Below are 144,179 nucleotides of genomic sequence, written 5' to 3' on the forward strand. Positions count from 1 at the left end.
GCCACTTTCCTTGACGTTGACCTCCATCTGTCCAATGGCCAGCTTCACACATCTGTCCACATCAAACCCACCAACAAGCAACAGTACCTCCATTATGACAGCTGCCACCCATTCCATATCAAACGGCCCCTTCCCTACAGCCTAGGCCTTCGTAGCAAACGAATCTGCTCCAGTCCTCAATCCCTAAACCATTACACCAACTACCTGAAAACAGCTTTCGCATCCCACAACTACCCTCCCGACCAGGTACAGAAGCAAATAACCAGAGCCACTTCCTCATCCCCTCAAACCCAGAACCTCTCACAGAAGAACCCCAAAAGTGCCCCACTTGTGACAGGATACTTCCTGGGACTGGATCAGACTCTGAATGTGGCTCTCCAGCAGGGATACGACTTCCTAAAATCCTGCCCCGAAATGAGATCCATCCTTCATGAAATCCTCCCCACTCCACCAAGAGTGTCTTTCCGCCATCCACCTAACCTTCGTAACCTCTTGGTTCATCCCTATGAAATCCCCAAACCACCTTCCCTACCCTCTGGCTCCTACCCTTGTAACCACCCCCGGTGTAAAACCTGTCCCATGCACCCTCCCACCACCACCTACTCCAGTCCTGTAACCCAGAAGGTGTACACGATCAAAGGCAGAGCCACGTGTGAAAGCACCCATGTGATTTACCAACTACCCTGCCTACACCGTGACGCTTTCTATGTGGAAATGACCAGCAACAAACTGTCCATTCGCATGAATGGACACAGGCAAACAGTGTTTGTTGTTAATGAGCATCACCCTGTGGCTAAACATGCCTTGGTGCATGGCCAGCACATCTTGGCACAGTGTTACACCGTCCGGGTTATCTGGGTACTTCCCACTAACACCAACCTATCCGAACTCCGGAGATGGGAACTTGCCCTTCAATATATCCTCTCTTCTCTTTATCCACCATGCCTCAATCTCCGCTAATTTCAAGTTGCCGCCACTCATACCTCACCTGTCATTCAACATCATCTTTGCCTCTGCACTTCCGCCTCGATTTACATCTCTGCCCAAACTCTTTGCCTTTAAATATGTCTGCTTGTGTCTGTATATGTATGGATGGATGTGTGTGTGTGTGTGTGTGTGTGTGTGTGTGTGTGTGTGTGTGTGTGTGTGTGTGCGCGCGCGCGCGAGTATATACCTATCCTTTTTTCCCCCAAAGGGAAGTCTTTCTGCTCCCAGCATTGGAATGACTCCTTACCCTCTCCCTTAAAACCCACATCCTTACATCTTTCCTTCTCCTTCCCTCTTTCCTGACGAAGCAACCGCCAGTTGCGAAAGCTCGAAATTTTGTGTGTGTGTTTGTGTTGTTTTATTGTGCCTGTCTACCGGCGCTTTCCCACTTGTAAGTCTTGGAACCTTTGTTTTTAATATGTATTTTCTTCGTTTTGTGTGTGTATATAAAAAGCAGCAATGGTCACAATGTAAACAAATTACAAATTAATTAGCAATGTGAATATAAAATGACTCATTCCACATCATTATGATGCCTCATGCAAAATAATCCATGGAACATGCAACTAACTAACCAGCAAATTAAATAAGTCACATCCTGTCTGTCTACTCATTGTAAATAGTGAGTATGCTATGATGAGCGCAAGGCAAAATTATTTTTTACACTTATTATGCTACATTAAGTATGTTTTCATGATTTTCTACTTAGCATAAGATTGACAAATTTATTTTGATCCCTCGATCTTTTGAAATTACCTAATCCTTTATTTATAAATGACACCGTTCTAGATGTAATGAGGGATCACAGGATGTGTTGCATTCTAACTTTAGGGTAGTATTTTCTCTCTTTCTTTTTTTGCCAAAATAAAGTGGAAAAATTTCAAATGACTTGATGTGAAAATGGAGTGTTACATAAACCAGCAAGTGGTTACCATAAAAAGTTATTGGACACTCATGCGAGTCATATTACTCGGAAGTGCACAAAGTGCAAACACTCAAAACATATGAAAACCTACTGTGCAATGTTACTCACCTCAGACAGACTGGATGGTAGGTGAGTTAATCCGTAATCCATGGACACCTTTTGTCCCCAGCAGATTCAGCAAGTGGTGATGTATCCACATACCCATAAGTATAAATAAAACACAATGCAACTATGGTCCACTGCTTTGTCGGTGAATGCCAAGAATGAGACTGCAAAGGCAATTGTCACTGTATGTTTAAACTGTGTTGGTGTGAGAAAAGTTATCCATTGTAAATTCAGTATTTTACGGCATTATAGTGACATTTCTTCACTTCCTGTGGTCAACATTTGTGTAGCTACAATGAACATAAGGTGTGAAACAAGAGAATAGTTTACTTTAAGCTAATGCAGTAGTGTCGAACACAGCAGGGAGACATGCCATCTTAAGATTTGTGACTTTATGTTAGGGCAGCTTCGGAATTTCAAATCATTACATTAACATTGATACTGCCCAATCAAATGTTTCATGTACTCCCAAGATGGGTGGTGAGAAGTGCATTAGTCAACCAATCTGCTGGCTTGCAGTCAAGTGTCCAGTATGTTTACAGTGCCAGACTTGTGCCCCGACATCCACAGCAACGAGTTCATTGACTGGTGCCACCTGACAGTGGCGGATGAAAATCTTTCCCCCTCTTTGCAGTTTTTTTCATTGGGTCATCAATTTTTCTCTGTCAGCCACACCTGAATGGTGAGGGACAGAATTTAAAAAAGCAATCCTATTGGTACTAAAACAATTACTAATGTTGTTCTAAAAAACTAATCATACTGGCAGAAACCTGAACTAGACCAACCACACTTAACTTTGTTTATGTGAAATGTAATGACTTGACTTAGTTCCTGTCGTTCCCTCTGGAACAAAGGGCCGTGACTAAATTCCTCCAGCTGGTACTATTTCTAGCTAGTCTTTTCACTTCACTCCAGGCTTTCCCATCCTCCACAGCTTCTCTCTTGATCGTCCTTTACCAGGTCTGTTTGGGACGACCATGTTTTCTAACTCCTTGAGGGTTCCAGTCCAGCACCACCCTTTCAAGCTTAAAGTTACTCACTTCCCTTGTCACTTGTTCCAGCTTGCTACTCTCCCTCACGATTTGTATATTCCAAAAATCAATTTTTGTTTTCCTTTTCATGCCAAAGGTCGTCACCAATTTATACATCTGGTTTTGTATTCTCATCTCAGTTTCAGTAACCATGTTATTTAAGAAGGGTGGTTGATTGGCCCAGCGCTTCCGATTGCCTTGGTGGGGCTGCCACCTTATCGTCCAGGCACTGCCGATTTACTAGATGTTTTGTGTATGGACTTGGCATTTCCTCCGGTTTAACCGCCAGCATCTGTTAAGTGCGGGAAATGGAAAGGAAAAGAAAAAGGATGGGCTAGGGATAGGCAAAGGATAAGGAACAGGTCTGAAATATAATAGTCATCAGTAAAAATTAATGTGAATATGCTGTGTTAAAAGAACACTACTCTCCCCTCTCCCAACTCTATAACAGCTGAATGCTTGTAGTGTATGCTGTTACCACAGTGACTACAAGTATTCAAGAGGGCAGTGGAATATTACTTTTAAAGTGGTTGAAATTTGTGTCATTTTAGAAGAAACCCATATTTTAATGATATATGTGGTATGGGAGAAAAGTAACAAGACTGATTTTTTTATCTATCAAAGTATTTATTTTTTTAAGCAACAATATTGACCCCTTCAAAACAGTTCCCTTTGGCAGCTGTACATTGGCAGAGTCACTGTTACCAATACTGGTAGCAGCACTGAAAGGCTTCAACTGGTAGGGCATTTAACATGTCAGTCAAATTTTTTTTTAATTTTCTCCAGAGTCCCAAAGTGATGTCCTTTACAACATTTTTCAATTTTGGGAAATAAAAAGTCGCAAGGACTCAGTTCAGGTGAACATGGGTCTGTGGAACTAAAAAAACACCTTTTGATGACAAAAATCCTGTGTTGGTTGTGACTGTGTGACATGGGTTGTTGTCATAATCCAGTATCCACTTGTCTGAATGTCAGGTCTCACTTAATCCACCCTTTTCTTTAGTCTATCGAGCACTTAAAAATTGGCTGACAATTTGTCCCAGAGGATCTATCTCACATGAGCATGCACATGTTCAATGTTTTCATCAGTGTTTGAGGTTTAAGGTCTACCTGAGTGAGGTTCAGCTTCAATGTGTTCTCAGCCTTCCAAAAAAGATTTGTGTCAGAAAAAACTTGTGCTCTTGATACAGAATGTTACCCGTAGGGCTGTTTCAACATATCAAAGGTTGCACTCACAAATTCCTCAAGTTTAACGCAAAACTTGATGGCTTAACATTGCTCTAAATTCCGCTGTTCCACTTTCATAACACAAAACAAAAACAAAACCTCACTGATGGCACTCTTAAAAATCGCGTGATGGCTGTATGGAGTTGAAAGTGGGCCTGAGCATCTACAAGGGATGAGCACACTGGTCTACAGAAGTAGAACACAGATTGTTGCAGTGTTGTCAGTCTACTTTTCTCACACCTTTTACCCTTGAAAGTTCCACCTTTATGTAGAAAACATATATCTAACATTTTATAGAGTTGCATCAGTATTTAATCTGTGTGATTCCTGTAAAGAAAATGTATAACATCACGGGGTAAAGGAAGAAGAACCACACTTCTACTGTCTGGAGCTTGTGAGCGCACTCATTCTCTCCTCCTGATGTTTTATACTCAATGTGTAAGTTTCACCATGTATGCTAAATTACTTGAATAATTACTGTAATATCTGATAAATTGCCGTAACTGTTATTACAATTCCATCACTCATCCGAATTTTCCTTATGCAATTAAAACTGATTGTGCTTATAGACTTTTATTTGAGAGTTCAAATAATAGAGGTTGGTGATGAATTATTGGATGGCGATCAGCCAATGCTAACCGAGTTTTCTCATCACTGATTTCTTTAAATGAAACTAAAGCACCCCTGAGATATTTCATACCAACTTGATTGGTCTCCCACTGTCTAACAAATGCATAGCTAATTAACTCATTTGTCTGATATGAAAGCAGAAGAAGAGGGTGCCTTTGAAGTAAAAAGTGCTAAATGACTGATATCGATCTCTTTCACACTGAACTATAAAGTGTATTAAATTATATTTTTGGCTCCCATCTTCAGTGAGGCTATTTTTTATGCATGTCAATTACCTATAATTAAAGATTTTTTTTAAGGGTAACTCCTCAAGACCATGTAATGTTAAAGGAGATTTGTTAAGAATAATTTATGGAGCGAAAAGAATTTTGCTTTATCATCCTTAGTTTGTACATTTAGTGGAAAATAGAAGTAGTAATAATTGTGTGTGTCTGGGGGGGGGGGGGGGGGGGCATCATAAGAAATGTATTTCCCAGTGTTTAGGAGGTTGTAACACTACTGATCAGGACATGAGACCTGCTAAGGTGTTAGTGGTCTACAGAAAGTTGCCAAGATGACAATGAGAACTAATGATCTGTTAATTCAGTAATGTAGTCAGTAAAGTGACTGAAAATGGTACATTGGCCCAAGAAATGATCCACTATCCTGTGTAATTAATAATAACTTTTTAGCAGACATATCCACACTCCGGCAATGCTACCACAATGAGATAGCTATGCCAGCAACCGAGTGATATGGGAGAGCAAAAACCTGCCATGGGTTTGGGCTTCCACAACTGTATCACCTTCTGGCATCAAGTTTGCATTATCTTCTAAAGTCAAGTCTACATTCCAGACTTGGTGCCTCTCCACTGGAGGGTCTTTCCTGGCTCACTCCAGCAGCAGTTCTACTCCTGCCGATGGTGTAACAAGTCCATGGCTGGGACAGTACTGTTGCCCTCCACTCTATCATCATGCGAGCACTGTGGTGCCACCTGCACAAACGGGAATTTTCCACCAGGGGGCTGATGTCTTCTGCATTTGTCCTTAAGGGGCAGAGTGGCTTGCATTATATTCTCTCAATAGCACAGATGACTTGGTGGTGCTAGCTATGGAACATCAGTTCTCCATGTGATCAGGTCTATCATAACCTCTCAGCACAGTTGGATCCAACAGGATAGTATACACAAACAACAACTTCAGCACTCCATAACTAAATCCAGTCTCTGTATTATAATATAGGTCCTGTCAACAGATCATCCAGTCACATTATTTTACTGAGTGCAAAATAAGGTGGAGATTTTGTTTAAGCCAGCTGTATTTCTTAGATAGTTAAGTTTCTTAATTGACAAAATATTGTAAAAATAACAATTAATACAATTTTATACAACATGAAGTGCGGAACACAAATTCACTAAATTCAGTCACTCCTTAACCAAAGACAAGTTATACTGAATAATCATATTTGGGAAAATTGAAAAAAGAAGTTAAAAGAAAGAAAATAATTTTACACACACACACACACAAAAATATTTACATTTCTTTGCCAATAAGAAAACTAACTGATGTCACCTCTAACTTTTTTATCTTGTGCACTAAGAGTAACATACAAAGATAACTAACACAACACCACACAGGTCCATTTAAAAAAGTCTCACATTCACCTACATACATAATCTTGGAACAGAATATAGCGCATCCCCATCAAAATCATTCTTTGTCCTTTACATCTAAAACTACATGCATTAGTTCCAACTTTACTTCTCATTTTCTTTCAATGTACTTATGTACTCCATGTCTGCACAGTAGATAAAAATATGAAAAAAGCTGATCTGTAAGGTAGATGACAATTTCTATCGGTGATTGTTTCATGTTTCACTCATGATGGGCCAAAGGGAAAGTAATGTGTTTGGTATTAAATTTCCAAAAATCTGTTTTAAATTACAACACTACTAGCAGTAAAGCCAGGCTAAGGGTATGAAAATAATCAAGCTGCAGCTGATTGTGAATTGGTAGTGCTACCAGCTGGAGGTGCGTATGGACATCCGGTGAAGTAGTCAGCTATTCTCCCGCCTTCTCGCAATCCACTTAGAAATGCTCCATGAACAGTTGCAGGATAATTGCGAATTGTATGCTCTCCAGCAAAAAACAAACGAGGAGGCGGTTGCTGCTGTTGCTGCTGAGCAGGTGGTGGAGTGGCTGAAGGATTTGCAGAATTACCATTGGAGCCACTGCTACCGCTCTGTGAAGCAGGAGTAACTGGAGGAGGCTGTGGTTGGCCTGGAGTAACAGGGGCAGCCAAAATATCGTAATCTGCTCCAGATGATCCCACAGCAACGAATGAATAGGAACCTCGGGACCACGGGTCTGCTCGCCATCTTGTCACGACCTGTCACAGTGAATCAGAAATCGAGTGCTGAACATACTTACATACTTCTTTCAAAGAGCAAAGCAATGGTGTTCTCATGCCTTATCTGTGAGGAGAGAGTGGCTTTACTACTTTTTTTAAAACAGCTTCATCATCATTATTAATATACAGACATTACATTATAATACAAGAGGGTCATAACGAACAAGAGATATATTACATATTTTGAAAACATTCACTCTGATATTATTAATGGCAAAGGTTGTGTAAATTTCATATTTATTTTGTATGCTACCCATGCATTACTGGCACTGACTATGCTGCCAAACTTCCCACTTGAGAATGACTCACCTATGGACCAATGCCACATGTGTTTCCCTCTATCTATTTCTCAAAAAGTTTTTCATCTGACACACCCAAACATATGCACTATTTGAACCACAGACTTATACAACACATTTTTATAGTGACAGTTATATCTCTCCTCCATAATAAGACGGAATGTCATGAAACGTGCATTGTTATTGGTCTTTAATGGTATCCGAATGTTTTAGTTCTGCAGCTGATGATGGGCACAAATCGAGATACGAGTTCAAGGAAATAAAGATATATTCAAAACATGCAGCCTTTGCTGCTAATTCCAATAAATCATAACTAATCGCAATAACCACACACACACACACACACACACACACACACACACTCATCACGCAAACAGTGCTGTAATGCCAATACAATGTAGTTGTGCATGTGCATGTGTGTTTGGAAGGCAAGAGATGAGATACTATTGGAAGTAAAGCTGTGATGGCATGTTGCGAATTGTTTGGGTAGCTCATTCAGTAGAGCACTTGCCCACAAAAGCCAAAAAGTCCTAACTTCGAGTTCCAGTCCATCATATATTGTTGTTGTTGTAGTCTTCAGTCCTGAGACTGGTTTGGTGCAGCTCTCCATGCTACTCTATCCTGGGCAAGCTTCTTCATCTCCCAGTACATACTGCAACCTACATCCCTCTGAATATGTTTAGTGTATTCATCTCTTGGTCTCCCTCTACAATTTTTACCCTCCATACTGCCCTCCAATACTAAATTGGTGATCCCTTGACGCCTCAGAACAGGTCCTATCAACCAATACCTTCTTCTAGTCAAGTTGTGACACAAATTTCTTTTCTCCCCAATTCTATTCATTAGTTATGTGATCTACCTATCTAATCTTCAACATTCTGCTGTAGCACCACATTTCGAAAGCTTCTATTCTCTTCTTGTCTAAACTATTTATCGTCCATGTTTCACTTGCATAAATGGCTACAATCCATACAAATACAATCAGAAATGATTTCCTGACACTTAAATCTATACTCAATGTTAACAAATTCCTTGCCTTTGCCAGTCTACATTTTATATCCTCTATACTTCGACCATCATCAGTTATTTTGCTCCCCAAATAGCAAAACTCATTTACTACTTTAAGTGTCTCATATCCTAACCTAATTCCCTCCACATCACCTGATTTAATTTGACTACATTCCATTATCCTCATTTTGCAGTTGTTGATGTTCATCTTATATCCTCCTTTCAAGACACTGTCCATTCCGTTCAACTGCTGTTCCAGGTCCTTTTCTGTCTCTGCCAGAATTACAATGTCATCGGCAAACCTCAAAGTTTTCATTTCTTCTCCATGTATTTTAATCCCTACTCCACATTTTCTTTTGTTTCCTTTACAGCTTGCCAAATACATAGATTGAAAAACATCGGGTATAGGCTACAACCCTGTCTCACTCCCTTCCAAACCACTGCTTCCCTTTCATGTCCCTCGACTCTTATAACTGCCATCTGGTTACTGTACAAATTGTAAATAGCCTTCCACTACCTGTATTTGACCCCTGCAACTTTCAGAATTTGAAAGCGAGTATTCCAGTCAACATTGTCAAAAGCTTTCTCTGAGTCTACAAATGCTGGATACGTAGGTTTGCCTTTAAGATAAGTCAGTATTGCCTCACATGTTCCAAGAATTCATGTTATTATTTTGCAGCCGTGACTTATTAAACTGACAGTTTGGTAATTTTCACATCTGTCAATGCCTGCTTTCTTTGGGATTGGAATTATTATATTCTTCTTGAAGTCTGAGGGTATTTCGCCTGTCTTATACATTTTGCTCACTTGATGGTAGAGTTTTGTCAGGACTGGCTCTCCCAAGGCGGTCAGTAGTTCTAATGGGATGTTGTCTACTCCTGGGGCTTTGTTTTGACTCAGGTCACATCTGTCAACACCTAATTTGTTTGGGATTGGAATTATGATATTATTCCTGAAGTCTGAAGGTATTTTGCTGGTCTCATACATCTTGCTCACCAGATGGTACAGTTTTGTCATGGCTAGCTCTCCCAAGGCTATGAGTAGTTCTAATGGAATGTTGTCTACATCATATCACCCATTTCATCTTCATTTATGTCCTCTTTCAGCTCCACAATATTGCCATCAAGCACATTGCCCTTGTATATACTCTCTATATACTCCATCCACCTTTCTACCTTATCTTCTTTGCTTAGAAGTGGTTTTCCATCTGAGCTCTTCCTATTCATACAAGCACCCTTTTTTCTTCGAAGGTCTCTTTAATTTTCCTGTAGGCAGTATTTATCTTACGCCTAGTGATATATGCCATTACATCCTTACATTTGTCCTCTAGCCATCCCTGCTTAGCCATTTTGCACTTCCTGTTGATCTCATTTTTGAGACATCTGTATTCCTTTTTGCCTGCTTCATTTGCTGCATTTTTATATTTTTTTCTTCCATTTATTAAATTCAATATCTGTTCTGTTACCCAAGGATTTCTACTAGCCCTCGTCTTTTTACCTATTTGACCCTTTGCTGCCTTCACTATTTCATCTCGCAAAGTTACCTATTCTCCTTCCAGTGTACTCCATTCCCCAGTTCTTGTCAATCGTTCCCTAAAGCTCTCTCTAAAACTCTCTACAACCTGTGGGTCTTTCAGTTTATCCTGGTCCCATCTCCTGAAATTCCCGCCTTTTTGCAGTTTCTTCGGTTTTAATCTAAAGTTCATAACCAATAGATTGTGGTCAATTTCCAAACCTGCCCCTGGAAATGTCTTACAATTTAAAATCTGGCTCCTAAATCTCCGTGTAACCATTATACAATCTATCTGAAACCTTAGTGTCTCCAGGCTTCTTCCACATATACAACCTTATTTCACGATTCTTAAACCAAGTGTTAACTACGATTAAGTTATGCTCTATGTAAAATTCTACCAGGTGACTTCCTTTTCGTTCCTTACTCCATTTTCCATATTCACCTACCACCTTTCCTTCTCTTCCTTTTCTTACTATCAAATTCCAGTCCCCAATGACTATTAAATTTTTGTCTCCCTTCACTATCTGAATAATTTCTTTTACCTCATCATACATTTTTTCAATCTCGTCATCATCTGCGGAGCTGGTTGGCATATATAATTGTACTACTGTGGTAGGTGTGGGCTTTGTGTCTATCTTTGCTATAATAATGCATTTACTATGCTGTTCGTAGTAGCTTACTCACGCTCCTATTTTTTTTATTCATTATTAAACCTACTCCTATATTACCTCTATTTGATTTTGTATTTATACGCCTGTATTCACCTGACCAGAAGTCTTTTTCCTCCTGCCACCGGATTTCACTAATTCCCACTATATCTAACTTATCTAACTTTAATCTACCCATTTCCTTTTTTAAATTTTCTAACTAAAATCATACGCTGAATTTATTCCTCTTATTCATACAAGAGGTTTATGATGCCAACAAAACATAGACATTAAAAAACACAGCACAATACATCAAATATCATAGCACATAGAATGAGCATGTGGTTCATTGACTGGGTGCTTGAGCATAACTCATTCGTCCTCATCGCAGAAATACTGTGCAGGGATTAACTTTTAAGAACAAAGCCAACAAATGCAGTCTGTTGAATGGCTGCTGGCATAAAACCAAACAGATTTTGAACTTCTCTATAGAGAACTTGGACAGCTTTCCCTAGAGAAGTAACTGACATGAACTTGTAGTAGGATCCAAGACTGATTAAAGTGAATGCTACATGCATGTTGTTGTGCAGCAGTCCTGGACAGTAAATATGTGCACAGAAGAAACAAAAAATAAAGAAAAGAACATTAGCTCCCTCAATCCTCAATCGCTTTTCTGCCAAATGTTCTTTTAACCTAGGGAACTGGGCGCCAAGTCAGGACTATAGGGTGGGTGGGTGATTATATTCCACTGAAACTATTGCACGAGAGCAATGTGCGTTGTGATGGAGAATGTGTACGTCCTTGCTCAACATTCCTCTTCCCCAGTTCTGAATTGCCTGTTTGATTAATTGTGGTCCCAGCGATTCAGATCCGATGATGAGGTGAAAGAAGAGGTTCGTAACTTTCTGCACAGCATGGCGGCGAGCTGGTATGACATGGGCATACAAAAACTGCCAAAGCGTCTACAAAAATGCATGGACAGAAATGGCGATTATGTCAAAAAATAGCTAAATGTGCAAGCTGTAAACTGATGTAAACCATTGTAGAAATAAACAGGTCTATGTACTTATAGGATAGATGAAAGTGTGGAAATGATAAAGCTGGCTGGACCTTCTGGGCTATAATGGTTATATAGATTGCTTGTGTGCACATGGACACAGAATTGTGTGCCTAAAGAAGAGGGAAACAATAATAATAATTCCAGCAGACAAGAATGGAGGTAGAAAAAAGTATGTGATAACTATCAAGGGATCACATTCATATAACAAGTAACAAAAATAATGGAGAAGTTTGTGAAAAGAAGATTGAAGGAAAAAGTAGAACGTCGGTTGTAAAAGGAGCAGTATGGCTTTCGACATGGTGGATCAACACTGAACTCAATCTTTAATATGAGACAGTTGATGGAAAGGCACTTGGAGTGTGGGAAAGATTTGCTGATGACATTTCTTGATTTAGTAAAGATATATGACAGTGTTCCCAGAGAAAAGGTACGCAAATCCTGGAGCGAAAGTAAGTTTGGAAATAAATAACTGAAGTTGTTCAAGCAACTGATGCTCCAATTGCTGCTGCAGATGCAGTACGATGCAATAGAGCTGTAAGCTAAACATGATAGTAGTGCCATTTGACCACCTGGAGTCCACTCTTCTTACTGTGTCCAGATACAAGTTAGGGAAAGTGATTGGTTTAGGAACATTACAGGGCTGTGATAAGGAAGTGTTGGGTCACCATTATCATTTATAATGGTGTGGATGAATTCGTCAAAGAGACAGGAGAATCTTGTAGAGGAAGGGAGATAAAGTTATTGCTATTTGTGACAATATTGAGTTGCAGGAAACTAACAGTAAAGGATGAACAACAACAGCAGTAACTACTGAAGATGGAGAAGAGAATGTAAGGAGAATGCAAGGATGAAGGTAGAAATTAGCAAAAGGCAGCAACAGAGCAATGCATTTTATCAGTGTGTGAGGCACTTAGTCTGGGGAAGGGAAGTGCCGATGATGTGTAAAGAAGTGCTATACACGACATATTTTAAGCCATACTGGCATATGCATTAGAGACCCCGACAATAGAATCTGAATCACTGTCTGGCACCAAAACAATCTCATCGACATTTGGGGGTGGAGTTACGCCACTGGACACACAAATTTTTGAAGACCTTCAGAAAATAATCTAAGGCGTTTAGGCCTAGAGATGCATGCTGTCTCATCCACTATCTGAATGGGTTTCATTTCAGTTAAAATGTACATACAGTAAAACACCACTTTTGCACATTTGAAGGGTCTTCAAAGAAATGATGTAACATGTAGAAAATGTAAAACGCGAGAAATAAATTTTTAAGTGATAAAACTTACATATAGGATCCTCCCTTGCATTTCCATAGTTTATTTATTATGTGTGCACATAATAGGTGTCAAAGTACTTGTTAGAGACCGATTTATTATTTGGTAAAGGATATCTGAATTTTGTTTTATGTTTACCCACTGGCATAACTGGAACTGTCTAGGAAGGAGAAATGTTCAACTTAATTTCATTCAGCGTAATCGTTGTTTTTGGAAAGCTTGCAATTCATTATTTAAATAATGAGACACGACATCAGTTACATATTCATTCATGCTTAGCACGATGCTTTTCAAGAATATATTCTCAATGTCAAGCACAAATATTTACGTCAGTATTTTGAGTGATTTTGGCTTATGTGCTGTTTTGTGTCTCTAACAATCAAGTCGTCTTTTTGAGGCTATAAGGTACTGTGCCCCCTCCACACACACACACACACACACACACACACAGAGAGAGAGAGAGAGAGAGAGAGAGAGAGAGAGAGAGAGAGAGAGAGACCATCACTCACATTGTCTGCATATGAAATAATACAAAAAATACTTAAATAAATATTTCCACTACTTCACAACGAGAATAAATTCTTGAAACACGTTTTGCAAAGCATGAAAAAATACTTAACTGGTTCAGTGTTTCATTGTTTAAACCGGAAACATTTGAGCAATGCAAAGGTGTCAACTACCACGAGAAGCAGTCAAAGAATAAAACATGCAAAATATGCTTTTGAACTGATGTGTCATAATCACAAAGCTGTACATGTGCTGTAGGGGTTTAAAGCTGTTGTGATTGGTCATTATTTGAATGAACGTAAGTTACCCCTATGAGCCACCATGCCAGGTAGAGGTTGGCAGCTGAGGGAAATAAAGCACAAATTCCTCAGATTTTTATCAGTTCACCTTGTGTCAAGAAACTTACCTACATAACATTTGTAAACATTACCCAACACTACACCTACATCATTTCATGTTTATTACGTCAATTTGCTTTTGATGAACAATGTTTCATAAAGCATAAATCACGGGAAATTTATTAATATGTTAACGGAAAATTGGGTGCAAATTAACATTGTGAACACAGGAAATTTGACAGGTCCAATAAAAAAAGGTTGTAAATGGCATAAAAACATTAATTCCAGGAATATTGAAGCTGTGTTTTGAGCATTGTGACGTCACATGTACTTGTTGTTGAGTTTTGCTCTTTTGCAAATTAAGTGGCAGCTCTTAACAAAAATTTTAGTTTCATGAGCTAAAAAACAGTAAATATAAGTGGGGACCTATCTTATTTATCAGATCATTGTTGCCTTCATTTCCCTTTATCCAGCATTTATGGTACTTCTCCACTTTGCCCTGTCTTTGCCCCATCCTTCTTCTATAACTTTTATTCCATTCCTGATTCCCTCTTCTTATACTGATCTTGAGAGAGTTAATCCATCTTGCTCTTGGTCACCTTCTTGCCCTCAAACTTGGCGTCCATCATTCTTTTTCGTATTGAGTATTGATATGGAGAACAGATCAGAGATACTCAGCCTACTTACTCCAGCCACGGCTTGCTCTCGTGTAAGATACTGTTGCAGTCACGAGTGTCCACTGACGCAAATGTTTCTGTAAATACCGCACCCTGACATTTGCCACCTGTCTTGCTAGTTTGCTGAAGCCTTAGTTATGTGCCTTTGCTCAGTAGTGTTTGATCTTGCTTGTTTTTTATCTGAATTGCTCCCTGGGCTGTTTGTGTATGCTTACCAGGACTTTGCTATAATCTGGACTTCGTTTCTGACTAGTTGTTGACTTCAGGAACTCTGCCATCGCTGGCCTCAGGAACCACATCTTTGTTGCACCAGACTCTTCATTACCACCAGCGTGAGTGATCACAAATTGTACTCTACTTATGAATAGTAGGAGAAAATAACTGCAGCACATCTATACACTACAATGGCTATGGAAATCAGTGACCTGTTTCAGTGTATCAGCAATGAGGTGCTGAAGTTTGCTAGTCAGCAAGAACTGTACAACAGACATTTTACACAATGCCTGTAACATGCGGCTTTGTGTCTTAAACTTCCGTCACAAACATCAATTTCTCCACTCGTTCTATTTACTTAAGAAGAGTTCTCCAGTATATGGTCCTGGCAATCCATTTTTTAAATTCCACTTGTCTTATACGGGATGCAATATGGCTGGCACAAGAGATTCTAGGGGAAGATGGACATAGGAAGATGTGTTACCAGTGGCCTCATGAAAGGTATTAACCCAGCATTAATAAATGAAAACCACTGTAGTGTCCTAAAGACTATCATTCATGATATCCAGCAGCTGCTTGGTGCTATCAACAAAGCCTCTTCTATCTCCACGCAGGCACACATACTGATCTGAAATATATGTCGCCAGTGTTGGGTTTGGTTGCCATCCATATTGTTTTTCCGAAGTGTCACAGGCTGGAGGAGAGGTGTCACTAACAGTCAGTGATATTCATAACAGGGAATCCAGATGAAGACTATGTGGTGTCACAGTCAGACACCACACTTGCTAGGTGGTAGCCTTTAAATCGTCCGCGGTCCGGTAGTATACGTCGGACCCGCGTGTCGCCACTATCAATGATAGCAGACCGAGCGCCGCCACAAGGCAGGTCTAGAGAGACTTCCTAGCACTCGCCCCAGTTGTACAGCCGATTTTGCTAGTGATGGTTCACTGACAAATTACGCTCTCATTTGCCGAGACGATAGTTAGCATAGCCTTCAGCTACGTTATTTGCTACGACCTAGCAAGGCGCCAGTATCCGTACTATTGATATTGTGAATCATGTACCATAAAGAGCGACGTTCTCCATTAATGGATTAAAGTTAAGTATTCCACAAGCTGTGTCCATTTTTCTCAATTCTAATTCCCTTGTCGTGTTCCAGACCTCACGCCAGCCTGCGTGAGATAAAACGCGTGCATTTCGGCCTCCTTTAACTATACGGCTGGCTCTCCTGCCAACCACAATATTGGCGACGAGGCAAAACCGCGTTCTTATCGATATTGCCCTGATTTACTTGTGTAATGGCTTCGCCACAATCTCCATATGTACTGTCCGAATTTTATCGTTTACAGAATCGGCAGATGCAGGCCTTACTGGATGCCCTTGGACAGCTCGTCCACGGCCAATGTGCGATGCAAAACGATGCGGCAGCAGCCGCTTCACCGCTAACGCAGCCATAACACGCTGTTGCACCCACTTTTCAACCTTTTGATGCTGCACTGGAAAGCTGGACAGAGTGGTCACGCCAATTTGGATTCCATCTTGCCGCTTACAGAATTCAAGGTAACGAGCGGCAGCCTTTTCTGCTTTCATCCGTCGGGGTGACCATGTACCGTGTGATAGTCAAATTATTTCCCCGATGCAACGTAGCAACTCTGTCCTACGAAGAAATTTTGTCTGCATTAGATGCATATTTCAAAGAATCAGTCAATGTCGTTGCGAAACGGTGTACCTTCTTCCGTACAAAACGTACGGAAGGTCAGACTAATCGGGAGTGGGTTGCAACCTTGCAAGGTCTTCCTAGGGATTGTTCTTTTGAGTGTCAATGTGGACTCCCTTATTCAGATACTATGGTACGTGATGCAATTGCACAGAACGTTTCTGATGTTCGTATAAGGGAACAGATTTTGAAACTAGTCAATCCCTCCCTTCAACAAGTGATGGACATATTGGATCGGCAGGACACACTTGACTTTGCTCAGGAATCATTTGAAACTTCACGAGCAGTGTGTCAGGTTAACCGGCCCGCCAGGCGAGCTGCACGGAGCAGTAAACAGTCCTCGCGCCCAGCTGCGCCGCTGCCACGAGGCTCTCAGCCACCTGTGCCACGCAGGCAAGCTAATGCAGTGATCAAATCATGCCCGCGGTGTGCTACTAAACATGTTCAGAGTGTTTGCCAGAAAAAGCTCAGGTTGGAAGCTCAACACCATTCCAGGCCCTTTGCTTCACGCCGGAATCGAACCAAGGATACTCAGGCTCGCGAAACTTCACCCATGGAAATTCATTTAGTTCATTCCACTCCGCCCAGTGCCACTCTCTCTAACAGTGACTGTGTCCGTTCCAAAAATAGTGTGCATCGACATCGCCGGAACTCCCCTCGAGTAGCAAGTGATTATGTACCAGTGTCAGTTCACGTTGCACGAGACAGTCGCTCTTGTCATCAGCAGGACAATAAACTTTTTGTGGACTTGGACATTAACAGCAAAGTGATACCATTCCAGCTCGATACCGGAGCTGCAGTTTCACTGATCAATCAAGACACTTACAAACTGCTGGGCACACCTCCGTTGCGTGCCGCAAAGGTTAATTTAAGTAGTTATTGTGGTCAAGCTATCCCTGTGTTAGGACAGTGCAGCCTTCTTGCAACATACAAAGGACAAACAAAACTTGTGTCATTTTACGTCTTTCGTTCTTCATCAGCAGTGAACTTGTTTGGTTTCGATTTATTTCAGTTGTTTAATTTGTCTATAGTAAATCAGGTCTTATCAGTGAACCAGACTGTGCCCTCAGACAGTGTTTCTCGTCTATGTGAAGAATTTGCAGACATTTTTGCACCGGGCCTCGGTTGCGCTAAGAACTATAAAGCACATTTGGAACGGAAAGTAAACGCGCAACCGAAATTTTTCAGAGTGCGCAATGTTCCCTACGCATTGCGTGATGAGGTCGCAAAAACATTGCACGAATTGGAATCACAAGGTGTAATTGAACGTGTGCAGGCTTCTCTCTGGGCATCACCCTTAGTAATTTTGCCAAAACCTTCCGGAAAGTTGAGACTTTGTGTGGACTTCAAGGCAACAGTGAACCCACAACTAGTGATTGCAACTTTTCCTTTACCCCGCCCGGAAGATCTTTTTGACAAACTGTGCCCGGGTATATATTTTTCAAAGTTGGACCTCACAGATGCGTACTTGCAAATACCGGTGGACGACGAATCCCAGCGCGTTTTGGTGGTTAACACGCATCTTGGTTTGTATCGATTCAAACGACTGCCATTCGGGTGTGCATCCGCTCCTGCATTGTTTCAGCAATATCTAAAAACTGTTTGTGCGTCGGTCCCTACTGCAGCAAATTATCTGGACGATATTGTGATCTCTGGAAAGACGCAAGAAGAACGTTTGGCCAATCTCAGAACATTATTTCAGGTCTTGCGACAAAATGGTCTTCGCTTGCGGAAGGACAAATGTGTGTTTTTTGCTCGGGACTTACCATACCTGGGACACGTAATCAATTCCCAAGGGATACATCCCAGTCCCACGCACCTTCGTGCCATACAAGACTTGCCTTCGCCGCAGAATTTGAAGCAGCTACAGATGACGTGGTTGAATCGTTTCTGATTGATTTTCGTCGCGTAGCTACAGCCACAGCTGCCACAAGGCAGGTCTAGAGAGACTTCCTAGCACTCGCCCCAGTTGTACAGCCGATTTTGCTAGCGATGGTTCACTGACAAATTACGCTCTCATTTGCTGAGACGATAGTTAGCATAGCCTTCAGCTACGTTATTTGCTATGACCTAGCAAGGCGCCAGTATCCATACTATTGATATTGTGAATCATGTACCATAAAGAGCGACGTTCTCCATTAATGAATTCAAGTTAAGTATTCCACAAGCTGCGTCCGTTTTTCTCAATTCTAATTCCCTTGTCATGTTCCAGACCTCACGCCAGCCTGCGTGAGATAAAACGCGTGCATTTCGGCCTCCTTTACCCATACGGTTGGTTCTCCTGCCAACCACAACAGACTACATCTCACTGGGTGCTGGTAGTTAGCAGAAGTGGATGTGTAGAGCAGTTTAAAAGTTGGCTGCCTTTCACTCACTGTACACATACTATAATATTCACCTTCCCTCATCATCAGTACTTTTGTTATTGTAGGAATGGTCTGCCCCTTCCTTTCCTTTTCTGGGATAGACATATACTTGAAACAACCACACACATGCCGGGCAGACTTTCACTATTATTAACTTGATTGCCAAATTATGGGTGATTGAACTGTCAATAAATATATACTGACAGAAAAAAAATCGCATCACCCAGAAGGAGTTATGCGACAGAAATGACAGTAGTACGTACGTTTCTACACCTGAAAGATAATGTCTATTCTTAGTCTAGAAAACTCCATGACAATAGTCACAAAAGGGTGGCTAGCAAATCAATATTTAAAAGAATGACTTACTGTTTCCTTTGGTTGTGGAACTGAATTGTTTCCAAAGATACCCTTCAGAACTGCTATACAGCGTCCCACAATGACGTCATCGCTAACATTTTCCATTATAGCAGCTGCTTCCCCAGCTACTAAGGCAAGCAGTACAGGTGCTCGGTATAAGTTCCAAAAGAGAAACAGTTCACCTCGTGATGCTGTTGTACTTCCCACATGTCCAAACAGATGGGTACTTGGATCCCAAAAAATTCGATCAAAGCACAGCACCACCTGCAAAAATGTGGCAATAAATAAATAATAAAATTATTAAAAAATGCAAAGCAATAACACAATATGAACAATAAAAACACAAAGATATGAAGTAATAAGATTTTATTCATAATTTGTGTAATAAAGCTCATTTCACACAACTATTTTCAACACTGCAGCAATTAAATCAACTGTGATACTTCAAATGTGCACAGGGCATCTAAGCTTTTTCTTGAATCAGGTGAAAACTACTCCACATCTGTGTTGTAGGGGGTGGGCGGGACAACTTGCACACTTTCCAATTAAGAATCTGAGTTCAAGATCTGAGTAACAACCACTGCATTGTGGTACCTGACCACTACTCATTGCCCTCCTTTCCTCATAACATTATCTTCCATCAGTATGTTCCATTATTCTGTTAGTTTTTGCTGACATTGGTCAAGCACAGGTGAAACTTGGAACACAATGAAGCTACAAGCAATAACCTCATATAACGTTCTTTTAGGTCCTTTGACCATATAAAGCATTAAAATATATGAACTATGACTTTATGCAAATGACCTATCCGACACATCGAAAAAGTCTCAATAATATCAATTTGGCAAGTGCGTGTCTTCTTCTTCTTGTTACATAGCTCCTTGACAAAAAGCAAGATGTATTTTCAGACTCAATATTTCACTCTTCAGTGGAGTGTGTACTGTTTTGAAACTTCCTGGCACATTAAAACTGTCAGGCAGCAAGATTTGAGTTCTGGTTTAATGAGCATTTTAACCTGTCAGTAAGTTCCAAGGTGTATTTCCTCCATTATTTTATTTCTTTATTTCACAAGATCTCTTAGATACACATACCTACATGGGATACACATTTCTCAAAATCTGGCTGGGGTCAATTCAAATGAAATGCTGGAGATCTGATTTATTATAAACAGCACTCTTCTGATACATTGCTGAGAGAGCAAGAATGTGTTGCCCATAAAAAAAATCAATCCATAGGACTTGGAAAAGAAATGATTTACATCAGATTTTCTTTTATTTTAAGGTATCGCAATTCAAACTGAATCAAAGTCTATGATTGAACACAGGTTGATGAATGGGAAAAAATCATTTTATAGGTGTAAGAAATAGCAGTTCTAGTAACATGGTTACACTGTCTAATGGTTGTTTTCCACTCTTGGTATTCAAGACACCATATACTACATTTCTACAATAGTTCGCTAAGCAGAAAATTGATCAGATCAAATAATGCACGAATCAGTTTGAATATACATGTAACCTAAGATACTGTTTATTACAAAAGAATGATTCCTTGACTGAAAAATTACGTGTGCATTTGTTTTCTGCAACTTCATTTCTCAGTTGTTGAAACTAAGGATGTTCTGTTCATCTGCACTAGGTATTCTGAGTCTCATAATTCTTGCTACAATCTGTAAAGTGTTTGCTGATTTTCTGTGTTGCGTATTGTGTTCTATGTTGATGAAAATGACCATGAAAGTCACGCACTACTAAACAAAAAGAGAAAGGTGCACCAGGTTTGGCAGAGCAATCCTAAGTCAATTATCAAGAAAGAGAATATGGAGAAGCAAAGGCGGAAGTGCAGAGGAAAACTCGTGCTCTGAAAAACAAATGGTCGATGATGATATTTCAGGAAATGCAACGCCTAGCAGAAAGCAGAAACTAACATCACTCAAGCTTTCTTCAGCATGTCAAAAACCATATATGGCCCATGTCTAAACCTATTTAAACCCAGGGACGGCTCTACTCTCCTGGACAGTAATTTCATTAACAATGGTGGAACTACCATTCCCGCGAACTCTTGAACAAAGATCCACAGATCAAAGAAACAATATCTTCCACAATTCCATAAAAACCCCACATACCCTTTGATGAAGTTCCTTCTCTACAAGAAGTTGAGAAAGCTATTAAGCAACTTAAAAACAACAAAGCCACTGGATCACATGGAGGCCATGCTGAATATTTCAGGGAAGGTGGACGAATCCTCACTGGATGAAAATTAATTCTCATTGTCAAAACATGGAGCACAGATACTTACTATCTTCAAAAAAGTGGACAGAACTGGCAGTGTTAACTACTGTTAACTATCCCTCCTGTCTGCTGCTGGAAGAATACACGATCAAATTCTATCCAACTGCCTGATACCTCTCACTGAAGACTGTGTGTCTGAAAAACTGTGGATTTCAACCTAATCGCAGTTCTACAGATATGATTTCCTGTCCTAGACAAATGCAGGAGAAGTGCAAAGAACAACATTCTCTGCAGATGTAATTCATAGATCTTGCAAAGCCCTTCAACTCAATCAAAAGAGATGCCCTGCAGACAACATTAGCCAAAGCAGGCTGTCCTGTGAAGTACATTAACACTGTTAGACTGCTGCATGATAACGTGAGTGACATGGTTCTTAACAACAATACCCGTGGACAGAATTTTGAAGTCACAGTGAGTATGAGGCAAGGTTGTGTGATAGCTCCCACTCTCTTCTCAATATTTGTTGAAACTATACTTCATCTTGTCAATGGGAAACTGCCAAAGGATATATAAATAGAATAAAGGACTGATAGTGGTTTTTCAATCTCAGCTGACTACAAGCCAAGACTAAAATATCCACTACAATCACCATTAAATTTCAATATGCACATGATAATGTCATTCTTGCCAACTCTTAAGGAGATCTACAAGCAATCCCAAATCTATCTGAAGAAGCATATATGAGCATTGCCACCAAGCTATATGTATATACCATCTTTTACATGTGGATGAGAAGTCTAGACTACTTACATAAGGCACAGAAAATGCCTGGAAAAGTATCACCAGCACTTTCTGAGAAGGATCCTAAGGGTGAAATGGCAAGATGGACACACTAACATCAGTGTTATGGAAGAAGGAAACTCTACTAGCATTGAAGCCATCATCATCATCATCATCATCATCAAGCATCAACTCTGTTGGATGGGCCATCGTTCATACACATGAATCCTGTCTTCCAAAACAAATTATGTGTTCCCAGATAAAGGGCGATTGAAGAAAACTACAAAGACCACAAAAATTACACAAATATGTATTAAAGGACAACACGAAAAGGTGTCAAATTGAAACTGATAACTGGGTTGGTGAGTGGGTTGACTGGCGGCAGGGGGAGGGGGGGGGAGGGGGGAAGGGGCGGGGAGGGGGGGGGATTGGGTGGGTCAGAGACCAAACAAAGAAGCCATCGGCCCCTTGATCCAAGAGTGGCACATCTGTAAGCAGAGATGTCTTCCAAGAATGTTTTCTGATCTAGTAGGGAGATTCATGACATAAAAAAGCAGAATGCTAAATACATAATGAATATCTGTGGTATATTCAATAATAAAAGCAAGATGAAGGAAACAAGGAAGTAAGCAGGTGGGCACCCCCGGAGCTCTGCATGTTATGGGAAACATCCCACCAGCTGTCTCATCCCTGATCCATTACAATCAAGAGTGCCCACTTCTCAACAGAGTGCGACATCTAAAACAGAAAACTGGGTGTGGAAGAAAGGAGGCAAACTAAATCTAAAAGCAATGAAAGCAACATAAAAGAGGGATGAAACAGTAGCCTAGTCAAGGAGGTATGGTCAGTGAACCCCAGACTAGGAGACACCCAATCCCCAATCACCCTGCCCCCCCCCCCCCCCACCCCCCCCCGGTAATAGATTAAAACCATATAACTGAGAATAAAAACCATATTCATGGAGAAAACTGAGAAACATGTCAACCATGCACAAATCATCCTCCAATATTAGAGGTAATGAATCTGGAAGTCAATACTTAGCATGGAGTGCCAAAGAGAGGGGACATTCCAAGATATGAGCCACTGTCTGTAAGGCTCCACAACCACAATGTGGAGGTGGCTTATTACACAAGGTTAACCACTTATGATCAGGCCAAAGATGACATAGGACTGTGGATACCTTCTGGGAGAAATGAAAGGAAGAGTGCCATGCTGCACTAATCTCCTTGATTGTACAGAGTTTTTTAGATGGGGCAGTTGCTTACCAGATGTCATTCCATCTCTGAGTGAGCAGAGACGTCGTGCACCTGCAAATCTGCACCTGAGAGCAGCAAAGTGAACAGGGAGTGAGTAAGTGGTACTTGAGCCAAATTGTTAGTCAGTTCATTTCCCAGGTACCCACATGACATGGGATGCGCAGAAAGACAACTGAGCAGGCAACATGACGAAGGTTAGCGAGAAGATCATGAATAGCAGAGACCAAAGTGTGGCAAGAATAGCTCACTAATCTGGTACATATTAAAACATTGTCAAGAGGTGCATTGTCAAGAGACTGCTAGTCGCTATCAGCTTTGCCACAATCGCACTACATGTTACCAGCAATGAATGGTGTTACATTCCAGCAGGAGATCTGATTCACAGTTTTAGGGCTGTGGGTGTAAAAGATGGTAGCACCCTGGTACTGGACTTATTAGGTACCAAAAGGTCATGGAGGTGATCGAGACTTAATGACCTTGGAAGAGATCGATCCTAATCCATAGCCTGGGCACCATCCAAGGAGGAGAGCAGAAGAAAACATGGGTGTACAGTCCAGGGGTCCAGGGAGGTAAGATGGAGATCTTGAGAGGGAAGCAAAGTGCATTCCAACTGGTACCCCACTCGAGGGCAGGTATCTGGACAACGATATCTCTCGTATGCATAGAGAATGGGATATGTACGATGTTCAGGGAATTGAAGAATATTGGTTGCATAGGAGACCAAGAGTTGGTACTGTTGAATCTGAAGAAGGAAGATCCCAATTTTAGCAAAGAGATCACCAATGGACTAGTCCAAAAGGCACCACTGGCCAGACACACACCACAATGGCAGACTGGGTCTAACAGTTTTAATGCTGGAGGAGCTGCTGAGCCATAAACCTGGCAACCATAGCCCAGTTGGGGTAAAACTAGGGTCCCGGTAAGTATGGGGCAAGGAAACAGAGCTTCTGCATGCACCTGGTCTTCAGGTGACAAATATCTATATTTACAAAAACATCATACTCAGCAAGCCACCTAATGGTGTGTGGAGGGCACTTTTGGCACCACTATCTGATCCCTCCAACCCTGTTCCACTTGCAAATAGTGCATGGGAAGAATGATTGTCAGTAAGCCTCTGTACTGGCTCTAATTTCTCGAATTTTCTCCTCGTTCTCAATATGCGAGATGTATGTGGGGGGAAGTAATGTGTTGTCTGACTCCTGAAAAGTGCTGTCCTGAACTTTAAATAGTAAATCTCTCCGTGATGCATGCCTCTCTTGTAACGTCTACCAGTGGAGTTTGTTTAGAATCTCGTGCTCTCTCGCCAGCTAAACGACCCCGTGACGAAATGTGACGCTCTTTGTTGAGTCTTCTCTATCTGCGCTATCAGTCCTACCTTATAGGGATCACAGATAGATGAACAATACTCAAGAATCGGGCAAAAAAGCGCCTTGTAAGCTACGTCTATCGTGAATTAGTTACATTTCCTTAAGATTCTTCCAATGAACTTGAGTCCTGTGACTGCTTTTCCCACTATCTGTTTTATATCCTCCCCTCATGAACTGTAGACCTTGCCACTGGTGGGGAGGCTTGCATGCCTCAGCGATACAGATAGCCGTACCGTAGGTACAACCACAATGGAGGGGTATCTGTTGAGAGGCCAGACAAACGTGTGGTTCCTGAAGAGGGGAAGCAGCCTTTTCAGGAGTTGCAGGGGCACCAGTCTGGATGATTGACTGATCTGGCCTTGTGACACTAACCAAAATGGCCTTGCTGTGCTGGAACTGCAAACGGCTGAAAGCAAGGGGAAACTATGGCCGTAAATTTCCCAAGGGCATGCAGCTTTACTGTATGGATAAATGATGATGGCGTCCTCTCGGGTAAAATATTTCGAAGTTAAAACAGTCCCCCATTCGGATCACCGGGTGGGGACTACTCAAGAGGACGTCATTATCAGGAGAATGAAAACTGGCGTTCTACGGATCGAAGTGTGGAATGTCAGATCCCTTAATCAGGCACGTAAATTAGAAAATTTAAAAAGGGAAATGGATAGGTTAAATTTAGATATAGTGGGTATTAGTGAAGTTTGGTGGCAGGAGGAACAAGACTTTTGGTCAGGTGAATACAGGGTTATAAATACAAAATCAAATAGAGGTAATGCAGGAGTTGGTTTAATAATGAATTAAAAAAATAGGAGTGCGGGTAAGCTACTACAAACAGCATAGTGAGTGCATTATTGTGGCCAAAATAGACACGAAGCCTACGCCTATGACAGTAGTACAAGTCTATATTCCAACTAGCTCTGTAGTTATGATGAAGAAATTGAATAAATGTATGATGAGATAAAAGAAATTATTCAGGTAGTGAAGGGAGACGAAAATTTAATAGTCATGGGTGACTGGAATTCGATAGTAGGAAAAGGAAGAGAAGGAAACGTAGTAGGTGAATATGGATTGGAGGGAAGAGATGAAAGAGGAAGCCGCCTGGTTGAATTTTGCACAGAGCATAACTTAATCATAGCTAACACTTGGTTCAAGAATCATAAAAGAAGGTTGTATACATGGAAGAATCCTGGAGATACTGACAGGTATAAGGTGTAAGATTATATAATTGTAAGACAGAGATTTAGGAACCAGGTTTTAAATTGTAGGACATTTCCAGGGGCAGATGTGGACTATGACAACAATCTGTTGGTTATGAACTGTAGATTAAAACTGAAGAAACTGCAAAAAGGTGGGAATTTGAGGAGATAGGAGATGGGACCTGGATAAACTGACTAAACCATAGGTTGTACCGAGTTTCAGGGAGAGCATCAGGGAACAACTGACAAGAATGGCGGAAAGAAACACAGTAGAAGAAGAATGGGTAACTTTGAGGGATGAAGTAGTGAAGACAGCAGAGGATCAAGTAGGTAAAAAGACGAGGGCTAGTAGAAATCCTTGGGTAACAGAAGAAATATTGAATTTAATTGATGAAAGGAGAAAATACAAAAATGCAGTAAATGAAGCAGGGAAAAAGAAATACAAACGTCTCAAAAATGAAAACAACAGGAAGTGCAAAATGGCTAAGCAGGGATGGCTAGAGGACAAATGTAAGGGTGTAGAGGCTCATCTCACTAGGGGTAATATAGATACTGCCTACAGGAAAATTAAAGAGGCCTTTGGAGAAAAGAGAACCTCTTGTATGAATATCAAGAGCTCAGATGGAAACCCAGTTCTAAGCAAAGAAGGGAAGGCAGAAAGGTAGAAGGAGTATATAGAGGAACTGTACAAGAGCGATGTACTTGAGGGCAATGTTATAGAAAGGGAAAAGTATGTAGATGAAGATGAAATGGGAGATACGATACTGCATGAAGGGTTTGACAAAGCACTGAAAGACCTGAGTTGAAACAAAGCCCCAGGAGTGGACAATATTCCATTAGAACTACTGACAGCCTTGGGAGAGCCAATCCTGACAAAACTCTACCATCTGGTGAGCAAAATGTATGAGACAAGCAAAATACTCTCAGACTTCAAGAAGAATATAATAATTCCAATCCCAAAGAAAGCAGGTGTTGACAGATGTGGAAATTACCAAACTATCAATTTAATAAGTCACGGCTGCAAAATACTAACGTGAATTCTTTACAGACGAATGGAAAAACTGGTAGAAGCCGACCTGGGGGAAGATCAGTTTGGATTCCGTAGAAATATGGGAACACGTGAGGCAATACTGACCTTACGACTTATCTTAGAGCTAGACTAAGAAAAGGAAAACCTACATTTCTAGCATTTGTAGAGTTGGAGAAAACTTTTGACAATGTTGACTGGAACACTCTCTTTCAAATTCCGAAGATGGCAGGGGTAAAATACAGGGAGCAAATGACGATTTACAATTTGTACAGAAACCAGATGGCAGTTATAAGAATTGAGGGCAAGAAATGGAAGCACTGGTTGGGAAAGGAGTTAGACAGGGTTGTAGCCTCTCCCCGATGTTATTCAATCTGTATATTGAGCAAGCAGTAAAGGATATGAAAGAAAAATTCGGAACAGGTATTAAAATCCATGGAGAACAAATAAAAACTTTTGACGTTCGCCAATGACATTCTAATTCTGTCAGAGACAGCAAAGGACTTGGAAGAGCAGTTGAACAGAATGAGGATATAAGATGAACAACAACAAAAGCAGAACGAGGATAATGGAATGTAGTCGATTAAGTCGGGTAATGCTAAGGGAATTAGATTAGGAAATAAAACACTTAAAGTAGTAAAGGAGTTTTGCTATTTGGGGAGCAAAATAACTGATGATGGTCAAAGTAGAGAGGATATAAAATGTAGACTGGCAATGGCAAGGAAAGCATTTCTGAAGAAGAGAAATTTGATAACATCGAGTTTAGATTTAAGTGTCAGGAAGTAGTTTCTGAAAGTATTTGTATGGAGTGGAATGACCATATAAAACAGTTGTTGTTGTTGTGGTCTTCAGTCCTGAGACTGGTTTGAAGCAGCTCTCCATGCTACTCTATCCTGTGCAAGCTTCTTCATCTCCTAATACGTACTGCAGCCTACCGTATTTACTCGAGTCTAAGCCGCACTTTTTTTCCGGTTTTTGTAATCCTAAAAACCGCCTGCAACTTAGAATCGAGTGCAAAGTAAACGGAAGTTCTGAAAAATGTTGGTAGGTGCCGCCAAAACTAACTTCTGCCGTCGAATATATGTAGCGCTACACAGGCATGCTTTGCTGGCACGAAGATAAATACTGGCGCCAAAACCTCTGCGTCAGTACAAAAAAAAAAAAAAAAAAAAAAAAAAAAAAAAAAAAAAAAAAAAAAAAAAAAAAAAAAAAATATATATATATATATATATATATATATATATATATATATATATATATATATAAGAGCTTTTCTCTCCGCCCCGAGTTTCGACCACTGAATTTTCATACATTACCCAACGAAGTAAATACAAATTCCGTATTGTTCATCTTCAAATGTAGCAGCATTTCAATGTACTACGAAAATACGACTGGCAAGACTGTTTGGGATGTTTGTCAACATGGCCAACTCTACATTCTGAATTTTTTCCTACCTGTCAGAAGAGATGCTTGCTAATAGAAACTTTTATGAATTGTGAATCACATGCGGTATTCTCTTCACCATAAGAATAATACGAATATAAACATTCTGTCATGTATTCTTTTGTGTTTGCTGCTATCTTATTTAAATCCTGTCTGCCTAATAAACTACGAAACTAGAGTGAGACAACTGCAAACACGGAAAAATATACATATCATGTCATGTTTATATTCGTATTATTCTTATGCCTAATAGTGATGCAGTCAGAAATGAAGCACGGCAATCGACTAGATTTTTAAATCTAAGATGACTAATTTCTGTGCAGAATAATGTACTAAAGACGCATCCGCAAAGATTTTCAAACAGAGAAAATTTTTTGCTAAACTCTCATTCAGAACATCTATCATATGCAGTCTATTATTTGGTTGTTGTTGATCATTATCAAAGAAACCAGCAGTGTAAGTAACAAGAAATAGCAGTCTCTTGCCTTTGTTTCGCTAATGAGATGACACCTCGCTTTTTTTTTTTTTTAATTATAAGCGGCGGTAGCGTGCACAAAAGCAAGCCATGCTGCGAGCGGCGACAGGTCGTAAACACTCATTATCAGAATGTGACAAACAATGCATGACACAGTACAGTAATGCATTTTCAGCTTAGAGTGACGTAAACACCTATAACAAAGAGAACGGCACTTATCAGATCAAAGAAAAATAAGCAATCAATTCAAACCAGACGGAGCACCTGACGCATAGCAATGGCTACCTGGTAAAGCTTAACTACTAAGCTTACGACTCGAACCAAAGTACTGTAGGTGTATCGTCGTTCATTCGACCTAAATTGTGTTTCAAGTTACAATGGACCAATTTTGTTTCGATTCAGAGGTGCGGCCTAAAACTTTTCTCTCCCCTTGAATTTTGAGTCTCAGGTTTCAGGTGTGGCTTACATTCCGGTGTGTGTGTGTGTGTGTATATATATATATATATATTAAAAACAAAGAACCCAAGACTTACCAAGCGGGAAAGCGCCGGCAGACAGGCACATGAACAAAACACACAAACACACACACACACACACAGAATTACGAGCTTTCGCAACTGGCAGTTGCTTCGTCAGGAAAGAGGGAAGGAGAGGGAAAAATGAAAGGATGTGAGTTTTAAGGGAGAGGGTAAGGAGTCATTCCAATCCCGGGAGCGGAAAGACTTCCCTTAGGGGAAAAAAAGGACAGGTGTACACTCGCACACACACACACACACACACATATCCATCCGCACATACACAGACACAAGCAGACATGTATGTGCGGATGGATATGTGTGTGTGTGTGTGTGTGTGTGTGTGTGTGTGTGTGTGTGCGAGTGTACACCTGTCCTTTTTTTCCCCTAAGGGAAGTCTTTCCGCTCCCGGGATTGGAATGACTCCTTACCCTCTCCCTTAAAACCCACATCCTTTCATTTTTCCCTCTCCTTCCCTCTTTCCTGACGAAGCAACTGCCAGTTGCGAAAGCTCGTAATTCTGTGTGTGTGTGTTTGTGTGTTTTGTTCATGTGCCTGTCTGCCGGCGCTTTCCCGCTTGGTATGTCTTGGGTTCTTTGTTTTTAATATATTTTTCCCATGTGGAAGTTTCTTTCTATTTTATATATATATATATATTTTTTTGCTTGATTTCAAGTCTCATTTTTCGAGTGCGGCTTAGATTCGAGTAAACACGGTACAGCCTTCTGAATCTGCTTGGTATATTCCTCTCTTGGCCTCCTCCTATGATTTTTACCCTCCACACTGCCATCCAATACTAAATTGGTGTTTCCTTGATGCCTCAGAACGTGTCCTACCAACCGATCCTTTGTTCTATTCAAGTTGTGCCACAAACTCCTTTTCTCCCCAATCCTATTCAATACCTCCTCATTAGTTATGTGATCTACCCATCTAATATTCAGCATTCTTCTGTAGCACCACATTTCGAAAGCTTCTATTCTCTTTTTTGTCCAAACTGCTCTGGACAGTTAAGCCAAGATATTTTATGGCAGATGCTGTCTCCAGCTGTTTGTCATCAGTAGTGTAGCTGTACAGTAGCGCATTTTCCTATGTATGTGCACTATGTTACATTTATTTACGTTCAGCGTCAACTGCCAGAGTCTGCACCGTTCATCAATTCTCTGCAGATTGTTCTGCATACTCTTACTATTTTCTGGCATTGCTACTTTGGTACAGACAACTGCAACATCTGTGAACAGCCTTAGAGAGCATCTGACACTTTCTACTAGATCATTTACATATATTGTAAAACAGGAACCATTCTATCACACTTCCCTGTGGTACTCCGGATATTACCTTTACATCTGTCGGTTTAGTTCCATAAAGAGCGACGTGTTGAGTTCTATCTGCAAAAGTCTTGAATCCAATCATAAGTCTACTCTGATACTCTATAAGGTTGTATTTTTTTCACTAAACTGCAATGTGGGACAGTTTCAAATGCCTTACTGAAATCAAGGAACATGGCATCAACCTCAGCGCCGTTGTTCACTGTGTTGTGGATCTCATGGAGGAACAGAGAACTGAGTTTCACAAGACTTCTGTTTGCGGAATCCAGGGTGATTATAAAGAGATGTTCATTTTCCAAGAACATCAATTTTTTAGCATAAAACATGTTCCATAATTCTACAACAGATTAACGTCAACAATATAGGTCTTTCTTAAAAACGTGAATGACCTGCACTTTTTTCCAGTCAGTAGGTACCTTTCGTTGTTCAAGAAATCTATGATAAATTACTGCTAGAAGGGGAGCAAGTTCTTTCGCATAATCTTTATAGAAACTTATAGGTATACCATCTGGTCCTGAAGCTTTTCCACTACTAAGCAATTGTAGCTGCTTTTCAATTCTGCAATCAGTTATCTCAATATCTGCCATTTTGATGTTCATACAATGATTGAAAGAAGGGACAGTGTACGATCTTATGTGGTGAAGCAACTTTGGAAGGCTGAATTCAGTAGTTCGGCCTTCTCCCTGTTATTTTCCATTCTGGTGCCAGTGTGGTTGCTGAGAGAATGAATACATGATTTTGACCCACTTACTGATTTTACATACGACCAAAATCTCTTAGGGTTTTTATTCAGGTTAGTTGACAATGTTTTACTTTCAAAATCATTGAATGCTTCTCCCATTGCTCTCCTTACGCTCATTTTCACTACATTCAGCTTTTGTTTGTCAGCTAGGTTTTTACTTTTCTTGAATCTGAGACGAAGTGCTCTTTGTTCACATAGCATTTTTCTAACATGGTTATTAAATCATGGTGGATCTTTCCAATCCCTTAAAACCTTATTTAGAGCATGCTTGTCAAGTGCATATTGAATGATGCCTTTGAATTTTTTCCTTTTGTTCTCCATTTTCCACATCTTCGCCCTTATCATTGAATCTGTGATGCTGACTGCTGAGGTATTCTGAGCAAATATATCTTCCTACCTTTCTTAACATTCCTTGAAGGATTCATCGTCATAGATGCTATCGGAGCCTTATGATCATTGATACCTTCTTCTATGATAACTGCTTCGATAAGTTCATATCTGTTTGTTGCCAGGTGCTCAAGATAATTATCGGACAAAACATCCAGAACAATGCCACACGATTCCCTATTTCTGGCACCAGTTTTGATGGCATAACACTCCCAATCTATGCCTGGCAAGTTGAAGTCACCCCCTATTACCACGGCATGATCAGGAAAATTACTGATGATATTCTGCGAGTTCTGTCTGAAGTACTCTTTTTGTTTGCGTGTGTAGTGAGAGAAGTGTTATGAAACAATGTGTATAGTGTGTGCAGTGACTGATAGTGAGATATGAATGAACAGTGTGGCATTGCATTACTTAATAAGTTATTTGTACAAAAAGGACTGTATACCAGGAGTAAATCTAATGATTGTCTCTAACTAGAAAAGACTAACCAAGCGGGAAAGCGCCGGTAGACAGGCACAATAAAATAACACACAAACACACACACAAAATTTCGAGCTTTCGCAACCAGCGGCTGCTTCGTCAGGAAAGAGGGAAAGAAAAGGAAAGATGAAAGGATGTGGGTTTGTCTTGGTAAGTCTTGGAATCTTTTTTTTAATATCTTTTTCCCATGTGGAAGTTTCTTTCTGTTTTATATATATTTTACACGCATTTTTTTCGGGAATTTTTTTTTTAAAATTTTTTGTTCTTTTTTCGTAAACTTTTTTCGAAATTTTCCTGAATTTCCCCACCCTTTAACATGTTTTGGTGACAACACAACTACCTAACCTTTGCACCCATTGTTGTTCACCAACCTAAGTTCAGCACAGGATCAACATAGCTCATCTCAAACCAACACTTCTTCGACTTTTTTCGCACCTTTACCTCTCCCTATATATATTTCTATTTATTTTCACTTTAACCTCATATTACCCTTTCCACCTTCTAATACCATGTCAACCTCCCAACATCCCTACAACAACCCCATTAAATTTTATTTACATTCCCTCCGCAAACATGCCGTCACCCTAGCCAGATTACGCTCCCATATTTCATTTACTCAGGCTTGTCTAACATTTGGCATTACCCCCAAAGGCCTCACACTTAAAAGTTCCCATCTCTGGCTGCAATCCTTCTTTCCATCAGTCCTTATACTAGTTCCAAACTGCACAATCCATAGCCCATCCCGCCTAATCCTTCACCTATACATCGACTCGGCCAATGAACACACCCGTCAACTCCTATCCCAAATCAAAGACCTCAATCTTTCCTCTCCCACATCCACACCGGCTGTTCATAGCATCCTCCTACAGGCCAACCGCAAACTAGAACAGCATGCCACCCTCCACCTCAAAAAACTATCCAATCTCCTGGTTTCCCACCTCCGGAAAGGCAACTCACTCACCCTCCACAACCTTTCCAACAAACCTCAACCTCCTCTCATTGCACACAGACCCAGTCTCTCCCATCTACTCAATCTCCCACTTCCAGCTCCACTCCCCCCAACACCTCAAAATTCTAGTCAACACAATCTGGAACCACAACACCCCAATTCAGTAGTTAACCTTTCCTCCAAACCTCTCTCCCAATCCGAAACCTCTGTACTATCCAAAGGCCTCACCTTCAGCCCCACTCCCAGATTCAACCAAACTGCCCTTGTCAAAGATTTACTGTCCTACACTCGCAGTCTCTGCTGGAAATATCACTTTGCCACAAAGATAAATAATCCTGATCCCACTCCTAATGATCCAACACCCCAAGACACTATCCAAATTGAACCCTGCCTGGAACAGTTCCGTCCTCCAGCACAGCGGGACCCACCTCCTCTTCCTCAAAATCACCCTCTCCAAATCTTCCAGGAATTTCTCACTTCCAGCCTTGCCTCTCAATCTTTCTTGAAAAACCTTAATCCTACTCCCAACATCACCACAGCCGAAGCCCAGGCTATCCGTGATCTGAAAGCTGACCGATCCATCATCATTCTTCCAGCTGAGAAGGGTTCCACGACCATGGTACTTGATCGTCGGGAGTATGTGGCTGAGGGACTGCGTCAACTTTCAGACAACTCCACATACAAAGTTTGCCAAGGTAATCCCATTCCTGATGTCCAGGCGGAGCTTCAAGGAATCCTCAGAACCTTAGACCCCCTACAAAACCTTTCACCTGATTCCATCAAACTCCTGACCCCACCGACACCTCGCACTCCTACCTTCTACTTACTTCCTAAAATTCACAAACACAAACATCCCGGCCGCCCCATTGTAGCTGGTTACCAAGCCCCCACAGAACGTATCTCTGCCTACGTAGATCAACACCTTCAACCCATTACATGCAGTCTCTCATCCTTCATCAAAGACACCAACCACTTTCTCGAACGCCTGGAATCCTTACCCAGTCTGTTACCCCCGGAAACCATCCTTGTAACCATTGATGCCACTTCCCTATACACAAATATCCCGCACGTCCAGGGCCTCGCTGCAATGGAGCACTTCCTTTCACGCCCATCACCTGCCACCCTACCTAAAACCTCTTTCCTCGTCACCTTAGCCAGCTTCATCCTGACCCACAACTTCTTCACTTTTGAAGGCCAGACATACCAACAATCAAAGGGAACAGCCATGGGTACCAGGATGGCCCCCTCGTATGCCAACCTATTTATGGGTCGCTTAGAGGAAGCCTTCTTGGTTACCCAAGCCTGCCAACACAAGGTTTGGTACAGATTTATTAACGACATCTTCATGATCTGGACTCACAGTGAAGAACAACTCCTGAATTTCCTCTCCAACCTCAACTCCTTTGGTTCCATCAGATTCACCTGGTCCTACTCCAAATCCCATGCCACTTTCCTTGACGTTGACCTCCATCTGTCCAATGGCCAGCTTCACACATCTGTCCACATCAAACCCACCGACAAGCAACAGTACCTCCATTATGACAGCTGCCACCCATTCCACATCAAACGGTCCCTTCCCTACAGCCTAGGCCTACGTGGCAAACGAATCTGCTCCAGTCCTGAATCCCTGAACCATTACACCAACAACCTGAAAACAGCTTTCGCATCCCACAACTACCCTCCCGACCTGGTACAGAAGCAAATAACCAGAGCCACTTCCTCATCCCCTCAAACCCAGAACCTCTCACAGAAGAACCCTAAAAGTGCCCCAATTGTGACAGGATACTTCCCGGGACTGGATCAGACTCTGAATGTGGCTCTCCAGCAGGGATACGACTTCCTAAAATCCTGCCCCGAAATGAGATCCATCCTTCATGAAATCCTCCCCACTCCACCAAGAGTGTCTTTCCGCCATCCACCTAACCTTCGTAACCTCTTGGTTCATCCCTATGAAATCCCCAAACCACCTTCCCTACCCTCTGGCTCCTACCCTTGTAACCACCCCCGGTGTAAAACCTGTCCCATGCACCCTCCCACCACCACCTACTCCAGTCCTGTAACCCGGAAGGTGTACACGATCAAAGGCAGAGCCACGTGTGAAAGTACCCACGTGCTTTACCAACTGACCTGCCTACACTGTGACGCTTTCTATGTGGGAATGACCAGCAACAAACTGTCCATTCGCACGAATGGACACAGGCAGACAGTGTTTGTTGGTAATGAGGATCACCCTGTGGCTAAACATGCCTTGGTGCACGGCCAGCACATCTTGGCACAGTGTTACACCGTCTGGGTTATCTGGATACTTCCCACTAACACCAACCTATCAGAACTCCGGAGATGGGAACTTGCCCTTCAATATATCCTCTCCTCTTCTTGTTATCCACCAGGCCTCAATCTCTGCTAATTTCAAGTTGCCGCCACTCATACCTCACCTGTAATTCAACATCATCTTTACCTCTGCACTTCCGCCTCGACTGACATCTCTGCCCAAACTCTTTGCCTTTAAATATGTCTGCTTGTGTCTGTATATGTATGGATGTGTGTGTGTGTGTGTGTGTGTGTGTGTGTGTGTGTGTGTGTGTGTGTGTGGGCGCGCGCGCGCGAGTATATACCTATCCTTTTTTCCCCCCTAAGGTAAGTCTTTCCGCTCCCGGGATTGAAATGACTCCTTACCCTCTCCCTTAAAACCCACATCCTTTCATCTTTCCTTTTCCTCCCCTCTTCCCTGAAGAAGCAGCTGCCGGTTGCAAAAGCTCGAAATTCTGTGTGTGTGTTTGTGTGTTTTATTCATTGTGCCTATCTACCAGCGCTTTCCCGCTTGGTAAGTCTTGGAATCTTTGTTTTTAATATATTATTCCCATGTGGAAGTTTCTTTCTATTTTATTTACACCACTGAAGTAAATACATATATAGATATGAGTTAGTAATATATATATATATATAGAAAGAAACTTCCACATGGGAAAAATATATTAAAAACAAAGACTCCAAGACTTACCAAGCGGAAAAGCGCCGGCAGACAGGCACAATGAACAAAACACACACACACCATCACAGAATTACTAGCTTTCGCAACCGATGGTTGCTTCTTCAGGAAAGAGGGAAGGAGAGGGAAAGACGAAAGGATGTGGGTTTTAAGGGAGAGGGTAAGGAGTCATTCCAATCCCGGGAGCGGAAGACTTCCCTTAGGGGGAAAAAAGGACAGGTGTACGTGCGGATGGATGTGTGTGTGTGTGTGTGTGTGTGTGTGTGTGTGTGTCGTGTGTGTGTGTGTGCGCGCGCGAGTGTACACCTGTCCTTTTTTCCCCCTAAGGGAAGTCTTTCCGCTACCGGGGACTTACCAAGCGGTAAAGCGCCGGCAGACAGGCACATGAACAAAACACACAAACACACACACAGAATTACGAGCTTTGTGTGTGTCATTCCTGACGAAGCAACTGCCAGTGTGTGTGTTTTGTTCATGTGCCTGTCTGCCGGCGCTTTCCCGCTTGGTAAGTCTTAGAATCTTTGTTTTTAATATATTTTTTCCATGTGGAAGTTTCTTTCTGTTTTATATATATATATATATTAGCTTATTTTAAAATGGTCTAAACTTGTAAATACTTTGACATGTCCTATATCCTGGTAAAAAGAGATCTACAGATGAATAATACTACTACTGCTACTCCTACTACTACTACTACTACTAGCTACAGAGCCTGACCGAGGTGGTCTATAAAAGCATCCAATCACCAATTTTGTCTGTTCTTGGATACTCAATTTCACCCAGATTAATTCATATTCAAAATTCATGATAACCTCGCTAGACTTTATCGAATTTTTTACTACAAAAAACACGCTGCCGCCATTGGCGACTAACCATGGGTAGCCAAGACAACTTTTTATTAATATGGAGGCCAAATAAAAATGATGGTGTTACGTCCAGCTGTTGGGTATCTACGTAGAGTTCCCGGTCAGGATAGTTTGTGGTACGACGGCAGAAATGCATGACCCTCATTTTTGTAGGAGAGAAATGGAAATCATGGGAGAGAGCCCACACAGAGGCCCACTGTATGGCACCTGGAAGCTGGTATTCAGCAGAGGTGCTAAGTGCACAAATTGTCAATATGCAATCCAGGGGCCACCGGGGACTTAACAGAGGTCACTAGCCAATCGATGGTGATGAGGAAGACAGTTACAATCAACACACAGCACTGATGGATGCCATTCTCTTGGATAGGCGGGGAGCCAAATGAAGTGCCGACTCTGACCCAGAACAACTGCTGGGATAAAAAGTACTGGATTAAAACCGGTAGAGGGCCTCAAAAGTCCCAGTCATGAAGGGTAAGTAAACTGTGGTGTTGCCAAGAGGGGTCCTGTGTCTTGTACAAGTCAAACAACACTGCAATTAAGCTTTGGTATATAAAAAAAAAAAAGCCTGTCAAACTGCTGCTTCCAACCTAAGCAGATGGTCGGTTGTTGATGTCCTTCATGGAAACCACATTGATAGGGAGATAAAATGCTCCAAGATTCGAGACCTCAGCATAATTTGGGGGGAACCATCCTTTCAAGCAGCTTGCAGAGTACATTGGTCAGGCTACCTGGGCAGAAACCACTGAGAGATGTTGTGTTCTTCCCTGGGTTAAAATCTGGGACAACTATGTTTTCTCACCATTGTGAAGGGAAGGCACTTGGAGGAAAATACAACTGAAGATCTTTAGTAGATGTTGCCTTTGAGAAACATTCAGGTGTTGGTTCACCTGACTGGAACAGGGCCTGGGGCTGTGTCATAGGAAAAGGCAAGAACTTGGAGTAGTCCTCAGATAGTGAAGGGTTCATTACAGGTTTCAGCTTGGTCACAAGTGAAGCTTAAGGGTATGTCTTCAATTTGTCGCTTCCACAGTAGAAAGGTAGCCTGATAAGAAGAGGATGCTGCTGGTGTCGCAAAGTGGGTCACAAGGTGTTCTGCTAGAACCGATAAATCAGTACAACGACCATCCTGTAGGACAAGACCTAGAACAGCTGCTTATCATTGGTGGACCATAAGACCACAGAGAGCCTGGTCCACACCTAAGATGAAGAGGCATACATCCCCATGGAGGAAACATAGTGCTCCCTGCTTCTTTCTCACTTGCTTGATTGGACAATGAGCCTTAGTACAAAGTTGCTTAAAAGTGATAAGGTTGGTCAGAAAAGAATCTTGTTTGAATCATTGCAGGGCTCTTCAACAATCCTGAATAGTCATTGCAATGTCTTTGATCCACTATGGCACCGGCCGACAATGGGGGTGGGGGTGGGGGTGGGGGGGGGGGGCTGTAGAAACAAGAATAGCGATTACAGTGGCTTGGTTGACCATGTCAGAAACGCTTTGCACAATCTCATGAATACAATCCAATAGAGATGGCAAATGTAACAGCAGAGGCATACAAAGACCAGGTGGCTCTGTGAAGTGCCCACTGCGATAGTCGATCTGTCTGCCGGTCGCAAAGAAGCAACAGGATCACCGGAAAGTGGTCATTGTCGCAAAGGTTCTTGTATGGTGACTGATATAGCAAACCTACAAGATTAGGAGAGGAGACCATTAAATCAACAGATGAAAAGGTGCCATGGGTGGCACTGAAGTGGGCAGTACAACCATCGACTAGATGGCACAGGTAATTATCTGTGAGAAGCTGGTCAATTAAAAAGCCTCTACCAGATGAAGTGGTACTCCCCCACAGGGAGTGGTGTGCATTAAAAACCCTAAGCAAGAGAAAAGGAAGAGAGAGCAATTGGATTAATGGATCAGTTGAACACACATAAGTGGCCTGTCTAGAGGCAGGTAAACATAGCAAATGGTAATAAATTGCTGAGATCATTTGCACCTGCACTGCTAGTGCCCCTAACGAGGTATGATGGGGAATCAATTCACTACTGACTACATATGTAGGAACCAAAGTACATGGCCCTTGTAACCAGCATGGGTCTGACGGAATACACGATAATCACAGACCACAGGAGAATGATCATCAGTGAAGCGTTGTTTCCAAGAAGAGGAAATAAGGTGGTGTAGTTCCAGCAGGAGACAGCTGCATCCGTTACAGTTCCACTGAATGATCATGTAACTGGTTATGAGGTTAGGATTGACAGGGCCCAGGAGGACTAATCACACTGCAGAACCACTGCCTGCCTCCAGAGGGGATGGAACCACATCTACAAACTCAGAATCTGATTGGGTGTGGGGATCTGGCACCTCGATGGATACTGGAGGACCCTTGTCCTGATTCTTGTTCTTCTTCTTGTTTTCCTTGTAAACCTCTGGTCGGTAAGGTTCATTCAAGGGGCTATATGTACTGAGTGTGTATACAGATGAAAAGCGGACAGTTCTACAGCCACTGTCTGGTGTTGGGCATCCGGTCCGGGGACTGCTGGGAAGAGGGATTCTGAGAGGGAGCCCTGTCACTGGTAGATGCCTTCGATGGAGAATGCTTCTTTGGCTGGTGCAGGAAATGGTTCCCACAGAAGGTACTGTGGGAACTACGGGACAGGAGGACGGTTGGAGATCTGGTGTGGGGAAGGTTGAGGGTAGGGGGAGGAGGAGGGGGTGATGGTTGTGATGTTAGTGTAACTGACCATCATATCCATGCAGACGTTCATATTTCTTCTTTGCATCAGTATAAAACAGGTGGTCAACAGATTTTTATTCCTGGATCTTCTTTTCTTTCTTGAAAACTGGGCAATCTGGCAAACATAGATGGTGATATTCCACACAACTGACACACAAAGGTGGATGATCACAAGGGCTGTCTTCATGGAGTGACCCTCCACAGTTTCCACATTTTGGATCTCCCAGACAATGGGATGACATATGCCTGAAGCATAAACATCCGAAGCACCTCATAGACGGTGGGACATATGGTTTTAATCGCACTTGTATACCACGACGTTAGCTTTCTCCAAGAGGACATTCCCTTTGAGGGCTAAGATAAAGATGCCTGTATCCACATGATTATCTTTCAGCTCATTTTGTACACATCTGTCAAAATGTTCACCTCTCCGGTGAAGATTACTCAGCAGCTCCTCATCTGTGTGGAGTGAAGATCTCTGCAGAGGATGACTCTTTTGACAATATGCAATGTTTTATGTGGGGCAATGGTAACAGATATGTCATGTAGACAATCATACGCCTAAAGAATGACGGAGTGGGCAGCAGAGGAACTTTTAATTAATAACGAACCAGCTCATATTTTTCCCCGGGACCTAACTTCCTCAAATTTGTCTTCATTGTTTTCAACAATAAATAATGGTTTTGTTGCAAAAAAAGTATCCCCCATCAGTCGAAGTACGTATCAAGTATTTGGTAAAGTATTTCGTGTCTGGCTTGTCCCTCTTCCCACAGAGTAGCCAGGGAAGAAAACATTACGAGGTTATATGTCCTAATAACCTTCCCCACCTCCACACACTGCTAGGGCCTTGTGGCCACTAGGGAAGAGTGTTTAAATCACTTCATGTGTGAATCTTCCGAATGGAGGCTCTCCCCACCAGTCACAGTCACTTGGCCAGTAAACCATTGTCTGGAGACCCCACACATCGGCCATAATGGACACACACTCCTTGTCTTGCAATGCGAATTCCCAGCTCAGGCACCAAAGTGTGATCTCTATGTTGCCAGGGGCTACCAAAGTGCAGGTACTTGATAGAAAATGCCTCCTCCTTCCCCACCCGGAGAACTGGGTTGTCCATCTTCCCACAGTGTAGCCAGGGAAGGAAATATTATGGGGTCATATTCCTCTACATCATAATAACCTGAGAAAATTCTGATAATATGTAAAATCGCTAAGCAGGTCTAAGGCTTCTATTTACACTCTTGTTCGCCAGTTTGGTGTGGCAGTTGAAGATAGCAAAACGAAAACTGAAATTTTAAATTTCACGTTTATGAAATCATTCAAACAGGAGAATCGTACAAATATACCATCATTTGACCATTGGACAGGCTCCTGCATAGACAACATAATAATAAGCTTACCTGGCATATAGTACCAACTGAAAGATTTGAAAGCAAATAAATCACCAGGTCCAGATGGAATCCCAGTTCGATTTTTAAAAAGAGTACTTTATGGCATTAGCCCCTTAATTAATTTGCATTTATCGTGAATCTCTCACCCATTGGAAAAAAGCACTGGTGACTCCAGTATATAAGAAGGGTAAAAGGATGGACCTTCAAAATTACAGACCAATATCCCTAACTTCTGTTGCTGCAGAATCCTTGAACATATTTCGAGTTCAAATATAATGAACCTTCTTGAGATGGACAAGCTTATGTCCACAAATCAGCATGGTTTCAGAAGGCATCGCTTGTGCGAAACTCAGCTTGCCCTTTTCTCACGTGACATACTGAGAATTGTGGATGAAGGTGATAGGCAGATTCTATATTTCTACATTTCAGGAAATCACAGTGCTTCACTTCAGGCTGTTAACGAAGATATGAGCAGATGAAATAAGTTCACAGGTATTCAAATGGCTCCAAGAACTCTTAAATAATAGAACCCAGTATGTCGCTTCGACGGTGAGTGTTCACCAGTGACTAGGGTATCATTAGGAGTGCCCCAGGGAAGTGTGACAGGACCACTGTTGTTTTCTTTATCTAGGGTGGGCAGCAATCTACGGTTGTTTGCTGCTGATGCTGTGGTTTACAGTAAGGTGTCGAAGCTGAGTGACTGTAGTACAATACAAGATGACAAAATATCCAGTTGATGATGAAGGATAGCTAGCCCTAAGTGTGGAAAAATGTGAGTTAATGCAGATTAGTAGGAAGATCAAACCTGTAATGTTTGTATACAGTATTACTAGTGTCCTGCCTGATTCAGCCAAGTTGCTTAAATATCTAGGCATAATGTTGCAAAGCGATATGAGATAGAACGAGCACGTGAGAACTGTGGTAGGAAAGGCAAATGGTTAACTTTGGTTTACTGGGAGAATTTTAGAAAGAATGGTTCACCAGTAAAGAAGACTGCATGTAGGACCCTTGTGCGACCTATTCTTGAACACTGCTCGAGTGTTTGGGAAAATCACCAGATTAGGTTGAAGGCAGACGTCAAGGCAATTTCAGAGGAGGGTGGCTACATTTATTACCGGTAGATACAAACAACACATAAGAGTTATGGAAATGCTTTGGGAATTCAAATGGGAACCCCTGGAGGGAAGGCAACATTCTTTTCGAGAAACACTACTGAGAAAAATTTAGAGATCTGGCATATGAAGCTGACTGCTAAACGTTACTACTGCCACCAACATACATAGTGTGTAAGGACCACGAAGATCAGATATGAGAAATTAGGGCTCATACAGAGGCATACAGACATGCTTTTTCCCTCGCTCTATTTTCAAGCGGAACAGCAAAGTAAATGACAAGTAGTGGTCCGCCATACACTGTATGGCGGCTTGCGAATTATCTGCGTAGATGCAGACGAATCTTTCCCATCTGAAGACAATGCCGGGCCTTGTGTTTACTTCACTTCATGTGCAAATCTTCTGCATGGTACTACCCACTCCGAATGGGGGCTCTCCCCATGGGTGCCACACAATCACAGCTGCTCAGCCAGTAATCCGCTGCCTGGAGTTACTAAGCCTCAGCCATAATGGCCACACACCCATTGTCTTGCATCAGGAGTTTCCAGTTCCGGCACCAGCAATGTGATCTCTGCGTTGTCAGGGGGCTACCACCAGGCAGGCACTTGATGGACAACTCCCCCCCCCCCCCTCCCCACCCACCCACCCATCCTCACCCTACAACAGAATGGCTACTGTGCTGGGTTTTGGGTGTATTACCTTTACAATAAAGAAGGGATAGTGTAAAGAGAGAAAAGACAAAAACTGGAATCAACACTGAATTGGGTGATTTTTCCCTGCATATTCTGTACTTCCGTAAAATTTGGAGAAGGAGTAGCAAGTCAAACCCAACATGGGTACCATACAATTAAGAACAAAGTTTTGGAGGATGCCAGATGTGAAGAACATAAGTGTTCAAAATCACAAATAATATATACATATAATCGGCACCAAGAAGACAATGCAAAGGAAAGGCACGGAGGAAACTCAAATAGTAGAAGGATAGACTTGCAGCACAGAAAGGGAAGTAGCACAGCAAGGTCTGGGGCCCCGTGGTGACCTAGCACATACTCACAAAGGTGTGAGCCTCCTGAGGGTGGTAAACTGCGAAACTACTGGACTTCATCATCCAGGAAGGCATTGTAATGTTTTTAGCAAAGGAGACAGAAAACAGAAACTGACAAGTACAATGGCAGGAAACAGTGGGAGATCCTAAGGATAAGCTATATCTAAATCTGCATGATTACCCTGCAATTCACATTTATGTGCTTGGCAGAGGGTTCATCGAACCACAATCATACTATCTCTCTACCATTCCACTCCCGAACAGCGCGCTGGAAAAACGAACACCTAAACCTTTCTGTTCGAACTTTGATTTCTCTTATTTTATTTTGATGATAATTCCTAACTATTTAGGTTTGCCTCTCCCTCCCAGCCACTAACTATCCTTTCCAAACCCTGTCTCCCACTTCCCCCCTCTTTTTTCCCTTTGCCCATTCTACCTGACACAGTCTTTCACACAGAGCAGGAATAACAGATATAAGCTGGATCTTTATCCCACACATTTTAAGGCTTCTTGTCGATGACTGACTCTCTCTCAACAAAAAAGTCACTAATTTTTCTTTGATGATTCCAAAAGAGTAAAAAACATGAACTGTGTGTGTGTGTGTGTCCAAATGTGGTGCACAGAAGAAGTGCATGCCAACCATCATTTCAAAGTCTTTGAAGTATTGCAAGTCTAAACAAATGGGATCAATCTGATGATTACTTTGGCTACACCCTTGAATGTAATACATAAGTGAAAATAAGCTTAACATTACTCTGTAAATTAATGAATTATTTTTTAGTAATAATTATGTGGCAACTACTAGCTACTAGAATATAGGCAATGTTGAAAGCTAGATCTCACAGTGAATTCTGTACACAGCTTTGTGTGAAATTATGTTTGTTCATTACTGCATCAAATCTGTGTTGTACTTAATTGCCAGTTCTGAGCATTACCCATATTTTAAACTTTTTGGTACAATACCTTATTAAGATTTCCAAAACCAAGACGCTGTATTGCTGCTACCTTCCAGTCAGGTAGTGGTGGAACAAACTGTATAACATTTGGTCTGCCAGTATCCTGGGCAGCAGCAGATGTTGATTGCTTGAGCACTCCAAGAGGAAGGGTACATAGTACAGCATCACTTTTAAAGTTCAGTGGATTTCCATGGCAACGCGAATCAGTTGCCACAACCTGTAATCACAATTTACTTGTGTGTGACAAGAGAAAATGTTAGTTTAATCAAAAAGTCAAAGTTGAGTAGAAATAATCTGTCTAAGTAATAATACTCAATGGAAAATCCATGATGTAATGTAACAATATTATGAAAAGGATAGTTGCTATCCACCATCAAGCAGAGATGCTGAGACTGAGTCTTAGGTGAGTGCAACAAAGAGGGTGCCAAAAAATGAGCTTTTGGCCAGCAAGATGTTTGTCGAAAACACACACACACACACACACACACACACACACACACACACACACACACGTGCACGTGCAAAACAACTCACACATATATGACCAATTTCTGGCAGTTGAAGCCAGTCTGGCTGAGAGGAGAAGAGAGAAGAGAGAGAGAGAGAGAGAGAGAGAGAGAGAGAGAGAGAGAGAGAGACCGACCTTTAAATATATGCATATGCTGCAACCATTTAATACTTAAGGACATGAAAAATTCACATTTGTGATAAATGCGAATATAGATGCAAACACTGCCTCAAAATACAAAATTACCTAATAAAAGGTATTTTAATGCAAACTGTATCCAGAAGAACTATTTTATCAAAGGTCTTTTGAAACAGCTTTTTCTGCTTACTTATATTGCACAATATCTGGTGAAGACCAGCTTTAAAAGAAAATGTGTATAAGAAGGTGTTTGCAAAATAAACACAACACTATATCGTGGCACTCTTAAGTTATGTTCTACTATCACATCAGTTGTGGATGGTTGAATGGTATGGCAAACTAGAACTTTGCTGTGGGACCTTTCCATCTTGTTAGAATCAAGAAATGCATTTGCCTGCTAGCTCGGGCTGGCATTAATGGGACATCTTAACATGACAGTTTTAGGTGTTGTTGTTGTTGTTTTGAACTATAGTTGTGTATGAAACTGGTAGAGGTCAGGGCTGAGCTACCTCTTTTACAATGCTGCCAATCTCAGTAAGCAACTACATGGTAGCCATTATGAAACACTTTGTGCTCTCTATTTTGCTTTGTGTTATGTAGTGCTCATAGTTTTTGGTTGTTATTTTGAAACAAGTGAAGACTCATCCTGGTTCATTGTAAGGTTTGAGTGCAAATCTCACAATGATCATGTGTCAGTTGTTCTGCTTCTGCAGGAGTGTAAATTGCGGTTGTAGACTGGCTGCTCTGTGAGAGGCAGCTGGAACCTTTTCCCCCTGTCTGCTCCTCAGCCCTATGGCAATCAAAGTTCTTGATTGTTCACACTTGTGCCTCAGTGTCACATTATGTTGCCCACACTATAGTGACTTGAAAACAAAACAGATCAACATATTTTGACCACAATGAGAGTCTCCCTATGAAGCATGAACAGAGTAGTAGTACAACCAAAAATAACTCTCATGTACCTTATCAATTCTATCTGTAGTGTTGTCAAGTATGGGCCATACAATAGGATTTTGTAGTGATCAAATTGGTGGGAAAAGATAGATAATGTCTTGAAACACCTTACATCTACTCTTGTTTACTGATGACATAATGCTGCTTCTTCTGGACTGTAACAATCATTTGTTGAAAACTTAAAATTGAACCAAAAGAAGAAAACAAGAAGACGTCAAAAAATCCATAAGTTTTTGTAAAAGGAAACAGTCCAGTCAAAGAGCTCTTGCCATGCACAATAAAAACTATTCACTCTCTTTTACTATACTTTTTAATTTCCTTCATCCATTTCAAAGTACTAAGGTTTAGCCTTTAGGCATGTAACAAAGCAATCTTTTACATTTAATGTAGATAAAAAAAATCTACTCACCAAGCAGCAGCAGAAAAATACACATATAAAGGTATTAGTCTGCAAGCTTTTCGAGCTTGTAGAAGGAAAAAGGGTGAAGGAAAATGACTGTTGAGGTTTAGTAAACAAATGATTAAAATTTCAGGAAAATTTCAAGACAAAGGGCTTCACAAATTGAACAATTCAATAAAGCGTTGGTCCACCTCTGGCCCATATGCAAGTAGTTATTCACCTTGGCACTGATTGCCAGAATTGGTGGATGTCCTCCGGAGGAATACTGTGCCAAATTCTGTTCAACTGCACATTAGATCATCAAAATGCCAAGCTGGTTGGAGGGCCATGGCTGTAATACTCCAAATGTTCTCAATTGGGGAGAGACCTGGTGATCTTGCTATCCAAGATAAGGTTTGGTAAACACGAAGACAAGCAGTAGAAAATCTTGCCACATGTAGGCAGACATTATCTTGCTCAAATGTATGCTCAGGATGGCTTCAAGGACAACAAAGCAAGGCAGTCAATATATCACTGTGCTGTAAGGGTGCAGCAGATAACAACCAGAGGGCCCTGGTATGAAATTGCATCCCAGACCATGACTCCTGGTTGTCAGGCCAAATGGCAGGCGATAGTCAGGTTGGTATCCCTAAGTTGAGAATGTCTGATTTATGAGCAGGGCACTCCAACCACCTCAATTTGGCATGATATCCCTCAGGAGGACACTCAACAACTCTATCAACCAATGACAAGGCAAATAACTGCTTGCGTAAGGGCCAGAGGTAGACCAACACATTGTTGACTTGCTCAATTTGTGAAGCTCTTTCTCTTGAATAAATCATACAATTTTCCTGAAATTTTAATCATTTGTTTGTCTGTAAATGATATTTCCATCTCATTCGGGCAATTGATACATCGTTTTTGTATCAGAGTGTACCATATTTACTCGAACCTAAGCCGCACCTGAAAAATGAGACTCAAAATTGAGGAAAAAAATTTTTCCTGAATCTAAGCCGCACCTGAAATTTGAGACTCGAAATTCAAGGGGAGAGGAAAGTTTTAGACCGCACTTCTAAATCGAAACAAAGTTGGTCTATTGTAACATGATACAATTGAGGTTGAATGGATGAAGATACAGCTACAGTAGTTTGGTTCGAGTTGTAAGCTTAAGAGTTAAGCTTTACCAAGTAGCCTTTGCTATGTGCCAGGCACTCTGTCCATATTTATATGAGTACCCTTCCTTTTTCACGTGCTTTGTCTGGTCTGAATCGATTGCTTACTTTGCTTTGATCTGATAAGTGCCGTTCTCTTTGCTATAAGTGTTTACGTCACTCTAAGCTGAAAATGCATTATTGTACTGTGCCATGCATTGTTTGTTGCATTCTGATAACGAGTCTTCACAACCTGTTGCCGCTCGCTGCATGGCTGCTTTTGTGCGCGCTACCATCGCTTACAATTCAAAAAAAAGAGAGAGAGAGAGAGAGAGAGAGAGAGAGAGAGAGAGAGAGAGAGAGAGAGAGAGAGAGATTGTCTCATTAGCAAAATAATGGCAAGAGACTGCTGTTTGTTGTTACTTACACTGCAGCTTTCTTTGATAACAAGGAACCAAATAATAGACTGCATATGACAGACGATGTTCTGAACGAGAGTTTAACGAAAATTTTCCTCTGTTTGAAAATCTTTGCAGACGCCTCTTTAGTACATTACATTCTGCACAAAAATTAGATTCATCTTAGATTTAAAAATCTAGTCAGTTGCTGTGCTTTATTTCTGATTGTATCACTATTCAGCATAAGAATAATACGAATATAAACATGACATATTATGTATATTCTTGCGCGTTTGCTCGTCTCACTCCAGTTTTGTAGTTCATTAGGCGGCAAACACAAAAGAATACATGGCATAATGTTTACATTCTTCTACCTTTTCTTTTAATTTATTTACTGACGTAGAGGTTTTGGCGGCAGTATTTATCTTTGTGCCTGCTAAGCATGCCTGTGTAGCGCTACATATATTCGATGGCAGAAGTTAGTTGTGGCGGCACCTACCAACATTTTTCAGAACTTCTGCTTACTTTGCACTCGATTCTAAGCCACAGGCGGTTTTTTGGATTACAAAAACCAGAAAAAAAGTGCGGCTTAGATTCGAGTAAATACGGTATTCATACACACACTGTCCAGTCACATTAATGTGACCACCTATCAAAACCTGCAGCACAGACCACTGAGATATGTGCACGAAGAGAGTCAACGAGGCTCTGGAAGGTATCAATAGGGATGTGGAGCCTTGCCAGCTCCAGTGTTGTGACCAGCTGCACTAGATTTTTCTATAGAGGTTCCACGGCACAAACAGCCTGATTGACATGGTCCCATATATTCTTGATCTGGTTTAAGTCTGAGGAGTTCAGTGGCCTAGGGAATATGGTAAACTCATCCTGGTGCTTTTCAAACCATGCGTGTATCCTATAAGGTGTGTGACACATTGCATTGTCCACCTGGTAGATGCCATCATGCTGAGGAGGAAAAACAGCATCTATGGGTAGACATGGTCTCTAAGAATAGATGCATACTTGTATTGATCCACTGCACCTTCCAGGATGATAAGATCACCCAGGGAATTCCAAGAAAACAATGCCCAAACCATCACCCACCCTTCTCTGGCCTGGACCCTTCTGATGATTGCCATATACTCCAACGGCTAGCTGTACATGTGCAGAAGCTACATGTTGCCACTCAGTGGAAGTCCAGTTACAGCATTGGCTTGCAAATTCCAACCTTCATCACCAATGGACAGCAATCAGCATGGGTGCTCGAACCAGGCACTCACTGCAAGACATACACAGCAACATTCAATGAACGATTGTCGAGGAGACACTGTTGGTAGCCCTTAGGTTCATCTGGGCCATCAGTTGCTCAACAGTTGCATGTCTATTTACTCCTACATGCCTCTGCAGCTGTTGTTCGCAACTGTCATCTACGGCACACAGTGCACCACAGTTGCCTTGGTGTCCACACTGGATAGCTTGATTGTTTCTACCCTTGACTGAAAGCTAATTAGAATGCCCTTTTGGACATCAGATACATCACTGCATTTCCACATTAAGAAAATGCCTGCTCTGGTTTCCACAACCTCTATACATGCTTTATATACATTCCACTGTTAGTGCTGCCATCTGTGAATTGTTATTGCACATTGACATCTAACATAAGCAGTGGCCACATAAATATGAATGGATGTTCATACAAAAGAGTGCCAGTTTCACAAAAAATACATGTTATAGTTTCAGGTCTTTACTAATGCCTTACACCAACATTGTGAAGAAAGCTTCCTTGCTGGAGTATTTGCTAACACAATTTTACAAAAGGGAAACATGTAACTTTTGCACACTATTATGAGGCTGCCTGTAAAGAACACAATCTTCACAAACAAATTTATACGCATCACCATTTGATGTATTACTCATGTAGATATCTAACATATTATGTCAGTTCATGAATCTTATGACATTACTGCAAGGATGACTACACCAAACCACTTTCTGTTCATATCTTTTAACAAGTAAGTTTCTCAAAAGACAACAAACTATCGACACTGCTACTAGAATATAGACAGTGCTGAAAGCTACATCTCACAGTGAATTATATTTGCTGTCATGTCTAATAAAACATTCATTTGTTTGTTTACACATTAAGTAAAAATACTTCTACTTAATAATCAGTAAACACAGATGTTGACTAATGAAACTGAAAATAGTTCTTTAGCTTTAGTTTCATGTAAAATTTGCTAGTACACCTATTATTACAGTCAAACAGTGCAAATGTTAGATTATACTCTTTAGTCTTTTGGTCTTACCTCAACTCCAGTGGTAGTATATCTTACGTGGCGTACTGCTGTTTTCAGTTTAATGTCCAAACCCTCACTAAGAGCAACTGGCACACATGAGTATCCATTTCTCACAGTCAAATGGCTACCAGTAAACTCAAAATCATCATCTTGATCCCAGTGTTTCAAAGACAGTTTGTCCAGAGGTGTGGCATTTGCAAACTCAAGATTAGCAAAGTGCCAATCCAGAATTTGTCTATCACGAGGTGATAAGTATACATCCGAGGGTGGTGAAGCATCTAATTCCTGCAGGATAACGGACTTGATGTAAGAAATGTAATAACCCATGTGTGATGTCATAAATCAATGGTTAAAATAATTTCAGGAAGAAACTGCAACCAACATGTGAATATATAACATATTATAGTTAACTTTATATGGAATTTTAATTTTATCCATGGCTACACATCATGGATGTTATTTAAAAATATAAGAAAATATTTCAACTCAATGGCATTTTTTTAATGTCGGTCACAACAACATTGTAATTGTGGTTGTGCCAAAATATTCTCTTAAATTGTTAAACTCTTTAACATTAAAGGAATCCACATTTGCAACAACAACAACAACAACAACAACAACAATAATAATAATAATAACAATAATAACCATAAGAAGGAGAAGAAAATCAGCAGCTGGAATAATAATAGGAAAAAATAATTATTCATGAAAAACAACTGACATTAGAGTCAAAGAACACTTGGTATCCTCAAATGAGTAATGGGTTTAATATTAAAAGCATTACAAAAATTATTTCCGAGCTTAAAATGGCTAAGTTATAAGCAAAGAGAAAGTACTAAGCAGTATGAATGGTGGTGCTAGTCTAGTCATCAACATATAATACACAAAAGAAATAATTAGATCTTCTAATTGCAGAGAGACTCACTCTTCATGAGCATATTACCAATGAGAGACGTGTTAGTTACTATGATGCTATTGTAGGAATGATAGTCACCAAAGGCAAAAAAGTTATCAAGAAAGCTAGGAGAGTATTTGTGTTGCCCAACACAGTCACTACAACTTATTTTAAGAGAGCATTTAGTTTAGATCTGACAAATGTAGAACAGTTGTGGTAAATGGTGACAGATATAATCCACAGTCTAGTTATCACATTCCAAGTGCAATAACATAAGGCAGCAACGACCCAATCTGGTTTAATGGTACTATTTACATTATGTTGCAAAAACGGAGACTGCTTCACTCTCGCTATAAAAACAACTGCAGGAAAACTCTTATAGAAAAGTTAACAGCAACTTATGCGTCTGTAAGAATGGCCACACATGAAATGCACAATAATTTTCAGTCATATCCTGGCAAAAGGTACATCATAAAATCCACGGTACTTTTCGTTATACATAATATCAACGAATGAACCCAAACCTTCCATTCAATTTCCCATTATCTGTCTGATGCTGAAACTAAAGACAGAAAGCAGAAATGGTAAAGTCAGCATTTAGGAATGTATTAACCCATAAGGATATTACCATACAAATGTTTTACCATTCGCAGGCTCACAAACGACATGTATTGATATTAGCACTACCAATACTGAAAATCTGTTGACTATGTCATGGAATAGCTCCTTTACTATAGGGAATCACTTGGGCAGCGATTAGTCTCACATGACAGGTCATCAACGTTTACAAAAAGAGTAAAAGAAAGACACACAGAAATATAGACCAATATTGCTAACATCTGTCTGTTGCAGGATCTTAGAACATATTCTAACTCAAGCATTATAACATTCCCAAAGGAAAACAAGCTTCAAATAACAGATGCAGTTGAAACGGTAGATCCTATCTGCCTGGATTTTCAAAAGGTGTTCCAACACTGTACCAATCGCTGACTACTAATATACCTACAATTATAGATTATAAAACAAATATGTGACTGGCTCAAGAATTATGTGACTAATATAGCCCAGAATGTTATATAGGGTGATGAAAGTTTTACACAAACTAAAGTAACATCAGGTGTGCCCAAAAGAAGTTGACCTCTCATGTTTTCACTATACATAAATGATAATAAGGTCTCTCACGTTTTCACCACACGTAAACTATTTATAAGACAGGATCAGCAGCACTATGGAATTGTTTGCTGACGATGCTGTTGTATTCCAAAAAGTGTTAACTGTCGAACGACACGAAGGAGCTGCAGAATGATCTGACAAAACTTTAATCGCAGCTCGATTTCAATTTAAATAAATGTAATATTATGTCTGCAATAAAGAGAAGGAACCCCACAGTATCTGATTACAAAGTTAGTGTAGAACATCATAAGCATTCCCATTGTGTAAAAGTGTTTAGTGGCATTACTCTGAAGCGGCATGGAAAGGGAACATAATATACAATCAATGTTAGGGAAAGCAAATGGAAGACAGATCTGTTGGAATGGTTTTCGAAAAATGCAATGCACTTGTAAAGAAAACTGCATATGAGATACTAAAGTGTTCTACAGTATTGTCCAAGTGTTTGGTATCTTTATCAAACAGGTACGACAACTAACATCAAATGAACTGGCAGATGTGCTGCTAAGATTGTAATAGTTTGGTATGGCCTATATGGAGGTTTAATAGTAATGCTTGGGGAACTGAAAGGGAAATCCTTGGAAGAAACATGATGATGTTCTTGCAGGGTAAATTTAGAGAATCTGCTTTAACAGACCGAATAACCATTATTCTACCACAATCACACACCTCTCATGGAGCGCACGAGAAAAAGGTGAGAGAAATTAGGGCAACCACAGAGGGATGTACACAATCTTATTTCCCTGCACCCAATATGCAAATGGAATAAAAAAGATGCTGAGTCGCAGTAGGCACAATAAAAAGACTGTCACAATATAAGCTTTTGGCCAATAAGGTGCTTGTCAAAAATAAACACACACACACACACACACACACACACACACAAACAAACGCAACTCTCACACTCTCATACACACATGATTGCAGTCCCTGGCAGCTGATGGCAATGTGGCTTCAGCTGCCAGAGACTGCAGTCGTGTGTGTGTGTGTGTGTGTGTGTGTGTGTGTGTGTGTGTGTGTGTGATCTATTTTTGACAAAGGCATTGTTGGCCGAAAACTTATATTGTGACAGTCCTTTTGTAGTGTCCATCTGCGACTCAGTGCCTCCAGTATATGGCGAGTCACAACTATCCTTTTCGAAATATTGGTACATTCCTTCTTGGATTTTCCACTGTTTAGAATAAAAAAGGAAAATTAATAATACTGGTATGATATAGACTGTGCTGTGCACAGCTTGTCAGTAGAATGATGAATTCTCATCTTGTCAATGCTGTGTTCCACAATAACAGGTATGAACTACATCATGCTGTTTTACTTTTATACTACCACTGTTTTATCTTTTAAATGTCACATTACATGAAGTAATCCACATATTACTACACCTCTGCCAACCCCCCCTCCCCCCCCCTCCGAAGTACGCATCACACAGTTTCCATAGTGCTGCCACCACCAGGGACCGCCGATTGTGGCCCTGCAGCTCAATCGCCTGCAGTCAAGAACCAGTGGCCCCTGGCTCGCAAATGCTCTTTATAGTGCTGTGCACAAGGCTCCAGCCGGCAGTCTATGCATCAACAATTTCTGTACCTACCATCATATAGTCTGTACTCATCACTAGTCTTATACCTGTCACTTACAGGTATGCTCATTGTACACTCCTGGAAATTGAAATAAGAACACCGTGAATTCATTGTCCCAGGAAGGGGAAACTTTATTGACACATTCCTGGGGTCAGATACATCACATGATCACACTGACAGAACCACAGGCACATAGACAAAGGCAACACAGCATGCACAATGTCGGCACTAGTACAGTGTATATCCACCTTTCGCAGCAATGCAGGCTGCTATTCTCCCATGGAGACGATCGTAGAGATGCTGGATGTAGTCCTGTGGAACGGCTTGCCATGCCATTTCCACCTGGCGCCTCAATTGGACCAGCGTTCGTGCTGGACGTGCAGACTGCGTGAGACGACGCTTCATCCAGTCCCAAACATGCTCAATGGGGGACAGATCCGGACATCTTGCTGGCCAGGGTAGTTGACTTACACCTTCTAGAGCATGTTGGGTGGCACGGGATACATGCGGACGTGCATTGTCCTGTTGGAACAGCAAGTTCCCTTGCCGGTCTAGGAATGGTAGAACGATGGGTTCGATGACGGTTTGGATGTACCGTGCACTATTCAGTGTCCCCTCGACGATCACCAGAGGTGTACGGCCAGTGTAGGAGATCGCTCCCCACACCATGATGCCAGGTGTTGGCCCTGTGTGCCTCTGTCGTATGCAGTCCCGATTGTGGCGCTCACCTGCACGGCGCCAAACACGCATACGACCATCATTGGCACCAAGGCAGAAGCGACTCTCATCGCTGAAGACGACACGTCTCCATTCGTCCCTCCATTCACGCCTGTCGCGACACCACTGGAGGCGGGCTGCACGATGTTGGGGCGTGAGCGGAAGACGGCCTACCGCATGCCCACTATACGCCCTCGCTCAAAGTCCGTCAACTGCACATACGGTTCACGTCCACGCTGTCGCGGCATGCTACCAGTCTTAAAGACTGCGATGGAGCTCCGTATGCCACAGCAAACTGGCTGACACTGACGGCGGCGGTGCACAAATGCTGCGCAGCTAGCGCCATTCGACGGCCAACACCGCGATTCCTGGTGTGTCCGCTGTGCCGTGCGTGTGATCATTGCTTGTACAGCCCTCTCGCAGTGTCCGGGGCAAGTATGGTGGGTCTGGCACAACGGTGTCAATGTGTTCTTTTTTCCATTTCCAGGAGTGTATTACTTATGTTTACACTGTCATGTTGTGGTTTCTCATAGTTGGTTGGTTTAAAAAAAGGGGAGGGGGGGGGGGGGAGTGGACAAATTGCTAGGCCATTCATTGATCCCTCGTTATGATTAAGATAATTCCACAAGGTTGGGAGTAAAACAAATTGGACACACAAAACAAAGCTGGAAGAAAGGAAAAATCAGAAGAACGACAGAAGGGCAACAAGCACCACAAATAAAAAAAAAATGGGGGGGGGGGGGAGGACAAGAAAACCACAGAGACACGCAAGAAATAGATAGAAGCAATTAAAACAAGAACGCAGATTACCATGGCAGTCTGACCATGAGAATAAAGAGGAGAAGCCAGCCACTCTGCAACACATTAAAACCTCCACCCCAAAAGCACTGGGGTGGAGGACGCAGAGACACAAAGGACATGCGCTAAAATTTGGATCAAATGATAAAACTCACCCTTATGAATAAAACTAAAGCTGCTGCTGAGGCATTGTCGCCAAACACCAAAGATAGGGTGCTGGGAAAGTTAATAGTCTGCAGCAGAGTGGCTGAAAGTGGGCAATCCAGCAAGAGGTGGACGGCCATCATTTGTGAGCCACAGCGTCACTGAGGTGGGTCCTCGTGACAGAGGAGGTAACCATTTGGAGCCGACAAAGGACAACTGATTATCTGCGAAAAGCCCAAGGGAAGACTTCCACACATTCATAGTCTTCTTAATGACACACAGTTTGTTGTGCGTATTGTTATGCCACTCCATCTCCCAAAGCCGATAAACATTGCAGCGTAAGACAGAACGCAGGTCAGTTTCAGAGATATCTACCTCCAGAAGCGGTTTCTCGGTGGCCTGTTTGGCCAGCCTGTCAGCAAGTTCATTTCTTGGGATTCCAACGTGTCCTGGGGCCACACAAACATCACTGAACAACCGTTCCAGGGCAGAGACGGAGTCCTGGATGGTCGCTACCAAAGGATGGCATGGGTAGCACAGGTCGATAGCTTGTAATCTTCTCAGGAAGTCAGAACAGAGAAGAAATGACTCACCAGAACAGGAACAGATGTACTGAAATGCACGAGATATGGCCACAAGGAGGAGGAGGAGGAGATTAGTGTTTAATGTCCCGTTGACAACGAGGTCATTAGAGACGGAGCGTGAAACTGTCGTTCCACTATTGTTATTTTGTAATAAAACCTGGCATAGTTCAAATAAAGTAGTCACTTTTTGTATATATATATAATAGTTAAATTCCTACAGGTGGCTTCAGTTGTCTAATATGAGTATGATTCCAATAGTGCCGTTAGTTGGATGCTGAAGTTCCGCTGTTCACCGCGTCTGTCTCAATTTGGGTGTTTCTAATACCATTTTTCTTTCTGGATGTGCATGCTTGCTGCTACTTGATATAAAAAGTAATACGAAAAACTCATAAGTTCATCATTCACTTTCGATTTATTTCACAGGGAAGTACAACTTTGTTCCACGACTGCATCTCAACCGACCACAGCCGACTCTACAAGTGACAAAGAAATGACTCTAGCTTCAAAGATATTCCACTCGACATCCAAACTTCCGCTTGTAACAAGTCTCTTTGATATTGTTCGTCATATCCACCAATATCAATCAATATATTGCAATTTTTAAACATAATAGTAAATTAACATAAAAAATAAGTAGATTATAATTTATAAAAATTCCGACAAAAATATAACAGAAAAACATTCACCACTTCGCCCACTAAATTCGGTATCGATAACTTCAGTTGAAAATAATACATCTCCCAGATCCATTACAAGCGCAAGCTCAGGTGAGGGAAGGATGGGGAAGGAAATCGGCCGTGCCCTTTCAAAGGAACCATCCCGGCATTTGCCTGAAGCGATTTAGGGAAATCACGGTAAACCTAAATCAGGATGGCTGGAGATGGGATTGAACCATCGTCCTCCCGAATGCGAGTCCAGTGTGATATGGCCACAAGCTCTGCAGTGAATACACTGCAGCCAGCGGGCAAGGAATGCTGTTCAATATGGCCTCTGTGGACACAGGTAACGCCAACATTACCATCAGCTGTCAAGCCATCGGTGTAAACAACTTCAGAGCCCCGGAACACGTCAAGAATCAAGGAGAGCGGTGGGGTAAACGGAGTCCTTAGGGCCATGCAATAGGTCCAGACGAAGCTTCGGCCGAGGTGTACACCATGGAGGTGAACGTGAATGGACCTCAAGCAGAAGTGGTAAAGGACAGGACTCCAGTTCAGACAGAAGGGATCACAACTGAGCCGCAATTGTTAGCCCTGACCTGGGAGATGAACAGCTGTGGGTGGAAAAAGGGGATGGTAATTCGGATGCTCAGGATAACTACAAATGTGTGCAACATAACTAGCGAGCAGTTGTGCACATTGGATCTGCAATGGAGGGACTCTGGCCTCCACCAGGACACTGGTCACCAGACTCGTTCTAAAAGCTCCTGTCACTAAGCGAACACTACAGTGGTGCTCTGGGTCGAGTAAACACAATACTGTGGGGTACCGCCGAATCATAAACCAGACTCCCATAGTCAAGGTGGGATTGGACAAGGGCTCTGTGTAGAGCTGCAGCAGCATAGAGTGATCTGCACCCCATTTGCTGTTGCTCAGGCACCTGAGGGCACTGAGGTGCTGACAGCACTTTCGCTTAAGCTGACGAAGGTGAGGAAGTAAAGTCAATCAGGCGTCGAAAACTAGTCCTAAGAATTGATACATCTCCACAACAGTGAGTGGATTGTCATTACAGTAAAGTTCTGGTTCCGGATGAATGGTATGATGCCTACAGAAGTGCATAACACACAACTTTGCAGCTGAAAACTGGAAACAGTGGGCTAGAGGCCATGACTGCACCTTGTGGATGGCTGCCTGTAGGCGCTGCTCAGCAGCACTGGTGGAGCAGTACAAAATGCAGAAGTCATCTGCATACAGAGAAGGCGAAACGGACAGCACTATAGCTGCTGCTAGACTGTTAATGGCCACTAAAAATAGAGATACACTCAATAAAGAGCCCTGTGGGAACCCATTCTCCTGGATATGGGGGGAACTATGGGAGGCACCAACTTGGACACAAAGTACAAAGTGACAGGAAATTTTGGATATAAATTGGGAGCGGGCCTCGGAGACCCCACTTGTATAATGTGGCAAGGACATGATGTCGGCAGGTGGTGTCATACGCATTTTGTAAATCAAAAAAAGACGGCAACAAAGAGTTGGCATCTGTAAAAGGCTGTTCGGATGGCAACCGCGAGAGACACAAGGTTATCAGTGTTAGAGCAACCATAGTGGAAACTGCCCTGGCATGGAGCCAGTAGTCACGTGACTCCAGGACCAAACCCACCTGCCGGCACACCATACGTTCCAGCAGCTTGCAAAGAACATTGGTGAGGCTGATGGGCCGATAGCTATCCACATCAAGTGGGTTTTTACCGGGTTTGAGCACAGGATTGATGGTGCTCTCTCGCCATTGCGATGGAAAGACACCATCGCACCAGGTCCGGTTGAAGAGAATGAGGAAATGTCGCTTGTAGTTGAACGAGAGATATTTAATCATCTCATTGTGGATCCAAACTGGCCCAGGAGCTGTGTTGGGGCAATGTGCAAGGGCGCTGTGAAGCTCCCACGCTGTCAATGGGGCATTATAGGGTTCACTGTGGCGTGTAGTGAACAAGAGTACTTTCCTTTCCATCCGCCGTTTAAGGGCGCGTAAGGCTGGGGGTTAATTCGACACAGAGGCTCGAGCATAGTGCTCGGCAATCGCATTTGCGTCAGTAGATAACATACCATTGATGTTAATGGCAGGGACACATGTTTCGGGCTGGTACCCAAAATTACGTCTGATCCTCGTCCAGACTTATCTCTCCCAACACGCCTGTTTCCGTCTTTTTATAAGCTGGCAAGAGCAGGCAAAGAGCCGTTTAAAGGTTATTAGGTGCTCTAAGGAAGGTTGCCGCATATCTCGATGAAGAGCTTCCCGACGCTCTTTAATTGCCTCAGCGACTTCCGGCGACCACCAAGGTACTGACTTTCGCTGGGGCACCCTAAAGAACAAAGGATTGCGTTTTCTGTCACAGGGTAATGCAGAAAGCAGGTGTAAAGCTTAGCAGTTTCCATAGCTCAGCCAGGTGGTGGAAAAACTGCTACATGGTGAAAAAAACTGCCACTGGAGGATGACATGTTCGGGAGGCTGGGAAGGCATGGAATATTCAATGAGGCAGTTTACACCTCAGGGTCACCTGTTGCCACCAACTTATTTCCTGAGCAGTCTATATCCATTGTGTCTGAGGTTCCGGCGAGATCTAGGTCCTCAGCGGACACCAGAATCTTCACCCCATCCTCAGACCCAGAGCTTGCAGGTGCCACCGCAATTCCCTTGGCCTTGGGGGTCTTCTTTCTGGATTTCTCTCGCTCCTCCTTGGGTTTCTCTGGTTGGGAGGGCTTCACTGATTCAGTCTCCGGGACTAAGGATGATCGTGAAGCCCTACGACCAGCTGCTTTTGGGCACTTCAGCCACTGGTGGGTGTCATCTTTCCCACTAGTAGAAACCTGGGAGGGGAATGGCCCAAGAGACCCCTTCCTAGTGAGAGGAGCCGAAGAAGACTTATGGTTCTCTGGCTTCGAAGTGGGGACTGGTTCGGGGGAGGGGCGCAGTGCTCCCAAGGTAGGTGGTGCAGGAGCAACAGGGAGGGAAGTGACCCCCCGACCATCACAGGGAGCAGGTGTAGTCTTCTGGCTCTGAGAGGTGACTGGAGTCTGCAGAACTGATGGGGCTAGAACTGTTGTAGCAGCAGCCTAAGACGACATCATACCTACAAAGTGTAGGCGTTCAAATTTCCTCTTAGCTTCAGTGTAGGTCAGTCAGTCCAGTGTCTTGTATTCCATGATTTTACATTCCTGCTGGAGAATCCTGCAGTCTGGTGAGCAAGGGGAATGGTGCTCTCCGCAGTTGACACAAATAGGAGGCGGGGCACATGAAGTATTTGGTTGTGATGGACATCCGCAGTCGCTGCATGTGACGCTGGAAGTTACAGTGAGAAGACATACGCCCGAACTTCCAGCACTTACAAGGATATATGGCTTGACATCACACCAGTATACCACCACCTTGACCTTCTCAGGTAATGTGTCACCCTCGGAGGCCAAGATGAAGGCACCGGTAGCTATCTGATTATCCTTTAAATACCCCGAGCGTGTCACAGGCGAGTAGTGCCCATGACTGGGCAGATGATGCTGTTTTGATCAACACTGACCCAGATCGCATTTTGGACAATCCTCCACATCCCCAAACTTGTTCTCTAAATGCTCAACATAAAGCTGAGGCTTCATTGTCATGAAAGATTCCCCATCAGCTCTCGAACATACAAGGTACCAAGGCGAATAAGATGTGCTGTCATCATCAGCTTAGTGTTCCTCTCATGGTGTGGCCAGGGACGGAACGATTTGGGGTCATATGTATGTGCATTAAATTGAGCCCGTAAACGATTAGAGACTGTTCGTGTTTGACCACCACTAAGTGATGACTTAGCAAACTTCACGGCGTGTCATCCGCCCTGATGCCACCCACTCCGACCAGGGGGCCTCCCCAGATGTGCCACCCAGCCTCAGCAAAGGCCACCTGGCAGGATGGCCATTGCCGGGAGTCTCGATGCCCCAGGGAGATGGGCATCTATTCCATGGTATACGTGGGGAGTTAACGATGAAGGTATCAGCAGAGCGATCCCTGTGTTGTCAGGGGGCTACAAACAACATGGTACATGACAGCCCCACCACAACAGACTGGCTACCATGCTGGATATCAGATGCAAAGAAGTCTATTATGAATGTCAGCGCAGAAAACGATATTGCACAGTGGATGGAGGAAAATGCACCCAGGAGTGTACCCTTGCCCAACAGGTGGAGAACAGGCAGAAGTGCAGATCCACGTTGACAAAGGATGTGAGAGGTCTCAGGGCATGATGAACACAATGCACCATGTAAGGTGCCCTTCCCCAATTGGCTTGCTCTATGGAAAAAAATTTGAAGAATGGAGGTCAAACCCTACAGGTGACCATTACATAAAGGCCGAAATGTCAGGCAGGAATACCTGGAGCCTATTCTAACCCCCGGAGGCACAGAGGGTGGTTTCTCATGACCACATCTTTTATTATGTTTGGAGTCAGAACATGGGTAGCAATGGGTAGATCTTCCATGTGTTCCACTACATAACTATTGTGTGATCAACTTTGGAACTTTCATGTGCACAGCTGGGGTGACTGTTTTTTCATGTACTTCTCCAGGGATGTGGTACTTTGATCTCTTCTACAGTAATAGCAACTTCTTCCGGTCGTCTTAGACCACCTCATGGCTATGTTGACACTACAAGTTCCACTGCCTCTCGGTGTACTACCACTGTTTCAAACCATCCGATGACTCTGCAGCAGTTCAGCAAGCTTCTGCTTGTGGTTCAGCCAGTACTTCATCATATTTTTGGTAATGAATATGAACACTTGTAGGGTTTTCTTTTGTCTACGATTCCTGCTATCTTAGTTGGCCTCCTTTTCCAGAAAGGCCTCCCTCTCTTTGTTGTTCTGTTCATTAGCCCCCACTTCAGGACTAGCTTCACTCACCTTTGCCAACTTGGGTCTTCGGTTGTCTTTTTATCATCACTCATGTGTCCATGCCCTTGCCATTCAAGTCAAATTTTTCCTAGTATCATAAACAGCCACATCAGCTTCTGAAATGTTTCTGCCTACGACCTCTCCCATGTCCTACGCCACCTCTGTAGTTAGAGATGTGACCCTCCGCCTAGTGCTCAATGAAGTGGTTTGTCAGTGCACCCTTTAGTACTGAGATCTGTCCTTGACCGCAGTTACTGAGCAAGGTGGTGCAGTGGGTAGCACACTTGACTTCCATGTGGGAAGAGAACAGTTCAAACCCACAGCTGGTCATCCAGATTTTGGTTTTCCGTGATTTCCCTAAATTGCTCCATGCAAATGCTGGGATGGTTCCTTTGAAAGGGCACAGCCCATTTCCTCCCCATTCTTGACACAATCCAACCTTGTGCTCCATCTGACCTCGGTGTCATGGGATGTTAAACCAATCTGGACATCAAACCAAACACCTTCCAGCCATCTAATTTCCAAACTGTTATTTAATTTGGCTACCAGTTTTGGCAATTTACTATGCCATCTTCGAGCCCCTGACAGAAGTGTAGGATGTTTCCAACCTCGGTTCCGGTTAAAATAGGGGTCAGCATTCAAACACTGGTATGTGTAGACTTATGCCTGATACAGATATCACTTCAACCATCACCTGCCAACTAAGCAGACGATAGTTGAACTAATCGCTGTATCAAGCAGAAATCTACAGGTACAATTATTTGAATGCTGATCCCTATTTTGGCCCGAACCGAGGTTGGAATCTCCCTAAACATCAGTCAGGGCCTGAAGATGGCATAGTTAATCACCGAAACTGGTAGCCAAATAAAATAACAGTTTGGGCATTAGACAGCTGAAAGGAGTTTGATTTGACATCTTGTAGCGAACAGCCGAGTTCCATAGCCATCTCTGGAAAGACAGACACACAGTTAAACCATCTTCCTTTCTTTTTGACTGCCATTTTCTGATTTCAAATCAAAGCAGTGTGGAGGGGGGGGGTTTCATTGTCGTCCGTGAACAATACCAGTGCATAACAACAAGCCTGCCACGTAAAGAGGAAGTCACTGCAGTTCACCAGGAAACCTCACTGCAACAAACAACTCCATTGGCAACAACACCATTGGCACCATGCAGCATTTCCACCTGGAACTGTCTAGCTTTGTGCAACATGAGAACTGCATATGGACACTGAAGCAGCTGTTCTGCTCCTCAACCCTCAAACATATGCATGGCTGGGCTTCCAACTGTTGCCTCGTGAAAACTGCTGTCTGGTAAGCTACAATAACATCAAGTTCCTGTTCCTGATTAATTTATCGATGCTACAGTTTACAAACCCACAGTGTCTCTGCACTTATGTAGTTGTTAATGTTCTTCGTACTGAGAATTTGTTTGTCACTTTGTTGCTTTTGAATTTTTTGTTATTGTGACATACTCCTTGTCTTTCCACCCTATGTTGCAGTACACCATGTTATCTCAGCTGCCCTTTGGGGATAGACCCATTGTTTGCAAAGGACGAATTGTTGTGTCTTCCATTTGCCACAGGAGCACGATAGACACCTGATACTTTCACCATTGCTAGCTCCGGGATTACACCTCCAGTATCTAAAGAACCAGCACTTAAACACATCGATTACGAAGTGAACACTTCCGTCGCAACTTGCCGCACAAACAGTGGCACTGCGCACTGTTTTTTTGCCTTGGCCAGCACCTACGCTACCTTGGGAAGGACCTGATACACATGTTGGTGGAAACTTTTTAGTCACTTTTTGGTCGTTGGCCACAGCTGAAGCGACTGTTGCAGCACTGTCCTCCATTTTCCTGTTGAAGGACTCCCTTCTACAGTAGTTATTTACCTCATATCTTTACAATCAATTTTTGCTTCAGCAATGGCACCCACCAGTATCACAGTTCACCATGGCAGTACACCACTACGGCCACAGCCACCCATCCTCTCAACAGGCATCCAACCCCGTGCGGACGATGAAGCTTGGCCACTTGACACATCCTGTACTGATGTCAGCATCTCCAGATGCTGCCAGCACCTTCACAGGTGCCTCCTGCACCTATGCAGGCACTGTCGGCATCAATGCCAGGTGCCTCCCACCTAGCTACAGGCGCTTCCTGCACCTCCGCAGCCATCTCTTACCCTGTGCAGGCACCTCCTTCACAGACACAGGTACCTCCCATACTGACCGTCTGTACTGGCACAGGCACCTCCCACATTGACATGGGCACCTTCTGCACTGATGTGGGCATCTGTCACTTCCTTCTGATGCTACCTACCCTCCCACTGCATACCGCATCTGGCGAGTTCACAGCACCCAGCCGTCACCTAAACCTTGCTCCAGGGTCACTCCACTGCTGCCCTGGTTTACGAGACTGCAGGGGACCCGTAATTGTGCACACCCAGGACAGCCGCTTCCAACACTACGGATGTGTCACCATCAGTACCTACTGGAGAAACAGGTACACCTTCACCACCCCTACGATGGAGAGCATCACACTGTTTAGAGTAGTGCACCGTTCAGCTGCTCCGTTCCCCCACAGAGGTCACCGATCACTGTCCAGTGCCTCGATTATCTGCAGCCAAGAGGCAGCAGCACCTAGCAGGCAAATGCTCTTTATATCATCATGCTCCGGCTCTGACCAGCAGTCTATATGCACAACATACTCTGTACCTGGCCCCAGTCAGTCTGTGCTCATCATTTGTCTTGTACGTCACGAATCTGTGTTGTTGTTCTTATATTTATGCTGTCAGGCCAGGGCATAATAAGTATCCACAGTAGATAATTCTTCCATATAAATTATAAGTATCCACAGTAGATAATTCTTCCATAAAAAAAGTGAAAATTATTGAAAAAAATAATGCAGCATGTCAGTCTTACAAGAGAACATTTTATGTACCTTGATTTAATTAGATTGATTTGAAATATTAATATAAGAAACAGTTAAATGTATGGATATAAAAATAAAAAACAAAAGATGCAGTTCGGCAGCAGCAGTAGCCCAGCACTGAGACAACGAAGCTCAACAGAAGACTGAACATTCTGTTGATTTCACTATTTAAATTTGGCTTGAGTAATCGCAAATAGTTTATAACAGTTTGTGTTTCATTATGAAATCAGTTTCTTACACTGTTCCACTTTGTTAATATATTCCTTGTCTTATTACAAATCCATTCAGTTTCTTCTTCATGATGGGAAACACGGAACACAAAAATTTCCATCACAGGGGAAGCTTGCTAGTATGTTGACAGCGTACGTCCATCATTAACTATCTGAACCATCTACAAATTGCTCTCTCTCTCTCTCTCTCTCTCTCTCTCTCTCTCTCTCTCTCTCTCTGTGTGTGTGTGTGTGTGTGTGTGTGTGTGTGTGTGTGTGTGTGTGTGTGTGTGTTAAACGGCTGTCCTTCCATGCTGAAAGTCATGTGCATTATAAGATGGTGGGAGGAGAGGGGGGTGGGAAACAGTTATGCCATTACCAACTGTGTTGGTTTTAGATTCGTGCAAGCAAGAAAAATTTGCAGACTAAGAGTTTACACCAAGTGTTCATCTGTATAAGAGTAAATACTACTTAATCCTGATCTCAATCATAACAATGCTGCAATGAGCTGAGAGCTCGGTGACATCATATCCTGAGCTTCAAAAATCACCTACCCTAAAAACAACGGCATAAAGCTTCTCAGAGGCAGGACATAGAGAACATACAGAGAATTAAATGAACTACTGGTTCCAGAGACCTTTCTGAGTCTCAAGCATTTATGATAAATATTCAAACTGAAGTGAAGAACGAAAAATGTTGTTTGAGCTTACAGGGAACCAAGTGGACTGAAGCATGAATGAGAATTTTGACTGAGGAGGGGGAATGCTAAGGTAGCTCGTGCAGTTGTGTATAACCAATGTGCCAGAGTGGTAGATTGGTTTGCTCATCTGCCTAGCGAGCAGGAGACCTGGGTTCAAATCCCAGCCTTTATACAAACATTCATTTGTCACTTCAGTCTGCATAAATGCATACAGAGAATTGTTAAATGGTTTCAGTGAATTTTTAACACTGATAACAAATGTGATTTCAATGTGACAAACTGATAATGTTCTTTCAATAAATCATCATCATCATCATCATCATCATCATCATCATCATCTACATCTATAGTTTCGTTCCTGGCTGGATCTGTTAGGAATATAAAGCCCCATTTTACACAATGCACCTACGGACGAAACCTCTGCAGCAGTGCCCTAAGTGTACATTTTGGAACTACAGACTGGTTCATGTCACCTGATTACATGATACACGTGAGATATTCATGGAAATGGCAAACAAGAAAGGAAAGTTGTTATTCACTCATGCTGTACATCATTTTAAGAGGCTCAGTTGTTTTATATGACACTTGCTTGCACAAGCACATTTTTAAATAATTTTTTATCTATACAGCATTCTGCATTTGGAGGAGACAGTTACTTTTTTTGAGCCATTGCCCTGAAAGTGACCTTATCATTAAGGGGCATAATGACGATGATGAAAATCAGACATAAGTTGAGTTCGACCCTGTTTGGGAGGAATGGCTGGAAACTATAGATGATGATGATGATGATGATGATGATGCATTGTTGAAAGAACATTACCAGTTTGTCACATTGAAATCATACTTCTTAACAGTGTTAAAACTTCACACAAACCATTTAACAATTCTCTGTATGTACATATGCAGACTGAAGTGACAAATGAAAATTTGTACGAAGGCCAGGATTTAAATTTGAGCCTCCTGCTCACTAGGCAGATGGGCTAACCACTATGTCATCCTGGCACAGTAGCTTTGCTCAACTGCACGGACTGTAGCTCCAAGATCTGTGGGCATTTTGGAACATAATGAGAAAAGATGTGGCTCGTTTTGACAAGTTGCTGTCGATGATACAGGAGAAACTCGCTCAATGCGAAGTAATTCCATATTTTGTCATTGAACTCCCTTGTCGACTATTGCCAGTTTCTCCTTCCTGGCATGCTGAAATAAAGCAATAGATGCAGTCTAATCAAACATGAATTTTTGTCAAGTAAGACGCTTTGTATCGCTACAAATTGAAAGTCACAGATGTAAAGTTAAATTCTTATTTACTCAGCAATAAATTATTGCCAATGTACCTTATTATGATATAGAGGGTCATGAGGATCCTCACTGTACACCTGGATTAGAACGGTCAAGCCTTGTTTGTTGCAATCAATTTCTAGAATATGAAGCCATCAGCACAAAAAATGCTTTTCGCAGTAGCAATTCAAAAAACATGTAATCTTCCAGGAAAAATATTGGATGTGCCTAATTACTGCATTTATGAGAATTTACGCACTGAAAAATGTGCGAAAACTCCAGTACAAAGTCCTGATGTCAGCTGCCGACTACAGATTGAACAATAACAAACAATAAAATAACAAGCATACAGCACACTCCTGAGTATTCCGTTCTGCACATGCGCGAGTTACTACCATCTCATGCAGATACATGGATTCATGTATTTTCATGTTTCCCCGTTCTCTCAACTTTTCTCCCCCCCTCAACTCTACCCCAGTCTTTCCCTATCTTATTCACTCATTCCTTCACTACAATCCATCTGTCTCTCACTCTTCCTCTAGATCTCTTATCTTCTATTGTTACTTCACGACTGTCCTGATATCCTGTCAACTTCCACTCTTTTAGCATGTTAATCTTGTCTTTCCTGTGTCTTACATGGCCTTCTCTCTCACCAATCCCCCCACCATTTTACTCCTTACTCTATACGTTCTATAATTCCTATCATGTTTCTTTTAAATTTCATTTTGCAAGCATGTACCATGCTCATAAGCCTTTTCTTCATTACCTGCATTTCTGACGGATACATGAGTACTGGAGTATAACATGCTTAGTATTAACATTTGCTTGCTTCTTGGTGATACATAATTGCGCCATCACCATACCGTCCCACTACTTCCTACCACACATCTAGCCTTTCATATACATCTCCTGCTCCACTTCCCAAAACCATTAAATATCTATAAATAACATTGATTTCTTATTTTCATCTCCTATACACACTACCACTCCTGCTATTATCTCATCCATAACAGTGATGAAAAGTAGTAGGGATAGTGCACTCCCTTGCTTCAACCCATTTTTCTGTTCTAACCAGTCCGTCTTCTCTCATCCAGCTTTTACACAACTCACTGTTCCTTGATAAATTTCCTTCATTTGTCTCAAAGTCAATCTTCCAATGCCCTTTCCTGCAAGGTTTTCCCAGATCCTGCTTCTTTTCAAACTATTATACACCTTATCAATGTCAAGGAATACCATTCCTAAATCCTCACGACATTGGTTGTCTCTCTCTTGAAGTTACCTTACAATAAAAATTAGACCTGCTGTTGACCTTCCTGGTCTAAACCCATACTGTTCCTCTCTCAATGCTCTCCTTCAGTATTCTCGTTTCCAGAACTGACAGCATGATACAACTAAAGTAACTCTCCTATAATTTTGACATTATTTCTTGCAAACCTTCTTAAAAATTGACACTATGATTATTTATTTCCAGTCTTCAAGTGTCCTCTTTTCTTTCCCTATTGTTCACATGACCTGGCAGAGTTAGTAAATTCCTACAATGGCAGCTGCTCTCACCATCACCCCACTTACTCCATTAAATCCCCTTTCTTCCTCTCATAGTCTTTTTGTTCTATCTTTTGTCCAGGTTAGGTTCCTCTCAGAATCCCCAGGTGGCTCATTTTACTCTTCCATATTTCCATTACAGTTCAGCACCTCTTCCAAATATTCCTAACATTAATGTCCTGTACATTCTCAACTCCCTTCCATTCTTTATTGATCACCCTGACATTTTATGTGATGCCTCTCTTCTTGGCCTTAATCATTTCATAGACAACCACCTTGCTTCCCTCATTTCCATCAATTTCATCTACTCTTCTATCCATTTCATCTTCTCCCCGACTTCTTCTTCTTCTTCTTCTTCTTCTTCTCCTCCTCCTCCTCTTCCTCAGCATATTACTTTTTTGCTTCATCTGTCCTCTCTCAAAACCATAAATGGATTGTTTGTTTCTCTCTGCAACTTCCTCCCTTACCTCTATCATTACACAAGGGTGTTTCTTTCCACCTTTTGTGATCAATGGTTCTTCCACACTCTTTTCTGCTGCTCCCACCATTGTTCTTTTGATCCTTCTTCATTCCTATTCAACTACGTGCATTTCATACTTGGAATGTTGCTCTTTACTATTTTCTGAAATATTATTTGCATTTCTCTTCCACCAACTTCCACTCTCTTTTCTGTCTTTCATCTTTTATCCCTCCAAACGTCACTCCAAAAAGATGGTTGTGATTATCTACGGCTTCTGAAGCTATTAACTTGACATACAAAACGTGCTCAAAAAGAAACCAAGCTTTTGAAATAGCATGTCAACTGGCAGAGGGAGTACATATTGAGCGCATGTAGTTTAGACAACAAACTACTGTAGTTTAGACAACAAACTACTGTTTGCTGCTTTTTGCTCAAACCATTAGTAAGCAAGCTATAGCCATGGAAATGAGCATGTCCACAAGCTGAAAGCTGCTCAAAAGATTAGCGACAAACTGTCACTTAAAGAGCTTGAAGAACAATGTGTGTGTGTGTGTGTGTGTGTGTGTGTGTGTGTGTGTGTGTGTGTGAAATTTTGCTGCAAACAAGGCAAAATTTGCTTAGCCAAGCATACGGTGAGGACTGTACAAATTGGACACAGTGATAGGAATGGTTTAAGCATTTTCAGCACTGTAGAATATCATTTGGTGACAATCTCAATGCCAGACACCTTCCACATTAACAGATGATGACCATATCAAGAGAGTTCATCCTGTCATTTGTAGAAATTGTCATTTATCTGTTCATGAAGTTGCTGATGCATGCTAATGGGCATGAGGGATGCTGTGCACAGAAAGAGACCTGAATTGTCGGAAACCATACTTGGAAGTTGCATCATGACAATGCACTGGCTCTTGCATCACTCCCTGTCTGCTCTATCTAGAAAACTCTCTCACTGTCCTATCTAGCTAACTCCTTGATTGCACTATCTACCAAAACATCACAATCCCATTATGCCCCATACAATGTATTCTCCAGACATAGAGCTAGCAGACTTTTTCCTGGAACTTCTCATTCTGGAGACTTTTTCTTGTTTTCCATACTTAAAACCACATTGAAAGACATCGTTTCCAAACCACTGAGGATGTTAAAGACAATGCGCAGCAGACCTATGTGTCATCCCAGAAAATGTGTTCCAAGAGGCTTTTCAAAAGTGGAAGAGACAATGGGAACAGTGTATTGCCAGTAGAAGGGACTATACTAGGGGGAACAGAGCTTAAAATGTTATACAAAAAGCAATAAAGGTGTTATAGCAAAAGACACCATTTATGTATCTGTTCTCTTTGTGTGCCCATCATGTAAAACACTATTCTTAAATAAAGTAACAAATAGTAGTATAAATATTTAGACATTCCTGCTCAAAAATAAATGCAACATGGGACTGGTTGATTGAGGGGGGTTATGGGACTAAATGGTGAGGTTATTGGTCCTGTGATTCTGAAGTTTCTTGTGTAAGATAGAGGGTCCACTAAAAGTGGGCAGATCCAGCCAGAGGGGTTAACTATAAAGTGAAGAAATTAAAATACATGCAGGAGAAGGCATAAAAGGGTAGGCCAAATCTAAAAACTAGAAAAACAGAGGGATAAAAGAGCGGTCTTTGCATGGGGGAGTGGCCATGGGTCCCAGACCTAGAAAACACAGAGAGAGGCCTCAAACACAACCATCCTGCCCATGCTCCAGGAGCAAAACAAAACCTTGTAACTGAAAATAAAAACCACTTTCACATAAGAAACTAAGGTCCAGTTCAACCATCTGTGAATCTTCTGCTAATATTAAAGACATGGAATCTGGAAGATTATACTTAGCACAAAGGGCCAAAAGGAGGGGACAATCCAGCAATATATGGGATACCGTCAGTCTGGCTCCACAGGCACATTGTGAAGGTGGCTTGTTATGCAAGAGAAAACAACGGGTGAGCCTAGTATGATTGATGCGCAGATGGCATGACAGTGGACTCCTGAGAGGAACAGACGGAAGAGCACCAAACTGCAGTAGTCTCCTTGATTGTGCAGAGTTTATTAAGAAGATCAGCAGCACACTAGATGTCATTCCACTTTTGGGCAACGAAAGGTTTGATGTTTATCAACATATCTGCACCGTGAATCATGGAAGGGAATGGAGGGTAAGTCTCTGCCTCTCAAGACAGATGGTCAGCCAGTTCATTTCCTGGGATGACCACATGACTTCAGACTCAGAGGAAGACAAAGGAGCAGGCAGCATGGCCAAAGGCAGAGTGAATATCATGGACAGAAGAGATCAAAGGGTGAAGAGAGTAACATCGGTCTATAGCTTGCAAACTACTCACTGAGAAGGTACAGATTAGATTAGTACTTGTTTCATATATCATGAATATGACACTTCGTAATGATGTGGAATGTGTCAGGTTAATAAAAGGTGTCTATACAAGATATTACATTACCCAAAATATTACATGACACTTAATATTTTTAATTTAATTAATTAATTAATTAATTAATGTTTTTTTGGAGGGGGGGGGGGAATGGTCTGGTACCATGCGCCGCGGAATTTGAATCCCCACCAGACGACATGGACGTCGAAGACCCACAGAGGTCTCTGTACCATCGCGCCATAAGCTGTGGCGGTGCACGCCTCCTGGCCCTCATTTAGAGTGAGGGCGCCATAGGGGAACACTTGGCTGCAGCAGCCAATAGCAGCATCCCCCATCACGTACTTAAGTGCCTGCCTATTGCTCCGCCTGCCAGTCTACCCTAGCTTGCATCTCAGGACATATAGCCTCAGACAGCGTATTGACTTTCATGTTTCTATACGAGTGGACGTTGTTGTCTTGTTTGGTTCGTGACTCTGTTATCTGTTCTTGTTATGTCGTAAGCTCCTCTGTTGGTCGTGTCCGTCCTCTCCCGTTTTTTTGTTGTTCGCGGGCTGCTCCGCTGGTCCCGCCGCATTTCCATCACTACAACCCCACGACCGTTCCGGTCGCATTTACAACAGTGGGGAGTGGGGAAATTATCCACTCACTATATCCAAAAATTCATCTAATGAGTAGGAGTTGCCGTTCAGAAATTCTTTTAATTTCCTTTTAAATGCTATATGGCTATCTGTCAGACTTTTGATGCTATTAGGTAAGTAATCAAAGCCTTTTGTGGCAGCATAATTTACCCCATTCTGAGCCAAAGTTAGATTTAACCTTGAGTAGTGATGTGTTGGACCATCTGGTTGTGGATGGAATATGGGCCTGGGGCCGTGTCATGGGAAGAAGTAAGAGCCTGCAAGAATTCCCATTCGGTGAAGGATTCAGTGAAGCTTCACTGAAACAATGGGGGTGAGGGGAGGCCTATGAAAACAAAATGAAGGGCTCTGTTAATGGCTAGCAGATCTGCTGTGAACACACTACATGGATCCTGGAAGTAAATGGCATTCCATACCACTAGGAAATGTAAAAAGAATATCCCACCTTATCTATCATTTTACAACCATCAGTGTAGAATATAGTAGCACCCTGGAACTTTTCAAAGATTGAATGTACAAGATACCAAAATATAGTAGGGATGACAGAGACCTTAGAACCCTGGAATAGGTCAGTGTTAACACCATCCAAGGGGCAGTTTGGGAGGAAATACATGGGGCACATTGCAATGAGTGGAGATGGAGAATCCGACAGAGGGAAGTGAGATGCATTCCAACTGACAATACCACCTGAGGGTGGGTATAAGGAGCGAGACATCCCTTGTTTACAAAGAGGACAGGATACACAGGATAATCAGGGAATCATCGAATGGTGATTGCACAAGAGACCAAGAGTTTGCTCCATCATATTTGCAGAGGAGGAATCCCCACTTCTACGAGGAGACTGTCGGCAGAACATGTGTGAGAGGCATCGATAGCCAGACGCACACAAGGAGTTTCAGAGTGGACGGTGCTCCTGAGCCATAAACCTGACAACCATAATCTAGTCTGAACAAAACCAGAGTGCAATAAAGATAGAGAAAGTAGTACGGTCTGCACCCAAAGATATGTGGGCCAGGAGGTGGAGAGCATTCAGATTCTGCATACAGGTATCTTCAGATGGTGAATATGGGGCAGCCATGTCAGCTTTTTATCAAAAATAAGGACCAAGAAATGAGACCGTGACGCAACAACTAAGTGCAGATCGCCTAAAAATAAAGTTCGGAGTCAGGGTGTACTGTGGTTTGAAGGCAAAAATGCATAACCTGTGTTTTGGAGGAAGAATACTTGAAGTCATGGGAGAGGGCCCATCCAATGGCGCCTTGGAGCTGGCCTTCAAGAGATGCTACTGAGTGGAAGCTGTGCCAGATGCAAAAACCATCGACATACAACACCAGGGTAACTACAGGCCCAACAGAGGTTACAGGCCCATTGATGGCGATGAGGAAGAGTGCGACACCTAACACAGAGCCTGATGGAATACCGTTCTCCTGGATCTAAGGGGTGCTGAGTGAAGTGCCAAGTCAAACCTAGAAGAGGCGATGGGATAAAAGCTCACACATAAAAATTGGAAGGAGGCCATGAAAGCTCCAGTCATGGAGGATAACTGTGACAGTGCCAACCCGTGTTGTATGCCTTATGTAGGTCAAAGGAGAGTGTGAGAAGGTGCCGGTGGTTAGTAAAAGACTGTTGCATTGCTGTTTCCAATCTGAGTAAATGATCAATTGTAGATCATCCTTCCCAGAAGACACACTAACATGGGGCCAAAGACTCTGAGATTTGAGTATCCAGCATAATCGGAAGCTAATCATCCTCTCAAGCAGTTTACAAATTATGTTGGTCAGGCTAATAGAGTGGTTGCTATAGAGAGGTGTTGGGTTCTTCTCGAGCTTAAGGATGGGGATAACTATGCTGTCTGACCACTGTGAAGGGAAGGCAGCTGTGAGGCAAATCGGTTAAGACCCTGAGGAGACGGTGCCTCTGGGTACAATCCATGTGTTGGATCATCTGGTTGTGGATGGAATCCGGGCCTGTGGCCGTGTCATGGGAAGAATAAGAGCCTGCAAGAATTCCCATTCAGTGAAGCTTCAGAGCTTGATGGGGGTTGAAACAATAGAGGAATTTGTTCAAATTCACATTTCTGCCGGAGAAAGGTAGCTGTATAGGAATAGGTCAACACTGTTGCAAAGTGTGTTGCAAGGTGTTCTGCATGGACTGATGTATCAGTACACAGAGCAACCTGTAGGATAAGGCACCAGACAGCTGATTGTCACTGGTGGCCCAGAAGGCTACAGAGCTTGGACCAAATCTGTGATGACGGGGCATACATCCCCTGGGAGGAAACATAGTGCTTCCAGTATAACATTTTACTCTGCTTAATAAGGTAGTGAGCCTTAGCAAAGAGATGCTTAAAAGCGATATGGTCGGTTTGTGAAGGGTGTCATTTAAATCGTTGCAGCACAAGTTGGCGGTCCTGGATACTGACAATTACGTTCTTGGTCCACCACAGTACTAGTTGATGATGAAGGGGATTTGTGGATATGATGAAAGCAGTGCCAGCAGTGTGAAGAAGAGTGCCAAAGCCGTCTTGCATTACCGCATCAATGCAACCTGAGAAAGAGGTGTCCAAGCACACTGTGGACGTATATAAAGAACAATCACCTCTGCAGAATACCCAATGTGGGAGCTTGTCTGCCTGGCAGTGACAGGGGAACAATAGAATCACCAGAAAGTGGTCATTGTCACAAAGATCATTATGGGGTGACCAATATATAGAGAACCCAAAATAGCAAAGGAGGAGATGATGAGATCGATAGCAGAAAAAGTGATGTGAGTGTCACTGAAGTGGGTAGGGGAACGATTATTAAGGAGACACAAATCAAACTCTGTAACAAGTTGGCCAATTACAAGACCACTACCTGTCAAACATGGCACTCTCCCACAGAGGGTGGTGTGCACTGAAGTCCCTGAGGAGGATGTACAACGGAAGGAGTTGCGGTATTAAGGTAGGTAAGTCAACATAAGGAAGTGGCATACCGGGAAGGAGGCAGACACTGTAAATGGTGATTGCTGGGATTGTTCGCACTACTACCACTATTGCTTCCAGGCTGGTATGAAGGGGGATCTAGTCAGTACAGGACACCTGAAAATCCACAAAATGTTGGAGAGTGATCATGAAGGAAATGCATTTCTTGAAGAGCAAACCAGGCTGCAGAACAAGAGGAAATGAGTTGTATTTACAGTAGGTGACAGTAATCTCCATTGCAGTCCCACTGTGGCGAGAGTCTGGGTTAGACATAGAGAAGCCCAGGGGAGATCATGTCACCAGGTCAGTGGTCGTCACCGGGTCAGTGGTCATCACCGACGAGGATGGGTGACATCCACACAAACTGTGTCTGATTAGGAAAGAGGAGGAAGGGGGCAAAGCTTTTGGGATGCTGGGGAAGCCTTGTCATTAGACTCAAGCTGTTGAATCTTCTCCCTCGGAGGGAGGGAGAGAGCAGGTGTTATCAACAAGAGTATAGGTGGCAAAGATGTCCGGATCGGACAGAGAGCGAGCGGCTTTGGGGACCTTGGAGCTTAGGTCCCTCATTCAACCTAAGGTTGCAGGCTTCATATCTTGAGAAAGGCAGGGAGGGATGTTCTGACAGGAAGCCCTGTTCCTAGCAGGAGAAGAGGATGTCTGCTCTGACCATGAAAGAAGAGGAAGAGTAAGAAGAAGAGGAGTGGTTCCTTGAGGGGAAGGGACGGGAGCTGCCTGGGAGGAGGAAAGGGAAAGGGCACAGGATGGGGAGTGAGGAAGGGGAGAAAAGAGGGGAAGATGTAACTCAGACAAAGCTAGATGGGGGACTCACAGGGTGAAATATGTCCAACTTCTTCTGGGCCTCAAGGCAGCTAAGACAGCCAAGGATCTTTATTTTCTGGATTCATATTTCATTTGCGCACAGTGGACACTCTGGTGAGCAGGGAGAATGCACGCCGAAGTAGTTTACACAGTTAGGCGGGGGTGTGAAAGGGCTCCCAACATGAAAAGTGAGGCCCCATCCACCACATATGGGAGTGGCATCAAATCACAAGAACATGTGGCGAAACGTGAGGCAATGGAAGCAATGCATGTGAGGTGGAATGTATGGTTTAATGTCGCATATGTATACTATTACACTGATCTTCTCGGGCAGAGTACCCCCCCCCCCCCCTCCAATGCCAGGACAATGGGCCTTAGGGCCTTTCTGGAGGCACTGGACGAAATTAACGCCACGTCATTCCGTATTAGCACTACATTCATCACTGAACTAGAGGAGAAGGTTCCTATGGAAAATTAAACCTTGTATCATACAGAGAAACTTGTGAGGACTGATATTCACTGGGATATCTCTTAAATGGTTGCATACACAGAGGGAGTCCGACTGACTGGCAGAAGTTGTCTTTATAAAGAGAGAGCTAGATCTCATTTTTGCTTAAGGAGTCAACTACACCAAACTTGTCCTCTATGTGTTCCGCAAAGAAAAGGGATCTGGTTGCGGCAAAGTCTCTCCCATCAGTCCTGGTGCAGACCAGGAACCTCAGAGTTAAATTGTACATGCAAACTTTTAAGAGCACAATAAGTGATATATACCTGGAGCCGTTCTTCAATTTCTCGCTGCTGCTCCAACAGTTGGTCCCATTCACGACAAGCAATTTTGAGGTCACGCAGTTCAGATCTTACAACAAATTCTTGTGTGATATCACGCACCACTTTATTTTCACTATGCTCTTTGTACTGGCGACTTAATTCTTGGATTTTGTCCTTCAGGGCCAACATCTGATGCTGATTAGCCTCCAGCCTCTCCTGTACCCAAAGACAATTTATGTTCATTCAAGTGACTAATAAAATAATATGCAGGGTGTATCAAACAAAATTATCCGATTTGGCACCTCCGCGTTTCTGAAACTAATAAACATATACAATGAATCTTGTTTTTTGATGAATGAGAAACTCAAAAAGTTTTTTTTCCATACTTTCCCATAGGTGTTCAATATGCCCCCCTTGAGATGCACGGCATATGTCAATGTGGTATTCAAATTGTTCCCACACCGCAGTGAGCATGTCTTGCATTACAGCTTCCACAGCTGCTGTTATGTGTTGTCTCTGTTCCTTCACTGTTGCTGGTAATAGAGGCTCATAAACAGTGTCTCCTATAAACTCCCACAAGAAATAATCACATACAGTCAGGTCTGGTGACCATGGAGGCCATTATTGTAAGGCTGAATTATTTGGTCCAGTGCATCCGATCCAACATTCAGTAATCCTTTGATTTAAAAATTCCTGAACTTCCAGATGCCAATGTGGCAGTGTCCCATCCTGTTGGTACATGAAGTCATTCGAATCAGTCTCCAATGCTGGGAAGAGAAAGTTCTCAAGCATTTAGAGATATGTGCTTCCTGAAACAGTGCTCTCAGCAAAGAAAAATGGACCATACGGCTTTCCCCGTAAAACTGCACAAAACACATTAAATTTTGGAGTCCCTCTCGTGTTGTACAACTTCATTTGGTTTTTCTGTACTCCATATTCTCACATTATGGTGGTTCATGTTTCCATTTAAATGGAATGTTGCCTTGTCACTAAACACTAAGTGTGGAATAAACCTGTCATCCTCCATGTTGCCAATAACAAAATTATAGAATTCCACATGTTGTCGTTTGTCACCTTCATAAAAAGCTTGCAGTAGGTGAATTTTGTATGGTTTCACGAGTAAAAGTCGATGCCACACATACCAGGCGGACATCGGGAGCATGTTAAGCTGTTGAACTGCATAGCAAATGTTTGTCTGCGGACTACTTGTGAAACTATGGTGGATGCAGACACTCAGGGGCGGCCCGTCGATTTGCCTTTACACAAACAACTTGTTTCTCAGAATTGTTCATGCCATCGTCTACTGCTCTGTGCTGTAGGAGGATCCACACCACACCAATCATGAAAGTCATGCTGAACAGTTATTAATTACCCGCACGGCGCAAAACGTGGAACACAAAATGCTTTCCATTGCCCTGATACCATCTTTACTAGAACTGAAGCGGACACGCTGCTGTTACCTAGCGGGAACCGTGTAAAACTCGGGAGTTTGTTCTTTCCAACAGTACATTATTAATGCCCATATCTCACATAACGTAATAGTTATGATTTTTTTTTTAAATCGGATGGTTCTTTTTGATACACCCTGTATTTCTCATAACCGAAATGCAAGAAATCTATAACAATCACAGAATAAAATATTTCATAATATTAAAAAATAATAGCACATTATACAGAAATGTGAAATTGTATTTTCTGAAGGATTAATTCTCTACTTCTTTTTGCTTTTTACTTTTAAATGACTTTGAAGGCAGTAAAAAAAAATAAAAAAAAACTTAAGATTTCTGCATTGTCTGTGAATCTCATCACCCAAACGGCTATTGTTATGAGTATTGACTGACCTTGTTGATGTCTTTGTTTTCTCATTTTTTTCATGGTACCAAACTGCCTTTTTTTAATACTGAAATTTATAATTATGTAGTACCTGCAATGCAATCACTGCCTTCCAGTGCTGTATCTGCTTCTCCTTCACATTCTTCTCTTGAAGTTTAATAACCCACTCAAGAGCCTGACCCAAAGACACAGGCTTTCCGCCAGCATAATTGAAGTCAAGTTGGTGAGACAAGTAACTTGTAGCCTCAAGAAGACGATTAAATTCACGCTCCACCTGCCAATCAGAGCATTTTACAAATAATTTACCTTGGAAAACCAAAATATCTTACATGAATGGATTGTACTTTCAAAAGTGGAAAACTATATACTGTTTATATGAATGAGCATAATAGAACAGTTCACCTTGAAAAATTTACACTTAACAAAGTTACATGCACACAAAAATACAAATATTTGAAAAATTACCTGAAAAACATGGATTTCCAAAGTGTGGTAGCACAAAAGGGACGAGTGGTATCCAAGCCAAATTTCACACACTGCATAAGTAGACCATAATGATATATATCTCAAAGTTTCAGCATTTTATTGCAAGACATTTGTGTACAATGGAAGTTAACAGATGTATTTGGTGATGTGGCCATTGTTCCACAACACAATTTTGTGAAAACATATCGTAAACTGTTCTGCCTTTTCTTATCCTCTCCCACAACTGTTTAATCACCAAGCAACAACATACAGACAGATTAACACAACCTATCATTAATGTTTACTACACCTTAACTGCCAAAAACCAGTTGATTGTGCTTCGAACAGAAGTTCTCCCCCACTTTAGCTACTGTACTCTGTACATTGAGGGCAAATTGTACTGTCTTCCTGACACTGTGGTAGGAACTGGAACTGTCATAAGAATATGTTAAAAAGGAATCCAACACCTGTCTGCCAAATGTGGCCAATGAAATGATCTTGCTGGTCCTGCTGGTGCAATGAAGATCACAAATACATCACCTTCTGCTTCACAGCACTCTGCAACACATGCTAAGCACCATTTGTCATCATACACAGCAATAACATAGCAACTTGGTGGTATGTTGCTGCTTTCAGTCTGCTCATCTGCACTTTGTCAGAGTTCGCTGGAGAGAAGTGATGATGACTCCTTGTGCCTGCAACAGTTTTAATGTTTTCTAGTCTGCTTTTTAGCAACTCTTCGACTGATTTCACCTCATCTTTCAAAACATAGAATGACTGTACGCCAGAGATATTTTTCTGTACCCAGGTAAATAATTGAAGAGGTGTTCAAAAATGTGACCTTCTGTAGGGTGCTGCCATGTGCTTAATGGTAGCACCAATGCCATCACACACATTTTTACCATGACTTGTTGCGAAAAAATTCCATTCTGCATGAATCTGAAAATTATGGTAATGCATACATACATTTTTGAGATTTTTACAGTTTTTGTACTGACTAGCTGCCCCATCACTGAAGTATTTCGCAAAATGTATGTGAGGCAGCTTCTTTTTCACAAATGCCATGACAGTGCGAATGTGGGCATGAACTGCAATGGCATCATGAACTAAACAGTCACTAAAAATGCACCTCTATAGTAAATCGCAAATGGATGGAGAGTTGCTTGACTGTTGTCCCAATGATATCCTTGGATGGCATCTTGAACTATAAATGCATAATTTTCAGAAAAGTCTATTATTGCTATCATTTCATCTTGTTTCAAATTATCCTTACAAAACTGGAAATAAACCGATTGTGCTGTTGCTGTGAAGCTGTGTGTGTTCAGTTTGTCTGTTTGTTAACAACACGTTTCAACAAAATCTTCCACTGTACTTTGCTTTATTTCAAGACTTGTGTGATCCATGTGTGTCCATTGTTTATAAGAAACAAGTTCATCGTCATCCATAAGGAGTTCACCATACAGTTTGTTATTCATGTGTTCCACAAGATTTGCCTTACCAGGACATTTTTCACACCTGTGTATCATGCACTGGTAGGAACTGGTGTCACACACTAGCAGCTTCATTGCACCTTTGTGATCCAGACCAGACTCCTTTATAACATAAACATCAGCTTAACATTTTGATAGGCTTCACATACACAAACACTGTGTGTGCCCCTTGCACTTACAGGCACAACCCATTTTCGCTGAAGATTGAAAAAAGATGATAAACCTACTTTGGTATTGGGATACTTTTCCTTGAATTCTACATATAGTTCTGATATGTTGCATAGCAACAGTCTTTTTTGCATCTGTACACGTACATTTCCCATTTTCACTGTTACATAGTCTTTCTTTCCAGGCATTATTCGGCTGTAGTCATTATTTTCATAAAACTCCGACACTAGCACCTTTATTTCTGAATGAAATTGCTTGCCCTAAGCCTGATGAAGTTGTGGAAGCACTCCTTGGTTTGTTTTAATTTTCCTAGCTTGCTTTACCATATATGTAGAAACATTGAATTCCTTTGCAGTGTAGTCAATAGACCAGCTGGAAGGTGCAAGGGCAAGAATAGCTACTTTTTTTTCTAGTGTGTGAATATGGTACAATTTTCTTTCAAATCATGCAAAATTTTGTCCAAATCAGAGCATTTCTGGCATGATTTCTGTTCTTTTGGAGCAGATAGTTCTCCCTCTTCCACCATTAGTGTGTCAGCTTTTTTGCGCTTTAATTCCATTTGAGCTTCTTGTAGGTATCTTCTACCATAGCTAGGCCTGTATCTCTTCCCAACTTTGTGTGTCTTCATGGGAGACAAACCAAGAGCAGTCACTGAAGTATTTAATTGCACATCCGCTGTCGTTGTAGGTGGCTGAATCCGCTGTGGTTGTAGGTGGCTGATACTCTTCATCACTTTCATGTAAATTATCAGGACATTCTTCATTTTTTAGCAGTGTAGCACACCTGGAACATAAATTTTGTCCTGGTTTCATGTTAAGTCCCATGCAATGATTCACTTTCAATACTGATTTTATATCAATTTCTCTGAGGCTACATTTCACTGTCTTCCAAAAGGATCAAAACAACTTCTTTGCAGGAAAGAATACTTATCCAGAAACACTTTCATATGATGATAACAAACACTAAAGTTTCCTGGAACTGTACGTCTTGTGCCCACAGGGTGTATCCCGGATCTCCATAGCAACAGATCTAGGTCCGATTCATCCAGATCATACAGAACAAAGTGAATGCCACATTTTGTTCCATATGTTGTTTTATGACATTCACATGCTTGTGCTCTACCAATACTGCAACTTCTCTGAACAAAAGCATAACTAGTACATTGTTCTGCCTCCATACTGATTTTCCACAACAGTACTGACTAGTCTGAACTAGAATCTTAAAAACATGAGTAACCTGTAACTGTTGATTGTTTCCTTTGTTGTTCCTGCTTAACAATGACTCATTCTGTCCCTGAAAACTACCATTGTTTAACTTTCTGTTGCCTAATGGTTCCCAACAATTGCTGCAGCTATATCTGAAACAAACTCTCTGCATCATCACTATTACCTGCTAAATCGTGTTAAAAGAAATGTAACCAAATACATCTCTGTCAACTTTTATTGTACACAAATTCCTTGCAATAACAAGTCGAAATTTTGCCACATATTACATTATGGTCTATTTATGCAGTGTTTGAAATTTGGCTTGGTTATCACTTGTCCCTTTTGTGCTACCAGACTTAGAAAATCCATGTTTTTCAGGTAATTTTTCAAATTTTTGTATTTTCGTGTGCATGTAACTGTTTGTGTGACTGATATGGGCAATATGAGTTCTGCATGTGTATAGGCCACATTAAGCTTACCACAAAAAATGTATAACCTTTTTGAGTGAATTATATTTGGCATAGAGGGCACCTACAACATATACCTTTTAACATATTACATTTTTTAAATCACATTTTGGAATTTTTTATTTTCCCTCAGAAATATGTTGTTGGTGTTTTGATTCATAGAGTGTGTTCTCTAAGTGGATGCCACTGGGTTGTAAAAAATTTCACTGGACTGTGTGGAATAGTTCCAAAGTTATTAAGACGTGAAGTTGGGTCTGAAGATAGATTTCCAGATGCGGATTGCAATTTCCGGGTCACGTCACCTTCTTTTGCAAGACATAACTCTGGAACTAATTGGTAGGGGAACTTAAAATTTTGTACATGAGTGTTCCACACTTGGTAGCATTGGTGTGCTAAATTTCAGCCAAATCTGAGACTATCAGCTGGAACATTTTCTCAAATTGGTTGAACTGACATGGAATGACCCATACGGCTCAAGTCGCCCAGCTCCCCAAATGGAGACCCACCGTGAGGCCCTTTTCAAACTCTGTCAGTTGCCGATAATGCTATCTCACACCAGTATGCAGCATTTCTGTCCTCCACTGTCATCACTCAACATCTGACACGTTCATGTTACGTTCTGCTGACGGTGTGTATGTGTATGAAGTTACATTAGCAACCAACCGTGTCCCTTTGAGTGCTTCACTTTTTTTGGCAGTGAGTGTGTACATCACTATTTTCTTCACATTACATCATTGTCTCTCGACTGAAGCTGTCACAGTACTTACAAGTATACTTTCTTTGACCTCCTGCTCTCTATGACATCCCCTTGCCTTTCATCTTTGCCACCACTCAGTCCTTCAAAAAGCTCTTAATGTTATCAAATGATTTCCATCACAGTTTGACAACAGCGTTTTACTAATAGTTGTACCTAACAAAAGTTGCTGACTGTGGAAACATAGCCTATCAAAAAGCATTCCATCACAATTCATAAAAATGCTGCAGCTACACAAGTTACAGAAAATCAATACAAGAAGCTGTATGAAGATTCATAGTAGTAGTAGTAGTAATAACTCCAATGTTTGTCACATGTACATTTTACAATAATAAGGTTTAACATATTTTATGTATATTTGTACCATACTGCTGAATGTTTTCCTAGAGCAGCAACTACATAAAAAAGAGCAGAAGTTAAAGAGAATGAATGCACATGAAAAGGATTAGTGTGATGGGGTAGTTAACGCCCACCTATGGTCAACCTAATTTAGGTTTCTTGTTGCTCCTAATTAATTATAGAAATATGTAAGGATGATTCCTTACATAATCTGCAGAGTACCATCCTTGTTCTTGTACAGCTCAGAACTCCATGTCCAATGACCTGCCCACAGGGGCAAACTTTAACTAGCTTCACTCAACTATAACTAAAAAAAGCCGTGGAGGGAGGAACATTGTTTTTAATTTTTGCTTTGTTTTGAAACTTTTCATTTTAGTGTTAGAACTATATGTACTCTAAAGCAATCGTTTTTTTTATTTCACCTGAAACTGATTCTCTACAAATAGTTACCATTATACATTACATCTCGTAAATGAAAATAGCAGACATTTTTTAAAATGTTTACAGAATTCTAAGACAATAATGAAAGAAAAATTGCTTAAGAAGGGAGGAGATGGCTAATTCAAGTAATAATGCAAAACACAACACGCATTTTACAGTATTTCAGCTGATAAAGTTTAGCAGATTAGTTAGTAAATTTTATACTCACCATTTCATCTTTATCCTTAGGAACAGTGCACCCAGAAGATTCATACAATGGACATTTCTGTCGTATTTTGTGAAGTTCCATATTAATCTGCTTCGACAGTACTGTAACTGGATTCCCACCAAGCCCCGTCACCACCATAGCGCCTAGATCTGCAATATATGATGATTTCCGAAATGTTGCTATGCGTCCCCCAACCCTGTCTCGTGCCTCTAGTACCAACACCTAGAAAACAAAAAATGTCTACTCAACACTTTTTCTGAAGTTTGATTTGATTAAACTGAATGTTACAATCATGTGATCTAGGAGTCTCTGTGTGACTTGCTGTAGGAGGTAGAACCATTTTCAAAAAAAGTCACTTTCTTCAGAACTGGAAAAAGATACAAAAAAGTCTCAAATTCGGCAAGCTATTATGCCTGACCTTGTTGTTGTTGTTCTGGTCTTCAGTCCCGAGACTGGTTTGATGCAGCTCTCCATGCTAATCTATCCTGTGTAAGCTCCTTCATCTCCCAGTACTTACTGCAACCTACATCCTTACAATCCTGCAATTTGCCATACTGACAAGTTCATGTGCACAATACAGAAATAGAACAATAGATCAGAATGCTCCTCTCTTGAAACATGTTAAAAATTACTTTTTCCCTTTTAACAACAGATAGTGAGTGAAAGACACTGGAACCATGATCATTGCTCAATGCATTGTCTGTGAGCCTGTCAGAAAACTATGAGTTTCCTACAAATATATTTCCTGTGTCATCACCGATTAAAGTTACCAAAAATGCAAATGTGCCAAAAATTTTGCTATGTTGTCAGCCTAAAATAGAGGGGGGGGGGGGCATATTTTACCTATATCTTAAAACTGACATCACTGATTTTATAATAGTTACACCAATGAGAAGTGGATATCTCAAGCCCATCTCGAACACTTAATTTGATTTTTTGTCATGTCACTTAAGGTGCAAAAACTGGGCTTAAATTTTGGGCTTTTATCAACAGATGTAAATACCAACTGTTAATATAGTGAGGTAAGAAAAAGTTTCTAACAGATTCAAATTTAGTCTTTCAGTGACATTAACAATTATAAAATAGATGTCAATTTTAAAATGGTATTAAACAAACACCGTTTGAACAGGCCTTGAAGGCCCAATGGTACTGACTGGCCACCGTATCATCCTCAGCCCTTAGGCATCACTGGACGCAGATATGGAGGGACGCTACTTCCCAGTCAAGTGGCTCCTCTACTGACCTCACACGGGCTGAGTGCAACCTGCTTGCCAACAGCAATCGGCAGACCTGGAAGGTGACCCATCCAAGTGCTAGCCAATCTCGACAGCGATTAACTTCAATGATCTGACGGGAACCGGTGTTACCACTGAAAATGGTATTAAAGGTAAGTAAAATTTGGTATCCTGCATTTTTGGCAACTTTAGAAGCTGCTAAAAAATATAACTGTAAGACAGTTCATAACTCACTAATTTTCTGACAGGCAGACACGCAATTAACTGATGAACAATCTTTTACTCAATACCCACTCCTTTGTATTGATGGGAAAAAAAATTTCTGTGACTGAATTGGTCAGCAAAGTCATATTTTCTCATGTGCATTACTTCCTGATCTTCATGTAAGTTGTTTCTGTGTTCTACATTGAAAGTTGTGTCAAGTTGGCAATTTTCAGGATTGTAGCTCTATTGATTAGCAACAGTACCTTCCTGAAATTGGAATTTTTTGGCACAATTACATTTTCAAAGAAAGTGGTTCTTGTGAAAACAGCCTCAGTACATGCGTCATATTACAGATGAAGCTTAAACTCAGTAGAAGTACCGTAGCTACATTCTGTGCAAACCACAACAAAACCAAAGATGGTTGAGGTAGGGTATCTCGACATGGACTGACTCCCATAAAAGACTCATCTACATCACATTTATGTTGCAGAAACAGAGAATCAATTAAAAATAGATTAAGAATTGTATGTTATTCTTTGCTCTTGTACTGATTATCACTGAACACATACTTCATTTATTTATTTTATATGCAGCTGCTACAAAATATTTACTAATATGTAACTTAGTTATTTTACGGATGCCATATCTAAAGCTGGGGCAACTTACTTCAGTGTTCCAAACTTCGTTAATACATCACAATATTCAGATCACAAAGAGGTTCAATTACTGTCTTAAAAAGCATAGCTCATCCACAGATTTACTTTTTGACATTTCATTTTCCAGTGTCAACAGCAATAAAAATCCATTACCTTACTTCAGAGGCTTCTTATGCCTTTATGAAATGCACTTAACACATGTGTATTAATAGCTCTCATCTCATTCAAGTTTATGTGCTTTGTTTTGTGGTATTTCTCTCAGTTGTGTACATAATTTGTAGCTCTGTCATTTGGAAACTTAAGTCTTGAAAATAGTCTTGTGAAAGAAAGGCAGTGCCACAAAGTAGACAAATCAAGAATTTGGTAAACAAATGTTGGTGGTGAACATTCCGAGAGGTCACACATAACTCAAGAAATAATGAAGCAAATGTAGAATGAGACTGCACAAAGCACATCTGAATCTATCAGAAAACTGAGTAGGACACTACATATTGCACAACACACAGTTTGGAAAACCCTGTGATACAGAACAAAGAAATTACATACAACAACCATATTCAGTACAAGCTAGAAATGGGGAGATCACAGTCCAACAGGCTACATGTTAAATGATCTGTTACAGGCTCTGGGAAATAGCACCTGTATCGTTCAGAGATGAAATGTGAATGTGTGATCAAAGACAACCCTAGACCACTGTCTCTGGACCCTTTAGGTTTGAAAAGTAAACAATTACTGGAGACATACCTTGATACATCTCAAATCTTTCTGGAGCCATAGGTTGTTTTTTTTTTTCCTTTCTTTTTTCCAACAGCATGAATCATCACCCAATTTTACTTCAATTGTCTGTAATTTCCGGGATGCAGCATTTCTTGGTGGATGGGTTGGATGTTGTTCTCAGAGTCTTTGGGCCCCTCATTCCTCAGATTTGACCCTCTTTAATTGCTTAGTTTGGAGGTTTATCAAGGCTGAAGTGCACGAGATGAAGATCAACAACAATTTTAACAATGAATTAGACACACAGCTGATAAAATCTCCCCTCATATGTTGAACAGAGTGTATTGGTCTGTAGAAGAGTGCTTGTGCTTGACTTGGGTGGTAGTCACATTAAGGTCAACAAATTTGAGATTCTATTACAATAATGTTACAATGTATATCAGAGATATATCATAGATTCGTGTTTCCACAGAAATGTTTCATCCTGCACTGGACATCACAACACTACCAAATACACAGCAATAAGATTGCACTGAATGCTATAGGCAGTTATCTGTGCAAGTATCCTCTTATAAGAAGTTTCCAGATGTAAACTACACTGTGTGTGACACAAATGAGCGATGGAAGATTTCACTCTTGCATGTCCATGCTGGGTTTCCCATCTGTGTGTCTGAGCTCTGCAACTGCACAGTAAACAGGAGCTTCATCCACAGCTTGTTATACTGATCAAAAATGCTGCCTGTATAAAAAAAATTGCCACTTTGTATTAATTACTCAAGGAGTCCTAGACCTGTTCTAAGAATCTTTCCCCAAGAGCATTGCAATACAGTTATTACTACCGACTTTTTTTTTTTTTTTTTTTTTTTTTTTTTTCATGGGAGCTAATTATAAGGCTCCAAGATGTCTAGGCAGAAGAGCACCGAAACTAACTATAATGCATGTGGCAGATACATTAGCATCAGAAATTAAACGATCAAACTGTGGAAGGATAGAAGGGTTTTGTAGCTGAGCTACTACTTCCAGGTTGTCCAGCAATTTTCTAAAAATAAAAAGTCCCCATGTTTTTCAGGCCAATTTTTGATTTTGTCAGGGTCACACTGTGCTTAGTATCTAACCAATTTTGAGCATGGTTTATGAACTAATAAATAAACATACCAGTATCTGACAAAAGAATTAAGAGTAAAATGTAATTTGAACAAATAAATTGCAGGAAAATTGGAATGACACTAGGTTGCAAAGGAAATAACATAACTGATAAACATTTACATTACGAGCCATCAGCATGAAAACAAAGAACATAATCTACTATATCAGTAAAAAAAAGTACACTGCTTACAAAGAGACTTAAGAATAAAATTCAAATATACTTTGAACAAAACGATTATGCAAGGAATAGTAAAAGACTAGTCTGATAAGGATATGCACATGAATATTAAGTGAAGTCACAAGCAGGTAGTTTTTAGAGATAGATCCACAACTCAAACCTGAAAAGCCTCTTTCTCAGTACTTTCCATGAGTTTTGTTTTCATACTTTGTAGTGCTCTTAGCTTTCCTCTACTCTCTTTCTACTTTCTCTTATTTTATTTTGAGGACTTCTCCATTGCCCTTTTGTCTGTTATTGTTGCACTGTACCTACCATGTGCATTTCGGAAGTTATGTATTAATAGCTTTGTGATAGTTACAGATAAAACTCCTTACCCTCTCCAAGATGGCCACAAGTGTAGAAGTGTGTGAATCTAACTTGAGAAATAGTTATAGTTATGCCGTGAAAAAGGGAGTTTGTAAGAATTGTAACACTGAAATAACAACGCTAAAAGAACGAATTGCTAGCTTATAATTCATAGTCAGTTCCTTAAGAAGCGATATTGACTCACACAAGAAAGAAAATCGGGATCTGCGATCGAAGCAAACACTAAGTGAAATGGTGCAAGACAAAAGTAATATATCGTCCGAGTGGGTAAAAGTGTCGTACAAAAATAGTGTTCCAACTACAAAAAGAACAACAGTCTGCTAAAACTGTCACATTTTCAGGAAAAAACAAATATCATGTTTTGCAAACAAGTGACTGTGATAACGACTCTCCAAATGATCGTGAACTTGAAAAAGTCAGTGAACTGAAAATGAATAGCGTTTTTTTTTCAAATAATGTCAACAACAAACACAGATCATCAGGGAAAAAGAGTAATGTACTATTACTAACAGTCAGTCATGGCAGGAATCTATCCAGCATGCTCCGTGAGAAAAATCGCAACATAGCAGTGACTAGTGTAGTGAAACCAGGAGCGGGATGTAAAAATGTTGTAGACATTAACTCTCAGACGAAATTAATGCAAGAAAATGACTTTATCGTCTGTATAATACGTTCAAACAATGTGGCAAAAAATGAAGCAGAGGTTTGTGTGAAAACTACAGAATTTTTTACAAGCTAATAAATGCAGAAACTCAGTAGTTGCCACACTTCCTCATAGGCATGATCTGATTTATAGTTTGGGTGTAAACAAAGAAATTCGGAAAACAAACATTAAAATAAGGAAACTGTATTCTCAATACGCGAAGTGCGATGTACTGGATATAAGCAAGTTGCATCGAAATCTGCACACGAAGCATGGAATGCATTTGAACTATGAAGGAAAAAGATTTGTTTGTGATCGTGTTAGTGAAATAATTAAAGAAAGACTTGTAAGGGACAGAACAATTTATCAGCTTCCTGAACATCCTTCCAACAGCGAGGAAAACAAAATAAACAAGAAAGAAGAACGAAAATACAACATTGCTGACGTTCCTAATTTAAACTAGAGGTATGTGATGCTGTAAATATGATTCCCAATTACCAAATCATGAATACGCCCGAACTAAAAATTTAACACCATAATGTGCAATCCCTGCGTAATAAGATCGATGAAATTAACGTTCTGTTGACACATGAACTTAATGATATCTCAGTGTTATGCATTTCTGAGCACTGGCTTAAGCCAGAATTAATCCAGAATACAAAAATAAACAAATTTGTCTTGGCTGCTTACTACTGCAGAAAAAACAGCAAGCAGGGTGGGGTAGCAATTTACACAAAGGATAATGTAGATTTTATTACACTACCTGACTTAACTAGGGCAAATGTTGAAAAGGATTATGAAATTGCAGCTATAAAAATTACTCAGTTCAACCTGGTTATTGCTACAGTTTACCGATCACCATCCGAGAATTTTGAACTTTTCTTAAACAAAATGGAGTCATTGCCAAATAACGTAAATAAAATGGATTGTGAATTGATAATCTGTGGTGACTTCAATATTGACTTCCTCGAATAGTGGAAATAGGGAGACCATTTTGAACCTTGTAACGTCCTACAATTTAAAGGCTGAAGTAAAAGCAGCTACCCAAGTATCAGAAACTTGCCAAACAGCTCTTGATCAGTTTCTAGTCAAGAAGAATTTACACAACACCTCACTAAAAATTTTCAATGCAGGTTTTAGTGATCATCTTGTTCAAATATTAAGCATAAAAGTACAAGGCAGTATTATTAACAACATGCCTTTCAGAACAGCATATCGAAGTTATAATCAGCATAATATGAACTACTTCAACAACTTATTACAGCGAGAAAAATGGCTAGGAGTGTACAAAATGAATAATATAAATGATACATTCAACACTTTCATGGATACATTAACCCATTTCTTTGAACTTGCATTCCCACTGAAAACATTAACCATACGGGGAAACTCTAGAACAAACAGCTGGATCACAAAGAGAATAAGGATTTCATGCCAGAAGAAAAGACTACTTCATGAAATATTTAACTCAAAAAATTCCTCACCTGTAGTATGCGCATACTATAAAAAATACTCCAAAATATTAATAAAAGCAGCAAAAATAATGCATAATGATGAAATCATTTATAATTCAGCTAATAAATCAAAGGCTATGTGGAGTGCTATAAAAAAAGAATGTGGAGAATACAGACAACCTTGCAAAAATATAACACTATCACATAAAAATAAAAAAGTAACAAACCCCTTGTAAGTAGCCAACACATTTAACAACTTTTTCACAGGTGTTGCTGAAAATATGTTACAATCAAACTCTAAGAGCACCTAGGCAAATGAATATAAAATAAGTGCATGTAGAGGATCAATGTACATCAGTTCTGTTTCACAAGATGACATAGCTAAAGCAATAAAAGGACTAAAAAAATTCCAAATCAGCAGGTATTGATGGTATATCTGCAATAATGTTAAAGAAGAGCGCATCAAACCTAATTGAAGTACTCACACATTTACGCGACTGCTCCCTTCAGGCAGGCACTTTCCCTGATGTATTGAAAACATCAAAAGTTATTCCTGTATATAAAAAAGGGGATAAAGACAATGTAAATAACTACAGACCCATCACAATTTCCTCCTGCAACTCTAAAGTACTGGAAAAAGTTATGAATGAGAAACTTATGAAATTTATAAATAAAAACAGCATCCTATGTAATGAACAACATGGATTCAGAAATAAGAGGTCAACGACAACTGCTGTCTATGAGTGCATCAAATCGGTCCTAAACCTGATAGACAAAAAACAGGAAGCAATAGAAGTCTTTATTGACATGTCAAAAGCCTTTGACATGGCGGACCATAAAATTTTGCTATCAAAGCTAGAAAGATATGGTATTCGAGGTCTGTCCAACAAGTGGATCAGTTCCTTCCTGGCAAATCGTATGCAGGCAGTGTGCGTCAAGCACACAAATATTGAACTAAAAACTGTATCTAATCACTTATCTGACTATAAACAAATAAAATGTGGTGTACCCCAAGGATCTGTATTGGTACCCCTTCTGTTTCTTCTGTACATAAATGATCTAAGCTTAAATATTGATGCACACAAAACAATCATATTTGCAGATGACACCACGATTCTACTAAAAGGAGACGACGATGAACAGTTACAGCAGACAGTAAACATGATTACGAAACAACTTAGCAGCTGGGCACAGAGTAATCAGCTTGTAATAAACAGTAAGAAAACCGTTGTTCTAAAATTCCACAATGTTCCTAGTAAGGACATGTTTATCCGATCAGTCTCTATCAATGACGAACCAGTTGGTATTGTTGTTGTTGTGGTCTTCAGTCCTGAGACTGGTTTGATGCAGCTCTCCACGCTACTCTATCCTGTGCAAGCTTCTTCATCTCCCAGTACCTACTGCAGCCTACATGCTCCTGAATCTGCTTAGTGTATTCATCTCTTGGTCTCCCTCTACGATTTTTACCCTCCATGCTGCCCACCTGTACAAAATTGGTGATCCCTTGATGCCTTAGAACATCTCCTACCAACCGATCCCTTCTTCTAGTCAAGTTGTGCCACAACCTTCTCTACTCCCCAATCCTATTCAATACCTGCTCATTAGTTATGTGATCTACCCATCTAATCTTCAGCATTCTTCTGTAGCACCACATTTCGAAAGCTTCTATTCTCTTCTTGTCTAAACTATTTATTGCTCACGTTTCACTTCCATACATGGCTACACTCCATACAAATACTTTCAGAAATGACTTCCTGACACTTAAATAAATACTCGATGTTAACAAATTTCTCTTCTTCAGAAATGGTTTCCTTGCCATTGCCAGTCTACATTTTATATCCTCTCTACTTCGGCCATCATCAGTTATTTTGCTATTTGGGGAGCAAAACAACTTTACTACTTTAAGTGTCTCATTTCCTAATCTAATTCCCTCAGCATCACCCAACTTAATTCGACTACATTCCATTATCCTAGTTTTGCTTTTGTTGGTGTTCATCTTGTATCCTCCTTTCAAGAAACTGTCCATTCCGTTCAACTGCTCTTCCAAGTCCTTTCCTGTCTCTGACAGAATTACAATGTCATCGGCAAACCTCAAAGTTTTTATTTCTTCTCCATGGATTTTAATACCTACTCCGAACTTTTCTTTTGTTTCCTTTACTGCTTGCTCAATATACAGATTGAATAACATCAGGGAGAGGCTACAACCCTGTCTCACTCCCTTCCCAACCACTGCTTCCCTTTCATGCCCCTTGACTCTTATAACTGCCATCTGCTTTCTGTACAAATTGTAAATAGCCATTCGCTCCCTGTATTTTACCCCTGCCGCCTTCAGAATTTGAAATAGAGTATTCCAGCCAACAGTGTCAAAAGCTTTCTCTAAGTCTACAAATACTAGAAACGTTGGTTTGCCTTTCCTTAATCTTTCTTCTAAGATAAGTCGTAGGGGCAGTATTGCCTCATGTGTTCCAACATTTCTACGGAATCCAAACTGATCTTCCCCGAGGTTATATTCTACCAGTTTTTCCTTTTGTCTGTAAAGAACTCGCGTTAGTATTTTGCAGCTGTGACTTATTAAACTGATAGTTCGTTAATTTTCACATCTGTCGACACCTGCTTTCTTTGGGATTGGAATTATTATATTCTTCTTGAAATCTGAGGGAATTTCACCTGTCTCATACATCTTGCTCACCAGATGGTAGAGTTTTGTCAGGACTGGCTCTCCCAAGGCTGTCAGTAGTTCTAATGGAATGCTGTCTACTCCCGGGGCCTTGTTTCGACTTAGGTCTTTCAGTGCTCTGTCAAACTCTTCACACAATATCATATCTCCCATTTCATCTTCATCTACATCCTCTTCCATTTCCATAATATTGTCCTCAAGAACATCGCCCTTGTATAGACCCTCTATACAGGAAGTTACAAAAAGGCATGGCCAAACTTTCAGGAAACATTCCTCATACACAAATAAAGAAAAGATGTTATGTGGGCATGTGTCCAGAAATGCTTAATTTCCATGTCAGAGCTGATTTTAGTTTCTTCAGTATGTACTGCACTTCCTCGATTCACCGCCAATTAGCCCAATTGAAGGAAGGTAATGTTGACTTCGGTGCTTGTGTTGACATGCGACTCATTGCTCTACAGTACTAGCATCTAGCACATCAGTACATAGCATCAACAGGTTAGTGTTCATCACAAACATGGTTTTGCAGTCAGTGCAATGTTTACAAATGTGGAGTTGGCAGATGGCCATTTGATGTATGGATTAGCACGGGGCAATAGCCGTGGCACGGTATGTTTGTATCAAGACAGATTTCCAGAACAAAGGTGTCCCGACAGGAAGACGTTCAGAGCAATTGATCGGCGTCTTAGGGAGCACGGAACATTCCAGCCCATGACTCGTGACTGGGGAAGACCTAGAACGACGAGGACACCTACAATGGACGTGGCAATTCTTCGTGCAGTTGACGATAACCCTAATGTCAGCATCAGAGAAGTTACTGCTGTGCAAGGTAACATTGACCACGTCGCTGTATGGAGAGTGCTATGGGGGAACCAGCTGTTTCCATACCATGTACAGCGTGTACAGGCACTATCAGTAGCTGATTGGCCTCCACGGGTACACTTCTGCGAATAGTTCATCCAACAATGTGTCAATCCTCATTTCAGTGCAAATGTTCTCTTTACGGATGAGGCTTCATTCCAACGTGATCAAATTGTAAATTTTCACAATCAACATGTGTGGGCTGACGAGAATGCACACGCAATTGTGCAATCACGTCATCAACACAGATTTTCTGTTAACGTTTGGGCCGGCCCCATTGTTGGTGATGTCTTGATTAGGCCCCATGTTCTTCCACCTACACTCAATGGAGCACATTATCATGATTTCATATGGGATACTCTACCTGTGCTGCTAGAGCATGTGCCTTTACAAATATGACACAACATGTGGTTCATGCACGATGGAGCTCCTGCACATTTCAGTCGAAGTGTTCGTACGCTTCTCAAAAACAGATTCGGTGACCGATGGATTGGTAGAGGTGGACCAATTCCATGGCCTCCACACTGTCCTGACCTCAACCCTCTTGACTTTCAATTGTGGGGGCATTTGAAAGCTCATGTCTACGCAGCCCCGGTACCAAATGTAGACTCTCTTCGTGCTCGTATTGTGGACGGCTGTGATACAATACGCCATTCTCCAGAGCTGCATCAGCGCATCAGGGATTCCATGTGACGGAGGGTGGATGCATGTATCCTCGCTAACGGAGGACATTTTGAACATTTCCTGTTACAAAGTGTTTGAAGTCACGCTGGTATGTTCTGTTGCTGTGTGTTGCCATTCCATGATTAATGTGATTTGAGGAGAAGTAATAAAATGAGCAACATGGAAAGTAAGCATTTCCGGACACGTCTCCAGATAACATATTTTCTTTCTTTGTGTGTGAGGAATGTTTCCTGAAAGTTTGGTTGTACCTTTTTGTAACACCCTGTGTACTCCTTCCACCTTTCTGTTTTCCCTTCTTTGCTTAGAACTGGGTTTCCATCTGAGCTCTTGATATTCATGCAGGTGGTTCTCTTTTCTCCAAAGGATCTCTTTAATTTTCCTGTAGGCACTATCTATCTTACCCCTAGTGAGATAAGCCTCTACATCTTTACATTTGTCCTCTAGCCATCCCTGCTTAGCCATTCTGCACTTCCTGCCGACCTCATTTCTGAGACGTTTGTATTCCGTTTTGCCTGCTTCACTTGCTGCATTTTTATATTTTCTCCTTTCATCAATTAAATTCAGTATCTCTTCTGTTACCCCAAGGATTTCTACTAGCCCTCGTCTTTTTACCTACTTGATCCTCTGCTGCCTTCACTACTTCATTCCTCAAAGCTACCCATTCTTCTTCTACTGTATTTCTTTCCCCCATTCCTGTCAATTGTTCCCATATGTTCTCCCTGAAACTCTGTACAACCTCTGGTTCTTTCAGTTTATCCAGGTCCCATATCCTTAAATTCCCACCTTTTTGCATTTTCTTCAGTTTCAATCTACAGGTCATAACTAATAGATTGTGGTCAGAGTCCACATCTGCCCCTGGAAATGTCTTACAACTTAAAACCTGGTTCCTAAATCTCTGTCTTACCATTATATAATCTATCTGAAACCTTTTAGTATCTCCAGAGTTCTTCCGTGTATACAACCTTCTTTCATGATTCTTGAACCAAGTGTTAGCTATGATTAAGTTATGCTCTGTGCAAAATTCTACCAGGCAGCATCCTCTTTCATTTCTTAGCCCCAATCCATATTCACCTACTATGTTTCCTTCTCTTCCTTTTCCAACTGTCGAATTCCAGTCACCCATGACTATTAAATTTTCATCTCCCTTCACTACCTGAATAATTTCTTTTATCATCATACATTTCTTCAATTTCTTCGTCATCTGCAGAGCTAGTTGGCATATAAACTTGTACTACTGTAGTAGGAGTGGGCTTCGTGTCTATCTTGGCCACAATAATGCATTCACTATGCTGTTTGTAGTAGCTTACCTGCACTCCTATTTTTTTTATTCATTTGTAACAGTACTGAAACCAAATTCTTAGGACTTTGGTTGCAGTGTAACATCAGATGGAATAAGCATATTGAATATCTCAATGCAGAACTGAGCAAAACATGTTACCTTCTTTGTTCATTAAAATCATGCTGTAGTGAGAAAACAGTATTGAATGCATATCATGCATACTTTCATTCTCGTCTTAGATATGGGGTCACCTTCTGGGGAAACTCTAAAACAGCTAATAGCACTTTTAAACTACAAAAAAAGGGCCATTAGAATCTCGTTTGCGTGCAAGCCTAGAGTCTCTTGTAAACCCCTGTTTAAGAAATCTGGTATTCCTCCATTACCGTATGTATACATTATGGAAACCCTTTTGTTCTTTAAATTAAATGTAATAGGCAAGGTCCAGAGACTGCAAAGAAACGGTGATACACATGAGCACTTTACCAGACAAAACAGAAACCTACATATGACTCAAACCAGCACAGCACTGTGCCAAAAAGGTACTTTTCACATGGCAGTTAAGCTTTACAAAAACTTCCTGAAAACATAAAAGCTATCACTGAGTTCAATACATTTGGAAAATCTCTAGTCATATTTATAGCATCACTGCTTTTACTCCATTGAAGAATATTTAAATTTATGAAATGTGTTATATAAATACTTACGTGTAAAGTGTATTATTGTAGGCTTAAATATGTATGCCTTGAAATGACTTTCAACCTGTATATTTATAATGTGACTTGTCCAATGTATTATGAATAAGCTGCTATGTAGACAACAGGACCAATAAAATACAATCTACAATCACCCCCCCCCCCCCCCCAAACTGTGATTTGGATTGAATCATGAACAGCTATGAGAGAGGCTTCAAATTTTTGACCAGAACAGAGTTGCAAGAGAAACTTCTTTACACTGTATATAAGCAATATGTCCCAAAATCCAAAAACACAGGACCCTCTGAATTACCCTCGACTCTCGAGCTTGCTTTTCAGCTCTCTTAGGAAAGTGTTATTAACATTAGGGACCTGAACAACTTGCCTTTTCAAATGTACTTTATTGTTGGGATGCACCTCCTTCAAATCCAACTAAATCTTTTGCAGCACTTTCCTCACAAACACTGCAATGTATCAGTGAGAAACCTTGCCCAATGCACTATTAAAAAAACATACAAACACATCAAACTCAATCACTACCATGTCACAGGTAGCAACTATATCCTTTAGTGGTTCAGTAAAAAATGGCTCCAGTCCAAATACAAAGCTATATTTTATTTTTCACTTGTGGAGCTGCATTTACTGTCTGGGAACACACCTGGTAAGAGATCAACAAGCTGCCAATGTCCCAGGAAGACAATTGTCTCACAGCAGTCAACAGACAAATATGGATCTCTTCCATCAATACAGCAACCCTCTGCATGTAATCTAGCATCATCAGCTGTCAGCCAGAAGTTCCTGCAGTAGGTGCTCTATGTGGTTACCTCAGGGCAGGCTCTGGTTGCTGGGATACACCACAACTGCACGATGCACTCCCTGACTGTGCCACAGCAGACTAAATACACAGAGAGGCTACTTAGAAGTACTACTTCTCTTCACTGAAACTGATAATTTCTCGTGACCCACACTTCTTTATTTCTGCCTTATGAGCAACTTTCATCCCACTTCCTACATCTCTCCTTGACTGAACCCAAAGGAAGGTGATAAAATCTTCCTTGTGCATGTGTATTTGAAAGTAGCTTATGTTGACTAAGAACCGTAGCAGCATTTGGAGGATAGGAATGACGTGAAGAGTCACCTGTCACCCCACTCCCCCTCCCCAAATCCCTAGCCACCTACATCCAAATTCGTAATTTCATAATTTACTATTGCTATATCAAGCCTACAACGATTTAACACTATGTAGAAGCTACTGAAATGTGGTGCTACAGAAGAATGCTGAAGAATAGATAGGTAGACCACGTAACTTAGGAGGTATTGAATAGAATTGGGGAGAAGAGAAATTTGTGGCACAACTTGACTAGAAGAAGGGATAGGTTGGTAGGACATGTTCTGAAGCATCAAGGGATCACCAATTTAGTATTTGAGGGCAGCGTGGAGGGTAAAAATTGAAGAGGGAGCCCAATAGATGAAAACACTAAGCAGATTCAGAAGGATGTAGGTTGCAGTAGGTACTGGGAGATGAAGAAGCTTGCACAGGATAGAGTAGCATGGAGAGCTGCATCAAACCAGACTCTGGACTGAAGACCACAACAACAACAACCATTTGCAAAAAGGTCTTACATGAACATATAAGGGGATTATCACTTTTCTGATTTATCAGTTCCAATTTCTACTTTTTCATAATCTGAAACTAATAAAACCAAAATAATCAGAGTTTTGGGTTTCTGACTATAAAATTTTTACATTCTTAATGGGAAATCTTCAGACAAACATTTATACAGTACCAGAAGGCTTCCTGCAATTATACACCTTAGCAAACTCACATTTGCATTATAATTTTTAGTAAATTAAAGACTGGAACAGTAACCAACTGCACCTCCATTCCAAATTGCTGCAGCTGTTGGGCAGCAGCTAGGCCAGCTATTCCAGCACCAATGACAATGATTTTGCCCAGTTTCTTTGCAGGCAATGGGCGCAGCCGCTTAAAGATTCCAAAGTTGATGAATCCGTGCCTTTCCAGAAATGCATGTACCCGAGCTACAAGAGGTCCATCACTATTGTACGGTGGCTCCATCTGTAAAAATGTATTACATTGATAAAAAATAATTTGAAATACCTGCATATAAAAAATTAAATGTTGAATATTTTCATTAATTTCTGAAGCAGAAATGGTAAAAGGTATTAAACGTTTAAATATCACACAATGTTACTGTCATTTATCATTACATATTGGAAAATGGTTCACTACTGCAACCAACTAAAGAACTATAGTGTTGCAGATATATAATTAAGTGTACAAAGGATACGTACAGTGAATGATTAGCTGACTGAAGAGAGATGAGGAATTATATGGAGACCACAAGCCAAGTCAAAATACTTCACATGAATCCTCTGTATCCTTCATTGGGGGGAAAAAAAATCAATTATAACTTACAAAACCAGTGTCATTATTTCAGTACTTCTGTCGGAGAAATTGGAAGACAATAATTAGACAAGACTGCAAACACAAGCCAGTAATTCATTAAAAATTTCTGGGAAATCATGCAAATATCCTACAAATGAAGTAGCTTACAAGACACTTATTGTTGTGGTTGGCAGGAGAGCCAACCCGTATAAGTAAAGGAGGCTGAAATGCACGCGTTTTAGCTCGCACAGGCTGGCGTGAGGTCTGGAACTTGACAAGGGAATTAGAATTGAGAAAAACAGACATAGCTAGTGGAATACTTAACTTTAATCCATTAATGGAGAATGTCGCTCTTGATGGTACATGATTTACAATATCAATAGAAACTGATCATGGCGCCTTGCTAGGTTGTAGCAAATAACGTAGCTGAAGGCTATGCTAACTATCGCCTCGGCAAATGAGAGCGAAATTTGTCAGTGAACCATCACTAGCAAAGTCGGCTGTACAACTGGGGCGAGTGCTAGGAAGTCTCTCTAGACCTGCCGTGTGGCGGCGCTCGCTCTGCAATCACTGATAGTGGCGACACGCAGGTCCGACGTATACTACCAGACCACAGCCGATTTAAAGGCTCCCACCTAGCAAGTGTGGTGTCTGGCGGTGACACCACACTTACATGCATCATTCTTGAGTTTTGCTAGTCTGTCTGGAACACATGGGAGCGATGAACTGGAAACATAGCCAGTACTTAATGCCTCCTCCTCACATCAATTGCAGCTCTCCAATTAAAGAGTGAAGGCTGGCATAACATGCCGTAATTTTTCAAATTTACACTCACCTGAATCAATGGATGTGGCACACATTCCCCATGTGGACCACAAGGTTACAAGTATTTCACTAAAGTCACCTTCAAGTTCTTTTACCTCTTTCACATTTCTTACTAACACCTCCTGCACAGCTGTGGTATAGTCAAACACCTTAATAATGGAATGATGTGGACATTCTGGTAGAATATAAACACATTTGGATTAAAGAAGACCACTTATCAAAAACCAAAAGTGTCGAGTCAGTGACAGACACACACAAAAAGAAAGAAAACTTGATAGCTTTTGGCACTACGCTGTAGCCACACTACACCATAGGTGTACAAATATATACTTCATCTGCTCACTGAAATGCTTCAGTCAAGAGAAGAAAAACTAAAGTGTGAAAACGTTGAAAGGGAACTGGGATCATCTTAAAGTCTACAAGGTGGAGTGCAGCACAACATGCCACTGTGCAGTCACAAATCCTGCTGTCCAGTTGGCGCAGCTGCACACACTAATGATGCAAATTATGGAGACGAGGGCTGCTTTATCTATGTCCTGCAACTTTTGGTTTTTAGGATATGATACAGTCTGAGACTCACCAAATTATTTCTATCAAAAGTGTACACTTTATAACAATTCTTCAATGATTCTTTCATTTGTATATGTACACTGTACAATACATGTCAGATTTTTATGTGGAGGCTGCTGATTTTATTACATTCTATTCTGACAAATAATTGTATGTATGGACAGTATGATATTTTCCCCCTTTAATTTGTTCCATTCTTTTTTAATTCAGCCAACTCACATATCCACCCCAACATTTCCAGCTGTTGAAAGAAGTCTTTGAAAGTCAGTAATTCATTGTGTGATAATGTTTGAAGACTCTAGGCAGGGTTAACAGAAGTTTCATTTTGTACACAACAACCATTTCCTACTACAATTACAATTTGTGCACCCTTCTAGAACTCTTATTACTTTTTGTATGTTCTACAACAACTCATCTAGTCATATTTAAGAAATTACAAAACCACTGGGGATCATTGGATGCTCTTTATTGATGGGTTAAGAAATTACAAAACCACTGGGGATCATTGGATGCTCTTTATTGATGGGTTGCCACCTTCTGTTAAAGTGTGAGTCCATATGTGTCTATCGCTGTATATGGACTTTTCAGAAAAAATCTTCAACACATCTACTTGTTTCACATCTGCTCTGCCTGGAACAAATTAATGTAAGGAATCAAGGTCTGCACCAGTTTTTATTTTGAATGTTTCTTCAATAACCTTTGAGATTCATAGTGAATTCAGTATTTTACAAATTCATGAAATCACTTACATTATAAGAAGTCAGAATGTAATTAGATAGCACAAAGCTGTAGCAGCATAGCAACTTAAGACTAACAGATCCTACTCATGAGCAGTACAAAAAAATATCAATACTTTGTGACGTCATACTGATATTTGGAGTAAACACTGTTGCCTGCTGTAAATTCCAATGTCACAGCTTACAACAGAGCATAAAAACATCATACTGTGATTTTCTTTCCTACCCCTGCCACAACTTTATCTATAAGGCTGTTAATTCACCTTAATATAAGCTCAGTAGAAACATACAACACTGCAAATGATTTAGAGATAACAACAAATTTATGTATGTACTAATGCTCTCGCAATTGTTCATGATTCAGCAATTGGTAAGGAGATGTAGATTTTACTTAAGACAATATCTGCTTGTGTCTGTGTATGTATGGATGGATATGCGTGTGTGTGTGTGTGTGTGTGTGTGTGTGTGTGTGTGTGTGTGTGTGTGTGTGCGCGCGCACGCGCGAGTATATACCTATCCTTTTTTCCCCCTAAGGTAAGTCTTTCCGCTCCCGGGATTGGAATGACTCCTTACCCTCTCCCTTAAAACCCACATCCTTTCATCTTTCCTTTTCCTTCCCTCTTTCCTGACGAAGCAGCCGCCGGTTGCGAAAGCTCGAAATTCTGTGTGTGTGTTTGTGTGTTTTATTCATTGTGCCTATCTACCGGCGCTTTCCCGCTTGGTATGTCTTGGAATCTTTGTTTTTAATATATTTTTCCCATGTGGAAGTTTCTTTCTATTTTAACCCACATCCTTTCATCTTTCCCTCTCCTTCCCTCCTTCCTGAAGAAGCAACCGTCGGTTGGGAAAGCTAGAAATTCTGTGTGTGTGTTTGTGTGTTTTATTTATTGTGCCTATCTATCAGCGTTTTCCTGCTTGGTAAGTCTTGGAATCTTTGTTTTATATAAAGAAACTTCCACATGGGAAAAATATATTAAAAACAAAGATTCCAAGACTTACCTAGCGGGAAAGCGCCAGTAGACAGGGCACAATAAAATAACACACAAACACACACACACAAAATTTCGAGCTTTCGCAACCGGCGGCTGCTTCGTCAGGAAAGAGGGAAGGAAAAGGAAAGATGAAAGGATGTGGGTTTTAAGGGAGAGGGTAAGGAGTCATTCCAATCCCGGGAGCGGAAAGACTTACCTTAGGGGGAAAAAAGGATAGGTATATACTCGCGCACGCGCACGCACGCACACACACACACACACACACACACACACACACACACACACACACACACACACACACACATCCATACATATACAGACACTCTTCCCCCTAAGGTAAGTCTGTCTATAGACAGTGTGTCGATAGAAACAGAAAATTCGAGCTTTCGCAACCAAATTCGAGCTTTCGCAACCGGCGGTTGCTTCGTCAGGAAAGAGGGAAGGAGAGGGAAAGATGAAAGAATGTGGGTTTTAAGGGAGAGGGTACGGAGTCATTCCAATCCCGGGAGCGGAAAGACTTACCTTAGGGGGAAAATGGGATAGGTATACACTTGCGCGTGCACACACACACACACACACACACACACACACACACACACACACACACACATCCAACCGCAATGTGCGGTCTATGTTTGTGTGTCTATCGACCTGCCAGCGCTTTTGTTTGATAAGTCACATCATCTTTGTTTTTAGATATATTTTTCCCACGTGGAATGTTTCCCTATATATATCCTCATTCTGATTTTGCAGTCTTGGTAAGAAAAAAATTAATATTAAAGTATAACAGAGATTACAGATTTCAAGGCTCAAACATGGAAACAACTTATTTACTGACATGAACAGATCCGAAAAGTTTATTCATTAAACTTAACTTACCATTGGTAGAGCATTTTCCAGAAGTAGCTGCTGCTTAGGATTTTCGAGCCAAAGCTGTAGCAAGCGATTTCGAATGTGAAGAAAAACTTTTTGTGTTTGTGGAGGACCTTGAGCTACATCCGGGAAGCAGGATGCTTCATTTGCTGTCAGTTTGTCAAATGGCAAGCGACTCTGGAATGCTGCGCCTTCCAATCCTGCTGCATTAATCGTTTGGTTAATCAAATTGATCAAAGAGATAAAAACTGATAATGTGATGAATTATTAAAATACAATAAAAACTAATTACACATCTGATAATAATTATGAAACAAGTTTTATTTATGTATGGGAAAATCCTCCACTCAGAAATTTATGAAATAGGGGCTATTATGCCTAACATGTTCGTCAACTCAAATCAAAGAGCAGCCAATTGAAATGAAAACAAATAATGATAAAGAGCAATCAGAATGAAAGATAAGCCACTCTGAGGGCAATTCAGAAACAATAAAAAGTACGGTGCTAGAACATATCACGAATGGCAAAGATCTGTGTTTGAATCTGTCTAGCAAAGTTTTGCTGCGAGATTTTTTCATATCAGAAAGTGCTGTTCTCAGAGTGCTAGTATTCTTCCATTATTATGATAGTGCAGTGCCTGTGTTGTTTAGAAGAATGATGCAATGTTCCTTTGGACACGAATGCATATTTGAAGGAACAGGCACTGCAGCAACTACAGATGGGTCATTCCATATCAAATCACCCAATACAAAATAAATTTTACACCCACCTCCTTAGATTTTCGTGAAATTTGGCTCAAATGGTTCTAATACCACCGTGAAAACACCTGCATTTTTTCCCCTATAGTTTTTTTTTTTTATATAAATTTTTAAAGTTTTTATGTTTTGCGTTTTCCGAACCTTCGGAAATGGTAACTTTAATTTGTATTCAAAACTTTAAAATTGCTTATCTTAAAAACTCTTTTAGATAACATCATGAATTTTTGCAGCAAGTTTATTTATTATACATATTTGAAGATAAAAATGATACTATTAAAATATATTAATATTTTCTATGAAAAAAAAATATGTGTATTTTTTTTAACGGTTGTTTTGCTTTATAAGAATCGCAATATCTAGAGTCTCAGACCTGATAGAATGCTCAAATTTGTTTTAATTTACTCTTAAACATATAGGCTACTTGATAAAACAAAAATAATGATGGCTTTTTCACATGTTTATTAATTATAGTAGATTACATTAGAATTATGTACAAAGATAGTGTACTTACGACACTTATGTATAACCCAACTGATTGCATGAAACATTGAATTTTTTGAGTAATTTTGTCTTTTTAATAAACATTAATGCTGATTCAAACTGTTTTTCCACTTCATCCAAGAGCTTTCAGTTCTTTTGATACAGTCTTTTTTGAAGTAATACATTCTTCCAGTGCCACTTGATTGAGGTGTGTCTACTACACAGACCATGTGCTCCAAAGGCACTATGCAAGAATCTTCTCTTTCAGGCCAATAAAATGATGCAGCTGGTCCCGAAGGATGTAGAAATAGAATTTCTGCATCGTCTTCAACATTGAATATTGTTTTTACCAGTCCAAAGTACCAGTTACCATCATAATTTGCAGCCACATAGCTATTTATGGATGGTTCAACACGAACCCAATCAGAAGAGGAATGGAAAGAAAAGACTAAGGAGGGTTTTACACTATCTGTATTCCTAATTTCTAGGTTGTTTGTTGGAAGTGGTTTGAAGTTATGAAACTTCTTGTTCCAGGAATGATTCGGGTTGCTGAAAAACGTTTTTCTGGTTTTAACCGTAGCAAATCAGCTTCTTTTTTGCCAATAAAGTGGAAATGAATGTTTTCAATATTTTTTTTATCAAAACTTGTACACATCAATTGCTGTCATTATTTGTTCTTCGTCTGAAAGTTGTAGACTGGCTTTCCTTAAAATTCTTTTAATAGGCCATCACAAATTGACTTCCCATGACTTGTTGCAAAAAAAAGTGTTGGGCCTTCAAATTAAAGTCTCTGTAGTGTTCAGTCAAATTTTTAAAACTGTTTCTATTTTTGTACTGCCCAGCACAACCATCTGTAAAGTAGTGAACTGAGTCAATGTCAGTATGATGTAATAACAGCCACTTTGTAATTACTTTTTGTGCAAAGTTAGCAAAACCAGTGTCATGTTCTTGGTCATCACTAATAAAACAGTGGTTGGAAACAAAAACATTGTTTTCCTCATTTCTTAGAAAAACTCCAACTGGGTGTAGAGTACAACCACCTCTATTCCAGTGGTAACTTTGGATCTCATTTTGTATAACAAAGGAATAATTTTCACTGAAATCCATCACAATATAATTGCTGTTTTGGGTGGTGGGTCTTCTTTCAATCTTTTAAAGGCTGCTGATTGGGATTTTGCTATAAACGAGTGCAGGGTGAGCTTTTCCAATGACCTAACCAATAAAGAAATGTAGTCTTCAACACCGATAGACTGTTTGATCATTTCTGCCCTGTCTGTGTTAACCCACTGACTAATTACAATTTCTTCTTCTAAATCATCATCTTCACTTAGTTTTTCTGTTAAGTACTCAGTTAGTGCAGTATTTGCAGGACAGCTGTCCCAATGATGTAGCATGCAATTTTGGTTTTCCGTGTTGGACACAAGCATCTTAATTAGGTCTTTATAAGATTCTTCAATTTTCACAGCATCCAGTAATAGTTTAACATTCTGGTGGATACTGCATACACATACAGTGTGTGTGTCTGCAGCATCAGCAAGGATACACCATTTAGGTCTCAAGAAACAAAATTTTGAAAGTATACCTAGGGATTCTCCCATTTGAAAGAATATTAGAGTTCCCTCAAGTTACACAAAATGAGTCTTTTTTGCATGTACACATTTTTTTGAACACTTACTTTGTCTTTTGTTCCAGGTAGCACTCTGGAACTTTCATCCTTTTCATAAAAATCTGTTACAAGTCTTACTGTATTTTCAGAAAGAGTTTTACCATTTTTTGGACCAGGAGTTTCCAAAATACCCTTCTCAGATTTTAGCTTTCTAGCTTGTCGCACCATGTACTCAATTACATTAAATTCTTTCATAACTTTATTTCGACTCCAGGAATCTGGAGCCAAGGTCAGAATCTGGATTTTTCTAGACCTCCCAACAGATGAAATCTTCTCTTTCATAAGAGAAATCATTACATCAAAATCCTTTGCTATCTCAACCACACTTGTATCTTCTTCGTCATCATCAGAACTTGGTGCATCATATTTTAATGCTTTTGAAACCGCCTTTCTTGCAGTCTTTACAATACTGGTAACCTTACTTTTAAAATAAGACCCTTTACTTTGTTCTGACAAGCCATGAAGCTTTATCGGTGTTAAACCTAAATTATCAAGAGCAATGTTTGTTTGTACGAGGGATTCATTTCTGGATTCCAATGATTCTAATTCAACCATGACTTCATCATCTGTTTCACTTTCATTGACTTCAACTCTTAATTTTTCCTCACAAAAGTTACGGCATGTTGAGCAAAGCTTTTGTCCAGGTTTTATGCTAATATTTTTTGTCAGTAATTGTTTAGAAAGATCCAAGCCTACACTTCTCAACGACTTTTTTTTTTTTTTAGTGGGTCTACACATGTTGTTTGATACTTTTCAAAAACATTTAAAAAGTAGTAGCTGTGGTGTGAACATATATTCTTAAATTCACACAGATTAATTCCAGATCGTAAGTGGATCAAATCTTGTTCTTCCTCACTCAATTCAGATACCGGTTGTAACTTTTTTGAAGGTGTTTAGGTTGTTTGGAAACAGTCAGATTTTTTACATTACCCTAGCTACAGGTTTGAATATCTGACATACTGATTTCACTTTTGGTCTGATTACTGTTCTGGTTACTTTTATAGGATATTGGAAACGAATCTCTGTCAACTAAGTAACAGTACTTACTGAAAGTTCGAATAAACTTAATAAAATACTATCCAAACACTATTTAACATTGTAATAATTTTTTACTTCAAAACACAGGAGTAACAAAACAAAATCCAAGCGCACATTGTTACTCCAAGAAGACAAAAACTTATTTTCGGTGTCTAAGTCACTTGGTACTTTTTATTTTTAAAATATAATTAATATTATTTTAAATATTAGATAACTATTAAACAGGTTAAAAAGACAACATAATTTTTCTTTTATCTAATAGCCTATATAATTAAGAGTATTTTAAAACAAATTTGAACTTTCCGTCAGGTCTGAGACGCTAGATATTGCAGTTTTTGTAAAACTAAACTTCCAATTGGAAGATTTTAATACATCTTTATGGTAATTTTTTAACATTTAGATATAATACACAAACTTATTCCAAAATTTCATACTGATATCTTGAGTATTCTTTAATATACAATTTTTTTTAGTTGTGACGACACGTTTAAGTTACGATTTCCAACTGCTGAAACAATGCCAAATCTAAAAACTTTAAAAATGTATATAAAAAGACTATAAGAGACAAAAGCAAAAAAAAAATTACAAGTGCTTTCAGGATGATAAAAGAAGTAATTGTACCAAGTTTCATCAAAATCTGACATGGTTGGTGTCAAGGCCTGGTTGACTTGACACGGAACGACCCAGATGTCATTAAATAATGAAATGTAGTCGCAGTTGCGAATATTAACTACAGCCAGCTGTATAATGGAACGACAACAATGAAAATCCACATTTATCGTATTTTTCACCAATACAAAGTATGCATGCTATGGCCAAAGGAACACTGCACAATTCTTCTTAACAACACTGGCACTGCAGTATTGTATTTATCCACCAATACTAAGCAGTGACTTCCTCCACTGTATACGAATTACATGATGTGTATACAATTACAGGCTGCAATGCAGGGACGATGCCATATGGAAGCCATGGGTCATGCACGGATAGCCAAAATGGTTAAGGCATTCACTCACATAAAAAGAGAAATTCGGGTTTGAGTACTAGTCTGGCACAAATTTTCCATTGTTGTCATTCCATTATACAGCTGATGTTCGTCAATATTCACACTTTCAAATAAATTTCATGTCTTGTATTATTGCTTACATAATGCAAATACCAACGAAAATGGTCAATTTCATTCAGTACAGTTGAGCTGCACTTATGAAGTACAGCAATGGATACCTCCACAACTCCAGCTTCGTAAAAGTAATCTGAGGGGGAATCTTGGCATCATAGATTCATCAAGTCGTAAACCGATACATGTTTACAGAAAATATGTTCATACTAAAACTCTCAGAGAGATTGACAGTTTTTTCATAAAATTTTAATTTACAGTGAATTGTAAAAGTTACACAACATTTCCATAATGCCCCTTCATTCATGTTGATATGCTCCTTTCTGGAAACAAGTCACACATGTATCAAATATAAAAGGAATTGTACCACACTTTGTTTATGACAATGATGTAGCGCACTCACACTGTAGTCCTAATCAAAATTCTGATTAATATGATCACACCTTCCCTACATCTGTGCAATTAAAATGGAGTTTTCTATGTAAGTGAGCTCTATGATGCCTGATCATTGCATGTTACCCAAATTGGTCAATGTGAAATCAAGTGCACTATTATAGGCTACTATGGACAAAACTAAAACAAAAGCTGTCAAAAGATCAACAAAACTGAAAATCCCCGTATTACAGACAAATAATTATCCATAAATAGATTATGCCTCCCCCCATGAACCACGGACCTTGCCGTTGGTGGGGAGGCTTGCGTGCCTCAGCGATACAGATGGCCGTACCGTAGGTACAACCACAACGGAGGGGTATCTGTTGAGAGGCCAGACAAATGTGTGGTTCCTGAAGAGGGGCAGCACCCTTTTCAGTAGTTGCAAGGGCAACAGTCTGGATGATTGACTGATCTGGCCTTGTAGAAATAACCAAAACGGCCCTTGCTGTGCTGGTACTGCGAACGGCTGAAAGCAAGGTGAAACTACAGCCGTAATTTTTCCCGAGGGCATGCAGCTTTACTGTATGATGGCGTCCTCTTGGGTAAAATATACCGCAGATAAAATTGTCCCCCATTCGGATCTCCGGGCGGGGACTACTCAAGAGGATGTCGTTATCAGGAGAAAGAAAACTGGCATTCTACGGATCGGAGCGTGAAATGTCAGATCCCTGAATCGGGCAGGTAGGTTAGAAAATTTAGAAAGGGAAATGGATAGGTTAAAGTTAGATATAGTGGGAATTAGTGAAGTTCGGTGGCAGGAGGAACAAGACTTCTGGTCAGGTGACCACAGGGTTATAAACACAAAATCAAAAAGGGGTAATGCAGGAGTGGGTTTAATAATGAACAGGAAAATAGGAATGCACGTAAGCTACTACAAACAGCATAGTGAACGCATTATTGTGGCCAAGATAGATACGAAGCCCACACCTACTACAGTAGTGCACATTTATATGCCAACTAGCTCTGCAGATGACGAAGAAATTGAAGAAATGTATGATGAAATAAAAGAAATTATTCAGATAGTAAAGGGTGACGAAAATTAAATTGTCATGGGTGACTGGAATTCGGTAGTAGGAAAAGGGAGAGAAGGAAACATAGTAGGTGAATATGGATTGGGGCTAAGAAATGAAAGAGGAAGCCGCCTGGTAAAATTTTGCACAGAGCACAACTTAATCATAGCTAACACTTGGTTCAAGAATCATAAAAGAAGGCTGTATACATGGAAGAAGCCTGGAGATACTGACAGGTTTCAGATAGATTATAAAATGGTGAGACAGAGATTTAGGAAAAAAGGTTTTAAATTGTAAGACATTTCCAGGGGCAGATGTGGACTCTGACCACAATCTATTGGTTATGACCTGTAAATTAAAACTGAAGAAACTGCAAAAAGGTGGGAATTTGAGGAGATGGGACCTGGATAAACTGACTAAACCATAGGTTGTACAGAGTTTCAGGGAGAGCATAAGGGGACAACTGACAAGAATGGCGGAAAGAAACACAGTAGAAGAAGAATGGATAACTTTGAGGGATGAAGTAGTGAAGACAGCACAGGATCAAGTAGGTAAAAAGACGAGGGCTAGTAGAAATCCTTGGGTAACAGAAGAAATATTGAATTTAATTGATGAAAGGAGAAAATATAAAAACGCACTAAATGAACCAGGCAAAAAGGAATACAAATGTCTCAAAAATGAGATCGACAGGAAGTGCAAAATGGCTAAGCAGGCTTGGCTAGAGGACAAATGTAAGGATGCAGAGGCTGATCTCACTAGGGGTCAGATAGATGCTGCCTACAGGAAAATTAAAGACACCTTTGGAGATAAGAGAACCACTTGTATGAACATCATGAGCTCAGATGGAAACCCAGTTCTAAGCAAAGAAGGGAAAGCAGAATAGTGGAAGGAGTATATAGAGGGTCTACACAAGGGTGATGTACTTGAGGACAATATTATGGAAATCGAAGAGGGTGTAGATGATGATGAAATGGGAGATATGATACTGCGTTAAGAGTTTGACAGAGCATTGAAAGACCTGAGTTGAAACAAGGCCCCCGGAGTAGACAACATTCCATTAGAACTACTGACAGCCTTGGGAGAGCCAGTCCTGACAAAACTCTACCATCTGGTGAGCAAGATGTACAAGACAGGCGGAATACCCTCAGACTTCAAGAAGACTATAATAATTCCAATTCCATAGAAAGCAGGTGATGACAGATGTGAAAATTACCAAACTATCAGTTTAATAAGTCACAGCTGCAAAATACTAACACGAATTCTTTACAGACAAATGGAAAAACTAGTAGTAGCCGACCTCGGGGAAGATCAGTTTGGATTCCGTAGAAATGCTGGAACGCGTGAGGCAATACTGACCCTACGACTTATCTTAGAAGGTAGATTAAGGAAGGGCAAACCTATGTTTCTAGCATTTGTAGATTTAGAGAAAGCTTTTGACAATGTTGACCGGAATACTCTCTTTCAAACTCTGAAGGTGGCAGGGGTAAAATACAAGGTGCGAAAGGCTATTTACAATTTGTACAGAAACCAGATGGCAGTTATAAGAGTCGAGGGACATGAAAGGGAAGCAGTGGTTGGGAAGGGAGTGAGACAGGGTTGTAGCATATCCCCGATGTTATTCAATCTGCATATTGAGCAAGCAGTAAAGGAAGAAAAAAAAAAGAAAGTTTGAAGTACGTATTAAAATCCATGGAGAAGAAATAAAAACTTTGAGGTTCGCCGATGACATTGTAATTCTGTCAGAGACTGCAAAGTACTTGGAAGAGCAGCTGAACGGAATGGACAGTGTCTCGAAAGGAGGATATAAGATGAACATCAGCAAAAGCAAAACGAGGTTAATGGAATGCAGTCGAATTAAGTCGGGTGATGCTGAGGGAATTAGATTAGGAAATGAGACACTTAAAGTAGTAAAGGTGTTTTGCTATTTGGGGAGCAAAATAACTGATGATGGTCGAGGTATAGAGGATATAAAATATAGACTGGCAATGGCAAGGAAAGCGTTTCTGAAGAAGAGGAATTTGTTGACATCGAGTATTTATTTAAGTGTCAGGAAGTCGTTTCTGAAAGTATTTGTATGGAGTGTAGCCATGTATGGAAGTGAAACATGGACGATAAATAGTTTGAACAAGAAGAGAATAGAAGCTTTCGAAATGTGGTGCTACAGAAGAATGCTGAAGATTACATGGGTAAATCACATAACTAATGAGGAAGTATTGAATAGGATTGGGGAGAAGAGAAGTTTGTGGCACAACTTGACCAGAAGAAGGGATCAGTTTGTAGGACATGTTCTGAGGCATCAAGGGATCACCAATTTAGTATTGGAGGGCAGTGTGGAGGGTAAAAATCGTAGAGGGAGACCAAGAGATGAATACACTAAGCAGATTCAGAAGGATGTAGGTTGCAGTAGGTAGTGGGAGATGAAGAAGCTTGCACAGGATAGAGTAGCATGGAGAGCTGCATCAAACCAGTCTCAGGACTGAAGACCACAACAACAATAGATTATGCCCTCAATGCCACATTGAAAAAGAAAGTAAGAAATAAAAATGATGGAAGACTTGAATGACAAGGCCATTTGACAGCACTGGTTCAGACTAAACAAATGATGGGACAGGAATTTGATTGTGTCACTTTCAAGGACGCCATTATGGCAGTCGTCGTACGAGAGCAACGGAAATGGCAGCAAGTGCAATTCTGGGTAGTCACATGTAGATTTCAATATCAGTCCTCAGCATGAGATTTCATCATCTCAATCACAGCTTCGTGCTGCTCGCTAACAACCATGGAAAAATCCAAGTTTTGACTGAGGGCATTGCTACATAGGCAGCGATTATGAACTATGCATCACTACCTTACCTACTCCATCAGAAGCAAATCAGTGGTGAAAATTATGTTCAATTACTTTCCAAACTTTTCTGATGTTTATAACACGACTAAGATGCTAGAAAATCCTTGCAGCTCTTTCACTCACTCACTCTCATGTAACAATCGCAAAACTCTCAACAACAATACCAGGAATGCTTACACATTCAACACTAGCCAGTAGTTTGAAATATACTTTTAATAACAGAACAATATGAATGCATGTTTCTTTCCAATATACTTCTCATTTTTAGGCCTATTTGTTTCTCTCTCTTTCTCTTTTTAACACATTAGTGTCTATTTGATGTTACTTGCTATTGCTCTCCGAATGTTCCTCTCCAGACCGACCCGTTGTTACTCCAGATGAAATGTTGGGATGATTTCTTTTACAGACCCATTGCCAACACCATCTGCAATCTATTGTCACGTTATGAGGCCAAAAACTAGACTCCTTACAAAGGTTTGTGTTTTTCAAAAGCAACAACATGAGTTCTGTGACTCTTGTTGTCAAATGTTCATCCGCAATGTAATATTAATCTTGATGAGTTGAAGTTCACAGGAAAACAGAAAAATACTTAAAGAACAAGAAAGACAAATATGGTATATTATTTGTTACCTTGTTTTTGAACGTGAACCGTACTTGTTCTGTTTGTAAGCATTTAGAAGAAAACTTGAGATTCAAACTATTAGGTAATGGACAAAGCTAGTAGTTTATAAGTGCCTTGTGGTATTCCAGGGTGATGAAAAGAACCAGGCACCTCACATTTACTGTGTTCTCACAACAAATGGGATCAGTGATTGTCATGTGTGGTAACAAAGAGGAGGTTAATATATAATAGTCACTAATCAATGACGATGTAAATAAAACAGAAAGAAACTTCCACATGGGAAAAATATATTAAAAACAAAGATTCCAAGACTTACCAAGCGGGAAAGCGCCGGCAGACAGGCACATGAACAAAACACACAAACACACACACAGAATTACGAGCTTTCGCAACTGGCAGTTGCTTCGTCAGGAAGGAAGGAAGGAGAGGGAAAAATGAAAGGGTGTGGGTTTTAAGGGAGAGGGTAAGGAGTCATTCCAATCCCGGGAGCGGAAAGACTTCCCTTAGGGGAAAAAAAGGACAGGTGTACACTCACACACACACACACACATATCCATCCGCACATACACAGACACAAGTAGACATATAAATATGTCTGCTTGTGTCTGTGTATGTGCGGATGGATATGTGTGTGTGTGTGTGAGTGTAGACATATAAATATGTCTGCTTGTGTCTGTGTATGTGCGGATGGATATGTGTGTGTGTGTGTGAGTGTACACCTGTCCTTTTTTTCCCCTAAGGGAAGTCTTTCCGCTCCCGGGATTGGAATGACTCCTTACCCTCTTCCTTAAAACCCACACCCTTTCATTTTTCCCTCTCCTTCCTTCCTTCCTGACGAAGCAACTGCCAGTTGCGAAAGCTCGTAATTCTGTGTGTGTGTTTGTGTGTTTTGTTCATGTGCCTGTCTGCCGGCGCTTTCCCGCTTGGTAAGTCTTGGAATCTTTGTTTTTAATATAGTCACTAATCACATATTTTTATGCCATAGTCTGTCACAACCTTAATTTAGGAAGTGTGAAGGTTTCTCTTCCATCATTTAACTTGGATCACTTCTCACACCATTCAGTGAAGAGTTAAATAAAACAAACATTAATTACAACCACGCGTTTTATTCCAGTATTATAAATATAAATAGTACAACTAAAGTGATACTTTCATCATCAAATAAATACCTAAAATTTCCAATATACAATGAGAAGCACAATTAAGAAACAAAAGCCTCATTAATTTTGTTTTCTTAAGTGTCAGCCCAAGCGATTATATTATTTTGCAGCAAAAAACACACCCACTAAGGATATCCCTTTTCTTTTATGTAATATTCAGTATAATGCTCAATCACACTTTTTACAAAATCCAATACAATGACGTAAGTACAGATTTCTTATTATTTTTATTGTTTTAGTTAAAGGAACAAGTTACCTATTTTTAAGACTGTAATAGTAGGCTATTTAAATATAACCACCAGCTTAACTTCGTTTGGATGTCAAATAAATAAATGCAAACTTATTTTCAGAAGATTTACAAATGTCAATCTGTCCTGCCACTATGTTAACAATGGAAACAGAGAGAGATAAAATGTAAAAATTTCATTAATTACCTTTCTTCATGTGGAGAACAAACAAGGCAAGTTTGATTCAAATCTGAAATCGTGTGTGATATGGCCTGGATGTCATGACAATTATTTTAAAATAAAATATATAATACACACACGGTTATCATGATGATTGATGTCCCTTATTCTGATTCAGCAAAAGGTGGAGGACTTTGAATTGGTAGCATTTTGTCAGTCACTGGCAACTTTAGCTATCAAAATGGTGAATGCAGTAGCTTTGCAGCCAACATCAGTGAATGCTATTTTATATTGCTGGTATGTAGGTTGTAGCAATAAATATGGTAAATGCCATTACATACAGTGGTCCACGAAAAAATTTGTTAACATCAAACATTTAAGTGTCTGCAAGGGTAGTGTTCCGGGTCCTTGCTAAGAAGCACAAAATTAAGTTGTGTTATTTGCACTTCATGAGACAAGAGAATTCTTTCGTTTGCTCAGCAAAAGTTCTCTTCCTGTAACAACCTATTTGAAGACATTGCTTCCTGACACACACACACACACACACACACACACACACACACACACACACACAGACAGAGAGAGAGAGAGAGAGAGAGAGAGAGAGAATATAAGTTGTTGCAAGAAAGCTTTACCTGTAGGGTCATCTAATTCCGAATCCATTTCCATTTCTTCCTCTTTCACTTCTTTCACCGACTGACCACCCTGTGAAGGTGTTGCATTTGGTGCTGCTTCAGCAGTTGCAGAGCCCCCAGTCTTCTTCTTAAATGTCGCACTGGAGGTATCTGTTATTACAGGCTTACTGTCTAATGCAGCACTAACTTTGTGCTTTTCTGGAGTGTCAGGAACCTCCTCTTCCTCCACTAACTGTCCATATTTCTCTTCCATTTCATGAATTTCAACTTTCGTTTTTTTTCGACGACTCATGGTGCCCTTTGATTGATCACACTTCCTACAACAAAGTTAGTACTTCAAAAAGGTTGTAAGGAATTCTTCCTACCCCCACCCCTCAAAAAAATTAATAAATAAAGTGAGCCTAGCCTAAAGGCATACATGAAGCAATACTGAAAATAATCTAAAAGGTGGTGTTTCACTACCATTTTATTTATACAGGAATACTGACAATCATAATTATTGGTATTTTTATTCATTTGACATGTCTATTCAGAGCCCAAAAATCCATATAAGTTTGTATTAAAGGATCCAAACCAGTGGAAAATGGCATAAAGGCCTTGTCACAAGGTGTGAAAGAAAAAATTATCAGTTTTTATCTCATTGGTCAATTGAAACATAATAATAGCATCCCAGATGTATCCAGAACCATCAATTCATTAAACTGTAGCAGTAGTTGGCTGATGTAAACAGTGTTTGATTACTGTTAAGTGTTAATGAAGAGTTGGCATTTAAGGCAATATGAATTACAAAAAGACAGTCACACGGAGTCAGTTAGACAATATCTAAACCACAAAAGTTAAAAATCAAGCTTGAAATCAGAATCTGCTATCAGCCAAACAGGTTCCGTGGCCACCCACACTGCCATCCCTCCTTAACACACGGATGATGACATAATGAGAGTATGAACTAAATTGCAAATAAAAATACAGTTAACGAATAAAGAATAAGCCGTAAATTAATACTAAAATGCCTACATAATGAAGCGTTTTAATCATCAATGTCCTACATTGAAGATATATTTCCTATTTAGCACTTTCCTCTCTTAATGGTAACATTATTGTCAAATATGTCGATTTCCAGTGAATTAATTATACATATACAGTTTTGCATTAGCCTATGATGATCTATAAGCACTTTATGAAGGCACTGTTCTGATATAATCGAAAGCAAACTCGTTTGAGGATTTCAATCAAACAATGAATATTCCAATTCAGAACAAAACACAGCTTCGGATGTAATGTTGGCGCATAAATTAAAGTTGCTAAATAAAAAAAAATGTCTTCACAAAGGATCGTTCTATCCACAGGAGACGCACAAATTCCTTCTCTTAATTTGTATACGTTGACTTTTTGGCGGGGGGGTTCCTTCCTACTTCATTTTCTCCAAAACAAATATGTAAACAATACAGCTTTATCTTTATTCTGTATCTGTAGCACGTACGTATAACGAAATTAATTTTGATTCCATTTCCTTTTTTGTTATAGCAATAAGCACCTCCAGCAACCCCTATGATGGGCCCTTCGCTTCATTTCACAATGCATATCTATCGCATATAAAAAAGGTTTCTGTACGTCCAATTTATTTATTAATTGCATTCCGCGTATTCGAAAAAACCATTTGATCGTTAAAATGTACCAGCATAGCATAGAATACAATCATTGATGATATTTATTGCCTTATTGTTATAGTCCTGACCCTTTACCACTAATTCACATCACAACAATAGATATTTTTCTCAGTACCGGCGCATGCTTGCTATCTCAGCAGCTTCCAGCAAATGAGATATCAGCAGCTATGCCATTTAGCGTATATCTGTCAGTGATAAATTTGTCATTCTTTATCTTACCAAAAATCCAAACGTCGCTCCCAACAGACGCTCTTCAAAGCATTTGTTAAAAGACTATACAACTATTGGCCTACGATCAGTGAGCTTGAAATATGCTTTCAAGGTTTCATTAAATCTAAAATATTACAGAGCAAATCTTTCACGAACTTGCGTTAACGTCTTATCTTACGTGAACAAAATTACAGGCTACAGCTTCATTCAATGACCAGCAGTCTTCAAACTAAATACTGTCGGATACGTCCCCTTTCACAGATCAAACATCAGTTCGGGTTCAAGAACCCCCAATAGGTTCTATTGGTAAATGCGCTCTTCAGCAATTCAGAACTTCCAATAGCCTATCATATTTCTACACAAGATTTCTTAAGACGATCATACTGATCAAAAGCTGCACCTGGCTCAAAAGTGAACATCTTCTCCTCATCTTCTCAGCACACCATACATCACTTGCACTTCATTAAATACAATATCCGGAATTCTAGTGTTTATAAATTTCTCACATATACTAAAAGTCAACGAAGAAATAATTTCTTTGAGTCTTGTGTAGGCCTATTATCAGCCGTGCATAATAACTTCTCCAAAAACCAGTTTAGTTTTGGTTATGTCATGTTCCGTAGATCATTTTCCCGATAATTTTATGGATATGATGTGGAACAAGTAAGATTCCAAAATATATATACATACCTGGATAGTGCTAATATTAAAACTACTGATATTTTTAGTTCTATAAATGAAACTACATTTAGAGCTCCATTTTGTTTACCAGTTCTGAAACAGAAACTCGACAAAGGAATATAAGGAGTTGTCCAAAAGGAATGATTTTAAGGCAGATTTAAAACTTGATCTGTTACCTACCAGACACTTTATGTTATATTACTGAATAATATACTCCTTTTTGACCAACTGACAGCTTCAACAACGGATAGGAAGGTCATGTTTCCCTCTAGTGTCGTACGTATGAACATCACTGTTCTTCGCAAAATGAGATGGATTATTTGTAACGAATTTCATTAGCTAATATATGTACTCTGATGGTGTAGTTAAAATACCAAACACCTTTTAAAGGTGCCCACATGACGTCCTTGGGTGAACACTACTAATTATTCTCACTACTCTCTTTTGTGCAATCAATACTTTATGTCTAAGTGGTGAGTACCCTAGAAAACTATTCCATAAGACATTATTGAGTGGAAATATGCAAAGTACGTTAGGAGGCTGATCTGTTTATTTCCAAGACTAGCAACTATACGAAGAGTGAAAGAAGCTGAGCTTAGTTGTTTGAGTAGCTCAGTAATGTGCTTCTTCCAGGTCAAGTTGTCATCAATGTGAACACCCAAAAATTTGGAGAAATCTACCCTGCTAAACGATCTCTGTTCATATGCTACATCAATTGTCGGTATGACTCTATTCGGTGTACAGAACTGGATATAGTGAGGTCTTCCAAAATTAAGAGAGAGTGCATTTTCTGAGAAACACTGAATAATTCTTTGAAATACATCCTTAACAATATCTTCAGCTGCTTTTTCTGGAATGGGATTTATTATAACACACGTGTCATCTGCAAAAAATACCAGTTCCGCTTGCAAAACGTAAAGTGAGAGGTCATTCACATGAATAAGGAACAGCAGAGGACCTAAAGTTGAGCCCTGTGGGACTCCAATTGTGATAACTCCCCATTCACTAGAATTTACCACCCTCCCAACATTATTTGTGCTTTTCAGCATAACGTTTTGCTTTCTGTTCATTCAGTACGACTCAAACCAGCTGTGTGTATATCCTTCAATTCCACAAAACCTGAGTTTTTCTAAGAGTGTGACATGATACACACAATCAAATGCCTTGCAGAAATATTAAAAAATACCAACTGGTGATAATTTGTTATTTAGGGCTTGTACTATTTGATGGGTAAATGTGTAGATAGCATTCTCAGTCGAGTAACCCTTCAGGAATCCTAACTGTGACATGCAGAGTATATTATTTTCTCTTAAATGTGAGACTACTCTTCAGTACATAACTCTTCGAATATTTTAGGAAATGAAGCTAGCAATGAGACTGATCTATAATTATTTAAGTCACTCTTGTCTCCTTTCTCATGAAGAGATTTAACAATTGCGTATTTCAATGTGTCTGGGAAAAATTCCCTGTGCCAGCAAAGCGTTACATATATCGCTAAGGACTCCATTTATTAAATTAGAACAACACTTAAAAATTCTGTTAGAGACTCCATGAACACCACATGGCTCTTGTTTCTCAGTATATTTATAATGCCCTTAATTTCAATGGGGAATGACATTCCTACAGGCCTAAAGTCTTGGGGAATGACATTTTTAACATATTTTTTGCTTCTTCAGCTGAACCCTTTAAGCCTATTTTTACTGCTACATCCAGAAAGTGATTGTTAAAAATACTTGCAACTTCTGAATTATCACTCACAACATCGTCATTTAGCTTTATTGCTATGGTATGATGTGCACTGTCAGGCTGCCCTGTCTCCCATTTGACAATATTCCATATAGTTTTAATCTTCTTATCTGTATTATTAATTTCTGTCAGAACACAGAAGCTTCTCGACTTCTTAATGAATTTCGTTAAAATATTGCAGTATCTTTTGTAGTAAGCAATTAATGTTGAATCCTGACTTATTCTGGCCTGTCCATATATTTCCCTCTTCTTCTTACACAATATCTTAATTCCCTTAGTAATCCATGGCTTACTTGAATTTGTAATGGCTTTTTTGGATAACGTTTCAGGAAAGCAACTCTTAAATATTGAGACAAATTTATGGTGGAATAAATTGAATTTGGCATCAGTATCATTTAGAATGTATACTTCATCCCATTCCACCTCTGCACTTAAAACTCTGTATCCTGTTTACATTAATAAGCCTCCCTGCCTTGAATGAACCTGCCTGAATTCTGTAAAGTGCTATATGTGTTATTTCCAGTTTTGTTTGGCAATTGAAGAATTTAAAGAACTTTCATAAACGTAGGCTTCCACGGCCATTGCCACATTCAATAAAATTTTTCTTGGTTTGTGACATAATTGTCAATATATATAAAACTACCGACATTTCGCATTGACAATGCAGTCACAAACCCAGAAAAATGTTACTGAATGTGGCAAAAGTAAAAAAAGTTTTGTTTGCAACATAGCAAAAATACAATTACCAAGTCTTTAAAATTCTTAACTGGGTATTTTACAAGAAATTAACTTCAAGTGGGAAAAACAAGTAAAATGAACCAAAATATCCACGGGTGTACTGCCGGTCTATAGTGTCCAACGGGCACAATATTTCGGCGATCAAACATGTCGCCATCATCAGGTGAACTGACGGACTGAGCTCCTGTGAACGTGCCGGCACGGAGATCCGTACGCTATGGCTGCTCAGGGGGAACTGGGTTCGGTCGCGGCGGCGGCCGATTTAAATACCCTCCGCCCGCGGCGCGCTCCCTCCGCCGTCCGCGCCCCGCGCCACGGTAGCGCGGTGGAACAGATTGCGATGGCGTCTGAGATGACGTCGGTGTGATGGCTCTGTCCGCCGTGGTCGTCACAACTATGCGTTTGCTCGATTTACTGTCGATTAACCCAATCGCTGGTTCCCAAGCCTTGCTAAGATTATAGCCACAGTCACGGTTTATGAGGTCGTCATTGGTGCGAATTTCGATGGCCTCTCTAACAACGCTGTCCCAGTATCTCGACGTCTGTACCAGAATCCTCGTGCGGTCATACTCCATAGCGTGATTTTCCGACAAACAATGTTCAGCGACCGCCGACTTGCTCGGATACATCAGTCGAGTGTGCCTCTGGTGTTCACGGCATCGATCCTCGACGGTACTCATCGTCTGACCAATATACGACTTGCCACATTGACACGGAATCTGGTACACGCCGGCCTTCCTCAAACCGAGGTCATCTTTGGCGCTCCCCACCAGTGCACGAGTTTTATTTGGAGGACAAATCACAGTTCCGACCCGGTGTTTCTTCAGAATGCTGGCGATTTTCCCCGAGAGTGCGCCTGTGTATGGAATAAATGCAGTGCCTACCTCCTCCCTCGTGACTTCATCCATCTCAACAGGTTGTGCTGCAATGGTTGGGCGGAGAGCACGTTGGATCTGCCACTCTGAGTACCCATTTTTTCGAAACACAGTTCTCAGATGTTCCAATTCCTGGGGTAGATATCTGTGTCAGAGATAGTGCGCGCCCTGTGTACAAGAGTTTTAAGTACCCCATTCCTCTGTGAAGGGTGGTGGCAGCTGTCTGCGTGCAAATACAGATCAGTGTGTGTTGTGTTTCGATACACCCCATGACCTAAGGTATCGTCAGCCCTTCTCCTGACCAAGACGTCAAGGAAAGGTAATTTACCCTCCGTTTCAGTCTCCATAGTGAATTTGATGTTGGGGTGTATGGAGTTTAGATGTGTAACGAAGTCAAGGAGTTTATCCATTCCCAAGAATCTCCTTTATCCACTTGCTGTATGACCTGCACCTATTCCGATATGGAGGAAATCCTTGATGTTGTAACCCAAAAGAGCTACTTGTTTTTCTTCTTGCACGTACTTTCCGTTATTAATGGGTATGCCATAGACACTAATTCGTTGAAAAACCTGTTTCAAATGGTCTGTTTGTTCGCTTATTGCCTTGGAAAAAAGCAGTATTTCATCAATGTAAGCAAAACAGAATTGTACACTACATAAAACGTAATAAATAAGTTTTTTGAAGTACAAAAGGCATGTAAACATGTTCAAACTGACCAAAACTGGTAATTGTTGCAGTATTGTGTATGTCTTCTGCCGTTACTGGAATGCCTTTGCATAATCCAGTATACTATTATGCACATAGTATATCGTGGCAGTTGGCCGCGATCCGAAACAAACGAAAACTTAGATTGCCTGTGGGGAGAGGAGCGGTGCAGGGGAATGCGCACCACCTCCCTCTGGAAGGGCTGCCATCCTACGTCCGCGCTCTGTGCTTCCACGAAAGCAGAACTGACACAACAGTCATCCGGACTGCTGATTCCTGTTGATGTAGTGAAAGTCTCATTCGAATCCTTTTATGTGCCAGGATTAGGCTCTTCACTCATTTCAAAATAAGAAAAAAAGTAATCCTCAACACAGTGCAAATTGGAGTACACAAAGCATTTGGTAGTGGCCACAGGGCAATTGTTTGCTGTGTTTGGCAGTGGTAGTTCAGGCCCAACCTCTAGCGGTATCATACACAACCACAGTTCAAAACGCTCCTCACCCATAACTGGCACAATATAGTGTCAGCATAATAAAAAAAAGTGATACTGCTAACAAGCTATAAAATTCTTGCAAATTTGGCACCAGGTCTTTATCTAGTATTGTTCTAGCATTTAGTATCCCTGAGTCACCACATCATGTCATATCATTCTGGGGATCTACAAAGACTGTCAAAGTGTCGATTGATGCGGTCTTGTAGTAGTTTGTCGAACTCTGGTTTCGCTATTGCATGGCGATCTGGTGGTAGTTTCTGCAGGTGTGCAGGTGCTAGTGGGCCCAGACTAGTCTTGATTAAATGTCTCTTACTGCGTTTCAAAGGTTTCTTCTTGCTGTCTTTGATGGGAACTGTTGAAGCAAAGGTGTAAGAACGTTTTCAGCTTATGATTCTTGTACCTGTCTTGCTAGGTGTGGTACCTGGGTGTCGTCAGTAAATTCTGAAATAATTTTCCATTGGTACTTCTTCCCAACTCTGAAGTATAGTTGCAGAGTTATCTTATGGAACATCTTAATTCCTGAGCTGTTTGGAGCTGGTTCTCTTTGAACTCGTAATATCTTGACTGGATTCAGGAAAGCATTCAAGCCTGTGTCCATCAGGATATTGTAACTTGAAAATGTAGTTGATATAAAGAGGGTGTGAGAGAAGATATTGTACTGTTTTGTCTGTCTATCGCCACATTCGAGATTTGTCGTTCTAGTAGCCCCGAAAATGCACTCAAATGGCTGTTCACTAATACAGCTGGCAGCCACTACAGCTGTCATCAAACTGTTTGTTGTGTTAGCGCTGCACGTAACTTCCACGGCCGGTTCTGCCTATCTTCAGCCACTCTAAGTGAGCACCATGTTGCCCATTGCCCAGAAGAGGTCTTATATCAGCATAGCGGAGTCGATCTGGATGAGGGAGGTATGCTGTCCCTTATAGGGGAGTGGGAGTACGTCTCTTGTCGCCTTGTGACCGCTCGCCTCCTCTTGGAAAGCTCTGCTTGTTCTCCTTACACAATCGCACGACGACTGTCGTACTGTGTCCCCCCATTTGCTGCAAATCTTCTTGGATATCTGTAGAGTTCTTACTTCGTAGGGCCTCGACCACTCCTGTTGTCACTGTTACCTGTTGTCGTGAGAATCTGTAACTGTTGCTGGTGGAAGTAAGAACGTTCCCTATCTACGATCAGCCAGTACATCTAAGCTCAATTCCATGCACAAGTTAATGATGGTTTGCATCGGTACCAGTGAAGTAGCTTGTCCACAACACTTAAAGCAATGAGTCCAACACTGATGTATCAAATGCAAGAAAGACTTCTTAAACGCTGGAGGTATTGTGAAGTGGTTTTGCTGCCCATCTCTTCACAATTCAGTATGACTTCAAGCATTCATAGTAATTGATGTCTTCCACCATAAATGCAAAGTTTTGATCAAGCTGGCTGACCATGTAGGCGAACTTCCTGTTATTAGTTGTTACATCACTATAGAAAAAAATTGCAGCACGTTTTTGGGGGCTATGGCAAAAAAGGCAATAAACAAAGGGCCTTGCATAATACCATCCTGTGCCTGAGCCACTACTTACACCAGGATGTCTCGCCTCTCACTCTTTCCTCCCTTGTAACTATAAATTAATGTCTTCCTTTATTAAGTAATTCTCAAGGCTAAATTAATTCACAAACGGTATATTTGTCTGCATATAGAATTTTTTGTATATTCATTTGTTACTTAATCATATATATTTTGGTAAAAATATTTTGTACTACACTGTATTTACCATGAGTTATAACACATCAAACTCCAGAACAAAATCTGACTTTTAAATATATCATGAAAAAGTCGAATGTATGCTGATTCTTAAAGCAAATGCATAAACAAATAAACCGATGATAACTGCTTCAGAAAATAAGGAAAGGTTTATGATTGTAGTTAAGATATAATTATGTTTCATGTAACACTATACTTCAGAAATGTCAGTTTTATGAAAATGTGTTAAATATTCTGAAGCAACATGAAATTTGTATCATTTTGGAATAAATTTTCTTCTCTAAGAAAGTTGCAGGCAGGGTGCCAGAGGACTCATAGCTTGGACTATTACTTCTGTATATTTGAGTTCATGAATTACATTGCATTATATGGTCTTGTTCAGTAGACTTTTCAGCAGATGACACAACAATGGTCAGTACACACAGCATTGCACAATGCATTAAACAGTATATTCATCAATGAATTAGACTGCACCTAGAAAATTCTTGTATATTTTTCAAAGATAGCACTTTAATTTAAGATTAATCAACAGCGCGGGTTAAACTGACAGAACTGTTTAGCACTTAAACACAATTTCAATGTAACTACATTGGTATACCACTTATATTTTTCTGCCGTATTGAAGCCAAAATAGTTACGTTCGACACTACAGAAGAAATTCACAAACAGAATATGAAAGGTAACCTGTAGAGTGTTGATCGATATTCGGATTCACATGATGAAAAAATAAGATTTTGTAGTACGCTTACCCACTCTTCTCATCCAAGTTTGTTAATAATAATGAAATTAAGATTTTAAATTGGTTATTGCAACAAATTTTTTACTGAGTTTTGTACACTAAGACAATATCGGGATAGGATTTTTGGAATATGCAGCTAAAACAGGCTCAGATTCCATGAATTTCATTGCAAAAATCTTGTTGCACTCCATAAAACATTTAACGACAGAACAAATTTCACTGTGGGTGCTCTACTGTGAATAAAATTGTATAAGGTTGTATCAATAAGTTTGTAATACAAGATACCTTTGTAAGTCCAAAAAGTGGATAAATAAATGGGAATGTAACCAATTTCTTCCCAGTTGTCAAACTGCTAATGGCAGATATCTGTACTGTACTTCTTTAACCAAACTAAGCCACTTTATGTACTGAAAGCATGGCTCTAATTATGATAACTCAAATGGATACAATATTAGAGACTGTGTTACATTTGTTTGTGTTATAGACACCAACACCCTGACCTAGCGACTAGTGACTTTTTTCTTTTGGTGAGACATTAATGATCATGTTTATGTAACACCACTGTGAAGAATACTGGAAGAGTTCAGAGAATGCCTCAGTCTCCTGTGATGATCAATGCCAGATTATTACTATACAAGGTATGGAACTATCTTGGCTACTGCTTGTACATGTATCATGTGACCAGAGGAGCACTCATAGAACATTTCTAGACTGAAAATGCAAGGTTGGTAACTTTACAGTTTTATTCATGCATTAATGATATTTGTACATGCAATACTTTGGAAAAAATTATGCTTTTTTAGCAGCCATCAACATATTTAATTTTAAGTATCATTGGGCTTAGTGATATTTTACGAAGATACCATTCATTGAAGAGAAACTTGCATTGGGTCAGTCATATTAATGAACATAGCCCCAGTTTTCTTATTCATGTGTGCTTCCTTTCTTGAATAACTGAGGTGAATACTGTACTTTAATGGGATCGTTTACTCAGTTATAAGGTGCTGCCACCCTTTCTTTGAAATTTTCTCTCAATTTACCAAGTGTTGATGCATTGGGTTCTTCAAGGGCCATCTGTTTTTAATCGATTTGCAGGAATTTAAATTATTGTGTTTTCACTACATTAATACTGTTTCTCACATGCTGTGGCTTCAACAAATCAAATATATTCTATTTTCTGGGTTATAAGTGGTTTCAGTCGTATGTTAATCCGATATTAAAGAAACATGGATAGAGAGGGTAATTTTTGAATACACGCACAAGTTATTATTAAGCAGATATATGTGTTTTTGAATTGATTTTCATTGAACTGTGAGGAGTATTGTGAGTAGTAAAAGCTTCCAAATACTAAATTTCTGTAAGTGTGATAGTAATTTTGTGAGAACAACTTTGGATTTCTTTGGGTTTTGTCCTGTATCCAAGTATGATTTCATGTGTCTTTTCTGTAGAGATAAAATTTCAATCAAGTAGGATTTCTGTGGGAGCTTTTGAAACTGGCAAGTGAAAATTATATAAACCATCCTTTATTTATTTCATTAATTGCAGTTCACTCAATTTTAGTGGCACTCAGTTTAGTGAAAGGAGTGGTCTTTATATCAGACATTTAGGCAGCTAAATTTTGGTATGTGCCTAAGCTGAGGTATGCACTGCTTCCTATGTATATAGTAACTGATGCTTAAAGGCATTACTAGAGTGATAAAAATCGCTCAGTTCGAAAACAGTTTATTTATTCTTGAAAGTATATGGTCCATAGTCAGTCTCACATAACTCATTCTCTTTAGCCAGAAAGGAAGATTCAACCTCAGAAAGGGTTAACTGTCTCTCTAAGTCCCTCGATAATTTAAATGACTTCTTTCCGTATCCAGTTATATCAACATTTGAATTTGCAATATTCGAACTTGCATGTGCCATCAATGGCTTTGACTCATGTGTTACTCCATCCATGATCCTCTTTTACTACTTATAACTTTCGATGCTTCATTAGGAAGTTCACAGAATGTCTTCGATTTATACATAAACACATCCTGTATTCATGACATTTCTCATATTTTCAATAAAACTAATATTTTGTCAACCTCTGGATCATAGCATGACTATCACTTTTGGCCACTTGTACCCCACAGGTGCCTCTCCAAATCTCCCAAGTGCACACAGTCTAATAGGGGACTCCCCATCTGTTGGAGCAAAGCTGCCCCATCTGAAAAATTTTAGAAGAGCGAATAGTCACTGTAAGCAGGTTGCTGTTATCGATTACTAGTATGGGTATCGATAATAGTATCCTTAAACTCGCACAAATCTTTATTTTGTAAAACAGCAATGTTTGATAAAATAATAAAACTTAAGTCCCCAAAGAAATCCATCCCCTCTACCTAAAATTTCTTGTTAAACCATCATTCATGGCTTTACACCTTTACAATTTCATCAACAAAATAACACTCCAACTCATTCACACTCCAAAATTGTACACAAATGTTTAGCGACTTTGACTTGGCTTATTTAAGGGGGGACATATACAAAATTTGCCAAAAAAGATGTTAAAAAATTTGCCACCTGGTAGTTCTGTAACATGGTAGAAATACTGACTCCAATATTCACAGATTATTTCGAACTACAAATGATAAAAAATCTGTCTTGTTTCAATCACTGCACAGCACCATGCCTGATTTCTAGACGACACTCGTCTTGTTTGTGATTTTTTATTGTTTTCTGTTGTTATAAAAGCATCGGAAGAGTGTAGAACACTGTCGACCCGTTTACATCGTGTTATGTTTGCCTTCCGCTAGCTATCTTTGGCAGCTGTTATTGTCTTTGGTACAAAAATATAAACATTTCAGTTCTGCTGTTAGTGTGAGAATTACGACTGTGTTCACACTTTTTTGTATGATTTACAGTTTAAAATGCCAAGATATAGTGATAAAGTGTTTACAGAAGTGCCTATAGCACGCTATTTATGTGTGAATAAACAATTTCTACAAGTGAGTCAACGTAATTCAGCAGAAGACAATTGTGAAGCTAAGACGATGAGCAGTTCATAGGAAAAAACTTGGAACTGGTGTAGAGTTTCAGTCCACTAAAGACAGAGTGAATACTACTTCATGATAATTGATTTAGAAATGATGTGTTCTATCATTAGAAATTAGTTTACATATGGTAACTGTGACAATAAATCTTTAAGATTATATGACAGCAATGATAAGATGGTATTGTGTGTAATATGCACTTGTTTTATGACAGCTGTCAAACCGACATTCGGTTTAAAACATCAGCTGGTTGTATGAAGCCAAGATAAGCTTCTGCTATGAGATGAGACGTGTTGGTGTTGGAAGGGAAGGTAATTTGTGCAACAAAGAATATGCTATCTCCATCTGCCTCGTACTCAACACTAAACAATCATCTTCTGAACTCCTTGGAAACAGAATGCAATAGCAGTTTGTCAGCAGCACTAAAAGAAGCGGTTTTATTTAACAAATACATTCAGACAGAAGTAAATGACCCTTTCCATTCTGCAGATGTATGTGTTTCATGCAGCACATGGATGATAAGGGGCCATACCTCCCTACATGGTGTTTCATCAGTTATGAGTGTTGACTCTGGAAAAGTTTTGGATTCACAGGTGATGTCCAAATATTGCACTATTTGTGCACAGAGGAACGTTAGACTATAAGGAAGAAGAGAGGCAATGGCAAATAAAACAAAAAAAATTGCAGCAAGAATTATGATGGTTCTAGTGGTTGGCACAGAGCCAGCAGGAATGAAATTAATATTTCATTGGAGCAAAATGAGGCATAGAGTTCGATATGTGAAATATCTTGTTGATGGAGATTCTAGTGCTTTCAAACCTGTAGTATAAAGCAATTCATACAGAAATGGATGCAACATTGAAAATCTAGAGTGTGTAGGGCACATTCAGAAGAGGATGGGTGGGAGACTTCTGAAACTGAAAGGAGAACGAAAAGGTGTAATACTCAAAGTTGGAAAGCCACTGGGTGAGCTACAACGCCTGACTGACAAAGAGATCCACAATCTGCAAGTATATTATGGCAAAGCAATAAGGCCAAACACTGGAGATTTGAAGACAATGCAGAAGGCAGTGTGGGCAATATTTTTTCATAATTTGTCAACTGATGAGAAGCCAATACATGATTTGTGTGATATATCCTGTGGCAAATATAAGCAGGCAAAAGAAGAAAACGAAACCTGTTCACACTGTCTTCCTGAATCAGTCTTAAACACCATAAAGCCATAAGCCAGTTTCTAGCTCATCCAGATTTGTTAAATAACTGTACCCATGGTGGAAGACGAAACCTGAATGAGAGCTTCAACCATCTCATTTGAAAAAGATGCCCAAAAACAACATTTAGCTCATCTACTGTTGTTAAAATTGCCACATACGAAGCATATCTAGTGTTTAATGATGGTAACATTGGAAAAATAAGGACCCTTACTGGACAAGGATTTGTTGCAGTTTTATTCACCGAGAATGTATTGAAGAAGGTAGATACTACGTGTGTTGAACGTTCTGAACTGCTGTGAATGATGTAGCCAAATGCGCACGCCAGAAACATCAGATAAAAACGAAGCAGGTACACGAAGAGCAAACTAGAACACCAAATGTATGGTTATGGTCAACATTAAGGAACTAGTTTATGGTGTAAATCCTTATAAAATCTTTTATGTGCATTTCCCACAACTTTCATTTTTCAGTGTATAAGGAACAAATTTCCCCTGAACTACTGGAGAAAGAAAAGTGAAAAAAATGAAAGCATTTCGATGATGGCAGAGGGAACCAAGGTGGTTAGTGGAACAGCGGCCAGGAAGAGAGGCCCATCTCAAGTATAACACAACTTCCTGTGCTACAATTTTTTTAAGTGTATTTCTCTCAAAATTATTTACTTTTCTGTAAAATTAAATTGCTTTGTTTCATACACCTAATTTTTTAAAATAAATTGTAAGAGCTCTAAAACATATTAAAAAAACTGTTCCACACGTTTGCTTTCTGATTACTAATCATTACCTACCACAACATGAAAGCTATAAGTAATGTTAATTTTTGTGAAAATGTTCTTTGTGTGTCAGCATGTATTGGGAAAATTTCCAACAATGCCATGATCAAACGCCAAAAACTGTGTTAAATTATGTAAACACGTCCATTTTCTTCTATGACCTCCCTTAAACTACAGACATTCAAGAAAATGTCTGCCAAGAATGAAATTTTCACTCTTCAGTGGACTATGTGCCAATATGAAACTTTGTGGCAGATTAAAACTGCGTGCTGGACCGAGACTCGAACTCAGGACCTTTGCCTTTCGTGAGTAACTGCTCTACCAATTAGCTACACAATCCGTCACACAATCCGTCCTCACAGTTTTAATTCCGTGAGTATCTCGTCTCCTACCTTCCAAACTTCACAGGAGCTCTTCTGGAGACCTCACAGAACTAGAGCATTTGCCTGCAAAAGGCAAAGGTCCCGATTTCGAGTCTCACTCTGGCACACAGTTTTAATCTGCCAGAAAGTTTCATATGTCTGACCAGTCAAAGTACAAAACTTTTTTTAAGACACAACCATTAAACCACTGAAACTGTTGTCACACACAAAGCCAAGGAAGAGTGGGCTACAGAATGATGTGGCAATAGTTGTTGTACAAAAGCTGGACAGGAGTTGAAATGATTAGTAAACAAGTGAAATAGCAAACTGAAGATTTACTTAGCAAGTGCACAAAGACTTATTACAAATAATGTAGCAAGAAATGTAGCCCAGTTATAACAATGTCCACAAGGAAAGCACTCCCTAAAGTACCCACAAATGATGGTGTCACAGCGATGAGGCTCCAGGAGCAAGTGTGCTGAGTGGCTGGTAGTGTCTTACATATGTCACGGCAGCATATAACGTTCATAGCCCAGAGGCACTGGAGGTGTGGCTCAGCAAGCACACATAATTGCATCCACTAGATCCTGCACAACCACTATTGATGTCACATGGACTCTTGCAATTCTGCTGGTACAATGCCCATGGGTTGGTGTCAATACGTGATACCACATTCCTCACTGTCCAAACACCTTCATCATAATTGTGTAGTACAGATGAGCAAACGATGATGGGAGGGGGGGAGGCTGGACGAAGATGGCAATGAGGAGATGGTAGCCGAAACTGTGGCCAGTGCTGATCTCCCAACCATGTCTCGGCATACATCCCTAGCCTGACTGGGGACACCAACCAATGAACTGGGCAGAGGGAATGCACCCACATCCAGAGGTGGAGCAGCAAACGAAAATGAAAGCAAATCGATGATGGCAGAGGGACCCAAGGATGGTAGTGCAACAGTGGCCAGGAAGAGAGGCCCATCTCAAGACGACAGTGGCCGTGGACACAGTGTCGCCCACTAAAAGGGCATGGACTTTCTTTGGCCTTGGGACTGGTGCTGAAGGCAATGGGGCCCACATGAACCAGTTACAGTGAGGGCTTCTGTGTCCAGACAGGCACAGAATCTGAAAGTGCAAAGCCTGAAGGAGGATCACGTAATTCAGATGGACAAAGTTCATTCTTGCAGCATGTAAAAGAGAATGTGGTTTGGGGATGGGGAGAGAAACATCTGACATCAATTTTAATGTATAAAGTGACAGGGGAGGCGGAAGAAGGTTGTTAAACATGCCTCATGGCTGCAGTGTGCAGGAGGTCAAGTGGTCAGGATTTGATAGTGGGCATCCACGGCTGCCGTTAAATGACAAAACAGGAAATTAAGTACAATAAAGAGAGAACAAAGTGCGCGCCTAAGATCGGAAGTTAGCTGTTTTAGGCCAGTCTAGGAGGTCGAACAACTAATTAAAATGGACAATGGAAGGGGAAGCAGTTCATGTTAACTTACGCTGGTGGCCAGTCGTGAAAAGCAGAGCCAGAGGCTGTGCCTTCCAAAAAGACGTCTGTTCTGCTCGAGGTCCGATTACAAGAGAGAGAAGCAACTGTGTTCGGCACTGCAGAAGACTCAAGGGTCCACACACTTGATTGGTATCCTATGCATGCTTTTGGCTAAAACGCATGGCGTGAATTCGCTAGCAGTTTCAGTAGAGGTCTCAGGGCATCTCCTGTTGGCAGCCTTAAGTGGAAAGAGCTGCCTTGGTTTTGAATGTCAAGTGACTTATGTCACTCAGACAAGGCGTGAATTACTCTAGGAGAAAACTTGTAAAGATTCAACTGGGCCTTTGAAATAAATGAGCAGCCGCTGATGAAGTATCAGTGCAGCAGCAGTGCAGTAGCGAGTGGCATATTTAGCTTTCATATTTGTTTTGAAGTTTGAATCTTAATTTCTTTCCGAGTGTTTGTGCGCTTGCATATTTAATTACATAAAACCCTGCCTAATCTCGTATTTGAGAGGAGTAATATTGCTTATTGATAGCTGTAGAGTATAAATTCGCGAAGTCGTTAGATATTAGCAATAGGATGGATAGGGTGTGTGTGTGCTGTGTGCAGGTGCAGGAGGAACTGGCCGCAGATCGCGAGCAGCTGAGCGTGCTGTTGGCCACGGTCAGCTGCCTTCAGGCTGCTGCCTCGAGGTGTAGCGACGGCGGAGGATCTGGCGAATCGCTTGAGACACCCGAGGTGTCGCTTGCTGCGTCCGCTGACTCAGCCGCCAAGGCACGTTCTAGTGTACCCGGTGCATTGTGGCCGCCCTCGCCTCAGGGTGAGTGGCAGACTGCAACGCGTTTGCGTCGCTCGAGACGGAGCACCAATGTGGAGGCTGGCTGGCTGGTCTCACCCGTTCATCCTGTCAGTGGGCAGATGGCCACTCCTTCAACAGGGCCCAAGCAGGCACATGGGGTCAAAGGCTTGCTGGTTATTGGGAGCTCCAACATTAGGCAGGTGATGGAGCCCCTTAGGGAAATAGCGTACAGGGCTGGAAAGAAATCCAGCGTGCACTCAATTTGTCTGCTGGGGGGCCTCATCCAAGATGTGGAGGCGGCCTTGCCTGCAGCTATCGAGCTTACGGGGTGCAGTCGTCTGCAAGTAGTTGCTCATGTCGGCATCAATGATGCCTGTTGCTTGGGTTCTGAGGCGATCCTCAGTTTGTACAGGCGGCTGGCGGATTTGGTGAAGACCACTGGCCTCGCACACGGGGTGCAAGCAGAGCTCTCTATTTGCAGCATCGTTCCCAGAGTGGATCGGGGTCCTTTGGTTTGGAGCCGAGTGGAGGGTCTCAACTAAGGGCTTCGTCGACACTGTGACAGTCTTGGCTGCAGATTTCTAGACTTGCGCTATTGGGTGGGGAATTGTAGGACGCCCCTAGATAGGTCAGAGGTGCACTACAGAAAGGAAGTGGCTACTCGGGTAGCAGAGTACTTGTGGCGTGCACATGGGGGTTTTTTGGGCTAGGCAGTAGTGCGAGGTGTCCTGATGAACACTCACCAGTCGACATGCAGGCAGGGAAATCAGGACGCGCTCAGTGTAAAGACACTTAAGCTATCAAGATATTAGCAGTAAATTTTCACAGTGTTCGGAATAAAGTTCTTGAATTTACTGCCCTCCAGGAAGCGTGTGGCGCGCAAATTACTCTCGGGACTGAGACCTGGATGAACCCTGAGATAGGAAGTTCTGAAATATTTAGTGAGGGTTAGAACGTATATCGGAAAGACAGATTAGACACCGTAGGAGTTGGTGTCTTCATTGCAGTTGACAAAAATATTGTGTCTACTGAGGTCAAAGTAGAGTGTGATTGTGAAGTTATCTGGACACGTTTAACAGGGCTAGGGGAAATAAAATTAATTGTGGGTTGTTATTACCGGCCACCAGGTTCCACTGTGACAGTTCTAGAATCACTCAAAGGAAATCTACATTCTGTACCACAGAAGTGCCCGGATCATGCTATATTAGTCGGAGGCAACTTCAACCTACCTAGTACAGACTGGGATGTCTATGGATTCCTTACAGGTGATACAGACAAGCCGTCGTGTGAGTTACTTTTGAACACATTATCCGAAAACTGTCTTGAGCAGCTAAATCGACAGCCAACGCATAATGGAAATATTTTAGATCTGGTAGCCACGGACAGACCAGACCTCATCGACGGTGTCAGTGTTGAGCAAGGGATTAGTGATCATGATGTTGTCATTACGACTATGGTTACGAAAGTTAAAAAGTCGGTCAAGAAGGTTAGGAGAGTATTCATACTACAAAGAGCAGATAAGCAGTTGTTAGCATCACACTTAGTAAATGAATCGACTTCATTTACTTCTGGTACGATGGACGTGTAAGAATTATGGGCAAATTTTAAACACAGTGTAAATCATCCATTGGACATTTATGTGCCGAAAAAGTGGGTTACGGACGGAAAAGACCCACTGTGGTTTAACAGCGCAATTTGGAGAATGCTCAGGAAGCAAAGGCAGTTGCGCTCGCGGTACAAGAAAGATCGGGAGAATGAGGACAGGCCAAAGTTAGTAGAGATTCGTACTGCTGTAAAAAGAACGATGCACGAAGCATTCAACCACTACCACCGTCATACCTTAGCAAAAGATCTTGCTGAAAACCCAAGGAAATTCTGGTCTTACGTAAAATCGATAAGCGGGTCGAAGGCTTCCATCCAGTCACTCACTGGTCTGTCTGGCCTGGCAACGGAAGACAGCAAAAGGAAAGCTGAAATTTTAACTTTAGCATTTGAGAAATCTTTCACGCAGGAGGATCGTACAAACATACCGCCGTTTGAGTTTCGTACATATTCCCGTATGGAGGACGCAGTCATAGACATCCTTGGGGTTGTGAAGCAGCTGAATGGGTTAAAAATAAATAAATCGCCAGATCCCGATGGGATCCCAGTTCGGTTTTACAGAGAGTACTCTACTGCATAGGCTCCTTACTTAGCTTGCATTTATCGCGAATCTCTTGCCCAACATAAAGTCCCGAGCGACTGGAAAAAAGCGCAGGTGACGCCTGTATATAAGAAGGGTAGAAGGACGGATCCTCAAAATTACAGACCCATGTCCTTAACATCGGTATGTTGCAGGATTCTCAAACATATCCTCATTTCGAATTACATGAATTTCCTTGAGACAGAGAAGTTGCTCTCCATGCATCAACACGGCTTTAGAAAGCATCGCTCCTGTGAAACGCAACTCGTCCTGTTTTCACATGATATCTTGCGAACCATGGATGAAGGGTATCAGACGGATGCCATATTCTTTGACTTCTGGAAAGCGTTTGCCTCGGTGCCCCACTGCAGACTCCTAACTAAGGTACGAGCATATGGGATTGGTTCCCAAGTATGTGAGTGGCTCGAAGACTTATTAAGTAATAGAACCCAGTACGTTTTCCTCGATGGTGAGTGTTCATCGGAGGTGAGGGTATCATCTGGAGTGCCCCAGGGAAGTGCGGTAGGTCCGCTGTTGTTTTCTATCTACATAAATGATCTTTTGGATAGGGTGGATAGCAATGTGCGGCTGTTTGATGATGATGCTGTGGTGTACGGGAAGGTATCGTCGTTGAGTGACTTTTGGAGGATACAAGATAACTTGGACAGGATTTGTGATTGGTGTAAAGAATGGCAGCTAACTCTAAATATAGATAAATGTAAATTAATGCAGATTAATAGGAAAAAGAATCCTGTAATGTTTGAATACTCCATTAGTAGTACAGCGCTTGGCACAGTTACGTCGATTAAATATTTGGGCGTAACATTGCAGAGCGATATGAAGTGGGACAAGCATGTAATGGCAGTTGTGGGGAAGACGGATAGTTGTCTTCGGTTCATTGGTAGAATTTTAGGAAGATGTGGTTCATTTGTAAAGGAAACCGCTTATAAAACACTAATACGACCTATTCTTGAGTACTGTTCGAGCGTTTGGGATCTCTATCAGGTCGGATTGAGGGAGGACATAGAAGCAATTCCGATGTGGGCTGCTAAATTTGTTACTGGTAGGTTTGATCATCACTTGAGTGTTACGGAAATGCTTCAGCAACTCGGGTGGGAGTCTCTAGAGGAATGGAGGCGCTCTTTTCGTGAATCGCTGCTGAGGAAATTTAGAGATCCAGCATTTGAGGCTGACTGCAGTTCAGTTTTACTGCCGCCAACTTACATTTCGCGGAAAGACCTCAAAGATAATATAAGAGAGATTAGGGCTCGTACAGAGGCATATAGGCAGTCATTTTTCCCTCGTTCTGTTTGGGAGTGGAACAGGGAGAGAAGATGCTAGTTGTGGTACGAGGTACCCTCCGTCTCGCACCGTATGGTGGATTGCAGAGTATGTATTTAGATGCAGATGTAGAATTTTTTAAACTAATTCTCTAAAATATTCTTTGACTGGCTGCCATCCCGTACATTCCTTCCCCCTTCCAGAGAACTGGTAACAAACATTGTTTACAAAAGGGCGTCGGTCACTCCCTGGAAAGATAGTTTGCCGTAGTAAGGGCCTTAATACTATGAGAGGAATGTGTTGCAATTGTTTTCATTCTTTATAACTGGGAGGGGACTTCCATGTAGTCTTCGCTTCTCTACGTACTCTTGATACTTTATCACTGATTTGATACTGTCCATGGCTGTCACTCTGTACTCTTATTAGTGGACAGTTGGATCTCGTTGCATACGACCTGCTCAAATGATCTTTCTGGAACATTCCGTCTACAAGTGACAGCCTTAATTTGCATCTAATATTCAAGGATCGTAGTTGGGTGCTTCCTATCACAAGCCTCACCTCGACCCTATTCGTACGTGCCATTTTGACAAGTGATAGCCACGTACTGGCGCCTTCGCCGATATTCAAGTGATAACTCGCTTTTAGCTGAGCCCAGAGCATTATCTGTAGAAAATATCCTAATCTTCAAGTGCTAACTGGCTTCCCGCTGAGCCCAGAGCATTATCTGTAGCAAACATCCTAGCCACTTGGGTGGCCTCTCATATACACACATTCATGCCTACCAAGAATTTCCGTAGGAACCTGTTCCAATCATACTCTGACATTTAACTAAAGTATTCTCCAGTCATGACGTCCCTATCTATTGCAGTTATTCAGATGGGGAGAGGGACCTACAGCTTAAAGAGGAATCCGAACCACGTATCGTTTCTGGCGTTTCCTGGCGTCAGTGGGAGGTAAGGGCTGCGTTAAAACGCAAATCCGCGGCCCGTCCAGGATTCGACCCCGCAGCTTCTCTGTTGGCACGCAGGTGCTTTACCACTTTTCTTTTCATTTTTCTTGTCGTTTTGTCTGAGCCGACATCACATGACAACCCTTTATTTTCATCGTTGAATACTTCACTTATTATTATTATTTTTTTTTAATTTACTTTTTTTTATTTTTTTATTACGGACACTAAGCTGCTGTGCCGACCCCTGGACCATCAGGCCCGACTACCGAAAGTCATGATAACTAATGTTCTTTAAAGTATTACTACATATCTAGAGGTATTACACCAATGGTAAATGTAACACACTGTGAGTAGATTATAACTAGGCTGGAATCTTCAAAAATTTAAGTGTCAATATTGATGCTAATTTAAACTGCAAGTAACACAATTTTGAACTCTTAAAGCAACCCAAATCAACACTTCTTCTACATCTACATCTACATTTGTACCCCGCAAGCCTTGCTACGGTATGTGGCGGAGAGCACTTAACGTGCGATAAGGTTTAAATATAACATGAAAACATATTTAGATAAAAAAAAATCTATTGGAACTTACGCACGAAATGGACATTCCATTCCGAGCGTGATCTACTTGGGAGCGTCTGGGGATTGTACCTTGTAATATGTGGGCCAAGTGGCGATTCTGTGGCCTTAAACTGTAAACGTCTGCGTCACATTGCACTTTATTTACAATACGCTTGCGATTGGGACATTGTGAGTAATGTATACTCTAAGCAGACAACGCTCCTTTTGTACACATACAGCACAGTTAAAGTTTTTTGTTGAATTCTTGGGGGTCAGCGGTAGTGACCGTTCAGATGATCTCTTCAGTTTCCTCTTTTCCTCTTTACACTTTTCTGTGGTAGTATGTAAATATGCATCCAGCTTTCATTTCTCGTGAAATGACAGCCGTGTGAACACAGGCACACTATCTCGTCACTAAAAAGACGCAGATGAAGGATCACATTGCAGGAGGTAGCTTACTGAAAACTGTGTGTGTGTGTGTGTGTGTGTGTGTGTGTGTGCGTGTGTGTGTGTCATAACCAACATCCATGAATAGATCCATTAAAGTTAAACTTGAAGATGGACAGAAGATCGGGGTCAGAAATTTTGTGACGGCAAATTACGAAAGATCCGTGAATTTTCCCGAAACTTTAAGAAACATCAATGTGCCTGGAAAATTTCCAATGTCGCAAAAATGGTTCAAATGTCTCTGAGCACTATGGGACTTAACTTCTGAGGTCATCAGTCCCCTAGAACTTAGAATTACTTAAACCTACCTAACCTAAGGGCATCACACACATCCATTCCCGCGGCAGGATTCGAACATGCGACCGTAGCGGTCGCGCAGTTCCAGACTGTAGCGCCTAGAACCACTCGGCCACTGCGACCGGCTCCAGTGTCACAGACACCCATATGTTGCATGTTTTAGTAATTATATCTGTGTGAGTCTGTCTGTCTCCTGTTGTGTAACAGCATTAAAGGTGCAGAGCTGTTAAAAAAAGTAACAAAAAGCGACGCACTGAAACATTGAATGTCATTCGTAATAAAGGTATTTTAATTGCCACATTCACACAGTAAGACTGCGCTATGTTTTATACGCTAGAATATTACCTCCGTCTCTCCTATTGTTGTGTTGGTGGGAGGGAAGGAAAATCAGGAGGGAGCGCAGAGATGCAGAAGGGGAAGGGGGCACGGGAAAGGGAGGGAGGTGTAGGAGGGAGGAAAACCGCTCAGGGGAAGGGAAGGGGATGGGAGAGGGAGAGCTGAGGAGTAGAGGGGGCAGGTGAGACTGGAGTTGGTAGGAGTGGTAGAGATCAGAGTGAAGCTCATCATCCGATTGGGGTAGGTGCTGAAAGCTGCGTTGGGAAAGGAGATGGAGGATGTGGAGATGGAGAGAGAGAGTGGGACACAAGTGTAAAAGTACAGCGACAGGCTGGGGGTGGAGAGGAGGGAAGACACCATTGGGTGTGGGGGATCGAGTCTGCAGCTGATGTACAGGGTGCGGATATGTTCAAGGAAAAGAAGAAAGTGGGGGAAGGGGATGACGTCATAGAGGATTCGTTTGGGGGATGGAAGGCAGATACAGAAAGCAAGGTAGAGTGCATGGCATTCTAGAATTTTGAGGGGCTTTTAGAATCTGTGAAGGGTGGAAATCCAAATGACACTGGCATAACAAAGGATGGGGTGGATCAACGATTTGTTGGTGTGAAGGATGGTGGAAGGATGCAGTCCCCATGTCTCGCTGGACAGGAGTTCCAGGAGGTGGAGTCAATTTTGGCTTTGCATTGGATTGTAAGGAGATGGTGAGTCCAGGTGAGGTGACAGTCGAGGGTGAGGAGAAAGTATCTCATCTAAGGGGTGAAGTGGATAGGACGACCACAAACAGTGAGGTTGCACCCATGGTCTAAGGGTGGCGTCTTTAATTCATAATCAAAATGTCTTCTGTCTTGGGTTCGAATCCTGCTGCTGCTTAAATTTCGACTAAAAACGAGCATTGACAGCTGAAGACTTCCGGCATAAGAAGTCACCCCTCATTCTGCCAACGGCCTTGTCAAAGAGGGTGGAGGAGCAGACAGAGGTTCAGGGCACTCTCTTGTCTTTGTGGTGGGAAACTGCCCTAAAGGCGGAAGAATCAGCAATGATAAATGGCATGAGGATACAGAAGGCAATGTAAACCACTACATTACAGACACATGATGTGTATCCACAGGACATGTGTCCCATAATTGAAGAATTGTTATCATGATCTCACCAATGGCAAAAGCTTCCAGAATAGTCTCCAATTTGGATCTCCTGGAAGGGACTGCCAAGGAGGAGGTTACTATGAGAAAAAGATTAAATAATCAACAGAAGGTCACAATATAGTAGTGATGAAGAGTAGGTTGAAGTTTAAGACATTAGTAAGGAAGAATCAATACATAAAGAAGTGGGATATGGAAGTACTAAGGAATGATGAGATATGGTTGAAGTTCTCTAAGGCTATATATACAGCAATGAGGAATAGCGCAGTAGGCAGTACAGTTGAAGAGGAATGGACATCTCTATAAAGAGCCATCACAGAAGTTGGGAAGGAATACATAGGTACAAAGAAGGTAACTGCCATGGGTAACAGAAGAAATACTTCAATTGATCAATTAGAAGACAAAGTACAAAAAGGTTCCTGGAAACTCAAGAATAGAGAAATACAAGTCGCTGAGGAATGAAATAAATAGGAAGTGCAGGGTAGCTAAGACGAAATGATTGCAGGAAGAATGTGAAGACATTGAAAAAGAAATGATTGTCGAAAGGACAGACTCAGCATACAGGAAAGCGAAACAACCTTTGGTGAAATTAAAAGCAAGGGTCATAACATTAAGATTGCAACAGGAATTCCAATGTTACATGCAGAGGAGAGAGCGTGTAGGTGGTAGGAATACATTTGAAGCCCCTACGAGGGGGAAGATTTGATTGATGTGATAGAAGAAAAAACAGGAGTCGATTTAGAAGAGATAGGGGATACAGTATTAGAATCAGAATTTAACAGAGCTTTGGAATTGCGATCAAATAAAGCAGTAGGGATAGATAACATTCCATCAGAATTTCTAAAATCATTGGGGGAAGTGGCAACAAAACGACTATTCACGTTAGTATGTAGAATGTTTGACTCTGGTGACATGCCATTTGATTTTCGGAAAAGTATCATCCACACAATTCCAAAGACGGCAAGAGCTGACAAGTGCGAAAATTACCTCCCAATCAGTATGTATCGACGTTGCTGACAAGAATAATATACAGAAGAATGGAAAAGAAAATTGAGGATGTGCTAGATAACGATCAGTTTGGCTTTAAGAAAGGTAAAGGCACGAGAAAGGCCATTCTGACGTTGCGGTTAATAATGGAAGCAAGACTAGAGAAAAATCAAGACATGTTCATAGGATTTGTCGACTTGGAAAAAGCGTTCGACAATGTAAAATGGTGCACGATGTTCGAAATTCTGAGAAAAGTAGGGGTAAGCTATAGAGAAAGATGGGTGATGTATAATATGTAGAAACCCAAGAGTGATTATGAGATTGGACCCCCAAGAACGAAGTGCTTGGCTAAAAAGGGTGTAAATGGGGATGCAGTCTGTCGCCCTTAGTGTTCAATCTGTACATCGAAGAAGCAATGATGGAAATTAAAGAAAGGTTCAGGAATGGAATTAAAATTTAAGGCGAAAGGGTATCAATGATACGATTCACTGATGACATTGCTATCCTGAGTGAAAGTGAAGAAGAATTACTTGATTTGCTGAACGAAATGAACAGGCTAATGCGTACAGAGTATGGATTGAAAGTAAATTGAAGAAAGACGAAGGTAATGAGAAGTAGTAGAAATGAGAACGGCGAGAAACTTTACATCAGGATTGATGGTCACCAAGTAGATGAAGTTAAGGAATTATGCTACTTAGGCAGTAAAATAACCAATGATGGTTGGAGCAAGAAGAACATCAACTGACAATGGCTAAAAAGGCCTTCCTGTCCAAAAGAAATCTACTACTATCAAATATCAGACTTAATTTGAGGAAGAAATTTCTGAGAATGTACGTCTGGAGTACAGACATCATTGTATGGTACTGAAACGTGGGGAAACCGGAACAGAAGGGAATCGAAGCGTTTTAGATGTGGTGCTACAGACGAATGTAGATAATTAGGTGGACTGATAAGGTAAGGAATGAGGAGGTTCTGAGCAGAATCGGTGAGGAAAGGAATAAGTGGAAAACGCTGATAAGGAGAAGAGACAGGATGATAGGTCATCTGTTAAGGCATTAGAGAATGACTTCCATGGTACTAGAGGGAACTGTAAAGGGCAAGAATTGTAGAGGAAGACAGAGATTGGAATCCATCCAGAAAATAAATGAGGACGCAGGTTGAAAGTGCTACTCTGAGATGAAGCGGTTATCACAGGAGAGGAATTCGTGGTGGGCCTCATCAAACCAGTCAGAAGACTGATGACCAAAAAACAAAACAAAAACATAATAAAGAAAACAGTGAGGTAAAAATCGTGCAGCCATAAGAGCGGATGGTATGACCTATGATGATTGCCTGGGTGTTGGACAGCTTGATCCGAAGGAGCCTCAGGTTGCACCAGGTGGTGAACTGGTCGAGGTTGGTTTGAAGGGTACGTTGAGGCCGTTGAAGGATAGGGAAGGGCTAGGAAGGCTGTGTCATCAGCAAATTGGAGGAGGTGAACAGGCGGGGGAGGTTTAGGCACATCAGTAGTATACAGGAGATGAAGGAGAGGGGAAAGGATGGAGCCTTGGAGCACGCCAGCGGTGGGATAGAAGCTGCAGGAGTTGGAACTGAGGTTAGTGATATACAAGAGACGATGGGAGAGGAAGGAAGCAACGAGACGGACGAAACTGATAAGGTGAGAAAAGGTCTGGAGTTTGAAGAGGAGCCCAGGATGCCAGACACAGCTATAGGCATTCTGGAGGTTGAGGGAAACAAAAGAGCAGAGCGACAGATGTTTAAAGAAGATTGGTAAGGTTAAGGAGCTGGTCATTGGCTGCGAAGGAGGGCCGGAAGCCACACTGGGTAAGGGGAAGGAGGTGGTGCTGGTTTAAGTGGTGATGAATTTTCTTGCCCTGTGTTGGACTCCGTCCCAACACAGACTCCTGAAAGCGGCAGCACTCGCCCACCATGTCGTGTTTCAAGTCTCCTGCAACTCGCAGGGTAATTCATACTCTTTTGCATGATATTTAAAGCCTGAACGAGATATTCGTTCTCTCCCACAATGTAATTACCAGTGGCTGTTTACATGGACACTGCGAATGCTCTGAGAATTCTGTTAAAAATTTGACATGTCCTGACATCCGTTGTGCCTAAGCAGAACCCTCTGTACCCCACCACATTCCATTATCGCTGTGTCTCACTTGTCCTGTCTTCCTTTTCAGGTCTTTTACTCTCTTATGTAGTTTGTTGGGCAGAGAGAGAGTCACAAATTGAACAAAAAAGAGCAATATTTAAACACAGAACTAGCAATGAAATTAGCCTCCCTACCCATATCCTTACTCTTGCATCGAAAGGAACTATGCTTACATCAAATCAATTCCAAGAAATAATGGGTATTCTGAAAAATCAATTGACAAACTGTCAAACAAAGCACAGGCAAACGTCAGTAATACAAGCACTACAGGAAAAACAAGTGACACTGCACAGATTTTCACAAGCATTCCCTAGTTAGGCACAGCATCACAAAAAATTGCTAACATATTTAGAAACACCAGAATTAAACTTTCTTTCTCCATAGACAAGAAACTGGGACACCATTTACCTTACACTGTAAACATTAACACTCCAATAACAGAACAAAGTGGAGTATATAAATTATAGTTTAATAGCTGTCCTATATATTACATAGGCAAAACAGGAAGAACTTTCCACATACGTTACAAAGAACACATTGATGTCTTTAGACTGAACCACTTTGACAAATCTGCAATAGCTAACTACACACACCTTAACACTCACAGAGTAAGTAACATCCATAACAGCTTAATTGTACTTCATACAGAAAACAATGGTAATAGTGGTAGCAGTAGTAGTAGTAGCTTTATTCGTCCGTAGATCTCTTTTTACAAGGATATAGGATACGTCAATGTATTTACACGTTTAGACCAATTTAAAATAAGCTAATTCGTATACACATATATTTACAGACTTCAAGTTTGAGACAATCATTAGATTTACTCCTGGTATACAATAATTTTTACAAATAACTTATTAAATAATATAATGCCACACTGTTCACTCATATCTCACTATCAGTCACTGCACACACTATACACACATTGTTTGATAATACTTCACACACACACACACACACACACACACAAGTGATCTCTGGGCCATTTTCTGTACCACAACTTACCATTTGCTGTCCTCAAAAACTGAGTCAGCATCCCTCCATAATGAGTGAGATGTTGAGCTCAGAAAGAGGAAGTGGTGTTAGTATTGAGCTATGCATAGCTTGCGGATAAGTATTTCTACAAACGAAAAAAGAAGGAAAAAACAATGTGAAGCTGTTAGATGGAATGTTGGATGTTTTATAATCATTATTATTATTATTATTTATTTGTAAATTTTTTTTATCAAACGCCTACTCTGTTTTATCTAAGTAATCCTGCAATGCATAAAATGTATTGCATAACAGGTATTTTTAGCTGTCTTTTTAAGTAAGTGTATTT

At 40.8% G+C, this 144,179-nt stretch overlaps 1 protein-coding gene across 5 annotated transcripts; it reads right to left on the bottom strand.

Moving 5' to 3' along the window:
* Nucleotides 1–6,081: 6,081 nt before the first annotated feature.
* LOC126284166 (lysine-specific histone demethylase 1A) lies at nucleotides 6,082–117,376 on the bottom strand. Of its 5 annotated transcripts, none has more exons than XM_049982897.1 (11): nucleotides 117,319–117,376; nucleotides 115,264–115,580; nucleotides 103,097–103,293; nucleotides 98,566–98,763; nucleotides 83,898–84,119; nucleotides 78,452–78,634; nucleotides 76,531–76,743; nucleotides 50,360–50,635; nucleotides 44,536–44,745; nucleotides 19,283–19,537; nucleotides 6,082–7,272 (listed from the first exon to the last, which is right to left on the bottom strand). In XM_049982897.1, exons 2-11 carry the CDS (start codon nucleotides 115,553–115,555, stop codon nucleotides 6,871–6,873), a joined length of 2,448 nt encoding a protein of 815 aa, XP_049838854.1. In that variant the 5' UTR covers nucleotides 115,556–115,580; nucleotides 117,319–117,376; the 3' UTR covers nucleotides 6,082–6,870. The 5 variants fall into 5 exon arrangements, with proteins under 5 accessions (XP_049838854.1, XP_049838855.1, XP_049838853.1 ...); XM_049982898.1 differs by lacking the exon at nucleotides 117,319–117,376 and adding an exon at nucleotides 117,150–117,254 and having other exon boundaries at nucleotides 103,097–103,290; XM_049982896.1 differs by lacking the exon at nucleotides 117,319–117,376 and adding an exon at nucleotides 117,150–117,254.
* Nucleotides 117,377–144,179: the final 26,803 nt, after the last annotated feature.

Source organism: Schistocerca gregaria, chromosome 8, assembly GCF_023897955.1.
Source record: "Schistocerca gregaria isolate iqSchGreg1 chromosome 8, iqSchGreg1.2, whole genome shotgun sequence".
Lineage (NCBI taxonomy): Eukaryota > Metazoa > Arthropoda > Insecta > Orthoptera > Acrididae > Schistocerca > Schistocerca gregaria.

Excerpts from the sequence above, each read along its gene's own strand:
- LOC126284166 (XM_049982893.1), bottom strand. Across the intron at positions 84,120-98,565 it reads TGCAGCAATTTGGAATGGAG|GTGTTGGTACTAGAGGCACG; the intron begins GTGCAGTTGGTT and ends TTTGTTTTCTAG. Across the intron at positions 19,538-44,535 it reads GTTTTGGAAATCTTAATAAG|GTGGTGCTGTGCTTTGATCG; the intron begins GTATTGTACCAA and ends ACATTTTTGCAG.